Source organism: Aegilops tauschii, chromosome 2 (assembly GCF_002575655.3).
Source record: "Aegilops tauschii subsp. strangulata cultivar AL8/78 chromosome 2, Aet v6.0, whole genome shotgun sequence".
Lineage (NCBI taxonomy): Eukaryota > Viridiplantae > Streptophyta > Magnoliopsida > Poales > Poaceae > Aegilops > Aegilops tauschii.
Window position 1 is genome coordinate 258,927,986 of NC_053036.3, and position 144,179 is coordinate 259,072,164.

Sequence of the window (144,179 nt, forward strand, 5' to 3'; positions counted from 1 at the left end):
GTAGCCTCAATCTGATTTATTCAGATACAATAAGGAAAATGGGTATTGATCCGTCAAGGATCAAACACAACAACACCACCTTTAAAAGGAGTAATCCTAGGCGTCGAAGCCCGCTGCTCGGGCACAGTGACTTTGGAAGTAGTGTTTGGCTCGCGCGACAACTTTTGCAGCGAAGATTTGATCTTCGGCATTGTCCCTTTCTGCGGTGGCTATCACACACTTCTTGGTCGTACGGCGTTCGCTCGCTTCAACGCTGTCCCCCATTACGCATATCTGAAGCTAACGATGCCCAGAACCAAGGGTGTTACCACTGTTAATGGCAACACGGAGCGCTCACTCCGGACCGAGGAGCGTACAGTGGCTCTGACAGCCGAAGTCCAAATCGACAATGAGGGGCCCAAGTACCAGCCCGCCGTCAAGGCATGAGAGGCAAGCAAACGGGCCCGAGCCCTGTCTCAGCTCCCGGAGCCTCCACACGCTCAATGCAAATAGGGACACACACTCCACAGCATGCCCACCCCAGCCGCAATGCCTCAGATGCACAACTTTGCACTTAAAATACCATGGGCAACTGCGGGGACTAACCATCCAAGGGCCAAGTGTTCGGCTTAACCGAGCTATGGTCAAACACGTCTTCGAACAATCATAGGTACCATCTAGGACCTATCTAGCATCAAGCTAATACGTTGCTGCGACTTCTCAAGACCGTCTCTCAAGGGCCCGTCAGCCAATCTCTATCCCCCCAAGGAGTTCTCCCTCCCCTCAAGAGCAAAGGCGCAGACGTGCAACACGGCACAATAGGGACATCAAACCACGCATAAAGGCCCTGTGTAAACCTTTCCTCTGTAAAATTTATTTTTTAAATAAAGTATTTGTAACAGTTGCTCCGGCAGTTCGGATTGTATGGTTAGATGTCACGAGTTCATCGGAAATAAAGACCATTCTTTACGGTCCCATTGCAGTCATTCATGTTGCATAACTCTTTCCGCTCTTCGACGCCGAAACAAACTAGTTCGGTACATGTTTTCTTTAGATGCAATCGGCTCATAGATCGGGGGCTCGATTATAAAACCCGCCCCAAGCATCACCCCATCACGAGTTTCTATTTCAAAAAAAAGAGGGTAAAGGGAGAACCGCTGCGATTGTACTTCCACCTCGCCTGGTTAAGTACCTCAGTGGAGAAAGCCGAAAACTGACTGTCATAATAAGCAAGAATTGGTTGGCGTTCTGATGACAAGTGTCAAACTAAAAATCGATGGAGGTTTCACCGTGTTATACGAAGGGTTCGTCTTCACACAAACCACGTGATGTGGGTCTATACCTCGGTTTATCCGAACATCACAAAAAATAGGGGCTAGTCACTAGCCCCCGTAGTCAAGCTCCTATGACTAGGTGAAAGCACTAAAGCCGCATAGTCTGATTGCCTCGTTTCCCTTACACACTACCGCCTCCGGGCGCCGAGACGTCGGCTAAGGGTCACGGTGTGGAGGTCGAAACACCCCTTGTAGCATCTATAAGGGGGCTGAAGCCGACGACTGGTAACTTTCAGATTAAATTAGCTGCACAGGAGTCAAAATAAAAAAAGACAAAGTATGAACATCATACAAAGCAACCGCATTATAAAGCACAAAAGTTCAACTATCATCTGATACATGATAGCACGCTCATTCATAAATTACATCTTTGGAGTACTGAGCCTCTATCGCCCGAGCACCATCCATTACGATGGGAAAATACTGCTCGGGTCGCCGATGCTCCTTTCCAAGGGGCCGGGGTCCGCTAGCCATCTCGACCGGCTTGATCTTCGACTAGTGAACCATGGTCTTCGTGAAGGCCATCCGAGCTCCCTCAATGCATACTGACCGCTTCAAGACGTCAATACAGGACGCGGCATCGCATAGCTTCTGCACTAAGCCGAAGTAGCTGCTCAGCACTGACTCTGAAGGCCATAGCCAAACACAGAATCCTTCATGGTCGGCTCTGCCATTTGGTGCAACTCCATCAACTACTTCATTTAATTGCTCGAGAGGGGAGGGTGCTCGGGCGCCTGGAACTGCGCCCAAAACAGCCTATGCTCGGCATCACCCTCCCTGGACGCAAAATGCCTTGCCGCATCGGCCGCACTCCTCGGGGGATCCGCAAACGCGCTTGGGGAACACCACACTCGCATGAGCAAAGCGAACCTGTGACGGCCAAAGACACTTTGAAGTAAGTACAGCTTACCATCTGCAATAAGCTTCACTTGGCAAAGTTCTTCTCGGGCGCCTCGCGTCTCCGTCCTCGCCTCCTAGATCTCCAGCCTCACGGAGGATAGCTCGATGGCTTGACCCTTATTTTTCTGTTGGGAAACATTGCATGGAAGACAAAAAATTTCTATGCACACACAATGATCTATCCATGGAGATGCATAGCGACGAGAGGGGAGAGTGTGTCTACGTACCCTTGTAGACCGTAAGTGGAAGCGTTTAACAACATGGTTGATGTAGTCGAACTTCTTCGTGCTCCAACCGATCAAGTACCGAACGCATGGCACCTCCGCGTTCTGCACACGTTCAGCTCGGTGACGTCCTCGCCTTCTTGATCCAGCAAGATGGGTGAAGTAGTAGATGAGTTTCGGCAGCACGACGGCATGGTGACGGTGATGGTGAAGTGATCTCCGCAGGGCTTTGCCTAAGCACTATGAAAATATGACCGGAGATGTAATCGGTGGAGGGGGCGCTGCACACGACTAGGCAATTGTCTGGTGTGTGCTAGGAGCCCCCCTCCTCATATATATAGGTGTGAGGAAGAGGGGAGAGGCTTAGGGGCGCCCCAAGTAGGACCGAATCCTACTTGGGCTCCTGGCCTTGGCCGCGCCCCCTGCCATGTTTGTCGGAGGGGGAAGGAAAGAGGGAGGGAGAGAGAAGGAAGTGGGAATCCTAATCCACACTTACCTTTCCTCCTTCCCCTTTCTTTATACACCTTGGCCGGCCCATATGGGGGGGGGGGCGCACCAGCCCCTTGTGGCTGGTGTGTTTCCCCTCTTGTCCCATAAGGCCCATATCTCTTGCCGGGAGTTGCCTGGAACCCCTTCCGGTGACCCGATATGTACCCGGTACCCTCCGGAACACTTCTGGTGTCCTAATACCATCATCCTATATATCAATCTTTACCTCTCGACCATTTCGAGACTCCTCGTAATGCCCGTGATCTCATCCGGGACTCCGATCAACATTCGGTCACCAAATCACATAACTCATATAATACTATATCGTCATCGAACGTTAAGCGTGCGGACCCTACAGGTTCGAGAACTATGTAGACATGACCGAGACACCTCACCGGTCAATAACCAATAGCGGAACCTGGATGCCCATATTCTATGAAGATCTTTGTCGGTCAAACCTTTATGACAACATACGTAATTCCCTTTGTCCATCGGTATGTTACTTGCCCGAGATTCGATTGTCGGTATCTTCATACCTAGTTCAATCTCGTTACCGGCAAGTCTCTTTACTTGTTCCGTAATACATCACCTCGTGACTAACTCCTTAGTCATTTGCTTGCAAGCTTATGATGTGTATTACCAAGAGGGCCCAGAGATACCTCTCCGATACTCGGAGTGACAAATCCTAATCTCGATCTATGCCAACTCAACAAAAACCTTTGGGGATACCTGTAGAGCATCTTTATAATCATCCAGTTACGTTGTGACGTTTGATAGGACGCACACAAGGCATTCCTCCGGTATCCGGGAGTTGCATAATCTCATAGTCGAAGGAATATGTATTTGACATGAAGAAAGCAATAGCAATAAAACTGCACAATCATTATGCTAAGCTAACGGATGGGTCTTGTCCATCACATCATTCTCCTAATGACGTGATCCCGTTATCAAATGACAACTCATGTCCATGGTCAGGAAACCTTAACCATCTTTGATCAACGAGCTAGTCAATTAGAGGCTCACTAGGGACACAGTGTTTGTTTATATATTCACACATTTATTTAGGTTTCTGATCAATACAATTCTAGCATGAATAATAAACCTTTATCATGAATAAGGAAATATAAAATAACAACTTTATTATTGCCTCTAGGGCATATTTCCTTCAGTCTCCCACTTGCACTAGAGTCAATAATCTAGTTCACACCACCATGTGATTTAACACCGATATTTCACATCGCCATGTGACTAACACCCAAAGAGTTTACTAGTGTCAATAATCTAGTTCACATCGCCATGTGATTAAAACCCAAAGAGTACTAAGGTGTGATCATGTTTTGCTTGTGAGAGAAGTTTAGTCAACTGGTCTGTCATATTCAGATCCGTATGTATTTTGCAAATTTCTATGTCTACAATGCTCTGCATGGATGTAACACCCACGATGCGGCTATATCTCCCACGTGTCGAGGCACGACTTAGAGGCATAACCGCATTGTGGTTTTGTCGCAAGAAGGGTCATCTTCACACAATCCCATGTAATGAACAAGAATGGGATAAAGAGTTGGCTTACAATCGCCACTGCACACAATACATAAATGAATTCATACATCATTCAGAGTACACACATAGGTCCGACTACGGAACCAAAATAAAAGAAGACAACCCCAAATGCTAGATCCCCGATCGTCCCAACTGGGCTCCACTACTGATCAACAGGAAACGAAACATAGTAACGACCACGGTTCTCGTCGAACTCCCACTTGAGCTCGGTTGCATCACCTGCACTGGTATCGTCGGCACCTGCAACTGTTTTGGAAGTATCTGTGAGTCACGAGGACTCAGCAATCTCACACCCGCAAGATCAAGACTATTTAAGCTTATAGGAAGGATGGGGTAATGAGGTGGAGCTGCAGCAAGCACTAAGCATATATGGTGGCTAACATACGCAAATAAGAGCGAGAAGAGGAGCATCGGAATGGTCGTCAACTAGTAATGATCAAGAAGTGATCCTGAACTCCTACTTACGTCAAACATAACCCAAAAACCATGTTCTCTTCCCGGACTCCGCCGAAAAGAGACCATCACGGCTACACACGTGGTTGATGCATTTTAATTAAGTCGAGTGTCAAGTTTTCTACAACCGGACATTAACAAATTCCCATCTGCCACATAACCGCGGGCACGGCTCTTGAAAGTTTATACCCTGCAGGGGTGTCCCAACTTAGCCCATTATAAGCTCTCACGGTCAACGAAGGATATTCCTTCTCCCGAGAAGACCCGATCAGTCTCGGAATCCCGGTTTACAAGACATTTCGACAATGGTAAAACAAGACCAGCAAAGCCGCCCGATGTGTCGACAATCCCGATAGGAGTCGCACGTACCTCGTTCTCAGGACACACCGGATGAACACTACGTACAACTAAAACCAGCCCTCAAGTTTCCCCGAGGTGGCGCTGCAAGTGGCTCTAGTTTGGACCAACACTCCGAGGAGCACTGGCCCGGGGGGTAAAATAAGATGACCCTTGAGTCTGCGGAACCCAAGGGAAAAAGGCTTAGGTAGGCAAATGGTAAAACCAAGGTTGGGCCTTGCTGGAGGAGTTTTATTCAAAGAGAACCGTCAAGGGGGTCCCATAAATCACCCAACCATGCAAGGAACGCAAAATCAAGGAACATAACACCGGTATGACGGAAACTAGGGCGGCAAGAGTGGAACAAAACACCAGGCATAAGGCCGAGCCTTCCACCCTTTACCAAGTATATAGATGCATTAATTAAGATAAGAGATATTGTGATATCCCAACATATCCATGTTTCAACATGGAACAAACTTCATCTTCACCTGCAACTAACAACGCTATAAGAGGGGCTGAGAAAAAGCGGTAACATAGCCAAACAACGGTTTGCTAGGAAGGGTGACAAAGGTTAGAGGTTCATGGCAATTTGGGAGGCTTGATAAGCAAGTGGTAGGTAGCGCGGCATAGCAAAAGAGCGAACAACTAGCAAGCAAAGATAGAACTGATTTTGAGGGTATGGTCAGCTTGCCTGAAATCCCGCTAGGAAGAAGAACGAGTCCATGAAGAAGACAAACGGACGTAGTCGAACAAATCCTCACAACTCCGGAACGAAACCGAAGCTAACGAGAGAAGCAACCCGGAAAGAAACAAACAACATAGTAAACAACCACCACATACACATGGCATGATGCACAAACAAGTATGTTGCATGCCCGGCTTAAATGAAGCATGGCATGGCAAAATGCAACAAACAATACTACAAATTCAGTGGAGCTCAATATGTAACAAGTTGCGTATTGACGAGACACCACATCAATTATTTAGTTCTCCCCCGTTTATGTACCCAACAATATTAAATGTTGTTAAACATGGAAAGATGTGAAGCATAAGTAAACTAACTATTTAAGCAAGTTAAATGAGGCCGGAAACAAACAACAACAATTCCGGAAAATCCTCACATGCATATTTTGGAATTGGTACTGTTCTGCCCTAAAACACATTTTAATGTTGTTAAACAGCAAAATGAAGTGCACCATGTTAAACTAAGCATTTTTCTACCCCATTTACATATAAAGTTTATTTAAATCCGAGCTACGGTTATTTAGTTATGAAATAAATTATTTTAACATGGCATTTAAGCAAATTAATGCAAACAGCAATTTAAACATTTTTAACATGGTTGAAAGTAGCATATTATGAAACTAGATGAAATTCTAGACATTTTTCATATATAAATTATTTTAATCCGATGCACAGTTTGTGAATTATTATATGCATGAAGTTTAGGGTCCATTCTGTAAATATGCAGTTTTTGGGATAAATGGCAAAATTCGCAGAGACTGGAAAAAAACATCCACGGGCCGAATCTGAGTTGTACTGGGCTGAGGGGAGTTGCTCACATTGGGCTACAGGGAACTGGGCCTTGGGGATCGCGGTGACGGGCCAAGGGGAGGCACCGCTGGGCCTTGGCGGCAGAGGGAGCTGGGCTGTAGCGGGAGCAGAGGTGGCCTCGCGCAGGCGAGTGGCGCTCGTCCACGCTGGCGCTGGACCGGTCAACGTGGAGCGGCGCTGGAACAGGCGAGGCTCGGCGATACAGAGGAGGCAGCGGGCGGTAGGGCTCGAAGCAGAGGCAACGGCAGTGGCTGGCGGCGGACTTGGCGCGAGAGGAACCGAGCAGAGGCGAACGAGGTGAGGAGGAGCGGATGCGGCCTGCACTGGGCCTTGGCGACTCGCGGGTGAAGGAGGCAGGAGATCGAGCCGGCGAGGTCCTCGCTCGATGCCTCGAGCGCGTGGACGAGGACGGCTGCGGCGCTGCTGGCGGCTTGCTCGCCGAGGATGGCGCGGGCCGCGGCAGAGGAACAAGGGCGCGGCGCGATGCAGAGGACGTAGGGGAGGCAGCTTGGCGCGGAACTTGGCTAGGCGGCGGAATGATGCGGCAGAGGCAGATCCGGGCGGGGGACTCATGGATCCATCCATTCCTGGCACGAAACGACGGCGACGGAGCTTGATGCTGCGGCCATGGTGGTCTCCTGCGGACAACACACATCAAGAAAGAGAGAGAGGGATCAGAGAACGGAAGGAGAAGTGGGCCAGGGAGGAAGAGAAAGAAAATGGAGCGCGACGGGGCTGGCCTGGCGATGGTTCTGCAGCTGCTGCTCGCCGGTGGCTCGGTGCTGGAGACGGCAGAGGCAAGGGCAAGGGAGGAGCACGGCGCAGGGGCTCCTCGGGCTCAGACGCGAGGAAGGAGGACGCAGCTGCTGGTTGGATCGAGGGGAGATGGTGGTTGGCTCGGTGGGAAAGACGAGGAGGAGACCAGGTGGGCTGGCGGCTGGATCGGGAGGGATCCCGAGGAAGGGAGTGGCGGCGGCAGGTGAGGGAATGGATGGAACAAGGCTCCTAGAATCTAGGGCTAGGCAGTATATATAGCAAGGATTTCTGGTCAGGGGCTAATCGAACCCGCCGATTAAAATCAAACGGTCGAGATAAATAAGTTGGGGAGTCCAACAAAGAAAACGGAGATATTTTATAGATGTTTGGGGATGATCCGGACCCAACGGTGACGAAAGTCCGGTTCGGGTTCGGGACAGCTTCGGACGCGCACACAAGGGGGGTCGATGCACTGTGCAGAGAGGTTCAAATGGCCGAACAACAAAAGAACAGTTTGTAACGCCCACGATGCGGATGACAATGCAAAAATAAAAGAGCAAGCACAAAAGAAACACACGGCGATCACGAAAATAAGGAAGTCTTCTGAAGCATCGGTCTCGGGGCGTTACAACACTCCACCACTACAAGAGGATCTCGTCCCGAGATCTAGGATGGCACCGGAGAGAAACGGAAGATGAGGAGAAGAGGTAAAACTAAATTGCTTCTTTGACAAATGAGTGAAACCAAAGAACCTTGAGAGGTCGCAAAGCTTGGGGAAATGACACAACAGAGATGAACAAAATTTAAAACACTCCGTTCAGCAAGAGGAACAAGGAACATTGCGAGAACCTTTGTAGGTTGAAGAATATGAAACAAGAGCTTAACCGATCAAAAGGAATAAGAGAGCACACCGGTAGAAAAGAGAAACAAGGAACACCATGTGAACCTTGAGGTTAATAGACACGAAAGATATTTAAACCACTCCGGTTAAAACAAGATAGGGAAGGAATAAGAATGATATAATTTGGACAGCACTCCGACTGTAAATGGAAGGAATTGAACATGATCTTGACAAGATGAGAGGATACTCGATGAAATTAACAACACATTTTCTCCGGAACTAGTGAAAGAATGGCACAAGGGGTAAGAAAGATTTCAGACAGCACTCCGGTTGAGGAAGGAGACAAAACTTGATAAGATGAGAGAACTCGAATGAAAACACGACACTCCGGTTAAATGGATAAGCACGAAAAAAAACACGGTCCTCACAAACCGAGAAGATGAGTGAAGAGAGCAACATCACGATGCCTCTGGAAGAAATAAATAATAGAAGATAGATCCTTGAAATAAGAATGGAGAAGAAAATGCCAACTTCTGCCACAAATGAGCTTGGAAAGTACCCTTCCAAGAAGATTAGAACGGAGTTTGCTGGAAAAACCAACAACGAAAAGAATAAGTTTGTAGTGGGCTTATGGAAACGCTTTCTCAAAATTATGAGGTGAGCTTCTGCCACCAACGGAAACAAATGATTTGATTGATATCAACAAGGAGACGAGAAACTTATTTCACCGGGAGGACAAATGAAGAACTTGGGTCATTTATGAGCACCATAAATAGCAAAATCCTTAGGGAAAGCTTTAGGTGAAACATGACACCAGATAAATCCAATGACGAGATTGATGGATTTAAAATACCTCATTCTTAACAACAAGTGAATCATGGAACATGAGTGGAAATTGTCAAGAAGGACATAACACCATCTCAAAATGAGGTAGAAAGAATTGCACTTCGGAATGCAAGATGAATAATGCTTGAACTCCTCAAAACAACACATGTGTTGAGCACCCTGTTTATTTTAGAGTATAGCTTGACGGATCTTGACTCCGAGAGAAATCTTGAAGACCAATTGAAGAATGAAAGGAATCCTTGACGAATCACCATGTAGAGCCTCCATGAAGAACTCCGGTAATAAAAGAATGATCAAACGAAATGGAAACTTAAAAAGAACTCCGAGAGAAGCCTTGCAATGATTTAGATGGAGCTTTGAAATGATATAATTGAAATAACTTGGAGCTCCGGAAAGAAAAAGAACAAATGAGATCAATTTTTTTTGATGAATCTCCGGAATAAGGAATTAATCACTTGGATGGAAACAAGAATAAGAATTACATTACGCGTATCCTTCACCAATTTAAATTGATGACAAGCAACGGATTTTGGCATACTACTTATTTTTGTAGAAAGGATTAAGATAGATATTGCTCAAACTTGAGAAAAGTCTTCAATGAACCACCGGTAGGATTGAAACAACGAATAAATTTATATGATAACCAAGGAAGAGAAATCTTGAACGAACCACCGTAAGAATTGAAAATGAACGAAGAAAAGAGGACGAAACACCGTAAGAATTAAAGAACGCGCGAAAATACTCGAGGGGAATTTGGTACACGAGAACGAAGAGATCACGAGCTGATTAGAGAATACTTTGAACGATGCACCGGAAGAATATGGAGATGAACGAAATTGACATCAATTTAGAATAATTGGAGAACAAGGCTGAAAACTTAGAACGAAGAAATCTTCTGAAATGATGGCCTTTGGATGATCAAGAAATGAAAACAACTCATGAAATGCTCCGGATGGGTAAGAAAAGAATTCTCACAATCGAAAACAATTATGAGAGGATGGCATAAGCTAGAACTATGAATCTTCAAGAGAACGGACCAAGATTCAAGAGAAATTCTTCTTCGTTCTTCAAATGTTGAGAATGATGACGAGAAACACCACCAAGAATTATTAAGGCACTCCGGAAGGAAAAATTGGAAAGGTTGAACCAACGACGAAAAGAATTTGAAAGATCTTGGAGAAAGACATTTGTCTGATGATAAATCATTCTTACGTCAAACTTTGGAGAGAATTTGAGAATCGCTCCGGATAAATTAGAAGAGTCAGGTAAGATCCTGGGAAAAGACCTGTGGGTTAGGGCCCACTGAAAAGAACCACCGTTGAAATGATTACTTGAAAAGGAGATTGCACCGGTTTAATTAAATGGCTTGAATGAGATAGCATCCTCAAAAGAACTTGAACGGATTGGGGATGGAAATGTGAATCTTCTGAGGTATCTTGTACACTCCGGAACCAATGAATGGCGAGAAGTGGATGATTAAAAAGGTACACCAGCATGAGAAAGCATTTGAAAGGAGGAAAGGTCTATAATCAACACTGAAAGCTTCAATTGAATCCACCCGAAAAGAATACGAGAATGAAGAATGATAAACTTGAAGCTTCCTGAGCATCTTCCCGAGAATCACCAGATAAGAACATTGATTGAAAAGAATGAAGGGACTTCACGTGAATAAAATGGATACTTGGTTAAGGAATCTGAGTTCTTGAAGCAAGAGGGTGGGAGGGCGGGAAAAACAAAGGCACCTTGGGACGGATGAAACAAACACCGTTGAGAAAACTTAGAGTTGATCTTGCAGATGTTGAAAATGATCGGATCCACTTGAAGAGAAGCACACCGGTTGGAAATAGAATTAACATGACGATCTCGATGATCAAGAAGGATTAGTATTCACATAGCAACTTGAGAACACCGTTTAGGGAAGGTATGGATTCAACATTTGACTTCGAAGCAACTCGAATACCAGAAAACAAAACAAAACAAAGGATTGGCTTGCAAAATAAGCCGGAACAAACATATGATAGAGATTTCGTCCGAAGTTTTCGTGGTGGGGCCCACACGGGCTCGATCGTACAACACCATCATGTACAAGGCAGTGCACATGACATACGAAGCGTCCCCGAGTCGGCATAGCCAAGGACTCTTTAAGACACTACGAGACCACTGTAAAACCAACCGTGTACAGGCGGACCACTAGACGTCGAACCCCAATCTCATATCATGCGTCTGTCGGAAAGATATCCTAGGAGCTACTTGAATTCCCACTTATAAACTCCCGAAACTTTCTGGTTATGCAATCAGGTGTTGGGGATACAGGGGACACAAAATATATCACCCAAACTAACAATACCTAGATCCAGCTGTATCCATCCGTCAACACATAACCAAGAAACCTTCGAAAATCGTTTACCTCAACCTTCGAAAAGCATCCGTTATACGAGTTATGGAAATACTCCTGAACTCCCGCCCCAGTACTGGGTGGCATCGAGGTGATCTCACCAACAACTGCATAAAAGAGATTTCGATGTCGGCGAAACTCAGGTATTCCAGAACTGCAACGATAAAATTGTGACGACAACACCTCGGAGCTCAACTCCCCGGGACACTGCCACAACCCCTAAATGTCAGGAGGCACCAAGAACAATGTTCTCGTCACAAAACCATCGGAACGATTCTAAGATACCCGCGTGATCCTAATTTTTTTTTAGTGAAATTTGAGGAGAGAAAAGTCAAAACTTCTACGTCAGGAGACCTCACCAGAGCGACGAAGGGACTGAGGAGTAAAAAAAATCCTACTCTCCGATATATATAATCCTAAGACTCAAAACATTTTTGTTCTAGACTCAACAACGCCAGCGATTTGATCAAGCAGGGGGCTCCTAAGTCGGGGATGGCTCTGATTACCAACTTGTAACGCCCACGATGCGGATGACAATGCAAAAAATAAAAGAGCAAGCACAAAAGAAACACACGGCGATCACGAAAATAAGGAAGTCTTCTGAAGCGTTGGTTTCGGGGCGTTACACAGTTGGACTCGAAAGGGGCAACGAAGGCAACAGGGAGAAGCGGGAACTACGAACGGATGCAAACTTTATGAAAACATGCAGATGCAATGCGGATGATGCAATGATGAATGCAATAAATAAAATAAAACACACGGCGACAACGAAAAACATGGAAGCCGTCTGGAGCGTCGGTCTCGGGGCGTTACAATGGAGCTACTCTAGCTAATTGCTCCCACTTTCAATATGTATCCAGATCGAGACTCAGAGTCATCTAGATCGGTGTCAAAGCTTGCATCGTCGTAACTCTTTATGATGAACTCTTTATCACCTCCATAACCGAGAAACACTTTCTTAGTCCTCTTTAGGTACCTAAGGATAATTTTGACTGATTTTCAGTGATCTACTCCTGGATCACTATTGTACCCCCTTGCCAAACTCATGGCGAGGTATACAATAGGTCTGGTACACAGCATGGCATACTTTATAGAACCTATGACTGAGGCATAGGGAATGACTTTCATTCTCTCTATATATTCTTCCGTGGTCGGGTTTTGAGTCTTACTCAACTTCACACCTTGTAAGATAGGCAAGAACCCTTTCTTTGGCTGATCCATTTTCAACTTCTTCAAAACTTTATTAAGGTATGTGCTTTGTGAAAGTCCTATCAAGCGTCTTGATCTATCTCTATAGATCTTGATGTCCAACATATAAGCAGCTTCACCATGGTCTTTCATTGAAAATTCTTATTCAAGTATCCTTTTATGCTATCCAGAAATTCTATATCATTTCCGATCAACAATATGTCATCCACATATAATATCAGAAATGCCACAAAGCTCCCATTCACTTTCTTGTAAATACAGGCTTCTTTGAAAGTCTGTATAAAACCATATGTTTTGATCACCTCTTCAAAGCGTATATTCCAACTCCGAGATGCTTGCACCAATCCATAGATGGATCGCTGGAGCTTGCACACTTTGTTAACACCTTTAGGATCGACAAAACCTTCTGGTTGCATCATATACAACTCTTCTTTAAGAAATCCATTAAGGAATGAAGTTTTGACGTCCATTTGCCAGATTTCATAATCATAAAATGCGGCAATTGCTAATATGATTCAGACAGACTTAAGCATCGCTACGGGTGAGAAAGTCTCATCGTAGTCAACTCCTTGAACTTGTCAAAAACCTTTTGCGACAAGTCAAGCTTTGTAGACAATAAGATTACCATCAGCGTCAGTCTTCTTCTTGAAGATCCATTTATTCTCTATGGCTCGCTGATCATCGGGCAAGTCCACCAAAGTCCACACTTTGTTCTCATACATGGATCCTATCTCAGATTTCATGGCCTCAAGCCATTTATCAGAATCTGGGCTCATCATAGCTTCTTCATAGTTCGTAGGTTCGCCATGGTCTAGTAACATAACTTCCAGAAGAGGATTACCGTACCACTCTGGTGCGAAACGTGCTCTGCTCGACCTACGAGGTCCAGTAGTTACTTGATCTGAAGTTTCATGATCATCATCATTAGCTCCCTCTCTAATTGGTCTAGGCATCACGGGAACGGATTTCTCTGGTGTGGTACTTTCCAATTCGAGAGAAGGTACGATTACCTCATCTAGTTCTACTTTCCTCCCACTCACTTCTTTCGAGAGAAACTCCTTCTCTAGAAAGATTCCATTCTTGGCAACAAAGATCTTGCCTTCGGATCTGTGGTAGAAGGTGTACCCAATTGTTTCCTTAGGGTATCCTATGAAGACGCACTTCTCCGATTTGGGTTCGAGCTTATCAGGCTGAAGCCTTTTGACATAAGTGTCGCAACCCCAAACTTTAAGAAACGATAGCTTATTTCTTGCCAAACCACAGTTCATACGGTGCCATCTCAACGGATTTAGACGGTGCCCTATTTAACGTGAATGCAACTGTCTCTAATGCATAACCCCAAAACGATAGTGGTAAATCGGTAAGAGACATCATAGATCACACCATGTCCAATAAAGTACGGTTACGACATTTGGACACACCATTACGCTGTGGTGTTCTAGGTGGCGTGAGTTGTGAAACAATTCCACATTGTTTTAAATGAAGGCCAAACTCATAACTCAAATATTCACCTCTACGATCAGACCATAGAAATTTTATTATCTTATTATGATGATTCTCCACTTCACTCTGAAATTATTTGAACTTTTCAAATGTTTCAGACTTGTGTTTCATCAAGTAGATATATCCATACCTACTCAAATCATCTGTGAAGGTCAGGAAATAATGATACCCACCGCGTGCTTCAATACTCATCGGGCCGCATACATCGGTATGCATTATTTCCAATAAGTCATTAGCTCGCTCCATTATTCCGAAGAACGGAGTTTTAGTCATCTTGCCCATGAGGCATGGTTCGCGAGTATCAAATGATTCATAATCAAGTGATTCCAAAAGTCCATCCGCATGGAGTTTTTTCATGCGCTTTACACCAATATGACTAAACGGCAGTGCCACAAGTATGTTGCACTATCATTATCAACTTTGCATCTTTTGGCATCAATATTACGAATATGTGTATCACTAGATCGAGATTCAATAAACCATTCACATTGGGTGTATGACCATAGAAGGTTTTATTCATGTAAACAGAATAACAATTATTCTCTAACTTAAATGAATAACCGTATTGCAATAAATATGATCTAATCATATTCATGCTCAATGCAAACACCAAATAACATTTATTTAGGTTTAACACTAATCCCGAAGGTAGAGGGAGTGTGCGATGCTGATCGTATCAACCTTGGAATTACTTCCAACACACATCGTCCCCTCGCACTTAACTAGTCTCTATTAATTATGCAACTCCTATTTCGAGTTACTAATCTTAGCAACTGAACCGATATTGAATACACAGGTGCTACTACGAACACTAGTAAGGTACACATCAATAACATGTATATCAAATATACTTTTGTTCATTTTCCCATCCTTCTTATCCGCTAAGTATTTGGGGAAGTTCCGCTTCCAGTGACTATTCCCTTTGCAGTAGGAGCACTCAGTTTCAGGCTTGGGTCTAGCTCACGGGAGTGGCAACTTGCTTGCCATTCTTCTTGCAGTTCCCTTTCTTTCCCTTGCCCTTTTTTCTTCAAACTAGTGGTCTTGTTAACCATCAACACTTGATGCTCTTTCTTGATTTCTACCTTCACCGATTTCAGCATCGCGAAGAGCTCGGGAATCGTTTTCGTCATCCCTTGCATATTATAGTTCATCACGAAGTTCTAGTAGCTTGGTGATAGTGACTAGAGAACTCTGTCAATCACTATCTTACCTAGAAGATTAACTCCCACTTGATTCAAGCGATTGTAGTACCCAGACATTCTGAGCACATGCTCACTGGCTGAGCTATTCTCCTCCATCTTTGTAGGCAAAGTACTTGTTAGAGGTCTTATACCTCTCGACACGGGCATGAGTCTGAAATACCAATTTCAGCTCTTGGAACATCTCATATGCTCTGTGGCGTTCAAAACGTTTTTGAAGTCCCGGTTCTAAGCCATAAAGCATGGCGCACTAAACTATCAAATAGTCATCATATCGAGCTTGCCAAACGCTCATAACGTCTGCATCTGCTCCTACAACAGGTCTATCACCTAGTGGTGCATCAAGGACATAATTCTTTTGTGCAGCAATGAGGATAATCCTCAGATAACGGACCAGTCGGCATCATTGCTACTATCATCTTTCAACTTAGTTTTCTTTAGGAACATATCAAAACATAGGGGAGCTACAACGCGAGCTATTGATCTACAACATAATTTGCAAATACTATCAGGACTAAGTTCATGATAAATTAAAGTTCAATTAATCAAATTACTAAAGAACTCCCACTTAAATAGACATCCCTCAAGTCATCAAAGTGATACGTGATCCAAATCAACTAATCCATGTCCGATCATCACGTGAGATGGGGTAGTCATCAATAGTGAACATCTCTATGTTGATCATATCTACTATATGATTCACGTTCAACCTTTCGGTATCCAGTGTTCCGAGGCCATGTCTGTACATGCTAGGCTCGTCAAGTTTAACCCAAGTATTCTGCATGTGCAAAACTGTCTTGCACCCGTTGTATGTGAACGTAGAGTCTATCACACCCGATCATCACGTGGTGTCTCAACACGACGAACTGTAGCAACAGTGCATACTCAGGGAGAACACTTTTACCTTGAAATTTAGTGAAGGGATCATCTTATAATGCTACCGCCGTAATAAGCAAAATAAGATGCATAAAAGATAAACATCACATGCAATCAAAATATGTGACATGATATGGCCATCATCATCTCGTGTTTTTGATCTCCATCTCCAAAGCATCGTCATGATCTCCATCATCACGGATCTGACACCTTGATGTCCATCATTGCGTCGTGGTCGTCTCGCCAACTATATATTGCTTCTACAACTATCGCTAACGCATAGTGATAAAGTAAAGCAATTACATGGCGTATGCATTTCATACAATAAAGAGACAACCATAAGGCTCCTGCCGGTTGCCAGATGTCTTACAAAACATGATCATCTCAGACAATAACTTATATCACATCATGTCTTGACCATACCACACAACATACCCTGCAAAAACAAGTTAGACGTCCTCTACTTTGTTGTTGCAAGTTTTACGTGGCTGCTACGAGCTTCTAGCAAGAACCGTTCTTACCTACGGCAAAAACCACAATGGTCTTTCATCAAGTTTGTTGTTTTAACCTTCTTCAAGGACCGGCCGCAGTCAAATTCGATTCAACTAAAGTAGGAGAAACAGACTCCCACCAGCCACCTTCATGCAAAACTAGTTGCATGTCAGTCGGTGGAGCCGGTCTCATGTGCGTGGACATGTAAGGTTGGTCCGGGCCGCTTCATCCCACAATATCGCCGAATCAAAATAAGACGTTGGTGGTAAGCAGTAAGACTATCACCACCCACAACTCTTTGTGTTCTACTCATGCATATCATCTACGCATAGACCTGGCTCTGATGCCATTGTTGGGAAACGTTGCATGGAAAACAAAATATTTCTACGCACACGCAATGATCTATCTATGGAGATGCATAGGAACAAGAGGGGAGAGTGTGTCTACGTACCCTTGTAGACCGTAAGCGGAAGCGTTTAACAACACGGTTGATGTAGTCAAACTTCTTCGCGCTCCAACCGATCAAGTACCGAACGCACGACACCTCCGCGTTCTGCACACGTTCAGCTTGGTGACGTCCTCACCTTCTTGATCCAGCAAGATGGGCGAAGTAGTTGATGAGTTTCGGCAACACGATGGCGTGGTGACGGTGATGGTGAAGTGATATCCGCAGGGCTTCGCCTAAGCACTATGAAAGTATGACCGAAGATGTAAACGGTGGAGGGGGGCGCCGCACACGGCTAGGCAATTGTCTGGTGTGTGCTAGGCGCCCCCCTCCTCATATATATAGGTGGGAGGGAGAGGGGAGAGGCCTAGGGGCGCCCCAAGTAGGACCGAATCCTACTTGGGCTCCTGCCCTTGACCGCGCCCCCCTGCCATGTTTGTCGGAGGGGGAAGGAAAGAGGGAGGGAGAGAGAAGGAAGTGGGAATCCTAATCCACACTTACCTTTCCTCCTTCCCCTTTCCTTCTACACCTTGGCCGGCCAATATGGGGGGCGCACCAGCCCCTTGTGGCTGGTGCATTTCCCCTCTTGGCCCATAAGGCCCATATCTTTTGTCGGGGGTGCCCGGAACCCCTTTCGGTGACCCGATATGTACCCGGTACCCTCCGGAACACTTCCGGTGTCCGAATACCATCGTCCTATATATTAATATTTACCTCTCGACCATTTCCAGACTCCTCGTCATGTCCCTGATCTCATCCGGGACTCCGATCAACATTCGGTAACCAAATCACATGACTCATATAATACTATATCTTCATCGAACATTAAGCGTGCGGGGCTCGAAAACTATGTGGACATGACCGAGACACCTCTCCGGTCAATAACCAATAGCAGAACTTGGATGCCCATATTGGATCCTACATATTCTACGAAGATCTTTATCGGTCGAACCGTTATGACAACATACATAATTCCCTTTGTCCATCGGTATGTTACTTGCCCGAGATTCGATCGTCGGTATCTTCATAGCTAGTTTAATCTCTTTACCGGCAAGTCTCTTTACTCATTCCGTAATACATCACCTCGTGACTAACTCCTTAGTCGTTTTCTTGCAAGCTTATGATGTGTATTACTGAGAGGGCCCAGAGATACCTCTCCGATACCCGGAGTGACAAATCCTAATCTCGATCTATGCCAACTCAACAAACACCTTTGGAGATACCTGTAGAGCATATTTATAATGACCCAGTTACGTTGTAACGTTTGATAGTACACAAGGCATTCCTCCGGTATCCGGGAGTTGCATAATCTCATAGTCGCAGGAATATGTATTTGACATGAAGAAAGCAATAGCAATAAAACTAAACGATCATTATGCTAAGCTAACGGATGGGTCTTGTCCATCACATCATTCTCCTAATGATGTGATCCCATTATCAAATGACAACTGATACGTCTATTTTGCAGCATGTTTTCTTACTGTTATTTATAATGTTTTTATCCATAATAATTCTTTTGGAGTAATTCTAATGCCTTTTCTCTCATAATTTGCAAGGTACACACCAAGTGGGAGAATTCCGGCAGCTGGAAATCTGGAACTGAAAAAGCTACGTCAGGCCACCTATTCTGCACAACTCCAAATGAGCTGAAACTTCACGGAGATTTTTTATGGATTATTTAAGAACTATTGGAGCCAATAATCATCAGATGGGGCCACCAGGTGGGCACAACCCACCTGGGCGTGCCAGGCCCCCCAGGCGCGCCCTGGTGGGTTGTGGCCTCCTCGGCCCACCACTGGTGCCCATCTTCTGGTATATATGTCATTTTGACCTAGAAAAAATAAGGAGAAGGCTTTCGGGACGGAGCGCCGCCTTCTCGAGGCAGAACTTGGGCAGGAGCACTATTGCCCTCCGGTGGAGCGATTCTGCCGAGGGAACTTCCCTCCCGGAGGGGGAAATCATCGTCATCATCATCACCAAAAACTCTCCCATCTTGGGGAGGGCAATCTCCATCAACATCTTCAACAACACCATCTCATCTAAAACCCTAGTTCATCTCTTGTATTCAATCTTGTTACCGGAACTATAGATTGGTGCCTGTGGGTGACTAGTGTCTTATGGCCAAAGGTATCAACAAGGTAACTCCCAACATCAAAACCACCATCATTACTACTCCTTCATTGTTAGATTATGTTGATGATAGTGAGGTGGAGAAAGTTGATGAGAATGAGTTCACCAAGTTTGTGAGCAAGCTCAAGTGTGAATACAAGAAGCACTTTGTTGCTCTCTTGGAACAACTTGGTGAGGCCAATGATATCATAGAGTCGCATGAGGATACTATCTCCAAGTTGGAGGGGCATAGTCGTGACTATGCCGATGAGATTGCGGATCTTTCCATTGCTCTAGAGGAAGAGCGAGATCTTCGTTTGACTCTTGAGGAGTCACACAATGTTGATCATGCCAAATTGCAAAAAGATGTTGATCATGCTACTGTTTTTACTCGTGTGCTTAAATCCGAGAAAGTTGCACTTGGGGTTGGCCATGATAGACTCCAGGAAGAATTTAATACGCTTGACAAGGCTCACAAGGTCTTGAAGGGTGTTCATGCTTCTCTCAAAGAGTCTCATGATCAACTCCAAGTGAAACTAACGAAGGAGATTTCCACTTGCCATCCTTTCATTCTAATTGATAATGCCCATGCTACTAACCCTTGTTGCGAGCATGTGCACCTTGTGGAGGAAAATGCTAAGTTGAAAGAGCAACTTGAGAAGGGCCTTGTGCCTTGCATACGAGGCGAGAAGAGCCTCAATGACCTTTTGAGCAATCAATATGAAGTTGTAGGAAAGGAAGGAATTGGGTTTGTACCCAAGTCAAAGAAGAAAAAGAAGAAGAACAAGACCAAGCAACCTCTCCCGCTCAAGGACATATTTATCAAGGTAGGTGAGGGTGCTCATGAGAAGAAGAAGAACAAGGAAGTGGGTGGTAACACCAAGAAGGGCAAAACCGCCCCTAGCAACAAAGTCGGCGACTTTAACCCCTCTTATGTTTTGTGACGTGCTAGTGATGGTCATGTTTATGCCAAATTTGTTAGTTCTTCTTACGAGTACATTGAATGGTCTATTTGGGTTCCTAATACCCTTGTTACTAACATTAAAGGAGCCATTCAAAAATGGGTACCTAAATCCAAGCATTGATCTCTTGTAGGAGTTTGCTTCCGGTGGGGTGTCATGGTTGCTCGATAGTGGATCAACAAATCATATGACCGGGAGCAAGGACTTGGTGGTGGATGTGCATCCAATTCCATTCCCACCCATGTCCAATTTGGTGATGCCTCAACTTCTAAGGTATTGGGACTTGGCAAGATGGTCATCTCTCAAGATTTATCTATTGAGAAGGTCATGCTTGTTGAGTCTCTTGCATACAACTTACTTTCAGTTTGTCAACTTGCACTTATGGGCTTTGCAACATTCTTTGATCTTGATACCGTGGCCCTTTTATGGAGCAAGACTCTTAAAGTAGCCTTTGTTGGGCATGTCGAGAACGGGCTCTATGTGGTGAACTTTTCGGAGCGACCCACTAAGGCAACGACTTGCCTAATGGCTAAAGTTGATGTAGGTTGGCTTTGGCATCGCCGACTAGCCCATGTCAATATGAGATCTTTGCAAAGCCTCCTCAAAGGGGATCACGTCCATGGACTAACAAATGTGAGCTTTGCCAAAGACCGTGCTTGCAGTGCTTGTATCAAAGGAAAGCTTCATGAAACGGCTCACCGACCCTCAACTATCATATACTCGAAGAGGCCCTTGGAGCTCCTTCACACGGATCTCTTTGGTCCTCCATCCTTTGATAGTCTTGGTGGAAGACAGTATTGCTTGGATACTGTGGATGACTACTCAAGATACACATGGGTATACTTCTTCAGGAGGAAGAGTGAGACCCAACAAACCGTCATCAACTTTGCAAATGAAGCTCAACATCAACATGAAGCAAAGATATTGATGATTAGAAGTGACAACGACACCGAGTCCAAGAACTACACCTTGGATGAGTTTCTTAGTGATGAGGGGATCAAGCACCAATATGATGCACCCTATACCCCTCAACAAAATGGTGTGGCAGAGAGGAAGAACCGGACGTTGATGGACGCGGCAAGGACCATGATGGCGGAATTCAAATCTCCGTACAAATTTTGGGTCGAAGCCATCAAAACCGCATGTCATGCATCCAATAGGCTCTACCTCCGCAAAGGCTTGAACAAGACTCCATATGAGATACGTACTTACCGGCAACAAGCCCAACCTCAAGTACTTCCGGGTGTTCGGTTGTAAGTGTTTCATTCTCAAGAAAGGTGTTCGTTTGTCTAAATTCGAACCTAGAGCTCAAGAGGGCATATTTGTTGGTTATGCTACAAACTCTCATGCTTACCGTGTCCTCAACAAGTCCACCAGACTCATTGAGGAGATGAGTAACATGGAGTTTGATGAAAATAACGACTCCCAAGTGGAGCAAAGTGGTCTTTGTGATGTAGGTGATGAAATTCCTCCCCAAGCCATAAGAAGAATGGGGATTGGTCATATACTCCCCGTTGAGGAACCCCTTGTGGCCGAAGGAGAAGGACAATGCTCTACTCAAGTGGAGCCATCACCTACGCTAGACCCACACGCTTCCTAAGAAAAAATTGAAGGCCCTCATCTCAATGAACAAGATAAAGGGCAAGATCAACCCCATGGAGATGGTGAATACCGAATGATGCCCAAGATCAAGTTCATGCCTCCAAGCTCGCTCAAGATCAAGAACAAACTCAAGATCAAGAGCAAACTCAAGACGATGCTCAAGATAATCAAGATGATCCTCAAATTCCCATGAAGGAACTTTTGGAGCACCGTGCTGCCAAGGTGGCTTCCAAGCTAAAGCATCAATAACATGTCATGGAGAATGTACTTGGAAGCTTGAGAAAAGGGGTAACTACTCGTAAACAATTGTCAAACTTTCGTGAGCATCACGTGTTTGTTTCGTGTGTTGAACCCCAAAAGGTATATGAGGCGCTCGTTGATGATGATTGGCTTGAAGACGTGCATGATGAACTCAACAACTTTGAGTGCAATCAAGTTTGGGAATTAGTGCCAAGGCCAACGGAGGAACATTCAAGAACAAGGAAGATGTGAACGGTGTGGTTGTTCGGAACAAGGCGATATTGGTGGCACAAGGCTACTCCCAAGTCGAGGGTATCGACTACGGTGAAACCTTTGCCCCCGTTACACGTCTTGAATCTATTCGCATGTTGCTTGCATATGCATCTCATCATGAATTTAAATTACAACAAACGGATGTGAAAAGTGCATTTCTAAATGGTCCTTTGAATGAGTTGGTGTATGTCAAACAACCTCCGGCATTCGAGGATCCCAAGCTCCCCAATCATGTATACAAACTCAAGAAGGTGCTCTATGGCCTTAAACAAGCCCAACGTGCGTGGTATGAGCACCTTACTGAGTTGTTACAAGATTGTGGGTTTGAAATTGGGAAAATCGATCCCACTCTTCTTACTAAGTTGGTCAAAGGGGATTTGTTCATATGCCAACTATATGTTGATGGTATTATTTTTGGTTCTCCTAACAAATCTTTCAATGATGAGTTTGCCGCACTAATGACCGAGAAGTTTGAGATGTCTATGATGGGAGAGTTGAAGTTCTTTGTTGGGTTCGAAGCCAAGCAAAGAAGAGAAGGAACATTCATCAACCAAGCCAAGTATACCCAAGACAAGCTCAAGAGATTCAAGCTAGATGATGTCAAGCCGGTCAAGTTTCCCATGCCCACCAAATGCAAGCTTGACAGTGATCCCAATGGTAAAGCGGTGGATCAAAAGGTATATCGCTCCATGATTGGATCCTTGCTTTACCTTTGTGCATCTAGACCGGATATCATGTTGAGTGTGGGAATTTGTGCATGATTTCAAGCCGCACCTAAGGAAAGCCACTTTGTGGCGGTCAAGGAATCTTTTGATATTTGGCTCATACCCCAAACTTTGGCTTATGGTACCCTAAAGGAGCAAGCTTCGATCTCATGGGTTACTCGGACTCAGATTGGGTGGGAGATTGTGTGGATAGGAAGTCAACTTCCGGAGGGTGCCAATTCCTTGGTCGCTCTTTGGTGAGTTGGTCTTCGAAGAAGCAAAATTGTGTGTCTCTCTCGTCCACCGAGGCCGAGTATGTAGCCAATGAAAGTTGTTGTGCATAGTTGCTATGGATGAGGCAAACTTTAAAGGATTATAGTGTCACTTGTGACAAAGTGCCTCTTCTATGTGACAATGAAAGTTCTATCAAGATTTCTCACAATCCGGTGCAACATAGCAAGACGAAACATATTGAGATTCGTCATCATTTTATTCGGGATCACATCAAGCGGGGAGATATTGATATCATCTACATCAACACTCAAGAGCAACTAGCGGATATCTTCACCAAGCCTCTAGATGAAGCAAGATTTCGTGAGTTAAGGCATGAGCTAAATATCATTGATTTGAGCAATGTGGCTTGAATCTGGGCACACCCCGCCGCACTCATCATTATATCTTGTTCTAGATGTAGGCATGGACATAGGGGGAGTGTTGTTCTCTCAATCAACTCTCCCTCCCCCCATTATGCATAAATCGATCATGTCTTTCACATTAGCCTTTTTATGGTACTTGTGCTTCAAAGATGAGTTTTGGTCATGGGCCCAACGTTAAAATATTCACGGTGCCATACCAATTGACTCAAACATAGGTGGCCTCGGCCACTGCCGTCTCCATGAGAGGTGTGTTGTTTTCCTTTTTCTCTAGTTGGACTGGTTGTGTTTTTGTTGTGTTTTGCTTTTAGTCTCTCCATGGGTGCGTCTCTGGTCTTTGGTTGTCTTTTGCTCTTGGAGTTGCTCCCTCTCGGCTCGTCATTTTTTTCGTAGCTAGGCCTTTGTTTTGTCTTGTATCATCGAGTTTTCACTGGGCGGTACTACCGCTGAGTGGCATCAAGCGGTACTACGGGCCGCCCGAGCGGTACTACCGCTGTGGGGCAGGACTGTGGGTTACGAATCGGGAAGGGGGAGTTTTACTCCCCCATACCCATTCGTGTTTCTCCCCCTCGTCCGTTCCTCTCTCTCCAATGATGAACTCGCCGCGGGAGGCCGCGCCGGGCCGCCTTCTCTGGGCCGTCCTTCATGTTTCCAACCGATGGAATCGATCCCCACCCCTTCCTCTTGCCATGGATGCCTGTATTGCCTCCGCTCTTCTCCTCGTTGCTTATAGTTTTCGAATCTAGGCTTTTGGGGCAATAGTCTTAGCATTTACCATTTTTTTGCCAAATCGAGGCTTGAGTAGGACGTTGAAGGCTGCTAGACTAGTTGGATTGATGATTGGTAGGAGTATTTTTGATTTTGGCACCCCCGGTAGTACCAGATCTAGCAGCGGCAGTGGCCTGACCGCCGTCCTCCGCCTTTGGCGGTACTACTGCTCCTTTGGAGCGGTACTACCGCTGCGGGCGGTACTACTGCTTCCTAGGAATGGTACTACCGCTCGGGGTGCCGGCCTCCATTTTTCTCATACCAACCGTTGATTCTTGTTGCTTTTTCTGCTGGCTTATGCTCGTTTCTGTTGGCTTTCTTTGCCGGTGTGTGTGGTTCCAGGTGATGGCACTTCATAGCTAGCCCCCGTCCGTCGTATCAACCCCGGGCGTCCTGGAGGGTCAAAGCGCTATCGCACTTCTGAGGCAGCTGTTGCATCTTCAAGTGTTCCTCCAACTCAGCCCAAGCCTCCTTCCAAGCATGTTGCCAACAAGCCCAAGCCGAAGGCCAAGTCTATGACAGAGATGGACTCTAAGGAGTTCTATGTGGCTCGTCGCTGCAACCCGTATGCTCAAGATCAAGACCCAGCTCTTGTCAACCGCCCCTTCTGGAACCGGTTTCAGTGGTCTGTCTACTTTGATGTTCTCAAATCAAAGAAGAATCTCTATGTAGATGTCCGCTCCATCGACATTGCTTATTTGGAGAAGGATCGTGCCTATTTTGGCGAGGCACTGGAGATGTGTGCTCAGTTAAACATTCTCAAGTTCATGGAGTTCAACAAGGACTTTGATGCGGATATGGTGGCTCAGTTTTATGCCACGGTTCACCTTGGCACTGATGAGGAAAGGACTTTGACTTGGATGACCAATGGCATACTTCTCTCAGTCAAATGGAAGGCGTTCATGGAACTGTTAGGTGTTTAAGATCATGGGCTTGACAACCTCGTTGGCTTTCGTCCTCACAAGAATGTTACTTCTACTCACAAGTCGGCTCTCTGGCCCTACAACACAGTGAAGGTTCACCCCGAGACGGAGAAGAAGACTTATGAGCTGTTTCCTTTTCTGGATATCCTCCATTGCATCTTTAGGAACACTCTTTTCCCTCGCATTGGGAACTTGGATATGGTTCATTCATTCCTCGTGGATATGTTACTGTTTTGCCAGCGTGAGAAGGAGAACAACACAGGAGATTCCTTGGATATTTCTCATGTCATGTGGTCAGAGCTCCTCTTTGCCATCACTGAGCGCAAGTGCCCCATCTATGCCCTCTACCCGATGTTGCTCATTGAGAAGGCATGGGCGCACTCTTATCTTGGTGTCTTGCTGGAGAACGGTGACTTGGTCTCTCACGAGATTAAACGTCTGAGGCAGAAGGAGCACTGGGGCACCCCTATTCTGGAGACTGAGATTCCTTCTGGTGCTGATGAGGCTGAGGCTGATGATGATGAGGACTATGGGCCCTCTGGAGTGGAGCCTTCGTGGGCAAAGGAGCTCAAGTGTAAGATGAAGAAGCTATTCTGCATGGAGTCTCACGGGCAGTATATTGCACATGTGTTTGAGAAGAAGTCACACAGCCATCACAAGGTCCTTATGCGCCAACTGGGTGCAGAGGTTGCTAGCGGGTTAGAGGACAAGATCACTGGCGAGGAGTGGGTCTCTCAGCATTGCGCATGGACGGATTCAGACACCGATCAGCCTGGTGCTGCTGCCGATGACGGAGGCGCGGGCGACCACGTGGGGCTGTGATGATGAGGTTTCTTAACATTGCTATCACCTGTGACCGTAGTAGCACTCTTTGCCCTTTTGGTGTCTTGATGCCAAAGGGGGAGAGAGCATAGGGATTTGCCTAGTTGCGAGTGTGTCTTATTTACCTTGTCTTTCTCTCTCGCAAACTCTTGTGTCGGTCGTTTGCTTGGGTTTGGTTTGTGCTTGTGAGACCTGGTTACCCTGTCATATGGTGTGAGACATATGCTATCCTATCTTATTATTATCTAATGTGTGTCTAGTACTTTGGTAGTATGTGAGTTGCATGCCTAACTTATGATTCTATTTTGCTCACTAACTACTCCTTGCATCCTAGCTTAGGTTTCTCTTATTGTAGATGCAAGTACTGTCAGTCTATAAAATACAGGGGGGGTGTTGATCCTAATGTGTGCACTTTGCATTCCAAAGGCACTCCTAATTAAGTGCACACATCTAGGGGAGCACGTCTATATTTTGTAGTCTTTGGGGTTTGCTTATTCTCTTGCTATATCTCTATGCAAATCTAGTGTTGTCATCAGTCCACCAAAAAGGGGGAGATTGTTAGGGCATGTCTCCCTCTAAGTGGTTTTGGTGATTGATGACAATGCATTTGCAGACTAATCGTGTGCATTGAGCATTTCAGATATTCATTCATTGGCACGAGACGATTCTTTCCCCTCAGAGCTCAAGGTGAAGATGGTGTAGTTCTCCTTTGTTTCGGTTTTGGTGGAGCTGAGTCGTAGGAGACACCGTACTATCAAGAGGGGGTCCGTATCGGAAAGGCTAGGGCGGAATCAACACGTACACATCTTTTTCGCATCCTCCGGCTCCTTCCCTCATCCTTGGAGTATACCTTTATCGCGGAAGTGACATAAGGGAGGCGCCAGCAGTAGTACCGTTGGGCCGGAGCGGTAGTGCCGCTGATAGCCTCAAGCGGTATGATGTCTACTACACAACTTGTTCTTGTAGACTCGTGTTCGGCCTCCCAACGCAGAGTTTTGTAGGACAGTAGCAAATTTCCCTCAAGTGGATGACCTAAGGTTTATCAATCCATGGGAGGCGTAGGATGAAGATGGTCTCTCTCAAACGACACTGCAACCAAATAATAAAAAGTCTCTTGTGTCCCCAACACACCAAATACAATGGTAATTTGCATATGTGCACTAGTTCGGCAAAGAGATGGTGATAAAAGCGTAGTAATGATAGTAGATATTGATTTTTGTAATAGGAACAACAAAAAACAGCAAGGTAGAAATTGATAAAACGGAGCACAAACGGTATTGCAATGCTTGAAAATGAGGCCTAGGGTTCGTAATTTCACTAGTGCAATCTCTCAACAATGCTAATATAATTGGATCATATAACCATCCCTCAAAGTGCGATGAAGAATCACTCAAAGTTCCTATCTAGCGGAGAACATAAGAAGAAATTGTTTGTAGGGTACGAAACCACCTCGAAGCTATTCTTTCCGATCGATGTATCCAAGAGTTCATACTAAAATAACACCAAATAACTTCAGATTCATAATACTCAATCCAACACAAAGAACTTCAAAGAGTGCCCCAAGATTTCTACCGGAGAAACAAAGACAAGAACGTGCATCAACCCCTATGCATAGATTACCCCAATGTCACCTCGGGAATCCGCGAGTTGAGTGCCAAAACATATATCAAGTGAATCAATATGATACCCCATTGTCACCACGGGTATTCATAGCAAGACATACATAAAGTGTTCTGAAATCCATAAAAGTATTCAGTCCGATAAAACGAAATCTAAAAGGGAAAACTCAATTCATCACAACAAGATAGAGAGGGGAAAACACCATATGATTCAACTATATTAACAAAGCCCGCGATAAATCAAGATCGTGCCATCTCAAGAACACGAGAGAGAGAGATTAAACACATAGCTACTCGTACAAACCCTCAGCCCCGAGGGCGGACTAATCCCTCCTCATCATGGTGGCCGCCGGGATGATGAAGATGGCCACCGGTGATGGTTTCCCCCTCCAGAGAGTGCTGGAAAGGGGTCTAGATTGGTTTTTTGTGGCTTGATACGTCTCCAACGTATCTATAATTTATGAAGTATTCATGCTGTTATATTATCTATCTTGGATGTTTAATGGGCTTTATTATACACTTTTATATGATTTTTGGGACTAACCTATTAACCTAGAGTCCAGTGCCAGTTTCTGTTTTCTCCTTGTTTTAGAGTATCGCAGAAAAGGAAAACCAAACAGAGTCCAATTGACGTGCAACTTGACGGAGATCATTTTTGGACCAGAAGAAGCCCACGGAGTACCGGAAGTAGGCCAGAAGAGTCCCGGGCTGCCCACGAGGGTGGGGGGCGCGCCCCCTGCCTCGTGGACAGCCCAGAAACCCCCTGACGTGAAATCAACACCAATACCTCTCATATATACCCAAACTTCCAGAAAGAAACCTAGATCGGAAGTTCCACCGCCGCAAGCCTCTGTAGCCACGAGAAATCAATCTAGGCCCTCTCCGGCACCCTGCCGGAGTGGGCCATCATCACCGGAGGCCATGGAGGAGGATCCCGGAGGGGCCATCATCACCATGAAGGCCAAGGACCAGAGGGGGAAGGCCATGGAGGAGGAAGCACAAGGGGGAGAACCTCTCCTCCTCTCTCTTGGTGGCACCGGAGTGCCATCGGGAGGGGAATCATCGCCGTGGTGATCGTCTTCATCAACATCACCATCCTCTTCTCTTTTATGCGGTCCACTCTCCCGCACCCCGCTGTAATCCCTACTTGAACATGGTGCTTTATGCCACATATTATGATCCAATGATGTGTTGCCATCCTATGATGTTTTGAGTAGATATCTTTTGTCTTTGGGTTGATTGATGATCTAGATTGGTATGAGTTGTATGTTTTACTTTGATGCTGTCCTATGGTGACCTCCATGTCGCGCAAGCGTGAGGGGTTCCCGCTGTAGGGTGTTGCAATACGTTCATGATTCACTTATAGTGGGTTGGTGAGTGACTGAAACACAAACCCGAGTAAGGGGGTTGTTGCGTATGGGAATAAAGAGGACTTGATGCTTTTATGCTATGGTTGGGTTTTACCTTAATGATCTTTAGTAGTTGCGGATGCTTGCTAGAGTTCCAATCATAAGTGCATATGATCCAAGTAGAGAAAGTATGTTAGCTTATGCCGCTCCCTCATATGAAACTGCAATAGTGATTACCGGTCTTGTTAACGATTGCCTAGGACAATTCCGCACACCGATCCACCATTATTCCACACTCGCTATTTATAATATTTAGTAATATATTCTAACTTTATGATAACAACACCTACTTTCATATTTTAGCTCTCCGATATCATGCAAAGTTATCCTCTTCATACCCCCAACATAGTTTTATTTCTCGTTGCTAGTTGGAAGCAAACGTTCGGTGTACGTAGAGTCGTATCAGTGGCAGATAGGGCTTGAGAGAATATTGATCTTACCTTTAGCTCCTTGTGGGTTCGACACTCCATACTTACCACTTCCACCTTTGGAAATTGCTACGATGATTCCTTGTACTTGGGGATTATCAAGCTCTTTTCTGGCGCCGTTGCCGGGGAGCAATAGCGTGGGGTTGATATTCTCGTGTGTGCTTGTTTGCTTTCTTCACTAAGTAGATTTTGTTTTTTTCCCTTTTTTTTCTGTTTAGTTGTGGGTGAAACATACAAAAAAAATTTAAATAATGAAAATACAAAAAAAATTACTTGCCTCTCATGCCTAAAAAGTTTTTCAAAAAGAGAAGTGATTGGAAAGTTATGCATTGAAGAAGTGAGGGTCGACCTTGAGCACTTGTGTTCATGCTCACGGAAACAATGTAGCATTTTTCATGGAAGTTTCTCTGTAAATAATTATCCCCTTGTGTATATCCATTGTATTATAAAAATAATGTGCCAAGCTTTGGTTTTAGGATGATTAGATTGCTTGTTTACTATGTGCAGAACAAAAACAGAAACTTTCGCTATAGTGCATGAATTTACATTTTTTACTGGAAGGTCAAATGGGTCTGAAACTTTTTGCACATTACTTATGTACAAATTTTTCAAATTTGCAAATTTATTTCATAATTTTAGGAGTTACAGAAGTTTACCAAACTTCCAGATTACTACAGACTGTTCTGTTTTTAACAGATTCTGTTTTTCGCGTGTTGTTTGCTTATTTTGATGAATCTATGACTAGTATTGGGGGGTATGAACCATAGAGAAGTTGGAATAAAGTAGCTTTAACACCAATATAAATAAAGAATGAGTTCATTACAGTACCTAAAGGTAGTGATTTGCTTTATTACACTAACGGATCTCACAAGTTTTTGTTGAAGTCTTGTGTGGATGAAGTGTCCGAAGGTCGAGGAGCTATCAATATGAGAAGAATAAAGAGAGGCAAGAGTTCAAGCTTGGGGATGCCCAAGGCACCCCAAGTAAATATTTCAAAGGATACTCAAGCATCTAAGCTTGGGGATGCCCCGGTTGGCATCCCATCTTTCTTCTTCAACAAATATCGGTATACCTCGGTTTTTGTTTTGTCCGCATGATTTGTGTCCTTTGTTTTTTTTCTTTTTCTTCAAGAACCATGCTAGTGTGAGATGTCCCTTCATCAATCTATAGAATACTTCATGTGCTTCACTTATATCTTTTAAGTACGATCTTATAGAATTACTCTTTGTGCTTCACTTAAATCTTTTGAGTATGGTTTTATAGAATGCTTCGTGTGCTTCACTTAAACATTTTGTGCTTGGATATTGGTTAGTCTATATTAATTGTAGAATGCTCCATGAACTTCACTTATATCTTTTGGAGTATGAATAATACTATAATTTAAAGTGGTTTGGAAGAGTGTCAACTTTAGGAATTAGTGATCCCACTATTTTGGAGGGTGTTGAATCTTAGTGTGATATTTATGAAAGTGGATTTGGAAGAGTGTCAACTTTAGCTAGTAATGATTCCACTATTTCGGAAGAGGTTCCAATTGAGTATGAGAACAAAGTTGCTATCCATGATGCTACTGAAAATTATTATGAGGAAGGAATATATGCTTGTAGGAGTTGCAATAATATCAAGTTTCCTCTCTATGTGCTTAAAGTTTTGAAGTTATACTTGTTTTGCCTTCCTATGCTAGTTGATTGTTGTTCTTATAAATTGTGTGCTCACAAAATCCATAGGCATAGGAACTAGGTTATATTTAAATGTGCTAGTCATATTCTTCAAGATGCTCTCTTTGTGCTTCAATTCCTATCTTTTATGTGAGCATCATTGAAATCATCATGCCTAGCTAAAAGGCATTAAAGAAAAGCGCTTGTTGGGAGACAACCCAGTATTTACCCTTACTGTTTTTGTGTGTTTACATGATTAAGCTACTGTAGTAATCATGTTTTATATCTTTTTTTCAATAAAGTGCCAAGTAAGACCTTTGGGAAGACTTGGGTGAAAGTTAATGTGATCTTGCTGTAAAAAACAGAAACTTTGCGCTCACGAGATTAGCTGTCAATTTTTACATAAGAGAGATTTTGAGTTGATTCTTTTTGCAGAAGATTAATAGAAAAATTACTCACGTCCACCAATTTATTTCATAATTTTTGGAGTAGCATAAGTATGGTTTATGCTCAGATCATTACAGACTGTTCTGTTTCTGACAGATTCTGTTTTCATTGCATAGTTTGCTTGTTTTCTAATTTCTATGACTTATATTTCTCAATATAAATTGTAGAAATGATATGGTACAGTAGACATTGTGTGGGAAAAATTATGAACCTTGTCTTAGACAGTACCAAAGTGGATGGTTTACTCTTTATCATACTAACCTATCTCACGAAGTTTTGTTAAGTTTTGTGTGATTGAAGTTTTCAAGCTTTGGGTGAGATATCAATATGAGGAGAATAAGGAGTGGAAAGACCCTAAGATTGGGGATTCCCAAGGCACCCCAAGGTAATATTCAAGGAAGAATCAAGTACCTAAGCTTGGGGATGCCCCGGAAGGCATCTCCTCTTTCGTCTTCAAAACTATCGGTATACCTTACTCGGAGCTATATTTTTATTCGTCACATGATATGTGTTTTGCTTGGAGCGTATTTTAAATTTTACTTGCTGTTTGAATAAAATCATTGGATCTGAAATATTGAATGTAAAAGAATCCTCCCATGGCTAGTTAATTATTTGACTACTCAGTGTTCTTCACTCATATCTTTTGGAGTAGTTTGTCATTTACTCATGTGCTTCACGTATATCCTATGAGTAAATGGTTGAATAAATTGAATGTCATAAATCTGAATCTATATATGTTTCATATGCTTATAATATGGGGAGTAATGACTTCACACATAATAAGTATAGGTAGTAAACTTGTTGAAAGTTAGCAAACGTAGAATTGGTCACTTGAACAATTCATGAAAGAATATTGAAGGGAGAGGGATTTCACATATAAATATACTATCTTGGACATCTTTTGTAATTGTGAGCACTCATTAAAATATGACATGCTAAAAGGTTGATGTTGGACAAGGAAGACAACGTAATGGGTTATGTTTTCTTATATCTGAAATAAAGTATATTGTCATGGATCGCCCAATACGTTGAGCTTGCCTTTCCCCCTCATGCTAGCCAAATTCTTTGCACCAAGTAGAGATACTACTTGTGCTTCCAAATATCCTTAAACCAAGTTTTGCCATGAGAGTCCACCATACCTACCTATGGATTGAGTTAGATCCTTCAAGTAAGTTGTCATCGATGCAAGCAATAAAAATTGCCCTCTAAATATGTATGATTGACTAGTGTGGAAAAAATAAGCTTTATACGATCTTGTGATGTGGAAGAAATAAAAGCGACGGACTGCATAATAAAGGTCCATATCACAAGTGGCAATATAATGTGACGTTCTTTCGCATTAAGATTTTGTGCATCCAACCCCGAAAGCGCATGGCAACCTCTGCTTCCCTCTGCGAAGGGCCTATCTTTTACTTTTATCTCTTAACCTTATGCAAGAGTCATAGTGATTTTCACCTTTCCTTTTTACATTTTATCTTTTGGGAAGCACCTTGTGTTGGAAAGATTCATATATATATATATATATATATATATATATATATATATATATATATATATATATATATATATATATATATATATATATCCAATTGGATGTAAGGCATCATGAACTATTATTGTTGACATTACCCTTGAGGTAAAAGGTTGGGAGGCGAATCTATAAGCCCCTATCTTTCTCTGTGTCTGATTAAAACTTTGAACCCATAAATATCGCGTGAGTGTTAGCAATTGTGAAAGACTAAATGATAGTTGAGTATGTGGAGTTTGCTAAATCAAAGCTCTGACATAGACTCTTCCTGAAAATAAGATGAATTGTAATTGTTTGATGACTGATAACACGGTTTGTTAGTTTCCAAGAAAGTTTATGATCTATACTTTAACACGTGAATTGCTTGTTACTTGATCATGAAAAGTTTTATGAGATGAGCTATTGTTATGACATATAATGATGCTAGAAAAAGTGATTAGAATTATCATTGATCAAACTTAAGCACTTGCTAGCATTCACACTTCATAAATTATTTCTTTTATCATTTACCTACTCAAGGACGAGCAGGAATTAAGCTTGGGGATGCTGATACGTCTCCAACGTATCTATAATTTATGAAGTATTCATGCCGTTATATTATCTATCTTGGATGTTTAATGGGCTTTATTATACACTTTTATATGATTTTTGGGACTAACCTATTAACCTAGAGCCCAGTGCCAGTTTCTGTTTTCTCCTTGTTTTAGAGTATCGCAAAAAAGGAAAACCAAACGGAGTCCAATTGACGTGCAACTTGATGGAGAATATTTTTGGACCAGAAGAAGCCCACGGAGTACCGGAAGTAGGCCAGAAGAGTCCCGGGCTGCCCACGAGGGTGGGGGGCGCGCCCCCGCCTCGTGGACAGCCCGGAAACCCCCCCTGACGTGAAATCAACGCCATCACCTCTCATATATACCCAAACTTCCAGAAAGAAACCTAGATCGGAAATTCCACCGCCGCAAGCCTCTGTAGCCATGAGAAATCAATCTAGGCCCTCTCCGGCACCCTGCCGGAGGGGCCATCATTACCGGAGGCCATGGAGGAGGATCCCGGAGGGGCCATCATCACCATGAAGGCCAAGGACTAGAGGGGGAAGGCCATGGAGGAGGAAGCACAAGGGGGAGAACCTCTCCTCCTCTCTCTTGGTGGCACCGGAGTGCCATCGGGAGGGGAATCATCGCCGTGGTGATCGTCTTCATCAACATCACCACCATCATCACCATCCTCGTCTCTTTTACGCGGTCCACTCTCCCGCACCCCGATGTAATCCCTACTTGAACATGGTGCTTTATGCCACATATTATGATCCAATGATGTGTTGCCATCCTATGATGTTTTGAGTAGATATCTTTTGTCTTTGGGTTGATTGATGATCTAGATTGGTATGAGTTGTATGTTTTACTTTGATGCAGTCCTATGGTGCCCTCCGTGTCGCGCAAGCGTTAGGGGTTCCCGCTGTAGGGTGTTGCAATACATTCATGTTTCGCTTATAGTGGGTTGGTGAGTGACTGAAACACAAACCCAAGTAAGGGGGTTGTTGCGTATGAGAATAAAGAGGACTTCTTGCTTTTATGCTATGGTTGGGTTTTACCTTAATGATCTTTAGTAGTTGCGGATGCTTGCTAGAGTTCCAATCATAAGTGCATATGATCCAAGTAGAGAAAGTATGTTAGCTTATGCCTCTCCCTCATATGAAACTGCAATACTGATTACCGGTCTTGTAACGATTGCCTAGGACAATTCCGCACAACGATCCACCATTATTCCACACTCGCTATTTATAATATTTCGTAATATATTCTAACTTTATGATAACAACACCTACTTTCATATTTTAGCTCTCTGATATTATGCAAAGTTATCCTCTTCATACCCACAACATAGTTTTATTTCTTGTTGCTAGTTCGAAGCAAACGTTCGGTGTACGTAGAGTCATATCAGTGGCAGATAGGGCTTGAGAGAATATTGATCTTACCTTTAGCTGCTTGTGGGTTCGACACTCCATACTTACCACTTCCACCTTTGGAAATTGCCACGATGATTCCTTGTACTTGGGGATTATCATGGCTACAGAGGCTTGCGGCAGCGGAACTTCTGATCTAGGATTCTCTTCTGGGGTTTTGGAATATTTGGGAATTTATAGGGCGAAGAGGTGGTGCGGGAGGCCACCGAGGTGGGCACAACCCACCAGGGCGCGCCTGGGATTGTGCCCCCCTCGGGGCACCCCTCTGGTACTTCTTTGGCCCACTAGATGTCTTCTGGTCTAAAAAAAATCTCCAAAAAGTTTTGATGCGTTTGGACTCGGTTTGGTATTGATTTTCTGCGAAGTAAAAAAGAAGCAAAAAATAGCAATGGGCACTTCGTCAATAGGTTAGTCCCCAAAAATGATATAAAGTTGCTATAAAATGATTGTAAAACATCCAAGAACGATAATATAACAAAATGGAACAATAAAAAATTAAAGATACGTTGGAGATATATCATCATCCCCAAGCTTAATTCCTGCTCGTCCTCGAGTAGGTAAATGAGAAAAAACAGAATTTTTGATGTGGAATGCTTCCTATCATGTTCATCACATATTCTTTTCTTTTGTAGCATGGACATTTGGACTTTTATATGATTCAAAGCAATAGTCTAGTTTTTACATGAAGATTTCAGTACTCAATCATATCAACTGTTGGAAATATGCCCTAGAGGCAATAATAAAATGGTTATTATTGTATTTCCTTGTTCATGATACTTGTCTGTTGTTCATGCTATAATTGTATTAACTGGAAACCGTAATACATGTGTGAATACATAGACCACAACATGTCCCTAGTAAGCCTCTAGTTGACTAGCTCGTTGATCAATAGATGGTTATGGTTTCCTGACCATGGACATTGGATGTCATTGATAACGGGATCACATCATTAGGAGAATGATGTGATGGACAAGACCCAATCCTAAGCATAGCACAAGATCGTGTAGTTCGTTTGCTAGAGCTTTTCTAATGTCAAGTATCATTTCCCTAGACCATGAGATTGTGCAACTCCCGGATACCGTAGGAATGCTTTGGGTGTACCAAACGTCACAACGTAACTGGGTGGCTATAAAGTTGCACTACAGGTATCTCCGAAAGTGTCTGTTGGGTTGGCACGAATCGAGACTGGGATTTGTCACTCCGTATGACGAAGAGGTATCTCTGGGCCCACTCGGTAATGCATCATCATAATGAGCTCAATGTGACCAAGTGTTTGGTCACGGGATCATGCATTACGGTACGAGTAAAGTGACTTGCCGGTAACGAGATTGAACAAGGTATTGGGATACCGACGATCGAATCTCGGGCAAGTAACGTACCGATTGACAAAGGGAATTGTATACGGGATTGGTTGAATCCTCGACATCGTGGTTCATCCGATGAGATCATCGTGGAACATGTGGGAGCCAACATGGGTATCCAGATCCCGCTGTTGGTTATTGACCGGAGAGCCGTCTCGGTCATGTCTGCATGTCTCCCGAACCCGTAGGGTCTACACACTTAAGGTTCGGTGATGCTAGGGTTGTAGAGATATTAGTATGCGGAAATCTGAAAGTCGTTCGGAGTCCCGGATGAGATCCTGGACGTCACGAGGAGTTCCGGAATGGTCCGGAGGTAAAGATTTATATATGGGAAGTCCTATTTTGGCCACCGGAAAATGTTCGGGATTTTTCGGTATTGTACCAGGAAGGTTCTAGAAGGTTCCGAAGTGGGGCCCACCTGCATGGGGGGACCCACATGAACGTGGGTAGTGGGGGCAAGGCCCCACACCCCTGGTCCAGGCGCACCAAGAACCCACCTTAGAAGGAATAAGATCATATCCCGAAGGGATAAGATCAAGATCCCTAAAAAAGGGGGATAACAATCAGTGGGGAAGGGAAATGATGGTATTTCTTTCCCCCTCCTTTGCCAACGCCCCAATGGACTTGGAGGGCAAGAAACCAGCCCCCTCCACCCCTATATATAGTGGGGAGGCGCATGGGAGCAGCACCCCAAGCCCTGGCGCCTCCCTCCCTCCCGTGACACCTCTTCCTCCCCGCTTGCGCTTGGCGAAGCCCTGCCGGGATCCCGCTACTTCCACCACCACGCCGTCGTGCTGCTGGATCTCCATCAACTTCTCCTCCCCCCTTGCTGGATCAAGAAGGAGGAGACGTCCCCGCTCCGTACGTGTGTTGAACGTGGAGGTGCCGTCCGTTCGGCGCTAGGATCATCGGTGATTTGGATCACGACGAGTACGACTCCATCAACCCCGTTCTCTTGAACGCTTCCGCTCGCGATCTACAAGGGTATGTAGATGCACTCCTCCCCTCTCGTTGCTAGCATCTCCTAGATTGATCTTGGTGACACGTAGGAAAATTTTGAATTTCTGCTACGTTCCCCAACAGTGGCATCATGAGCCAGGTCTATGCGTAGATTCTATGCACGAGTAGAACACAAAGTAGTTGTGGGCGATGATTTGTTCAATTTGCTTGCCGTTACTAGTCTTATCTTGATTCGGCGGCATTGTGGGATGAAGCGGCCCAGACCGACCTTACACGTACTCTTACGTGAGATAGGTTCCACCGACTGACATGCACTTGATGCATAAGGTGGCTAGCGGGTGTCTGTCTCTCCCACTTTAGTTGGATCAGATTCGATGAAAAGGGTCCTTATGAAGGGTAAATAGCAATTGGCATATCACCGTTGTGGCTTTTGCGTAGGTAAGAAACGTTCTTGCTAGAAACCCATAGCATCCACGTAAAACATGCAACAACAATTAGAAGACGTCTAACTTGTTTTTGCAGGGTATGCTATGTGATGTGATATGGCCAAAAGGATGTGATGAATTATATATGTGATGTATGAGATTGATCATGTTCTTGTAATAGGAATCACGACTTGCATGTCGATGAGTATGACAACCGGCAGGAGCCATAGGAGTTGTCTTAATTTATAGTATGACCTGCGTGTCAATGAAAACACCATGTAATTACTTTATTTTATTGCTAACCGTTAGCCATAGTAGTAGAAGTAATAGTTGGCAAGACAACTCCATGAAGACACGATGATGGAGATCATGGTGTCATGCCGGTGACGAATGTGATCATGCCGCGCCTCGAAGATGGAGATCAAAGGCGCAAGATGATATTGGCCATATCATGTCACTTTATGATTTGCATGTGTTGTTTGTCATGTTTACATCTTATTTGCTTAGAATGACGGTAGCATAAATAAGATTATCCCTCACTAAAATTTCAAGAGATGTGTTCCCCCTAACTGTGCACCGTTGCGAAGGTTCGTTGTTTCGAAGCACCACGTGATGATCGGGTGTGATAGATTCTAACGTTCGCATACAACGGGTGTTGACGAGCCTAGCATGTACAGACATGGCCTCGGAACACAAGCAAAACACTTAGGTTGACTTGACGAGCCTAGCATGTACAGACATGGCCTCGGAACACAAGAGACCGAAAGGTCGAACATGAGTCGTATAGTAGATACGATCAACATGGAGATGTTCACCGATGATGACTAGTCCGTCTCACGTGATGATCGGACACGGCCTAGTCGATTCGGATCATGTATCACTTAGATGACTAGAGGGATGTCTATCTAAGTGGGAGTTCATTAAATAATCAGATGAACTTAATTATCATGAACATAGTCAAAAGGTCTTTGCAAATAATGTCATAGCTTACACTTTAGTTCTACTAAGATATGTTCCTAGAGAAAATTTAGTTGAAAGTTGATAGTAGCAATTATGCGGACTGGGTCCGTAAAATGAGGATTGTCCTCATTGCTGCACAGAAGGCTTATGTCCTTAATGCACCGCTCAGTGTGCTGAACCTCGAGCGTCGTTTGTGGATGTTGCGAACATCTGACATACACGTTTTGATGACTACGTGATAGTTCAGTGCGTAATGTTGAACGGTTTAAAATTGTGGCACCAAAGACGGTTTTGAAACGTCGCAGAACATATGAGATGTTCAAAAGACTGAAATTGGGATTTCAGACTAGTGCCCACGTCAAGAGGTATGAGACCTCTGACAAGTTTCTTAAGCCTGCAAACTAAGGGAGAAAAGCTCAATCGTTGAGCATGTGCTCAGATTGTCTGAGTACTACAATCACTTGAATCGAGTGGGAGTTAATCTTCCAGATGAGATAGTGATGGTTCTCCATAGTCACTGCCACCAAGCTATTAGAGCTTCGTGATGAACTATAACATATCAGGGATAGACATGATGATCCATGAGCAACTCGTGATGTTTGACACCGCGAAAGTAGAAATCAATTAGGAGCATCAATTGTTGATGGTTAGTTAAACCACTAGTTTCTAGAAGGGCAAGGGCAAGAAGGGATACTTCATGAAACGGCAAAACAGTTGCTGCTCTAGTGAAGAAACCCAAGGTTGAACCCAAATCCGAGACTAAGTGCTTCTGTAATGAGGGGAACGGTCACTGAAGCAGAACTACCCTAGATACTTCGTAGATGAGAAGGCTGGCAAGGTCGACAGAAGTATATTGGATATACATTATATTAATGTGTACTTTACTAGTACTCCTAGTAGCACCAGGGTATTAGATACCGGTTCGGTTGCTAAGTGTTAGTAACTCGAAATAAAAGCCGCGGAATAAACGGAGACTAGCTAAAGGTGAGATGACGATATGTGTTTCCAAGGTTGATGTGATCAAGCATCGCATGCTCCCTCTACCATCGAGATTGGGGTTAAACCTGAATAATTGTTATTTTGTGTTTGCGTTAAGCATAGAAATGATTGGATTATGTTTATCGCAATACGGTTATTCATTAAAGGAGAATAATGGTTACTCTGTCTATTTGAATAATACCTTCAATGGTCTTGCACCTAAAATGAATGGTTTATTGAATCTCGATCGTAGTGATACACATGTTCATGCCAAAAGATATAAGATAGTAATGATAGTACCACATACTTGTGGCACTGCCACTTGAGTCATATTGGTATAAAACGCATGAAGAAGCTCCATGTTGATGGATCTTTGGACTCACTCGTTTTTGAAAAGATTGAGACATGCGAACCATGTCTATTAGTATATATGCATGAAGAAAGTCCATACAGATGGATCATTTGGACTCACTTGATTTTGAATCACTTGAGACATGCAAATCATACCACATGGGCAAGATGACTGAAAGGCCTCGTTTTCAGTAAGATGGAACAAGAGAGCAACTTGTTGGAAGTAATACATTTGATGTGTGCAGTCCAATGAGTGCTGAGGCACGCAGTGGATATCGTTATGTTCTTACTTCACAGATGATTTGAGTAGATGCTGAGAATATTTACTTGATGAAACACAAGTCTGAATTATTGAAAGGTTCAAGTAATTTCAGAGTGAAGTTGAAGATCGTCGTGACAAGAGGATATGTCTGTGATATGATCATAGAGATGAATATCTGAGTTACGAGTTTGGCACACAATTAAGAAATTGTGGAAATTGTTTCACGACTAATACCGCCTGGAACACCATATTGTGATGGTGTGTCCGAACATCATAACTGCACCCTATTGGATATGGTGCATACCATGATGTCTCATCGAATTACAACTATCGTTTATGGGTTAGGCATTAGAGACAACCGCATTCACTCTAAATAGGGCACCACGCAATTCCGTTGAGACGACACCGTATGAACTATGGTTTAGAGAAACCTAAGCTGTCGTCTCTTAAAAGTTTGGGGCTGCGACGCTTATGTGAAAAAGTTTCAGGCTGATAAGCTCGAACCCAAAGCGGATAAATGCATCTTCATAGAATACCCAAAATAGTTGGGTATACCTCCTATTTCAGATCTGGAAGCAAAAGTGATTGTTTCTAGAAATGGGTCCGTTCTCGAGGAAAAGTTTCTCTCAAAAGAATTGAGTGGGAGGATGGTGGAGACTTGATGAGGTCATTGAACCGTCACTTCAACTAATGTGTAGCAGGGCACAGGAAGTTGTTCCTGTGGCACCTACACCAATTCAAGTGGAAGCTTATGATAGTGATCATGAAACTTCAGATCAAGTCACTACCAAACCTCATAGGATGACAAGGATGCGTACTACTTCAGAGTGGTACGTAATCCTGTCTTGGAAGTCATGTTGCTAGACAACAATGAACCTATGAGCTATGGAGAAGCGATGGTGGGCCCGGATTCCGACGAATGGCTTGAGGCCATAAAATCCGAGAGGATCCATGTATGAAAACAAAGTATAGACTTCGAAAGAACTACTTGATGGTCGTAAGGCTGTTGGGTACAGATGGATTTTAAAGGGAAGACAGACAATGATGGTAAGTGTCACCATTAAGAAAGCTCGACTTGTCATTAAAATGTTTTCCGGCAAGTTCAAGGAGTTGACTGCGATGAGACTTTCTCACTCGTAGCGATGCTAAGAGTATGTTAGAATTATATTAGTAGTTACTGCATTATTTATGAAATCTTGCAGATAGGATGTCAAAACATTGTTTCCTCGACGATTTTCTTGAGGAAAGGTTGTATGTGATACAACCAGAAGGTTTTGTCAATCCTGAAAGATGCTAACAAGTATGCAAAGCTCCAGCAATCCTTCTAAGGATTGGAGTAAGCATCTCGGAGTTGGAATGAACGCTTTGATGAGATGATCAAAGATTTTGGGTTTATACAAGGTTCATGAGAAACTTGTATTTCCAAAGAAGTGAGTGGGAGCACTATAGATTTTTTGATGAGTATATGTTGTTAACATATTATTGATCAGAAATGATGTAGAATTTCTGGAAAGCATCCAGGGTTATTTGAAAAGTATTTTTTAATGGAAAACCTGGATTAAGCTACTTGAACATTGAGCATCAAGATCTATAAGGATAGATCAAAAATGCTTAATAGTACTTTCAAATGAATACATACCGTGACAAGATTTTGAAGTAGTTCAAAATAGATCAGCAAAGAAGGAGTTCTTGGCTGTGTTACAAGGTGTGAGTATTGAGTAAGACTCAAGACCTGACCACGGCAGAAGAGAGAGAAAGGACGAAGGTCGTCCCCTACGCTTTAGACGTAGGCTCTACAGTATGCTATGCTGTGTACCGCACCTGAAGTGTGCCTCGCCATGAGTTAGTCAAGGGGTACAACAGTGATCCGGGAATGGATCACATGACAGCAGTCGAACTTATCCTTAGTATCTAGTGGACTAAGGAATTTTCTCGATTATGGAGGTGGTAAAACAGTTCGTCGTAAAGGGTTACGTCGATGCAAACTTTGACACTAATCCGGATGACTCTGAGTAGTAAACCGGATTCGTATAGTAGAGCAGTTATTTGGAATAGCTCCAAGTAGCGCGTGGTAGCTACATCTACAAGATGACATAGAGATTTGTAAAGCACACACGAATCTGAATGTTGCAGACCCGTTGACTAAAACCTCTCTCGTAAGCATAACATGATCAAACCCTAGAACTCATTGAGTGTTAATCACATGGTGATGTGGACTAGATTATTGACTCTAGTGAACTTTAGGTGTTAATCACATGGTGATGTGAACTAGATTATTGACTCTAGTGCAAGTGGGAGACTGTTGGAAATATGCCCTAGAGGCAATAATAAAATGGTTATTATTGTATTTCCTTGTTCATGATAATTGTCTGTTGTTCATGCTATAATTGTATTAACTGGAAACCGTAATACATGTGTGAATACATAGACCACAACATGTCCCTAGTAAGCCTCTAGTTGACTAGCTCGTTGATCAATAGATGGTTATGGTTTCCTGACCATGGACATTGGATGTCATTGATAACGGGATCACATCATTAGGAGAATGATGTGATGGACAAGACCCAATCCTAAGCATAGCACAAGATCGTGTAGTTCGTTTGCTAGAGCTTTTCTAATGTCAAGTATCATTTCCTTAGACCATGAGATTGTGCAACCTCCGGATACCGTAGGAATGCTTTGGGTGTACCAAACGTCACAACGTAACTGGGTGGCTATAAAGTTGCACTACAGGTATCTCCGAAAGTGTCTGTTGGGTTGGCACGAATCGAGACTGGGATTTGTCACTCCGTATGACGAAGAGGTATCTCTGGGCCCACTCGGTAATGCATCATCATAATGAGCTCAATGTGACCAAGTGTTTGGTCACGGGATCATGCATTACGGTACGAGTAAAGTGACTTGCCGGTAACGAGATTGAACAAGGTATTGGGATACCGACGATCGAATCTCGGGCAAGTAACGTACCGATTGACAAAGGGAATTGTATACGGGATTGGTTGAATCCTCGACATCGTGGTTCATCCGATGAGATCATCGTGGAACATGTGGGAGCCAACATGGGTATCCAGATCCCGCTGTTGGTTATTGACCGGAGAGTCGTCTCGGTCATGTCTGCATGTCTCCCGAACCCGTAGGGTCTACACACTTAAGGTTCGGTGATGCTAGGGTTGTAGAGATATTAGTATGCGGAAATCTGAAAGTCGTTCGGAGTCCCGGATGAGATCCTGGACGTCACGAGGAGTTCCGGAATGGTCCGGAGGTAAAGATTTATATATGGGAAGTCCTATTTTGGCCACCGGAAAATGTTCGGGATTTTTCGGTATTGTACCAGGAAGGTTCTAGAAGGTTCCGAAGTGGGGCCCACCTGCATGGGGGGACCCACATGAACGTGGGTAGTGGGGGCAAGGCCCCACACCCCTGGTCCAGGCGCACCAAGAACCCACCTTAGAAGGAATAAGATCATATCCCGAAGGGATAAGATCAAGATCCCTAAAAAAGGGGGATAACAATCAGTGGGGAAGGGAAATGATGGTATTTCTTTCCCCCTCCTTTGCCAACGCCCCAATGGACTTGGAGGGCAAGAAACCAGCCCCCTCCACCCCTATATATAGTGGGGAGGCGCATGGGAGCAGCACCCCAAGCCCTGGCGCCTCCCTCCCTCCCGTGACACCTCTTCCTCCCCGCTTGCGCTTGGCGAAGCCCTGCCGGGATCCCGCTACTTCCACCACCACGCCGTCGTGCTGCTGGATCTCCATCAACTTCTCCTCCCCCCTTGCTGGATCAAGAAGGAGGAGACGTCCCCGCTCCGTACGTGTGTTGAACGTGGAGGTGCCGTCCGTTCGGCGCTAGGATCATCGGTGATTTGGATCACGACGAGTACGACTCCATCAACCCCGTTCTCTTGAACGCTTCCGCTCGCGATCTACAAGGGTATGTAGATGCACTCCTCCCCTCTCGTTGCTAGCATCTCCTAGATTGATCTTGGTGACACGTAGGAAAATTTTGAATTTCTGCTACGTTCCCCAACATCAACAAGCAACCATGTCTTTCAAAATATCAACACTAAAGCAAGTTATCCCTAGCCCATTATTCTCAATCATTGATCCATTCATGAAACACACTCACATATTAGCTACACCCAATACTCAAGTAAGATCATAACACTACAGGAATCAGCTACTTTGCCGTCTGCCACGGCAGACGGCAAAGGCAAGGATGGCGGACGGCAAAGGCCTTTGCCGTCTGCCGCGGACGGCAAAAGGCTCCGGCAAAGTAGGCTACGGTAAAGAGCTTCTTTGCCGTCTGCTTTCTGAAGCAGACGGCAAAGGGGCCTTTGCCATTAGTGGCTGACGGCAAAGAAAGCTGACGGCAATAAATGTGCTGTTAGTCCGTTTGGCGGCTAACGGCAGCCTTTGCCGTCCGCCGCTGATGGCAAAGAGCATCCGGCCTTTGCCGTCTGCCACTATAGGCAAAGTGCTCAAACATGCTAGTCCCAGGAAGCACATGTAGCTGCCACGTGGCATGTTTTCCATCAGCTAGCTGACGGCAAAGAGCCTGTACAACCCTGTTTTTAATTTAATTCATTCAATTTGACAGCAATTCATAGATATACAGAGATATACACAGCAATTCACATATATACACAACAAGCATATCCAACACACAAGTTTCATCATATATACATACGTAACCAACACATATAGTTCCATCCTTACATATTACAAAAGTTTCACATTGTTCATCCTACACCGTTATCCATCCATCCATATAACAAGTTCCAACCATGCAAGTTCATTGATACAAAATAAAAGCACAAATGGAAAAGAAGCACTCCATCCATGCAAGCTTCCGTGAATTAAATCAAATCTGCAAAATGATAAACAAGATGTTGGAAAAAGAAGAAGAAAATGAAGAAGAAGAAGAAGAAGACTATAAGAAATAAGCATACTTAAGTAAAATGGAGCTAACCTGGAAGAAAATGAAGAAGAAGAAGAAGAAGACTAGAAGAATACTAGAAGAAGATTAGAATAACAATAATAATAATAATAATAATAATAATAAGACTATAATTAAGCTTATTATGTAAACTTGGTCATTCTGTGCTAACATAAGTAATTTTGGAGTTAACCTATAGGAAACTAAGCATATTAGAGATAACTTAGCATATTAGAGCCAACTTAGGTAAAATGGAGCCAACCTAGCTAATTATGCCTTCTTTGAGTGAACTAAGCATATTAGAGCTAACTTATAGCTAACTTATGTCATTTTGGAAGAAGAAGAAGAAGAAGACTATAAGCTTATTATGTAAACTTGGTCATTTTGTGCTAACATAAGTAATTTTGGAGCTAACCTATATGAAACTAAGCATAGTAGAGATAACTTAGCATATTAGAGCTAACATATGTAACTAAGCATATTAGAGCTAACATAGGTAACTAAGCATATTAGAGCTAACTATATATAGATCATTTTGGAGATCTGACATACCTGACATAGTTCAGTTCTCATTGTTCTTCTCCTTCTCCTTCCTCAGCCTGATGCGCCAAGAGCGGCGAGGCGGTGGAGGCAGTGGGATGTAGTCTTCTACCACAATTGGCGTGGTCATGTCGCCCAGCTGTGGGATCGCCGGCGCCACCACCGGCGCGAGGTCATTGTCAGGCACCACCACCATCGTGAGGCCATCTTCAGGCAGGACAGACATGACCATCGCTAGGTCATCCTCAGCCACCACCATCTCTTGCCCATGGTGCACCACCACCATCTCCTGCCCTTGGTCGGCCACCACCATCGCTAGGTCATCCTCAGCCTGATGCCCACTCTGCTCCTCTTCTTCCCCACTCGAGTCCGGATCATCCTCCTTGCTGTCTTTGCTGCAGCCTGAATCGCTGCTGCTTTTGCTACAGCCAGAATCACTGTTGCTTTTGCTACAGCCCCAGAATCGCTGCTGCTTTGGCTGTAGCTAGTGTCGCTGCTGCTGCTCCCATTGCCTATCCAAATGCAACAATTAATGACCGTTAACAATCGATGCGAGACAAAGCCAAATGTAGAGGAATAAGAAGAGGTAGAACGTACCGGCATCATCGTCGTCAGCGTAGCGCATGCGACACATAGTCGCGTTGAACACCTTCACGATGAGCATGGTGGCGTCGTCGTCGTACCTGAAGAGAAGGAAGTACCCCAGCCGCAGGTCGTAGGCATGGTAGAACTTCTCCCAGCCACGACACAGGTACATGGGGCTACTGTTTATATTGGGATTTTCTCCTTTTGCGTCGCTTACCTCAAAACCTGTTAGCAGGTTGCTGCAGGCTTCGGTTAGTCCGCTCTTAACGGACTGAACCCTTTCAATCACTGTGCTCATAAGAACACGTTGCTCATCCTCAATGGAAGCGCCTCGTAGCGCTTCCAGCAGACCATCTGGTGTCCCTGGTTGGACAGGGGTCACCGGTGGAATAGGCATACCCCCTTCTTTCGAAGGAGGTTGCGTGTCGATTCTAGAGCCGTATCGGTCTCCGGAATCAAGTCTGGTTGAGGGCCGAACTGAGTACGGCCCTCGTCCCCAGTCTCGCGGGGATTCGTTCCCCCTGGTGTTCGGCGACAGGGGCTTCGCCTTCAGGCGCCTCTTGATCCTCTCCCCGCCCGGGGAAGGTCCATTGGGAGAGCACCTCGTCGTCTCCTTTGGCCTTGGGAGAGTAGGCGGCTCGCGGTGTCTCGCTGGCCATCTCCTTTGAGTCCAACGAACCTCTTGATGAGGATCGCTGGGAGCTGTTGTGGGCCAGACTGCGATAGCATAATTAACCATGTCAATACATTGAAATAGAGAGGCTGGACATACGGGTATGTGGGAGTCATAGCACTTACGAAACAGCTTGAGGCTTGGTGCGGGGGTGTCGCTCCGGACTGCTGTCGACGTCCCACGCGGATTTGTCCGCAAAAGAGCCCTTCCCTTTTTTGGGCGTCCCCGCCTCCAGGTTCGTGGAGGATGCCCTCTTCTTCCTTCCCTCGTCAGGCGGAGGGTTGTCCTCCTCCTCCTCATCGTCGTCATCCTCGGCGCCGGAGGAGCGGGTCTCGTCTTCGGACGTCGCGTCCGAAGTGCACTTGCGACTGGGGCCACTTAGGACCCCCTTGGCCTTCTTCTCCGCCGTCTTATAGGCGCCGGCACCAGCATCTTCGTTAAATGCGGGATGACTGGTTCTTCAGGCAGCGGAGCCTGACACTAGATCCGCTTCGCCCTCTTCATCCATTTCTAAAAAAGTAATGACGGTAAAAGCTCAGATATCTTCCTTAGAGCAGACAAGTAGAGGACGTGTTGGAAACACACCTCGCTGGCGGGGTGGTTAATGTCGTGTCCACGGTCCGAATCCATGGCTGGCGGTATCTCGTTGCCCTTGAAGAGCAATTTCTAGGCATCTTCGTGAGTGGTCTCGAAGAGCCTCTTCAGGGTATGGTGCTTCTTCGGATTGAACTTCCATAGCGGGAGGCTTCGGCTCTGGCACGAGAGAATCCGGCGAACTAGCATCACCTGGATCACATCGACAAGTTTGACATTCTTGTCCACCATGCTTTGAACGCGCGTCTGCAGCGCTATCAGCTCGTCTGGCGAACACCAGTTCGGGCTCTTCTCGACCCAGGAGGTGAGTCGCATGGGAGCGCCGGAGTTAAATTCGGCGGCCGCGGCCCAGTTTGTGTCGCGGGTTCTGTGATGTAGAACCATTGTTTCTGCCATTCCTTGATAGTCTCCACGAAAGTGCCTTTTGGCCAGGAGACATTGGCCAGCTTGCTCACCATGGCTCCCCCGCACTCCGCGTGCTGGCCGTCCACTACCTTCGGCTTCACGTTGAAGACTTTGAGCCATAGCCCGAAATGGGGTTGGATGCGGAGGAAGGCCTCACACACGACGATGAACGCTGAGATGTTGAGGAAGGAGTTCGGGGATAGATGATGAAAGTCTATCCCGTAATAGTACATCAGCCCGCGGACGAAAGGGTGGAGTGGAAACCCTAGCCCGCGGAGGAAATGAGGGATGAATACCACCCTCTTGTTGGGCTTCGGCATGGGGACGACTTGCCCCTGAGCTGGAAGACGGTGGCGATTTCCTTCGCCAAGTACCCAGCCGCCCGAAGCTCAGTAATGTCCTTCTCCTTGACGGAGGAGACCATCCATTTGCCTTGGCCTCCGGATCCGGACATGGTCGGATGCTTGCCGGAGATGTTGAAATGTGGGGACTTGGCCGCTGGAGCTGAAGGATGGAAGGGGGAGGAAGGAGAAGGCGTGAGTAGACAAGGGCGAATTCTTATCCCCTTATAAAGGCAGTGAATATTGAACGCCTTCCCACTCGCCTCAAAACTCGCCTATTCCCAAGGGCTGTGTAAACGGCACGGTTGGGTTACCCATACCTGCTTCGACAAGACGTGCCAATGACAACCGCGTCTCGAAACATGGAGCGACAGACACAAAACGGTTCCAAATTATGATCGGGTGGACGTGATGTCGTGTTGTAAAAAGTTATCGGCGGATTGGACTCGTGGAGTATTATATTGTCTCTGCAGTTGTGTATGGTGTGTGTGTTACAGGTCCGGATACAATCATCACATCCGGAGACTATCTTGGAGTTCGGAAAGAAGGGAACCCGCCTTGCAATGCCGAAGATAAATCTGCGCGCCGGACTCCTCGTCATTGAAGCCAGGTTCAGGGGCTACTGAGGGAGTCCTGGACTAAGGGGTCCTCGAGCGTCCATCCTGTTAGCCATGGGTCGGATTGATGGGCTGTGAAGATACGAAGACTGAAGACTGCACCCGTGTCCGGATGGGACTCTCCTTGGCGTGGAAGGCAATGTTGGCGGCCAAATATGTAGATTCTTTTCCTTTGTAACCGACCTTGTGTAACCCTAGATCCTCTCGGTGCCTATATAAACCGGAGGACTTTGTCCAGAAAGGGGAGATACCCATTTCCTTAGTCATACAGGCTAGACTTTTAGAGTTTAGCCATTACGATCTCGTGGTAGATCAACTCTTGTAATACTCATATTCATCAAGATCAATCAAGCAGTAAGTAGGGTATTACCTCCATAGAGAGGGCCGGAACCTGGGTAAACATCGTGTCCCCTGTCTCCTTTTACCATCGACCTTAGACGCACCGTTCGGGACCCCCTACCCGAGATCCGCCGGTTTTGACACCGACAACGACCGATAAAGATCTTCGTAGAATATGTAGGAACCAATATGAGCATCCAGGTTCCTTTGTTGGTTATTGGCCGGAGAGGTGTCTCGGTCATGTCTACATAGTTCTCGAACCCGTAGGGTCCGCACGCTTAACGTTCGATGACGATTTTGTATTATATGAGTTATGTGATTTGGTGACCGAATGTTGTTCGGAGTCCCGGATGAGATCACGGACATGACGAGGAGTCTCGAAATGGTCGAGAGGTAAAGATTCATATATAGGATGATGATATTCGGACACCGGAAGTGTTCCGGGGTGTACCGGGTACATATCGGAGTACCACGGGGGGGGGGGGGTTACCGGAACCCCCGGGGGGAATAATGGGCCTTATGGGCCATAGGAGGGGAGCACACTAGCCGACAAGGGGTGGCACCCTCCCCCCTGAGGAAGGAGGCCGAATAGGAGAAGGAGGAGGCGGTTCGCCCCCCCGCCCTTTCCTTCCTCCCCCCTCTCTTCCCTTTCCCCCTTCCGGTAATAAGGAAAGGGGGGCGAATTGGACTAGGGCCAAGTAGGATTCCTCCTACTTGGGGCGCCCCATGGTTGTCCTCCTCCACCTCCCGCCTATATATACATGTGGAGGGGGCGCCTAGAACACACAACAACAATTGTTAGCCGTGTGCGGCACCCTCTCCATAGTTTATGCCTCCGGCCATATTCTCGTAGTGCTTAGGCGAAGCCCTGCGCGGAGCACTTAATCATCACCATCACCATGCTGTTGTGCTGACGAAACTCTCCCTCAATGATGTCATCGAGCTAAACGTGTGCAGAACTCGGAGGTGCCGTACGTTCGGTGCTTGATCGGTCAGAACAAGAAGAAGTTCGACTACATCAACCGAGTTGTCAAACGCTTCCGCTTTCGGTTTACGAGGGTACGTGGACACACTCTTCCCCTCTCGTTTCTATGCATCTCCTAGATAGATCTTGCGTGAGCGTAGGAATTTTTTTGAAATTGCATGCTACGTTTTCCAACACTGGCATCCGAGCCAGGTCTATGCGTAGATGATATGCACGAGTAGAACACAAAGAGTTGTGGGCGGTGATCGTTATACTGCTTACCACCAATGTCTTATTTTGATTCGGTGGTATTGTTAGCTGAAGCGGCCCGGACCAACCTTACATGACCACGTTCATGAGACCGGTTCCACCGACAGACATGCAACTAGTTTTGCATAAAGGTGGCTGGCGGGTGTTTGTTTCTCCAACTTTAGTTGAATCAAATTTGACTGCAGCCTGTCCTTGTTGAAGGTTAAAACAGCAAACTTGATAAATCACCGTTGTCGTTTTGATGTGTAGGTAAGAACGGTTCTTGCTAGAAGCCCGTAGCGGCCACGTAAAACTTGCAACAACAAAGTAGAGGATGTCTAACTTGTTTTTGCAGGGCATGTTGTGATGTGATATGGTCAAGACATGATGTGATATACATGTTGTATAAGATGATCATGTTTTGTAAAAGTTATCGGCAACTGGCAGGAGCCTTATGGTTGTCGCTTTATTGTATGAAATGCAAAACGCCATGTAATTGCTTTACTTTATCACTATGCGCTAGCGATAGTTGTAGAAGCAATAGTTGGCAAGACGACCACGACACTACGATGGAGATCAAGGTGTCAAACCGGTGACGATGGAGATCATGACGGTGCTTTGGAGATGGAGATCAAAGGGACAAGATGATGATGGCCATATCATGTCACATATTTTGATTGCATGTGATGTTTATCTTTTATGCATCTTATTTTGTTTACTATGGCGATAACATTATAAGATGATCCCTTACTAAAATTTCAAGGTATAAGTGTTCTCCCTGAGTATGCACCGTTGCCACAGTTCGTCGTGCTGAGACACTACGTGATGATCGGGTGTGATAGGCTCTACGTTCACATCGGGTGCAAGACAGTTTTGCACATGTAGAATACTCAGGTTAAACTTGACGAGCCTAGCATGTACAGTCTCGGAACACTGGAGACCGAAAGGTCGAACGTGAATCATATAGTAGATATGATCAACATAGAGATGTTCACCATTGATGACTACTCCATATCACGTGATGATCGGATATGGTTTAGTTGATTTGGATCACGTATCATATATCTATGTTGTAGATCAATGGCCCATGCTACCGTTTCCTTGAATTTTATTGCGTTCCTAGAGAAAGCTAAGTTGAAAGATGATGGTAGCAACTACATAGACTGGGTCCATAACTTGAGGATTATCCTCATTGTTGAACAGAAGAATTATGTCCTCGATGCACCGGTAGGTGAAAGGCCTGCTGCAGAAGCAGATGCTGATGTTATGAACGTCTGGCAAGCTTGATCTGATGACTACTCAATAGTTCAGTGTGCCATGCTTTACGACTTAGAATCGGGACTTCAAAGACGTTTTGAACATCATGGACCATATGAGATGTTCCAGGAATTGAAGTTAGTATTTCAAGAAAATGCCTGAGTTGAGAGATATGAAGTATCCAACAAGTTCTATAGCTGCAACATGGAGGAGAATAGCTTTGTCAGTGAACACATACTCAAAATGTCTGGGTATCATAATCACTTGACTCAGCTGGGAGTTAATCTTCCAGATGATAGTGTTATTGACAAAGTTCTCCAATCACTGCCACCAAGCTACAAAGGCTTCGTGATGAACTATAATATTCAAGAGATGGATAAGACAATTCCCGAGCTCTTCGCTATGCTCAAAGCTGCGGAGGTAGAAATCAAGAAGGAGCATCAAGTGCTGATGGTTAACAAGACCACTAGTTTCAAGAAAAAGGGCAAAGGAAAGAAGGGGAACTTCAAGCAGAATGGCAAGCAAGTTGCCACTCCCGGGAAGAAGCCCAAGTCTGGACCTAAGACTAAAACTGAGTGCTTCTACTGCAAAGGGACTGGTCACTGGAAGCGGAACTGTCCCAAGTATTTGGCGGATAAGAAGGATGGCAAAGTGAACAAAGGTATATTTGATATACATGTTATAGATGTGTACCTTACTAATGCTCGTAGTAGCGCCTAGGTATTTGATACTGGTTCGGTTGCTCATATTTGTAACTCGAAATAGGGGCTACGAATTAAACGAAGATTGGCTAAGGACGAGGTGACGATGCGCGTCGGGAATGGTTCCAAGGTCGATGTGATCGCCTTCAGCACGATACCTCTACATCTACCTTCGGGATTAGTTTTAGACCTGGATAATTGTTATTTGGTGCCAGCATTGAGCATGAACATTATATCTGGATCTTGTTTAATGCGAGACGGTTATTCATTTAAATCAGAGAATAATGGTTGTTCTATTTATATGAGTAATGTCTTTTATGGTCATGTACCCTTGAAGAGTGGTCTATTTTTATTGAATCTCGATCGTGGTGATACACATATTCATAATATTGATGCCAAAAGATGCAAAGTTGATAATGATAGTGCAACATATTTGTGGCACTACCGTTTAGGTCATATTGGTGTAAAGCGCATGAAGAAACTTCATGCGGATGGACTTTTGGAATCACTTGATTATGAATCATTTGATGCTTGCGAACCATGCCTCATGGGCAAGATGACTAAAACTTCGTTCTCCGGAACAATGGAGTGAGCCACTGACTTATTGGAAATAATACATACCGATGTTTGCGGTCCGATGAGTGTTGAGGCTTGCGGTGGGTATCATTATTTTCTAACCTTCACAGATGATTTGAGTTGATATGGGTATATCTACTTGATGAAACACAAGTCTGAAACATTTGAAAAGTTCAAAGAATTTCAGAGTGAAGTGGAGAGTCATCATAAGAAGAAAATAAAGTTTCTACGATCTGATCGCGGAGGCGAATATTTGAGTTACGAGTTTGGCCTTCATTTAAAACAATGTGGAATAGTTTCACAACTCACGCCACCTGGAACACCACAGCGTAATGGTGTGTCCGAACGTCGTAACCGTATTTTATTAGATATGGTGTGACCTATGATGTCTCTTACCGATTTACCACTATCGTTTTGGGGTTATGCAATAGAGACAGCTGCATTCACGTTAAATAGGGCACCGTCTAAATCCGTTGAGATGACACCGTATGAACTATGGTTTGGCAAGAAACCTAAGCTATCGTTTCTTAAAGTTTGGGGTTGCGATGCTTATGTCAAAAAGCTTCAGCCTGATAAGCTCGAACCCAAATCGGAGAAGTGCGTCTTCATAGGAAACCCTAAGGAAACAATTGGGTACACCTTCTACGGCAAATCTGAAGCAGGATATCGCCATGGTCCTGGAAGTCATGTGATTAGACCATGGCGAACCTACGAAGTATGAAGAAGCTATGATGAGCCCAGATTGTGACAGATGGCTTGAGGCCATGAAATCTGAGATAGGATCCATGTATGAGAACAAAGTGTGGACTTTGGTGGACTTGCCCAATGATCAGCAAGCCATTGAGAATAAATGGATCTTCAAGGGGAAGACGGACGCTGATGGTAGTGTTACTATCTACAAAGCTCGACTTGTCGCAAAAGGTTTTCAACAAGTTCAAGGAGTTGACTACGATGAGACTTTCACCCGTAGCGATGCTTAAGTCTGTCCGAATCATGTTAGCAATTGCCGCATCTAATGATTATGAAATCTGGCAAATGGACGTCAAAACTGCATTCCTAAATGGATTTCTTAAAGAAGAGTTGTATATGATGCAACCAGAAGGTTTTGTCAATCCTAAAGGTGCTAACAAAGTGTGCAAGCTCCAGCGATCCATTTAGGGACTGGTGCAAGCATCTTGGAGTTGGAATATACGCTTTGATGAGGTGATCAAAGCATATGGTTTTATACAGACTTCTGGAGAAGCCTGTATTTACAAGAAAGTGAGTGGGAGCTCTATAGCATTTCTAATATTATATGTGGATGACATATTGTTGATTGGAAATGATATAGAATTTCTGGATAGCATAAAGGATACTTGAATAAGAGTTTTTCAATGAAAGACCTCGGTGAAGCTGATTATATATTGGGCATCAAGATCTATAGAGATAGATCAAGACGCTTAATTGGACTTTCATAAAGCACATGCCTTGATAAAGTTTTGAAGAAGTTCAAAATGGATCAGTCAAAGAAAGGGTTCTTGCCTGTGTTACAATGTGTGAAGTTGAGTCAAACTCAATGCCCAACCACTACAGAAGATAGACAGAAAATAAAAGTCATTCCCTATGCCTCAGCCATAGGTTCTATCAAGTATGCTATGTTGTGTACCAGAGCTGATGTGTGCCTTGCTATAAGTTTGGTAGGGAGGTACCAAAGTAATCCAGGAGTGGATCACTGGACAGCGGTCAAGAACATCCTGAAGTACCTGAAAAGGACTAAGGATATGTTTCTCATTTATGGAGGTGACAAAGAGCTCGTCGTAAATGGTTACGTCGATGCTAGCTTTGACACTAATCCGGATGACTCTAAGTCACAAACCGGATACGTATTCATATTGAATGGTGGAGCTGTCAGTTGGTGCAGTTCCAAGCAGAGCGTCATGGCCGGATCTATGTGTGAAGCGGAGTACATAGCTGCTTCGGAAGCAGCGAATGAAGGTGTCTGGATGAAGGAGTTCATATCGGATCTAGGTGTAATACCTAGTGCATCGGGTCCAATGAAAATCTTTTGTGATAATACTGGAGCAATTGCCTTGGCGAAGGAATTTAGATTTCACAAAAGAACCAAACACATCAAGAGATGCTTCAACTCCATCCGTGATCAAGTCAAGGAGGGAGACATAGAGATTTGCAAAATACATACAGATCTGAATGTGGCAGACCCGTTGACTAAGCCTCTTCCCCGAGCAAAACATGATCAGCACCAGGACTCCATGGATGTTAGAATCATTACAAAGTAATCTAGATTATTGACTCTAGTGCAAGTGGGCGACTGAAGTAAATATGCCCTAGGGGCAATAATAAAGTTGTTATATTATAGTTCCTTATTTCATGATAAATTTTTATTATTCATGCTAGAATTGTATTAACCGGAAACTTGATACATGTGTGGATACATAGACAAAACACCGTCCTAGTAAGCCTCTACTAGACTAGCTCATTAATCAAAGATGGTTAAGTGTCCTAACCATAGACATGTGTTGTCGTTTGATGAACGGGATCACATCATTACGAGAGTGATGTGATGGACATGACCCATCCGTTAGCTTAGCATATTGATCGTTTAGTTTTATTGCGATAGCTTTCTTCATGTCATATACATATTCCTTTAACTATGTGATTATGCAACTCCCAGATACCGGAGGAATACCTTGTGTTCTATCAAATGTCACAACGTAACTGGGTGATCATAAAGATGCTCTACAGGTATCTCCGAAGGTGTTTGTTGGGTTGGCATAGAACGAGATTAGGATTTGTCACTCCGAGTATCGGAGAGGTATCTCTGGGCCCTCTCGGTAATACACATCATAAGAAGCCTTGCAAGCAATGTGACTAATGAGTTAGTTACGGGATGATGTATTAAGGAACAAGTAAAGAGACTTGCCGATAACGAGATTGAAATAGGTATGAACGTACCGACGATCGAATCTCGGGCAAGTAACATACCGATGACAAAGGGAATAACGTATGTTGTCATTACGGTATGACCGATAAAGATCTTCATAGAATATGTAGGAACCAATATGAGCATCCAGGTTCCGCTGTTGGTTATTGGCCAGAGAGGTGTCTCGGTCATGTCTACATAGTTCTCGAACCCGTAGGGTCCGCACGCTTAACGTTCGATGACGAGTTTGTATTATATGAGTTATGTGATTAGGTGACCGAATGTTGTTCGGAGTCCCGGATGAGATCACGGACATGATGAGGAGTCTCGAAATGGTTGAGAGGTAAATATTCATATATAGGACGATGATATTCGGACACTGGAAGTGCTTTAGGGTGTACCGGGTACATATCGGAGTACCGGGGGGTTACCGGAACCCCCCTGGGGAATAATGGGCCTTATGGGTCGTAGGAGGGGAGAACACCATCCCACAAGGGGTGGCGCCCCCCAAGGAAGGAGGCTGTCGCGAGAAACCACAGCCACCTATGGAACCAAGAGGCCCCTTGCTAGTTCGGCAGGGGGGCGACGCGTTGCACAAAGAGCAGACGAGCGTGTGGCAGCGCGGCAGGGATCACACAAGCAATTTACCCAGGTTCAGGCTGTCATGAGGCATAAAACCCTACTCCTGCTTTGGTCGATTGATGGTGGAAAAGGTGGTGGTGGAGCGTAGTACACCTGCCCGGCAGGGGTTGCCTTTAGGCAGTAGCGACTACGCGCGTATGGGGGTGTGAGTTATCCAACCTTCTAACCTGTTCTACGGTTGCCATGGGCCTCCTTTTATAGATCAAGGTGTCAACACAATGGCAAAGTAGTCATTATGCACTGATATGATAGCAAACAGTGCTATCGTACCTAACTCTACGGGCCGACGGGGCGCATTAAATGCACCGCTTAGTGTCACATCACTGGTTGCCCGGCAAGGCCAGCTCCGCACCTGCTTGCTTGACACATCGCAGGACGGGTGTCATATGTGGGTTTTTCCTGTAAGGAGGGGCAACCATGTGGCGAATGGCTGCCACTCAGTGACTTTGCGGCTTGACACGACACTGATCGACAACATGGGTCATGATGGAGTGGTTGGTGAGGTGGTTTTGCTTTCGTGAGCCCCGGCAGGCCCTGCCGTGGTGCTTCGGTCGTCTGCTTCTGGGGGTGGCCTTGGCCCTTGCTGGGCTCGCCTGCTTGGCAAGGGCGGCCTTTCTCTTGGCGATCCTGCTTCTCTGGTTCAATCTTGGTCTCTCTGATCTGTATGCTGGTCCTTCGAATCTCTTGGCTCCTTGAATTCTGACTTGGGCTGGTGCTTCTATCTTGTTCTCGTGCCTATGCACAGTCTGGGCAACAGACCCAGGTTTTGTTGCACCGACAGAAGCCCCCGGGCCTGCCCCGAACGCGGTGCCGAGTGTCGTCGGGGTAGGGCCAAATAGGTGCATAGGCAGGGTTGCTGAAGAGGCTGGTCTTCTTGAAGCCTTCTTTGCCTCTTCATTAGCCTTGATTCCGGGCCAGTTTCTGGTTTTCCCGCACGTTGCGTAAAGCCAATAGTGGTGGGGCTGCTCCAGTAATGGCCCGTGAATGACTTTAACGCACGGGGTAGAAACTGCCAATTCACTCTTCTCACCACGCCCTTACCCTTGGCCACATATGCTGCATGCATCGCGCGGGGTAGGTAACGGAGGCGTGTGGCGCGGGAGAGCATCAAGGTGAGGGCCCGGTCATCTTGAATTGGTGGAGGAGGACGACAGCCGCCCGTTGATGGAGCAGCTGCCACCCCTGCCCCCGCCCCACCTATAAAAGGAGGGGCCGAGGAGGGTGGAGCCATCCAACCTCACATCCATTCCCTCTGTTTCCTGCTTTTGTTTGCCATGTTGAAGAGAAGATCCTGGGGCCGGCCCCCGTGCTCTCGGTCAGGGCCAATGTTGCCACATGCTGGTGCTGATGCTCGAGGAGTGAGCCTGGTCCTTGCTGTGGCGAACTTCTTGGTTCCTTCGAAGCTCGGCCGGGAGGCGGGGCTAGAGATCGTTGGTAATCCCAGCACTGCCCCTCCCGGAGGTCTTGGGGCTGATGTCGATGAAAGGCGCGCCTTCCTGCCCGCCAAGGATGAGAGCGGTGCGCCTCGAGCCCCTTGGCCGTTCTGGCTGCTTGTTGTTTCTCTGCTGGAGGCGCCGCGCTGGAGTCTTGGCGCTTTCCGGGAGCAGCGGTGGTGAGGATAAAGTGAGGGAAGACGGAGAAGGCGGGTGGCAGGGGGTCAGGTCGGAGTACGATGGCGTGGATGCCTTCGCCTCCGACCGGCGACCTGTCGCCTCGTCTTTCCGCTCTTCCCCTCGCTCCACGGCACAATCATCACCAGCCTCTTTGGGTGATAGCCGGGGAGGGATGTTCTCTTGGCGCCTTCTCCCCGCCTCCAGCAGTCTTCCGGCTGAGCTTTGGTGGATGACTCCATCGATGATCAAGCCGGGGCTTCTTGCTAGCTCTGGGGTGGCGACCAGAAGGCGCCGCCCCGTCCCCTGCACTCCTCCTTCGCAGCCTCGCCACTCCCGGTCTTGTCAGGCCATGCCCAACGGGCCCTCCCGAAACCGAGGTGGGCTCCTGCTTGGGTGCTGCTTTTCTTGTCTTTTCCTCCTTCCGCCGTAGTGCTTGAAGGAGGGAAAGTGAAAAGAGGGGATCACGGGGCACATATCTTTTTTCAATCTTAAACTTGTAGGCAATCACCAAATTTTAATTAAAATAATGTAATCACTCGAGTCCGTGTTTGTGTTCTGTAATGCTTGTACTTGTATTAGCATATGAATGAAAAAGATGAAACTTGCCGGGAACTCACACATGTGTATGTCCATGCAGAGGTGAGATGCCTCTTTAATGTAAATAAACGAGTTTTCACCGGCAGGCTATCCTGTCGGCGCCCTCTTTATCTGCCGGAGAGTTGCGTCTGCCGGGGAACAGACAGAGGGGCCAGCCCCCCGCCAACTTCTTTTTCCCAAAGGCTACTACGACCACCCTGGCTGAAGTAACGTTCGAGCCATGGATGGGAGCACCTAAGTCTCAAGAAAGTGGCGAGGCTTTCTCATGCTCAAGTTGTAGCTTACAGAACACTAACGGACAGGAGGTAGAACTTATCTGGTTGGCTTGCCGGGAATCGCTGTGTCGGGCAATCTTCTCAACTCCTTGTCGAGGCCAAGTTCATGGCAGGAACCTGCAGCTTCATGCAGATGAGAATGAATGCAAGATGTGATCCTATCTATATGCATATACAAATGCTCATGAAATGCTTATGTAGTGATCTTGGTGTGCTCATGCATGCATGCAATTGTCGGTGCTACAAACCCTGGGTCTGTTGCCCAACTGTGCACAGGCACAAGATCAAGATTGAAGCACCAGCTCAATTCAGAGATTGAAGAACCAAGAGATTTGAAGAACAAACACGCGGCCCAGAGAGACCAAGATCGAGCCAGAGGAGCATGATATCAGCGAGAAGGGCCTCCCTTGCCGAGCAGGCGAGCCCAGCAAGGGGCGAGGCCACCACCAGAAGCAAGCAATCAAGGCTCCTCGGCAGAGCCTGCCGGGGCTCGCGGGGGCAGAACCACCCCACCAACCACTCAAACACAACTCACGTCATCAATCAGTGCGGTGTCAAGTCGCAAAATGATTAAGTGGCAGCCATTCGCCACCTGGTAGCCATTTCCTACAGAAGAAACCCGCAGATGACACCCGTCCTGCAACGTGTCAAGAGAATAGATGCGGAGCTGGCAAGATAGCCCAGCAGGCCTTACCAGGCGACCAGGGATGTGACACTAAGCAGCGCATTTAATGCACCGTATCAGCCCGCAGAGTTAGGTATGATAGCACTGTTCGCTATCATACCAGTGGATAATGACCACTTTGCCACTGTGGTGACCCCTTAATCCATAAAAGGAGGCCCATGGCACTCGTAGGAAGGGTTGGAAAGTTGATAAACCCAAGCCACCATACGCGCGTAGTCACTGCGGCCCCGAGGCAAACCCTGCCGGGCAAGTGTACTTCACGTCTCCACACTCATTCCACCATCAATCCACCAAAGCAGGAGTAGGGTCTTACGCATCGCGGCGGCCCGAACCTGGGTAAATTTCTTGTGTGCTCTCTGTCGTGCTGCCGCACGTTGATCTGCACTTTGTGCAACGCGATGTCCCCCCGCCGAACTAGGAAGGGGCCACCCGGTCCCATAGGTGGCCGCGGATATCCCGCGACATCTTTGGCGCGCCAGGTAGGGGGATCGCTTGCGCGAACCTGAAAGCGTGTGCAGCGCGTCATCTTCATCGCCATCTTCATCTTCGACGATGCCATCGACCATGGCGCCTAAGAAGAAGAAGTCCGGCCCTTCGGCCCATTCGTCCACCTCGAAGGCTCCACCGCCCGCGGCCTCTAGTGCCTCGGAGGATGCGGGGGCGAGCGAGGACATGGACGCTGCTAGGGGCGTGGCTGGAGCAAGTGGCGCCATCACCACTCCACTGCAGCCGACACGGGGGATGAAGATGTCGGAGGAGGACAGCATCAGCAACACCTTGGCAGTCATGCTCCACAAGATGCGGGCGAGGGGGTCACTCCGTCTGCACCATCTCCCCCCACCGACAAGCACAGCCACGGCAATGGCGCTCGGTCCGGGGTGAACCATCTCCCTCCAGCTGCCCCTACCGCGGGAGCGACCGCGGCCAACTTGCCTCCTCCCGGACGAGTCGGCCAGACCGCTGCGCTCGACGGAGCCGCTGACCCTCGAGCACCACCGCCGCGCGACCCCGCTTCCCAGGTGGTCGTCCCATAGCTACGTGGACGCGGCAACCCCGCTGTGGTCTACGTCATCAACATTCATGCCAAGCACAGCCACAGAGGCTATGGCTCGAGCTCAGTTGCTGCTGAGGTTTCCACGAGCAGCCGAGTAGATGGATATATGGCGTGCCACTATCCAGAGCCTGCTCGGTTTTGCCGAGGCTGGGGGCTCACAGAAGGCTGGCCCACCATGACCTCCCCAAGCGACAGCAACCGCCCGTACTGCTGGCCGATCGGAGGGGGCCGTCCCCACCACAGCAGCCGACATGGGCGCAGTTAAATCAAGACCCCGAGACATCTCGATGGCCTCTTCCGACCCTCGAGCATGTCCAGGCCAACGTTGAGCCCCGGAGGATAGGCGGCGGGGAGACGCTGAAAGGATCAAGATGGACCTAGAGGGGGGTGAATAGGTCCAGTTACAAATTTTAATTATTCCTTAGCAATTTTAGGCAATAATGTGGAATAGGAAAGTGAGCCTAACAATTGCAAGTAAGATGTTAAGTGCTAAGCAAGATAAACAAGTAACAAGAGTATGTGAGTAAGCAAGCACAATATGATATACGTAAGTGCTAAGAGACAAGTAACCACAAGTAGAGAGTTAGGGTTAGGAATAACAGCAACTCTGGGAGACGAGGATGTATGCCGATGTTCACTTCCTTGGAGGGAAGCTACATCACCATTAGAGAGGTGGATGTTACCACGAAGGCACACCAACGCCACGAAGGCTCACCCTATTCTCCCTTTGAGACAACACCACGGAGGTGTTTCTCAACCACTAGTGGTAGACCTTGGGGTGGTCTCCAAACCCTCACAAACTTTTACGGGGGTAATCACAATGGTCGATTCCTCTCCGAAAGACTCCTACCGCCTAGGAGTCTCCAACCTCCAAGAGTAACAAGAACGTTGGGAAATGCTCAAGAACTTGCTCAAATCACGAATTCCTTTGGTGAGAAGAAGGGGAAGGAGTGGATCTATCACTTCATTGGAGAACTTCTCTCAAATGGTCCCAAATCCCTTGGGGATCTAGGATTTGGTGTAGGGAATCAAGAGAGGGAGCGAGATGTGTTCTTAGAAAGCTCAAAGTGAATGGTCAACCTTATCCAGGGTGAGGGAGGAGGCTATATGTAGTGATAGTGTAAAACTGACCGTTGAGCCACACAGTGTACTGGAGCTGTCGGACGTTCGGTGAGTACCGGATGTCCGGTGACTCAGATTGGACCGGACGTCCGGCCGGACCGCTGGTCGTCCGGTCGCTGGAAATCCTACCAGGCCACAGAAGAGGCATGAGGCACACAGACAGCGGACGTCCGAAAGACGTCGATTGTCTGGTGGCCGGACGTCCGGTGAGGTCAGAAATCCGCTCATAAACATTCTATTGGGGCAGAACCAGATATCCGGAGTAGAACGGTCGTCCGGTGAGACCGGACTTCCGCTAATTTATATTCTGTGAAGATGCACCGGACACCGGGGGAGAGCCGGATGCCCGGTCGGCTGTGAGAGGTCGGACGTCCGTAGACATTCGGACGTCCGGTGATAGCTAAACCTACTAGCTAAGAATCATACTAGTTGTTGTGCACAAAGTAGAGGAAGAATTAGAGATGAAACAGAGATGATGTGAGAGGATATTTTGTGGGTTTTGAGCAAGTTCTTTCACGAACTCCGATGATCCCCTCTTAATAGTGCATGATCCCTATACTCAAGAACAAACCGAAAAAGAGCCGAAGCTTCTGTCTTTGTCTTGTATCTATGCTCTTGAGTGATATATATATATATATGTGTGTGTGTGTCCGTATTCATGATCCACACACGGCCCTTGAGACATAATCGTGAGATATACTTGATAAACATGATTAGTCCCAGTATGCATGTTGTCATCAACATCAAAATACGATTAAGGGCATGATTGCACTTTCAATCTCCCCCTTTTTGGTAGTTGGTGACAACATACATGCACTTCTCAGTATGTAAAAAGAAACTTTGAACGTCGAAAGGATTTGTTGTGGAGCTCCCCCTAAACATGTGCATAAATAAAATAAGCATGAAGAGAGCTCCCCCTAAACATGTGCATAAATAAAATAAGCATGAAGAGAGCTCCCCCTCAATATGATACCAACGCAACCAAACCTCATAAACAAGATAACATAAAACCATAATAGGCTCCATAAAGGTTCATCACTCATAGCATAAAACATAAGTCGATAAAAGACATAACATTTGTTCGATAAAGCTAATATCATAGCATTACATAGATAAATGCCTACTCCCCCTTGGCATAAAATAACCAAAAGGGGTCATAACATCATCAAACAGCATCAGCATCATCATCATTATGAGCACCACTGCCACCAGCCTTGTCAAGGAAGTCAGCCCACTCAGGACCCGAGGGAAAACCAAAGTCAGAAGGAGGTTCGTTAGGAAGACGTTCATCATCACTCACATTGTAAACTCCAGAGTCTCTCAGACGAGCCTTCAGAGCATTCTTGGAAGTGACCATGCGAGTGACAACATCATGATTTTGGGAGCAATGAAAGGTAAACACCTTCATCATGGCAGAGTGAGCCTTCCCAAGAAAGCAAGCAATGCGCCCAAAGGATGCAGATCCGGAAGGAGCAGAACGAGCAGGAGGAGGAGGAACACTAGCAACAGATCAACGTGCAGGAGCAGAAGAGTCCTTGGGGACCCAATCATCCGCCATGTGAGGTGGAATGACCCACCGCTCATGCAAGTGAGTGCGGACAATGGGAAATGGAGCTACACTCTCGATAAATGCCTGAAGAAAGGGGGCATGAGGAAAGGCCCACTTGTGCTGAAAACAAGCGAGACGAATCTCATGCCATAGAAAATGAGGGACATTGATCTTCCCCTTTGGACATGCATAGAGGCGATGCATGAGATCAATGCAGTAGCTATTGCAAGTCCCCTTGTCACCCATCTTGGGATAAATGGTGCGAATGACACACTGATAGATGATGTAGAAAGGTGAGCGCCAAATGGAGACTTGGTTCAGACCCTTTTGTTTCTCCTCATCAGTCATTTCACCCAAGGGTTGGAGAAGATCCGCACAGACCTCAATGCCCTTGGGCCTATGGTGGGGGTCATCCTTATGGATTTTGAAACCGGTGTCACGAAAACCAAGGACAGCAACAAATTGAGAATAAGATGTCGTGAGCACGGTGTCGGAGGTCATCCAAGTGATAGTGTTATTTGGACCAAAGAAACATATGGCATCGAATTGATGAATGGCAGCTTGGTTAAAATCATGCTGAAATGCAAATGGAGTAGCAAGATTAGATGACTCGAGGAGGTCAATAGCCCCCGGATATTTTGCCGGATGAGCTCGAATATGCTCTAAGTCAATGCATACATGGAGAAATAGACCCTTAGGAATGATGATAGTGGTAAAAATGTCTGCCTTGACATTAGTGCGAAAGCGAGCATCTTGGGATTCGCTAACAACAGAGAATTGGTCAATGTCACGACGAAGCTTAAGATAGGAAGCTATGGGAACCTCATTGAACCTTTTAATGTGGTAGCCGAAAGGAAGTGGAGGTTCAAGAGACATGCGACGGGCATCACCTTGAGGTTGCACCGGAGGAGGAGGAGGCTTGAAGGTGGGCCGACATGTTCCTGGCTTGGGTGCAGTGGTGCGAACAGCAACATACTCGGGCTGCTCCAAATCTTCCAGCTCATCCTCATAGTCGGATTCCTCTGAAGAGGAGTCGCTGGGCGAGCTGTGAGGGTGGGCGGCACGCTTCCGAGGACGGTCCGGCTCTTGTGAATCATCGGAGCCACCACGACGAGACGGACGAGATGGCCCACCAGTGACCTGCTTGCGTGCCGAGTGCTTGGTCCTCGGCATCTCGACCTCCGGGGGACGAACGGGATGGGGAGCAGATCCACGGGGCGGCGCCGGAGGCCCGACGGTGACCGAGAAGACCCCACCCGCGCTGAGACGGCGAGGAGCACGGCCGGTGCGCGACCACAGCGAGGAGAGTGAGCAGCGGCGGAGAAGAGATGAGGAACGAGCGATTTAGGTTTAGGAACTGCTCACAGCGCACTCTGCTTTATATATGCGGGTCGGGAATTGCCCGGGCGACCAATGCGGAATGAATGTCTGGGACCTGAGAAAACCTACGAGAGCGCCAGATAGCGGACAACCAGGAAAACCAGATGACCGACGCGAAGGGGCAGGGCTGAAATTAACAAAAGTCCGGTCTCACCGGACAACCGATATGAGGGCAACAAAAAGGATATTGCGGACGTCTGGTACATACCGGACGTCCGGAAGCACATACAATTTTTTTAGAAGAATAGGGTGCCATAATTGGTGCTAATGACAATGATGGGGAGATGATGATTTCAGTACGTATTAAGAAGCAAAGACACAATATGTTAAGCAATGAGTATCCTATGCCAACAACAATAAAACCCACTGCTCATATATTGTTCTAATGACAAGAGCGGTGGCCAAAGCCACCATGTGTGAGTATACGTGACATGGCTCCGCAAAGATTTGAACTTTGGGTGCATAATCACTACTCCATCATTGAAAGCACCATAGTTGGAATAACATGGTAGCTTTGAGAGTGTTTGTTCTTTTTATGAATTACGTAGGGTGAGAGTACTCATGAGTTGAGTGTCTCCCCCTAAATATATGCCTACATCAAGACAAGACATTATGAAAATGCATGCATGGGTACTAGTTTTCACATAATGTTGTCAAGCTCCAAGATACCAAGTTCACTCCTAAGTTGACAGAACCTTGCTTCATCAAATGGCTTGGTGAAAAAGTCTGCAAGTTGCATATCCATACCCACATGAGCAATATCAATGTCACCCTTCTCCACATGATCTCGCAAGAAATGATACCTAATATCAATGTGTTTGGTGCGAGTATGATCTTTGGGATTCTCAGCAATATTGATGGCACTTTCATTATCACATAGAAGAGGCACATGTCTATAGGTGATACCGCAATCCTTTAAAGTTTGCCTCATCCATAGTAATTGAGTTGCACAACTGGCTGTTGCAATGTATTCAACTTCGGCGGTGGAAAGAGCAACACAATTTTGTTTCTTCGAGGACCAACTTACCAAGGACCATCCAAGAAATTGACATGCACCAGAGGTGAACTTACGATCCACTTTGTCTCCGGCCCAATCCACATCCGTGTACCCAATAAGATCAAACTTAGCATCCTTGGGGTACCATAGTCCCAACTTTGGGGTGTGAACAAGGTATCTAAGAATATGCTTAACCTCCTTATGATGACTTTCCCTAGGGAAAGCTTGAAATCTAGCACACATGCATACACTAAACATGATGTCTGGTCTAGATGCACAAAGATAGAGCAATGAACCAATCATAGAGCGGTAAATAGATGGGTCGAAGGCGATACCATTTGTGTCTTCAGTGAGTACAATTTTGGTTGGCATGGGTGTATTACATGGACTAGCATCAGACATGCCAAACTTCTCTAGAATATCCTTGAGGTATTTTGCTTGAGACAAGAAAATTCCTTCTTGAAATTGTTGAATTTGGAATCCGAGAAAGAACTTCAATTCCGCATTGAGTGACATTTCAAAATTATTGGTCATGGAGGCCGCAAACTTCTTCCATAAATGAATGTTAGGAGAACCAAAAATGATATCATCTACATAGATTTGGCATAAGATCAAATCACCCTTGTCCCTCTTAGTAAAAATAGTGGGATCGATCACCCCTCTCACAAAACCATCATCGAGTAAAAACTTCTTAAGATGATTATAGCAAGCACGAGGTGCTTGTTTGAGGCCATACAAAGCCTTGTGAAGTTTATACACATAGTCTTTGTGATCGGGATCAACGAACCTAGGTGGTTGTGATACATATACTTCTTCTTCTAGAGGACCGTTAAGGAGAGCACTCTTCACATCCATTTGATGTAATGTAAAACCATTGAACGTAGCATAAGCAAGTAAGATGCGAATAGATTCAAGACGGGCAACGGGGGCAAAGGTCTCACCAAAGTCCAAACCTTAAACTTGTGAGTAACCTTGTGCCACTAACCTTGCCTTGTTACAGATGATTACACCATTCTCATCTTGCTTGTTCTTGAAAATCCATTTTGTTCCAATGACATTATTCTCTGTGGTTGGCCTCTCGACTAATGACCACACTTAGTTGCGTTCAAAACTGTTCAGCTCTTCTTGCATAGCAACGAGCCAATCGTTGTCCATTAATGCCTCTTGTACCTTGAGAGGATCAACACTAGACACAAATGAGACGTGAGCACAAAAGTGTGTCAATTGTTTACGAGTGACTCTACCTTCCGATATGCCGGTGAGAATTTTGTCAACATCAACACGACCGGCCACTCAAGGCATGATGGAGGTTAAGGTTTCGCGAGGTTCAACTTCATGTCCATCATCCACATCCTCAACATATGGATCATTGATGTGTGGTGGAAGATTTTCTTCTTCTTATTGCATTTGTTGAGGTTCATTACCAATGATTGCACTTTCTTGCTCTTGCCCTTGATGATGATCTTGTTCTTGAAGATTATCATGAAGATGAACTTGATCATCTTCTTTTGCTTGGACTAAGGACATTGGTTGAGCACTAGGGGCTTGTGGTGGTATGGGTGTTGAAGTGGTTTGATGATGGGTGAAGCTTCCATCTTCTTCATCATCATGGGGTCCTTGTTCCATTGGAAGAAGTGCACCAACACCCATGGTCAAATATCTTGAGAAGAATCTTCTTCACCTACATTACTTAGATCAACTTGCTCCCCATGGGAGCCATTAAATTCATCAAACACCACGTCATAAGTTTCTACAACACATCCATTGGATTTATTGTAGACTCTATAGACATGAGAATCTTCTTCACCTACATTACTTAGATCAACTTGCTCCCCATGTGTCGTGGAATTGTCACGGCAGATGTCCTCAAGCTAGGACTTAGTCGTGGAGCCATCGCCGCTAGGAAGCTTGAAGGGGTTAACGGGACAAGGAACATGAGGGTTTATACTGGTTCGGCCCCTTACGGTGAAGGTAAAAGCCTACGTCCAGTTGAGGTGGTATTGATTAGGGTTTCGATGACCAGGGAGCTTAACTGCTATGCTCGGCTCTCGATGAGATCTTTCTTGTCCCTAAACCGCTGCCGGGTCGTCCCTTTATATAGAGAGGCTGACGCCCAGCAGCTCTCAGAGTCCCGGCCGGCTCATAAGAGTGTCCGGCTCGGACTCTCAACTATTCTTGCCTTACACTACAAGTTCTACCATAACAATGATTGTAACTACGGGCCTTAAGCCATATCCGGGTCTTAAGCCCATCTTTGGCCCACCGTCTTCAAGCTTGGCGCCGGGCTTCTGGCGATGACCATTATGAGTAACCCGGCCCCTCCTGGCGGGTGACTCTAAGGTCTATATCCTCAACATTAGGCCCCAGATTGATTTGAGCCGGCTCATGTCAATCTTCAATTCTTTCGACAGAAAATCTCCGGCTTACAATTATGTGAAGGCCATAACCCGGCGTGACGTCATCCTCTGGACTCCGGGTAATCCGCCGTGACGTCATCTTCCATTAAGTCCATTTTTTACTCCACCAGATCCGCAACGGATCTTATCTTTACTGCCATCCCAAAAATCGAGGCGCCTCTCGGGCGAGATAACCGTGCCGTGGCCTCCTCGTTTCTCGCGCCCACTTATGAGACTGGCCTTATAAATAGCCCGACCCTCGGGTCTTCTCATTCTCCCCCTTCGGTCGTCTCCTTCCTCTCGCTGCTCCCGTGCTGCTCGAGCTCCGCCGCAACAGAGGTCCGCATCCTCGTCGTCCTTGGCTGCTGCATCACCCTGAACCGTCCAGAGAACCGCGGCGAACCCCTGCATCCGTAAGTTTCTTCCTCCTCGTAGGATAGATATACGTTAAGCTCCTGCTGTTCTTCCGTGTTCTTCGCCGTCGCCCATGAGTTCTTGGTAGTTTTCATTTTTACTGCCTCTTCTTGATCTTAAGATAGTATAGAACCAACGCGGTAGCTGTTTGGCACTCCTTTCAAATGCAAGTAGACCTCTTTTTACTGCATAAAGGCTCCGTTCGAGCCCAAGAACTTTCTTTGCGTCTGTTTTTAGGTCTAGAAACTTTCCTTTTAGCCGACCGTTTTGATCCAAATTATTTACTGCAATGTGTGAAACCTGTTTTCACCACACTTAGTAAAAAACTGCACTCGTTAAGTCATGGCGGTTTACTTTTCCGGTTTAAAGAAACCACGCACCGTAGAATCTTCCGGCTCACAGGAGGCCATGTGCCATAAAATTTTCCGGCTCAACTGTGACAGTCGTAGACAATCAAATTACTCTCAGTACCTCCAGCGGTTTAGATAACCCGATGCACTTGGATATATGTCATTAGGCCCCTCCATAAGCCGCCACTTGAAATATTGAACTGTAAATTTCCTCCGGCTTATAATTAAAACGGACGTTTCCTTTTATCATAGGCTGCCGACTTTCACCATGCCTCCCAAAGCTCCCAAAGCACCCATCACATGCAATTGGATGAGGTTCAACGTCACCAATGAGACCTTAGCAGATTTCATGAAATCGGGTTACCTGCCCAAGAAGGACGTCATGTCCTACCGTGCCCCTGGCCCGTCAGAGGAGAGACCACAGCCAAAGGACGGGGAGGTGGTCATTTTTGCGGATCACATGAGCCGGGGCTTCGCACCGCCCGGCTCAAAGTTCTTTAGAGACGTGCTAAATTTCTTTGACCTGCGGCCACAAGACATAGGACCCAATTCTGTGTCCAATATATGCAACTTCCAAGTGTTCTGCGAAGTCTACCTTGGAGAGGAGCCCAGCCTGCTGCTCTTCAGAGAGCTCTTCTAGCTGAACCGTCAGAACGAGTGCGCCAACGGGCCAAGCTTGGAACTTGGCGGCATCTCCATTCAGCGACGGAGAGACTGCCTTTTCCCTTACGCCGAGCCGCCGAGCCACCCAAAGGACTGGAACCAGATGTGGTTCTATTGCCAAGACACGTCGCCGGCTGACGAGAGTCCGCTGCCCGGCTTTCGCCCCTCGCGTCTGGAACCAACACATCCTCTGTCAGACAAACTGACTCAAGCGGAGCGCCAACCTCTGCTCCCCACCATTAACAAGATCAAGGCTCTCCTGGGCAATGGTCTCAATGGAATTGATCTGGTCCGGGTATGGATCTCGTGGCGGGTGATCCCCTTGAGCCGCCGCCCCGGCTTAATGTGTGAGTACACAGGCCGGAAAGATGACCCCCTGCGACACAGTCGCAACGATCTTCCTGAAGACGTTGCCGAGGACATGACCAAGGCTCTCTTGAACGAGAGCTTGGCAGACTGCGGGAGGACCGGCTTAAGCCCCTTCTGCAAGACCAACCCGGCCCCAGCGGTAAGCCGTTGATCTGAACATCTTATTTTCTTCTGTAAATAACTTTCATCCGAACCTTAAGAAATCGTCATTGTATTTTTCAGGTGGATGACAAATTCTGGAAAGTCAGATACGACCATGAGGTGGCCAAGAAGGCCAGGAAGGCGAAGAAAGCCTCCAAGAGAGCCGCTCCCCGCAAGAAGGGAAGTAGGCCTACTGCGTCAGAGCTGATGCAACTAAGCGACAGCTCCGAGTCAGAGGTAACCCCTGAACCTGTAAGCTCTTGTTGTATGTCTTGTTTATTTCTGTCCACTTTACCAATACTGTTCATCAACAGGATGACACCGGAGCAAGTAACCCGGTGGTTGAAGAGGTAATGTCACTTTCCTCCGACTCAGAGCCCTTACCAAGGCTGAAAGTCCGAAGGGTAACCCGGAAAGTAAGATTTTCACATCCTTTAGCTTATCAAGATCCTCAATTTCTTTTGAAGCGACAGACTCATGAAAGCCGGCGGCACACCCGGACCAACAAGGACGCTGACCTCTCCTCCGGCTTACCCGACGCATCGAGGAAACGCCGAACCGAGGTTATCTCCAACTTGTACCCTTTTCATCCTTTGGCGGGTGTTATACGTCAACCGCTCAATTCTTCGGATTCAAACTATCAGGAGACCTCACCCTCCTCTGGTGACTCAATGATATCAAGCCTGCCGGCCTTCAAGACTGTACCCGGGTAATGATGATCATCTCTTGTTGTGCTTATCTTTGCTCATACCTTTGTACTAACCTTTTTGTCCTTTCAGTGCCCAGGCAAAGCTCACCAAGAGGGTGAAGAAGAACAAGCCGGTCGAAGAGCCGGACTTGCCTGAACCGGAGGTAGCAGCTCAAGAACCGCCAGCTGCCTCCACTCCCGAAGCCACCGCTCCAACCGTCAAGGCAACTGCAGAAGCTTCTGCTAACCTGGAGACCTCCAGCTCGGCTCAGCCGGTCAATGACCCGGACGTGGTAATCACCCGGACGTAGTTTGTTGAGCCGGGGAGACCTACTGCGTTGGCCAAGTGCTCCGCCAAGGAGGAGTTGCTAGGGCGCCGCCGGGCTAATCTGGACCTCACCGACTACGCCAATCTGAACATCGGAGAGATTGTCTCCGGCTATGTCAGTCAGGTGCACAAGAGCCGGGACGTAGAGATCGACATGGTGAATCAGATTCAGCAGAAGTCTGAGGTACCACTCTTCCTGCTTTACTGCATAGTTATCTTTACCATGCTAGCCCCCAAGTCAACGACTTATGGTTGAATATGTTGTAGACTTAAGTTCCGGCTTACTTCCATGAACCGGTAATCTGTAGATAGGAACGTTCGATATGCATTAGCCCGAAGTGCCAAGTGTCTTTGCTTGGAAAACGCTTGGGACTTTAAATTTGCATAGTAACTGTTCATGCTATAACCCGGAAATTATGCAGGCTGCTTGCAAGAAGTTTGAGGCTGACATCTCCGACTTAAAGACCCGCCTAAAGACGCAAGAAACTGAGACCCGGAAGGCCAATGCCAAATTTGTGTCCAGTATTGCTGCGCAAGAAAAGCTGAAGACGGACTTTGATGCTGAACGGAAAGCTTGGGCCGAAGAGAAGGCTACTCTGGTGAACCGGGCCGAACAGGCGGAGAAGGCTCTGACAGAAAAGTCCGCCGTACTCTCCGGCTTAAAGCGCCAAGTGTCCCAGATGGTTGCCGCAATCTTTGGTAAGTCATTTCACCGGCTTTCATCAAGTTTATAATCTTTATATCTCATAACTCATCCTTGTCGGCGGCTTATCTTATTCTGTTAAACAGGTCCCAGAAGCGCCAACCTCAACCAAAGTGTGGTAACCAAGTTGAAGGCCGTGTACACCCTGGTGGAGCAACTCTACACCGGGTCACAACGTGCTTTGGCTGTGGTGGCCCTATCCAATGAGGTGCCGACTCACCTGGCGGAAGTTCTTCGCCGGCTCGCCGTTCTTCCTCAACGTGTCCAAGAGCTGCGACGGGCCTCTGCAAGAGCCGGAGCCATAGCTGCTCTAAGCCGGGCCAAGGCGTTCCTTCCAGAACTAGACCCGGCGGACATCGCTCTGGGCTACCCGAGTTTGAAGGAAAACGGCACCGCCTTCGACCAAAAGGACTTCGCAGCCTGCGTGAAGATCGTACGCCCGGTGGCCACTCTGATTGGCAATGATACAGATCTGAGTAAGTACCAGCCAGGTTACGATGCAGAGAATCAGAGGATCCCTACTCCGCGCTATGAAGCCCTCAGCTTAATCCCGCCGACTCGTAAGCACACCTTTGCCCTGGAGATTGACCCGGCCGGGTTAATTGACGAGGAAGCTCAATTTGAAGCTCTGAGCGGCATCGACTGGAAGTCGTCAACCTTCCAGGTCTTGGGAATAGCCGGAGGAGCGGAGAGGGATGAGCCGGAGACTTCAACCCAGCAAGCATCGTAACTCTGCAGGCGGCTTATTAAACAATGCTTCACCTTTTTGGACTCGATGAGTCTTGTAATAGAGTAGGACCAACACTTTAACTTTGCCGTGCCATCATGCACACGTTGAATGCTGAATTCCATTGAAGTTGTCTCCATTATACTTCTCCGGGTCATAATTGATCATTTACTTTCCTTAAACTCAAATAGGTGCCTTTAACTATCCTGCATAGAAAGACAAATCACAAGTCTCTAGGCGGCTTACCGCACTGAGAATCATAGTTTTAGACACATAACCCGGAATATGAATCAAAAAAGACTGGTCCTCAATTATGTCCTTAATATACCCGTAATAACACACGGACCCGCCTGTAAGCACACTTCCGGCTTATATAACCCGGGTAATAAGGTTGGTACCTCAATGCCGATTTACCAGTCTTAATAACGCCGATTGTATTCGACTAGTACTGTAAATCAAAATTAAGCCGGCAAAGTGAGACCCGCCGTGCACACTTGAAATAATCAGAAGAAACTCGCTATGAATCAGAAGAACTTAGGGGCTTCCGGTTCAAATATGACCAGAGACCCGTCCAAAAGGGGTTATGCTAAGATTCGAATGCGATCATATAGCCCCCAGTGGGTGTGGCGATGCCAATCAAGAGGGTACCGACAGCTATGTTCTCTTTGGTTCGAATACGACCTATGTTGGAACAGGAAGCCCCCAAATGATCTTAAGAATTGTTTAACGACGCTGATTCGAATTCGATCCACGTCGGTTCCCAAAGGGGTTAAACTATGATTCAAATATGATCAAAGAAAACTCCCCAATGAGCTCGGCACTTTGCCAATCAAATGGGTATCGATAGCTATGTTCTCTTTGGTTCGAATACGACCTATGTTTGAACAGGAAGCCCCCAAGTGACTATATTGTGTATGGCTAGATTCGAATACGATCATAAGCCGGATCCTCCTTCAAGTTATCACATGATCTTGTAATGAAAGCAACACATTTATCTTCGGAGGAGAAAAAAGGACAGAGGTCCTGCTTTATTGCTTATCATAATATATACACGGCTTAGAGAAATATGTACATTATGAGAGCCGGTGGCTCAAGTGTAATAAGGCCGAAGCTGAGCTATGTTCCACGGCCGACGGGTCTCCTCCTCTGACTTACGTGAATCTTTGTGCTCCCGAACGTCAATGAGGTAATATGACCCGTTGTGCAAATTCTTGCTGACCACAAAGGGCCCTTCCCAAGGCGGGGATAGCTTGTGCGCATCTGTTTGATCTTGGATGAGCCGGAGCACCAGATCGCCTTCCTGGAAGACCCGGGATTTAACCCGGCGACTATGATAATGGCGCAGGTCTTGTTGGTAAATTGCTGAGCGAGCTGCTGCCACATCACGCTGTTCATCCAACAAGTCAAGAGAATCTTGGCGCGCCTGTTCATTATCCGCCTCAACATAAGCCGCGACTCGAGGCGAGTCATGACGGATGTCACTGGGGAGGACTGCTTCTGCCCAATAAACCATGAAGAAAGGCGTGAAACCTGTAGACCTGTTAGGAGTAGTGTTGATGCTCCATAACATGGAGGGCAACTCCTCCACCCAACAACCCGGCGTCCATTGCAAAGGGACCAAAAGCCGGGGCTTGATGCCCTTCAGAATCTCCTAATTAGCCCTCTCAGCTTGACCATTGGATTGAGGATGAGCCACTGATGAAACATCAAGTCGGATATGCTCTCGTTGACAAAACTCCTCCATGGCGCCTTTGGATAGATTGGTACCATTGTCAGTGATAATGCTGTGCGGAAAGCCAAAGCGAAAAATCACCTTTTTCATAAATTGAACCGCCGTGGCTGCATCACACTTGCTAACTGGCTCCACTTCAACCCACTTGGTAAATTTGTCAACTGCCACCAAGAGGTGGGTCTTCTTATCCTTGGACCTTTTAAAAGGCCCAACCATATCAAGCCCCCAGACCGCAAAGGGCCAAGTAATTGGGATCATCCTCAGCTCCTGAGCCGGCACATGAGCCCGTCGCGAGAACCTTTGGCAACCATCACATTTACTGACCAAGTCCTCCGCATCAGCATGAGCCGTCAGCCAATAAAAACCATGACGAAAAGCCTTGGCCACAAGAGACTTTGAGCCGGCGTGATGGCCACAATCCCCTTCATGAATCTCACGCAAGATCTCTTGACCTTCCTCAGGGGAGACACAACGCTGGAACGCTCCCGTAACACTGCGGCGATGCAACTCACCATTGATAACAATCATTGACTTAGACCGCCGGGTTATTTGTCTGGCCAAAGTTTCATCCTCAGGCAAATCTCCCCGGGTCATGTAAGCCAGATAGGGCATTGTCCAGTCCGGTATGATGTGGAGAGCCGCCACCAGTCGTGCCTCCGGGTCAGGGACAGCCAAGTCTTCCTCTATGGGCAACTTAACCGAACGGTTATGCAGGATGTCCAGGAAAGTATTAGGCGGCACCGGTTTTCGCTGAGAGCCCAGCCGGCTTAAAGCATCAGCCGCCTCGTTCTTCCTGCGATCGATGTGCTCTACTTGGTAACCCTGGAAGTGCCCAGCAATGGCATCAACTTCGCGGCGATAAGCCGCCATGAGAGGGTCCTTGGAGTCCCACTTTCCTGATACTTGTTGAGCCACCAAGTCTGAGTCGCCGAAGCACCTTACCCGGCTCAAGCTCATCTCCTTAGCCATCCGAAGACCGTGGAGCAAGGCCTCGTACTCAGCTACATTGTTGGTACAAGGAAACATCAATTATAGCACATAATGGAACTTGTCACCCTTAGGGGAAGCCAATACGACTCCAGCCCCCGAGCCCTCCAACTGCCTGGACCCATCGAAGTGAATAGTCCAATATGTATTATCCGGCTTTTGTTCGGGCACTTGTAGCTCTGTCCAATCATTGATGAAATCCACCAAAGCCTGCGATTTAACAGCAGTGCGTGGCACATACTTCAGACCATGAGGTCCGAGCTCTATAGCCCACTTAGCCACTCTCCCTGTGGCCTCCCTGTTCTGAATGATATCTCCAAGGGGGGCAGAACTGACCACAGTGATGGGGTGACCCTGGAAATAATGCTTAAGCTTCCAGCTTGCCATGAACACACCATAAACAAGCTTCTGCCAATGCGGATACCGCTGCTTGGACTCAATGAGTACTTCACTGACATAATAAACCGGCCGCTGAACCGGATGCTCCTTACCCTCCTCCTTGCGCTCCACCACCACAGCCACACTGACGGCTCATGTGTTAGCCGCTACATATAACAATAAAGGCTCTTTGTCAATCGGAGCAGCAAGGACTGGGGGCTCTGCCAGCTGCCTCTTTAAATCCTCAAAAGCAGTATTAGCTGCATCGTTCTAGACAAAGTCATCAAGTTTCTTCATCAACTGATATAATGGCATAGCCTTCTCCCCCAAATGGCTTATAAAACGGCTTAAAGCAGCAATGCGACCCGCCAGGCGCTGGACGTCGTTTATACACGCCGGCTTAGCCAGGGAGGTGATGGCCTTGATCTTCTCCGGGTTAGTTTCAATGCCTCTGTCAGAAACCAAGAAACCCAAGAGTTTGCCTGCAGGAACACCAAAAACACACTTGGCCGGGTTAAGCATCATCTTGTAGACCCGGAGATTATCAAAGGTTTCCCTCAGATCATCTATCAGGGTTTCCTCCTTCCTGGATTTAACCACAATATCATCCACATAAGCATGAACATTGCGCCCAATCTGGTTATGAAGACAGTTCTGCACGCAACGCTGATAAGTCGCCTGTGCACTCTTGAGTCCAAAGGGCATGGACACATAGCAGAAGGCTCCAAAGGGAGTGATGAACGCCGTCTTCTCCTGGTCCTTAACTGCCATTTTAATCTGATGATATCCGGAATACGCATCCAAGAAACTTAAGCGCTCACAACCTGCCGTAGCATCAATAATTTGATCAATACGGGGAAGAGCAAAAGGATCAGCCGGACACGCCTTGTTTAAGTCCGTGTAGTCCACACACATCCGCCAAGTGCCGTTCTTCTTGAGTACGAGCACCGGGTTAGCCAACCACTCTGGGTGAAAAACTTCAACAATAAATCCGGCCGCCAAGAGCCGGGCCACCTCTTCACCAATAGCTTTCCGCCTCTCTTCATTAAACCGCCGAAGGAATTGCCTGACCGGCTTAAATTTCGGATCAATATTGAGAGTGTGCTCAGCGAGTTCTCTAGGTACACCTGGCATGTCAGAAGGTTTCCATGCAAAAATGTCCCTATTCTCACGGATGAAATCGATGAGCGTGCTTTCCTATTTTGGATCCAGATTGGCACTGATGCTAAACTGCTGAGATGAGTCACCTGGAACAAAATCAACAAGTTTAGTCTCATCAGCCGACTTAAATTTCATTGCCGGCTCATGCTCCGTAGTTGGCTTTTTCAGAGAGGTCATATCTGTTGGGTCAACATTGTCTTTGTAAAATTTTAACTCCTCTGTTGCACAAACAGATTCTGCATAAGCCGCATCGCCTTCCTCACACTCCAAGGCCACCTTCTGGCTGCCATGAACCGTAATGGTCCCATTGAGACCCAACATCTTGAGCTGTAAATACACGTAACACGGCCGTGCCATGAACTTGGCGTAAGCCGGCCGCCCAAATATAGCATGATACGGGCTTCTTATCTTGACCACCTCAAAGGTCAATTTTTCCACCCTATAGTTGTGCTCATCTCCAAAGGCCACTTCCAACTCGATCTTGCCGACTGGATAAGCCGACTTACCAGGTACTACACCATGGAAAATAGTGTTTGACTGGCTGAGGTTCTTATCAATCAACCCCATACGACGGAAAGTCTCATAATAGAGGATGTTGATGCTGCTGCCTCCATCCATGAGCACCTTAGTGAACTTATATTCTCCCACCTGAGGAGCCACCACCAAGGCCAAGTGACCTGGATTATCCACCCAGGGAGGGTGAAACTCCCTACTCCACACTATAGGCTGCTCAGACCACCGTAAGTAGCGCGGAACCGCCGGCTCAACAGCATTCACAGCCCTCTTATGAAGCTTCTGATCTCGCTTACACAGACTGGTGGTAAATACATGATACTGTCCACCGCTAAGCTGCTTTGGATTGGTCTGATAACCCCCCTGCTGCTGCTGATGACCCTGGCCCGACTGTTGATTAAAGCCCCCTTGACCGTTCTGAGGATTAGAATTTGAGCCGCCGCCCGGGCCATGAAAACCGCCGGCGCCTGAGCCGCCGCCCGGGCCATTGTTGCCGTTAAAGGCGATGGAATTCTTAAAGGCCTTCATGATTGCACGATCCTTCCACAGATGAGTAGCTGGCTTCTCTCTAGAGCCATGCCTCGGACAGGGCTCATTCAACAGCTGCTCCAGCGTCGGGCCTGACCCGCCGGCTCGGGGAGGGGGCTTCCCCTTGCGTCTCTGGCTATTGCCCTGTGAGCTGGCGTTGGCCACGAACTCTAGGCTGTCGTCGGCCTTACGCTTGCCACCTCCTTGGTTCCCCGGGTTATGCTGATGACCTTTGCCATTGCCGTTCTTCTTTCCCTTCCCTGTCCTTTCATCATCTGAAGCGGGGTCCTTGGTACCATCAGAATCGGCGTGCTTGACGAGAGCCGCCATCAGCGTACCCATATCATTGCAGTCGCGCTTAAGCCGCCCGAGTTTCATCTTCAGGGGCAGAAAACGACAATTTTGCTCCAACATCAAGACTGCAGAGCCGGCATCCATCTTATCCGATGAATGTATGATCTCCTTGACCCGGCGAACCCAATGTGTCGTAGACTCACCCTCCTGCTGCTTGCAGTTAGTCAAATCCACAATTGACATAGACTGCCTACAGGTATCCTTGAAATTTTGGATGAACCGGGCTTTCAGCTCAGCCCAAGACCCGATGGAATTCGGTGGTAGCCCTTTCAACCAAGTGCGGGCAGTCCCATCCAACATCATGGTGAAGTACTTGGCCATTGCCGCTTCACTGACTTCCAGCAGTTCCATGGCCATCTCGTAACTCTCGATCCAGGCTGCGGGTTGTAAGTCAGCCGTGTAATTAGGCACCTTCCTAGGGCCTTTGAAGTCCTTTGGTAGACGCTCATTGCGGAGAGCCGATACTAAACACGGGACACCTCCGGTCCTCGTAGGGATACCCACGTCGACGGAAGCCGTCGGATAAGCTAGGGGGTCTGGTAAGCCGTCAACTGAGGCACCGGCTCCGCCTCTTGCCGTGCTCTGTCTTGGTCTGCCGCGTAGAAGGCTCCGTTATGAGCCGGGCCATGGCCAGGGGGCGGGTCATGGCGTCGGACATTAATTGAGCCGGTCGCTGAGACCATGTGTCTGCTATAACTCGGGCTCCATCCTGGATGAGGGGTCGAGTGGATCCTGTCCCGGCTGTAGGAGTATGCCTCTTGCTGTGCCAGCGCTGTCTGAAGGAGTTCCCTGACCCGGCGGGTTTCAATAGCCGTTGGCGAGTCGCCGTCAATTGGGAGGGCCGCCAGCCGTGCTGCTGCGGCGACCATGTTCTCCAGCGGGTTAGCATAATGACCCGGCGGTGTCGGTACATACTGAGGCGGGGCAGGGCTCACCCGGGGAGGCCCCATTACTTGTGGCTGAACAGGGGACTATGATCCCTGGCGGGTTACTGGACCCTGCACCTGGCGTGTTGAAGAGGTTTCGAGGATCGTAAACCGGAGGGATCTGAGACTGGGCCTTCTGATGCCTCCTTCTCATGACCTCATTGGATGCGTTCTGATCCATCGTGAGCCGGAAGGACTGCGCCTGGATCAACTGAGTTTGGGCGTCGAGAGCCGCCCTCTCCGCAGCCATCCTGATCCCTTCCGCTGCCAGATCCTCCTTAGCTTTCACTAGATCTAACTTTAACTGCGCCACCTCCGCATCATGCTGAGCTTGATCCGCCGGGTCAACCGCGGCGGACAACAGGGCCGTCATCTTGTCTGTGAGATCCATCAGCACCTGAGCCGGCGAGGGCACCGGGTTTCCTGCCCCAGCAGCAGGGTTCTGAACAGGCTGCGCACCGGCCATGAAGATTCTGACCCGGCTCGGCGGCTCAAACGGGTCCGGAATACTGTCACCATCGGAACAACCCATGAGCCTACCATCTTGAAGTTGATACAACGAGTTTGACTCATCTGTGGACGACTCGCCGTCAGAGCCGGCGGCCATCTCATCACTAGATCCAGATCTATCAGAGAGCCCTCCATGGATACATCCCACAAAAGCATGCTTTAAGGCAGGCAGGGCCCGGGCGGGTCGTACGCGCTGAGCCGTCTCGATGAGATCGGCGCAGAGATCCGGCTCAGGGCCCGGCTCGCCAATCTTGCCAATGAAAACATGAATTCTGCCGAAGGGGACCCGGTACCCGTACTCAATTGAGCCGGCGTCGGGGCCCCAGTTTGCATCGTCGATGTAGAGCTTGCCGCGACGACTCTTGGTCATCCGACCCACAGCGTATCCCTTGAGCCCTTCGAAGCTGCCCTTCAAGAACTCAAATCCACCGTGCGTTGGCCCCACGGTGGGCGCCAACTGTCGTGGAATTGTCACGGCAGATGTCCTCAAGCTAGGACTTAGTCGTGGAGCCATCGCCGCTAGGAAGCTTGAAGGGGTTAAAGGGACAAGGAACACGAGGGTTTATACTGGTTCGGCTCCTTACGGTGAAGGTAAAAGCCTACGTCCAGTTGAGGTGGTATTGATTAGGGTTTCGATGACCAGGGAGCTTAACTGCTATGCCCGGCTCTCGACGAGATCTTTCTTGTCCCTAAACCGCTGTCGGGTCGTCCCTTTATATAGAGAGGCTGACGCCCAGCAGCTCTCAGAGTCCCGGCCAGCTCATAAGAGTGTCCGGCTCTTATGAGCCGGCTCAGACTCTCAACTATTCTTGCCTTACACTACAAGTTCTACCATAACAATGATTGTAACTACGGGCCTTAAGCCATATCCGGGTCTTAAGCCCATCTTTGGCCCACCGTCTTCAAGCTTGGCGCCGGGCTTCTGGCGATGACCATTATGAGTAACCCGGCCCCTCCTGGCGGGTGACTCTAAGGTCTATATCCTCAACACCATGGGAGCCATTAAATTCATCAAACACCACGTCACAAGTTCCTACAACACATCCATTGGGTTTGTTGTAGACTCTATAGACATGAGAGTTTGATCCATAGCCAACAAATATGCCCTCAATGGTTTTGGATTGAAGTTTTCCTAACTGTTCTCTTTTGTTGAGGATGAAACATTTGCACCCAAATACACGAATGTACTTGACATTTGGCTTGTTCCCAGCTAGGATCTCATATGGAGTCTTTTCCAATATGGTGAGGAGGAAGAGCCGGTTTGATGCATGGCATGCAGTGTTGACAACCTCGGCCCAAAAACTATGTGGCGACTTATATTCATCCAACATGGACCTTCCCATCTCCACAAGTGTGCGGTTCTTCCTTTCGGCTACACCATTTTGTTGAGGAGTGTATGGAGCTGAATATTGATGCTCAATCCCTTCATCACTAAGAAATTCTTCCAAGCTGTAGTACTTGAACTCAGAGCCATTATCACTTCTTATTGCCAAGATTTCTTTGTCAAACTTGCGTTGTGCTTGCTTGGCAAAATCAATGAAGGTGATCCTCGTCTCGTCCTTGGACTTGAGGAAAAACACCCATATATATCTTGAGTAATCATCAAAAATGACAAGTCCATACTTTTTCCCACCAAGACTATCCCATGAAGGTGGCCCAAAAAGATCCACATGATGGAGCTCCAAAGTCCTTGAAGTAGACATGTTATTCTTGGGAGGGTGCTTTGATTGATGTTGCTTCCCGGCTATGCATGCACTACACACACGATCTTTCTCAAAAGAGACATTGGTTAGTCCAGGATGTGATTACCCTTTAAGAGATCTTGAAGATTTCTCATGCCGACATGGGCTAGCCGACGATGCCATAGCCACCCCTTCTCGGCCTTGGCCATTAGACAAGTGGCATGGAATGTGCTCTATTTCGAGAAATCAACCATGTAAAGGTTTCCATCCAACTCTCCAACAAAGGCCACTTCGAGAGTATCTCTCTTAAAGACTTTCACATCCGTTATTCCAAAGAGTGTATCATAACCAACAGAAGCCAATTGGTGAACAGAAGGCAAATGATATTTAAGGGATTGAACAAGCATGACATTTGCTAGAGACATGTCGTTTGTGATAGCCACCTTGCCCAACCCGAGTACCTGTCCTTTTAATCCTCCACCAAACATAATGCTCATAAATGGTTGAATAGCTTCCATGAAATTGTAGAGCAATTTGCTATCTCCGGTCATATGATTGGTACATCCACTACCAATCACCCATTTTACTCCACCGGAGAATGCAACCTACACACAACTATGACTTGGTTAGAGGCACCCATTTTGCAATGGGACCTCTCAAGCTAGTCACAAGGGTCTTAGGGACCCAAATAGCATAGAATCGGAATGCATTTCGAGGACCAACTATTTTTTCATAAACTTCTCCATCCTTAGTCTTACGAAGTACATAGGATGGAGGCATGAACTCTTTTGGCTTGTTGAGAGTGGCCATGCCCCTTGTGGCCTTCCCACTAACAACCTTACCTTTCTCCTTGTGCCCTTCTCTTACAAATGTTTCTTTTAGAGGGGTGGTGCACTTTTGAGAAGACGACTTCTTCTGGCTTGTGCTTGGGTCAAACCCGAGCCCCTCTTTGGCAAACACCTCATTGTGTTGGCTCAACACCTCATTAAGGTTCTTTTGTCCTTGAGCACATTTCATGAGACCTTTCTCGATTTGAGCTTTGAGAAAGCGATTCTCCTCAAGAATAGTTGCTAGATCACTACTAGAGTTAGTAGTACAAGCATCAACATTGATAATAGGAGAAGAGTAGGCCTTGGCTAGAGTTTCAAGATAGGTAAGCTTGAGCATCTCAAAACTATTTGTAAGAAGGGTGAGCTCTTCTTCCTTAGTCTTGAGGGACATGGATAGGAGCTCACAATCCTTAGAGAGAGAAGCATGAGACTTCACACGCTTACTTTTATCATTCATCAACTCTTCACAAGAGTCCTTAGCCTTTTTCAAGGAGGAAAGATCTTTAGCATGAACATCAATATTTGCACCAATTTTCAAGCATAGTTCATCATTTCGTGCTTCCTCATACTGGACTTTGCTCAAATATTTCATATTTTTCCTTTTCCTCGGTGACGAGGGTTTTGAGTTCCTTAATGGTGATGGTGTGCTTACTCACCATCTCCATAAGCATACGAAACATAGTGAGCTTCTTTCCTTTGAGGGAGCACATGAACTTATTAAGTTTAGCAAGCATAGGATCATCTATATCATCATCCTCATAACTATCCTCCGCATCAAGATACTCATCACTTGGAGTAGTAGGAGTGAAAAGAGGAGGGTTTGATCATGGGGTTACCTTGACCTTGTCAGGAGAGTTTTGGTCCTGTCCATCTTCTACCACGGGCTTGGCCATTAGGCACTTGTGAGCGTTGCCCTTGTAGTCTTTCATGTAGTTGTAGGTGCAACATCACCACTCTTGTTTACTAGCCTCAAAGTGTTTTGAGAATCTTGAGCAACTCCGGCAACACCACTAACAGCATCCGGGTCGGATTCTTCATGAGCAACCATTGCTTTCCCATCTCTCTTCTTGAGCTTGGAGTTCAAAGGATTTGGCAAAATCTTCTTGGGAAAGGTCTTGGGAAACCTTGGTTTATCTTCTATCTTCTCATAAGGTCACTCGTTGGAGAAGTGGTTGGTTTGTTCACAGTTGTAACATTTTCTTACTTTCTTCTTCTGGAATCTTCCCTTGAATTTTCTCGCGCTAAACTCCTTGACAAAGAGAGCAATGTCTTCATATGACGGGCTCTCATCTGAGTCAATCTCATCACCATCCTCATCTTCTTCTTCTTCTTCTTCTTCACTTTGCTCTTCTTCACATACATGCTTGGCCTTCAATGCAAGATTGATCTTTGATGTTGAGGTACCATGCATGGCAAGATGTTTTGTGGCATTTGCCTTTGACTCTTCAAATAGTTGGAAAGTGGATATGATGTCATCTGGAGTCATTTCCTTGAATCCATGGTGTTTTCTTATGTCCCACACCATTTGGTGATGATATGGAGGAAGAGCATGAAGCAACTTATCCACAAGAAATTGCTTAGTCAAGTTGAATCCATCTTAAGTCTTGTCACATTCACATAACTCAACGTCGGCCGTGAGAGTCATGAGACGCTCAAGTAGTTGCTTGGGAGATTCACCTTTCTCCATACAAAATTTTTGCAATTGACCCTTGGCAATTTCATATTGAGCAAGCCGGAGAGTGGAGGTACCGGTCTTGGTCCTCACAATGCTATCCCATAATTCCTTGGCACTTGTGATATGTATGTATGGTCTCCTTTGCTTGTCAGTCATACCTCTTCTGATGCACATGGTTGTTGTGTCATTGAGATTCTTGTCATATACCTCTCTTGGAGTAAGATTCTTCGGGTCAACGGCTTGGTAGCCATACTCCAAGATCTCCAACATCTCATCATTTCCATATCTAAGATGATCCTGCATAGCAACTCTCCACAAAGCAAAATCCGTAGTGTCATCAAGTAAAGGAGGTTTTCCTTGAGGGTTATACTTAGGTTTCTCTATTTTAGGTCTTACATAAAGCCAAGGAACACTGGAGAGTTCATTACTAGGAGGTTGTTGGCCAAGTGAAGGAGTAGGCACAGCTGGCCTCGAGGCCGCACCACCAGATAGTGGTGCAAGCATCATGGTTATTGTGGCTATCCTAATTTGGACCAAGGCCTCAAGAGAAGCATCATGCTCCTCCTTTTGCTTAGCAAGAGCTCGTTCCAGATCCTCTGAAGTGAAGGACTTGGCTTCCGTGGAAGCCGCGCCCGTATTCTTCAGATCTGCAACAAGGGGAGTCCCATCGGGGTTCATCTCACTCTAGGGCGGTCAAGCCACAAGAATAGAGCACAAGGCTCTGATACCAATTGAAAGGATCGAGATGGACCAAGAGGGGGGTGAATAGGTCCAATTACAAATTTTAATTATTCCTTAGCAATTTTAGGCAATAATGCGGAATAGGAAAGTGAGCCTAACAATTGCAAGTAAGATGTTAAGTGCTAAGCAAGATAAACAAGTAATGTAAGTATGTGAGTAAGCAAGCACAATATGATATACATAAGTGCTAAGAGACAAGTAACCACAAGTAGAGAGTTAGGGTTAGGAATAACCGCAACTCCGGGATACGAGGATGTGTGCCGACGTTCACTTCCTTGGAGGGAAGCTATGTCACCGTTAGAGAGGTGGATGTTACCACGAAGGCACACCAATGCCACGAAGGCTCACCCTATTCTCCCTTTCAGACAACACCACAGAGGCGTTTCTCAACCACTAGTGGTAGACCTTGGGGTGGTCTCCAAACCCTCACAAACTTTTCCGGGGGTAATCACAATGGTCGATTCCTCTCCGAAAGACTCCTACCGCCTAGGAGTCTCCAACATCCAAAGAGTAACAAGAACATTCGGAAATGCTCAAGAACATGCTCAAATCACGAATTCCTTTGGTGAGAAGAAGGGGAAGGAGCGGATCTATCACTTCATTGGAGAACTTCTCTCAAATGTTCCCAAATCCCTTGGGGATCTAGGATTTGGTGTAGGGAATCAAGAGAGGGAGTGAGATGTGTTCTTAGAAAGCTCAAAGTGAATGGTCAACCTTATCCCGGGGGAGGGAGGAGGCTATATATAGTGATAGTGTAAAACTGACCGTTGAGCCACACAATGTACTGGAGCTGTCGGACATCCAATGACTCAGATTGGACTGGAGTCCGGCCAGGCCGCCGGTCATTCGGTCGCTGGAAAGCCTACCGGCCACAGAAGAGGCATGAGGCACACAGACATCAGACGTACGGAAGACGCCGGTCGTCCGGTGGCCGGACGTTCGGTGAGGTCAGAAATCCGCTAATAAACATTCTGTTGGGGCAGAACCGGATATCCAGAGTAGAACGGTCGTCCGGTGACCGGTTGTCCCGTGAGACCAGACTTCCGCTAATTTATATTCTATGAAGATGCACCGGACACCCGAGGAGAGCCGGATGCCCGGTCCGCTGTGAGAGGTCGGACGTCCGTAGACATTCGGACGTCCGGTGATAGCTGAACTACTAGCTAAGAATCATACCAGTTATTGTGCACAAAGTAGAGGAAGAATTAGAGATGAAATAGAGATGATGTGAGAGGATATTTTGTGGGTTTTGAGCAAGTTCTTTCACGAACTCCGATGATCCCCTCTTAATAGTGCGGGATCCCTATACTCAAGAACAAACCAAAAAAGAGCAGAAGCTTTTGTCTTTGTCTTGTATATGTGCTCTTGAGTGATATATATATATATATATATATATATATATATATATTTATATATTTATTTATGTCCGTATTCATGATCCACACACGGCCCTTGAGACATAATCCTGAGATATACTTATTAGTCCCAATATACATGTTGTCATCAACATCAAAATACGATTAAGGGCATGATTGCACTTCCAGACACGCGCGTCGTCACGGATCGGCGCCACGACAACTTCCGCTAGACCGATGGGTGCGGCGGCCTTAATGTCGACGAGCCTGCGCTCGGTGTTGGCGGGTGCCTACTGTCGGTGTCAAAACCGGCGGATCTCGGGTAGGGGGTCCCGAACTGTGCGTCTAAGGCGGATGGTAACAGGAGGCGGGGACACAATGTTTACCGAGGTTCGGGCTCTCTCGATGGAGGTAATACCCTACTTCTTGCTTGATTGATCTTGATGATATGAGTATTACAAGAGTTGATCTACCACGAGATCGTAGAGGCTAAACCCTAGAAGCTAGCCGATGATTATGATTGTTGTTGTCCTACGGACTAAAACCCTCTGGTTTATATAGACACCGGAGGGGGCTAGGGTTACATAGAGTCGGTTACAAGGGAGGAGATCTACATATCCGAATTGCCAAGCTTGCCTTCCACGCAAAGGAGAGTCCCATCCGGACACGGGACGAAGTCTCCAATCTTGTATCTTCATAGCAAAAAGACCCGTGCTTGCAACGGGAGAAAAAAATATCCTCTCATATCTCTAGCTGGGTCAGTTGGACAAACTGTGTGTGACAGGTTGGCAGGTTATGAGATCGAACCCGGGAGCTCCTATTCGGCGCCTTAAGCGCCCGAACAGGTAGCTAGCGCCCATGCAGCCGCGACTTGGGCCGGCCCAGCAACATGCAGAAAAAGGAAATCCGCGGTGTAAAAATGTCTATGTTTAATCACGAGTACTGTGATTCGAACTCCCAATGCCAGAGTGAATGCCAACACGGGCTAGCCAACAGGACACGCTCGGTAAGTTACTTTCTAGTGGAAATATAGCTCTTTTGACCATTCATTAAGTAATAGTACTATGTACCAACTGTAATTATTTTAATAAAGAAAACATAAATTGAAAACGCATTCATAAAAACCACGAATTGAGAGAAATCAAATAATTTAAAAAAGTATGTACCAATTGGAAAAAAACATAAAAATGGAAAATTTTCATTGAATTTAAAAAAGTTCATCGAATTTAAAAAAGTTCATCAAAATTGTACAAAAAAGTTCATCAAATTTGAAAAAAAGTTCATCCTAATTTGAAAAAAGTTCATCCAATGTCAAAAAGTTCATCGAATATGAAAAAAGTTCATAGAATTTGAAAAAAGTTCATCAAAATTTGAAAAAAGTTCATCGAATATGAAAAAAGTTCATAGAATTTGAAAAAAAGTTCATCAAAATTTGAAAAAAGTTCATCAAATGTCAAAAAGTTCATTGATTCTGAATAAAGTTCATTGATTTTGAAAAAAGTTCACGAATTTGAAGAGAAAGGTCACTCATTTAGAGAGAAAAAAAGGAAAATCGGATGAAAACCGTTCAAAGAAAAAGAAAAAGAGGAACGAAACCGTTCTCAAAAAAAGTTCATCGAATATGTAAAACATTCGTAGAAGTTTAAAAAAAGTTCAACCAATCTGAAAATAGTTCAACACGATTAGGAAAATTTCACCAAATTTTAAAAAAAGTTCGTGCAATTAAAAACAAAGACGAAAAATTTCGTGCAATTAAAAACAAAGACGAAAAAGGTGAAAAATTGAAAAAAGAGGAAAAGGCGTAAAAGGAAAAAAAGAGAGCAGAAGAAGCAGTACTTGTGCAGCTAATTCGGGACGGTGGAGTGGTAGTGCATAACAGAACCGACCCTGAGGTCGCAGGTTCGAATCACAATAAAAGCGGCCTTCTCTTTTTGTCTTAAAACAAAATAAAGGAGAAGATGGGCCGAGCCCATCCAACGCGCTGCAGGCGCCGCTTAGCAAAATTGCCTATAAACCGGCGCCTGTGGCACTAAATAGGAATCGCCATCGAACCCTCCCATTAGCAATTTTATTTTTTGCCAGTTGTCCGAACCTGGGCCACAGTGCATCATCGGGTGGGCTTCCTCCGTTGGGCCAAAACGGGTGGCAAGTAACGAAACCAATAGCTTACCTGAAATTAATTGAAGCGGGACCAAACAACGTGGACGAAACCAAGAATATCACCTCCCTTTAATAGTAGGTATAGATAGTCCAACAGTCCGGCCAAAGTATATAGTCCGGTTGTCCGAGGACCCCCTAATCCAGGACTCCCTCAGTAGCCCCTGAACCAGGCTTCAATGACGATAAGTCCGGCGCGCAGATTGTCTTCGGCATTGCAAGGCGGGTTCCTCCTCCGAATACTCCATAGAAGATTTTGAACACAAGGATCGTGTCCGGCTCTGCAAAACAAATTCCACATACCACCGTAGAAAGTATAATATTCCACAAATCTAATCTGCTGACAACTTTCATAGCGTGACATCACGCCATGGCCCGGTCATTATTCGAACCGTTTTTCTCAACCAGCTACTGCACATATTGCGAGGCGGTTTTCCTGGCACGTCTTGTCGAAGCAGAGATCGTGTCCCCTTATCACGGGAATCTCATCAATACGGGCGCTTGGGGAATAAGCGAGTTTACCAGGAAAGTGGGGAGGCGCACAGTTTCTACCGCCCTTATAAAGGGACAAGGACTCCTCTTTGTCACCCACGCCTTCTTCTTCCCTTCCCATCCATTCTCGCGCACTCGAGCTCCAGCGCCCAAGTTCGCATTTTCTCCGCAAAACCACTCCAAACATGTCCGGAGCGGGAGGCAAGTGGATGGTCTCCTCCGTTACGGACGAGAACATTACGAAGCTCCGGGAAGCCGGATACCTGGCCGCAGACATCGCGCACCGGCTCCCAGACGTGGGGCAAATCGTCCCTACCCCAGAACCCCACGAAAGGGTTGTATTCCTTACCCACTTCGTCTACGGGCTGTGGTTTCCATGATCTGGCCCCCAATTTCATCCTTAATATCTCGGCGTTTATCGTCGTGTGTGAGGCCTTCCTCCGCATCAAGCCCCACTTTGGCCTGTGGCTGAAGACCTTCAACGTGAAACCGAAGGTGGTGGTCAGCCAGCAAGTGAAGTGTGGAGGCGTCATGGTGGGCAAAATGCCCAACGTCACCTGGCTCGAAGGCTCCTACGTGGAGACCGTGACGGGGTGGCAATCGGGGTGGTTCTACATCACCGAGCCGCGCGACACCAACTGGGTGGCGACCCCCGAATTTCGATCCGGCATCCCCATGCGGATCACCTCCTGGAAAGAGAAGGGCCTGTCCTAGGGCTCATCGGTGGAGCTGACCGGACTCCAGAATTGTGTTAAAAACATGATAAGCAAGAAAATCAAGCTTGTCAACGTGGTCCAGGTCATGCTCTTTCGACGGATCCTCCCATGTCAAAGACAGGCATTCAATATGTGGGAGTTCGACCCGGCTAAGCACCAGACGCTGCGAGAGCTTTTCGACACGACGCACCAAGACATCTAGAAGGTGCTGTTAAAGTCCGCCGAGGTACCTCCTTCCCTTACCGAGGATCGCGGACTCAGCACCAAGCGCCCTGCCAATCCGGTAAGCTCCTTATATCTCATAAGGTGTTCCTTTCCCCAGTATAATCATGTGAGGGATCTGAGCCTCCACGCCATTTAACAGGACTGGTTCGCGACAGCGGAGCAGATCGATTGTCCGGCCCCACTGCCCGAAGATCTAGCAAGGGCTCTCCTAACGGAGATGCTGGTTCTGGCGCCCTATGAGGCGCCGGAGAAGAAGGCCAAGAAGAAGGCCGCGGGGACCAGGAAAGGTCTCCGGCGAAAGGTTGTATCGGACTCATCGTCCGATAACACCGAGGCGCCCTCCTCCCACAAAAACGAGGAGGAGGAAGAGGAAAGTTCTCCCCCCAGCCGGGGGAGACAAGAAAAGGAAGGCCGCCCCATCTGGGGAGGCCGAAGGGTCCAAGAAGGGAAGGACCCTCCTTCCGGACTGCTCCACAGCGGCCGCTTTCAGCGACGAGGAGTGGTTACCCAGGGACAAGCCCCTGGCGAAGTCGTAAGTATCCGGATACCATAATAGTTCAGGTATGTTTTGTTTCATTGCTTCTTATCATGCAAAACATGATCATGCAGTCCATCCAAGGCCCATATCGACGTATCCTCTTCGGATGAGTCTTTGGGCCAGTCGGAGATGAACAACGATTCACTCCCGACCGCCTCCTCCCCCCGCCCTATGGACGACGTCGAGGTGATGTCTCAAAGGGCACCGAACCAAGGGAGGGTAGTTCTGGAGGTGCCCCAAGGCCACATCCCAGACGTTGGGCGCATGGGGGCAAGACTCCCATGGGCTCTAATGACGGGGGCAGCAAGTTTAGCCCCCAGTCGAATACTGCGTCGGAACCTCCAGTGGTTCCGGATTCTGTCAGGCGACCCCTCGCAAAGTGGGGCGAGCCGTCTGTGCCGATGGCCTTTGTCCATCCAGAGGCATCGGACAATTTGTTGGAGGCGCTTCGCGGCGCTTCCATTGACGAAGAGCACCGCACTATCATGAGTGCGGTGGTCGAGAAGGTTCGGTGTGCCAAAAGCGGACTGACTGAAGCCTGCGCCAGCCTCCTAACAGGCTTTGAGGTAAGTAATCAAATTACAAGAAAATGTTACAGCATAGACAGTAGCCCCTGATGCTCTGTTTGGTGTTCACAAAGGAAAGCCGAACAAAGGATCAAATAATAATCGCAGGAGTCTAATCAGAATGTGTCTATGTGAATAAGCAGGCTTCCCTGCTGGCTACTGCCGCTCGTACGGCGGAGGTCTCCGCACTGAACGGGACCTTGAGTGGTCCGATGAAGAGCTCGGCCTTACCAAGAGGCAGCTCGAAGAGAACAAAGGTAAGTGATACCCTGTCTGTATATTGATAAAAAAGAAGGTGGTTGTTAGATCATAGGATCGTCATGAATTTTTCTAGGGGCCACGACCGAAGTGGCGGCCCTGAAGAAGGCGCTGTCCGAGGCCGAAGACAAAGCGGCCAAGGAGCGCACCGAGAACGAGAAGCAAGAGGCCCGAGTTGGCGAGGTTCAGCAAGAGCTCCAGGATTTCGTCAAGAAATACGAGTCCTTGGAGCGTGACTCCAAGACGCAAGGGTCCGAGCTTGCGAAGGACCTCGAGAATGCACAAAATGCCAAGGCCGAAGCCCAAAAGGCCATCTAGGAGATTTAGGCGGTCAAGAAGTGTAACACCCCGGATGTAACTTGTCATATTTGTAACTCCGACTCTTGCCATTTTTGGCTATGTGTTATGATATTCCCTCCGTGGTCGGGTTTTGTTTTTCGTTTTGCATTTTGTTCATGTCATGCATCTCATATCATGTCATCATGTGCATCTCATTTTGCATACGTGTTCGTCTCATGCATCCGAGCATTTTCCCCGTTGTCCATTTTGCAATCCGACACTCCCACCTCCTCCGGCGCCCCCCCTCTTGTTTCTTTCGTGAGCGGGTGTTGAACGTTTTCGGAATGGACCGAGGCTTGCCAAGTGGCCTTGGTATACCACCGGTAGACCACCTGTCAAGTTTCGTTCCATTTGGAGGTCGTTTGATGCTCCAACAGTTAACCAGGTAACCGCAAAGTCCTATTGTGTGTTGCAGCAAAAAACCCCTCCAAACAGCCCAAAACCCCTCTAAGTCACTTCCATGCTCTACGACGTTCGATCACGATCGTGTGGGCGAAAACCGCACTCCATTTGGAGTCTTCTAGCGTCCTCTACCTATAAATACACCTCTCCCTCCGAAATCTCGGGCAAAAACCACGCTAACCCTAGCAAAAATCGCCCCGCGCCGCCGGACACGTCCGCCGCCGGCCGGACGCATCCCCGCCGCCGCGCCCGGCCAACCAGGGGCTGCCACGTGGCGCCCGCATCGCCTGTGGCCCGCCGGGCCCGTACGCCGCCCCCGCGGCCTGAGCCACCCGCGCACCCGCCTCCTCGCCGGCGCCCCGCGCGCCTGAAGGAAATATGCCCTAGAGGCAATAATAAAGTATTATATATTTCCTTATATCATGATAAATGTTTATTATTCATGCTAGAATTGTATTAACCGGAAACATAATACATGTGTGAATACATAGACAAACAGAGTGTCACTAGTATGCCTCTACTTGACTAGCTCGTTAATCAAAGATGGTTATGTTTCCTAGCCATAGACATGAGTTGTCATTTGATTAACGGGATCACCTCATTAGGAGAATGACGTGATTGACTTGACCCATTCCGTTAGCTTAGCACCCGATCGTTTAGTATGTTGCTATTTCTTTCTTCATGACTTATACATGTTCCTATGACTATGAGATTATGCAACTCCCGTTTACCGGAGGAACACTTTGTGTGCTACCAAACGTCACAACGTAAATGGGTGATTATAAAGGTGCTCTACAGGTGTCTCCAAAGGTACTTGTTGGGTTGGCGTATTTCGAGATTAGGATTTGTCACTCCGATTGTCGGAGAGGTATCTCTGGGCCCACTCGGTAATGCACATCACTATAAGCCTTGCAAGCATTGTGACTAATGAGTTAGTTGCGGGATGATGTATTACGGAACGAGTAAAGAGACTTGCCGGTAACGAGATTGAACTAGGTATCGAGATACCGATGATCGAATCTCGGGCAAGTAACATACCAATGACAAAGGGAACAACGTATGTTGTTATGCGGTCTGACCGATAAAGATCTTCGTAGAATATGTGGGAGCCAATATGGGCATCCAGGTCCCGCTATTGGTTATTGACCGGAGAGGTGTCTGGGTCATGTCTACATAGTTCTCGACCCCAAAGGGTGGCCGCACCCCTCCCCATGGGCTAGTCCGAATTGGACTAGGGAGGGGGGTGCCCCCTTCCTTCTTTCTACTTCCCCCTTCCCTTCTCCTACTCCCACGAGGAAAGGAGGAGTCCTACTCCCGGTGGGAGTAGGACTCCCCCCTTTGGCGCACCTCTCCCCTTGGCCGGCTGCCTCCCCCTTGCTCCTTTATATACGGGGGCAGGGGGCACCCCAGAGACACAACAATTGATCTATTGATCTCTTAGCCGTGTGCGGTGCCCCCCTCCACCAAATTACACCTCGATAATACTGTTGCGGAGCTTAGGCAAAGCCCTGCGTCGGTGGAACATCATCATCGTCACCACACCGTCGTGCTGACGAAACTCTCCCTCAACACTCGGCTGGATCGGAGTTCGAGGGACGTCATCGAGCTGAACGTGTGTAGAACTCGGAGGTGCCGTGCGTTCGGTACTTGATCGGTCGGATCGTGAAGACGTACGACTACATCAACCGCGTTGGTGACGATGGTACGTGGACAACACTCTCCCCTCTCGTTGCTATGCATCACCATGATCTTGCGTGTGCGTAGGAATTTTTTTGAAATTACTACGTTCCCCAACAGTGGCATCCGAGCCAGGTTTTATGCGTTGATGCTATGCACGAGTAGAGCACAAGTGAGTTGTGGGCGATATAAGTCATACTGCTTACCAGCATGTCATACTTTGGTTCAGCGGTATTGTGAGATGAAGCGGCCCGGACCGACATTACGCGTACGCTTACGCGAGACTGGTTTCACCGTTCGGAGCACTCGTTGCTTAAAGGTGACTGGCGGGTGTCTGTCTCTCTCACTTTAGTTGAACCGAGTGTGGCTACGCCCGGTCCTTGCGAAGGTTAAAACAGCACCAACTTGACAAACTATCATTGTGGTTTTGATGCGTAGGTAAGAACGGTTCTTGCTAAGCCCGTAGCAGCCACGTAAAACTTGCAACAACAAAGTAGAGGACGTCTAACTTGTTTTTGCAGGGCATGTCGTGATGTGATATGGTCAAGCCATGATGTGATATAATTTGTTGTATGAGATGATCATGTTTTGTAACCGAGTTATCGGCAACTGGCAGGAGCCATATGGTTGTCACTTTATTGTATGAAATGCAATCGCCATGTAATAGTTTTACTTTATCACTAAGCGGTAGCGATAGTAGTAAAAGCAAAATTTGGCAAGACGACAACGATACTACGATGGAGATCAAGGTGTCGCGGCGGTGACGATGGTGATCATGACGGTGCTTCGGAGACGGAGATCACAAGCACAAGATGATGATGGCCATATCATATCACTTATATTGATTGCATGTGATGTTAATCCTTTATGCATCTGATCTTGCTTTGATTGACGGTAGCATTATAAGATGATCTCTCACTAAAATTTCAAGATAAAAGTGTTCTCCCTGAGTATGCACCGTTGTGAAAGTTCTTTGTGCTGAGACACCACGTGATGATCGGGTGTGATAGGCTCTACGTTCAAATACAACGGGTGCAAAACAGTTGCACGCGCGGAATACTCAGGTTAAACTTGACGAGCCTAGCATATGCAGATATGGCCTCGGAACACAGAGACCGAAAGGTCGAGCGTGAATCATATAGTAGATATGATCAACATAGTGATGTTCACCATTGAAACTACTCCATCTCACGTGATGATCGGACATGGTTTAGTTGATTTGGATCACGTAATCACTTAGATGATTAGAGGGATGTCTATCTAAGTGGGAGTTCTTAAGTAATATGATTAATTGAACTTAAATTTATCGTGAACTTAGTCCTGATAGTATTTTTGCAAATTATGTTGTAGATCAATAGCTCGCGTTGTTGCTTCCCTGTATTTATTTTTTATTTGTTCCTAGAGAAAATTATGTTGAAAGATGTTAGTAGCAAAGATGCGGATTGGATCCGTGATCTGAGGATTATCCTCATTGCTGCACAGAAGAATTATGTCCTTAATGCACCGCTAGGTGACAGACCTATTGCAGGAGCAGATGCAGACGTTATGAACGTTTGGCTAGCTCAATATGATGACTACTTGATAGTTTAGTGCACCATGCTTAACGGCTTAGAATCGGGACTTCAAAGACGTTTTGAACGTCATGGACCATATGAGATGTTCCAGGAGTTGAAGTTAATATTTCAAGCAAATACCGGAGTTGAGAGATATGAAGTCTCCAACAAGTTCTATAGCTAAAAGATGGAGGAGAATCGCTCAACTAGTGAGCATGTGCTCAGATTGTCTGGGTACTACAATCGCTTGAATCAAGTGGGAGTTAATCTTCCAGATAAAATAGTGATTGACAGAATTCTCTAGTCACCATCACCAAGTTAGTAGAACTTCGTGATGAACTATAGTATGCAAGGGATGACGAAAGTAATTCCCGAGCTCTTCGTGATGCTGAAATCGACGAAGGTAGAAATCAAGAAAAACATCAAGTGTTGATGGTTGACGAGACCACTTCAAGTGTTGATGGTTGACGAGACCACTAGTTTCAAGAAAAGGGAAAAGGGAAGAAGGGGAACTTCAAAAAGAACGGCAAGCAAGTTGCTACTCAAGTGAAGAAGCCCAAGTCTATACCTAAGCCTGAGACTAAGTGCTTCTACTGCAAAGGGACTGGTCACTGGAAGCGGAACTGCCCCAAGTATTTGGTGGATAAGAAGGATGGCAAAGTGAACAAAGGTATATTGGATATACATGTTATTGATGTGTACTTACTAGTGTTTATAGCAACCCCTCGGTATTTGATACTGGTTCAGTTGCTAAGAGTAGTAACTCGAAACGGGAGTTGCAGAATAAACAGAGACTAGTAAAAAGGCGAGGTGACGATGTGTGTTGGAAGTAGTTCCAAGATTGATATGATCATCATCGCACACTCCCTGTACTTTCGGGATTAGTGTTGAAACTAAATAAGTGTTATTTGGTGTTTGCGTTGAGCATGAATATGATTTGATCATGTTTATTGCAATACAGTTATTCATTTAAGTTAGAGAACAATTGTTGTTCTGTTTACATGAATAAAAAACCTTCTATGGTCATACACACCAACGAAATTGGTTTGTTGGATCTCGATCGTTGTGATGCACATATTCATAATATTGAAGCCAAAAGATGCAAAGTTAATAATGATAGTGCAACTTATTTGTGGCACTGCCGTTTAGGTCATATTGGTGTAAAGCGCATGAAGAAACTCCATACTGATGGGATTTTGGAATCAATTGATTATGAATCACTTGATGCTTGCGAACCATGCCTCATGGGCAAGATGACTAAAACGCCGTTCTCCGGAACTATGGAGAGAGCAACAAATTTATTGGAAGTCATACATACAGATGTATGTGGTCCAATGAATATTGAGGCTCGTGGCGGATATTGTTATTTTCTCACCTTCACAGATGATTTGAGCAGATATGGGTATATCAACTTGATGAAACATAAGTCTGAAACATTTGAAAAGTTCAAAGAATTTCAGAGTGAAGTGGAAAATCATCGTGACAAGAAAATAAAGTTTCTATGATCTGATCGCAGAGACAAATATTTGAGTTATGAGTTTGGTCTTCAATTAAAACAATGTGGAATAGTTTCACAAATTTATGCCACCTGGAACACCACATCATAATGGTGTGTCCGAACGTCATAACCGTACTTTATTAGATATAGTGCGATATTTGATGTATCTTACCGATCTACCATTATCGTTTTGGGGTTATGCATTAGAGACAGCTACATTCACGTTAAATAGGGCACCATCAAAATCCGTTGAGACGACACCTTATGAACTGTGGTTTGGCAAGAAACCAAGTTGTCGTTTCTTAAAATTTAGGGTTGCAATGCTTATGTGAGAAAGTTTCATCCTGATAAGCTCAAACCCAAATCGGAGAAATGTGTCTTCATAGGATACCCAAAGGAGACAGTTGGGTACACCTTCTATCACAGATCCGAAGGCAAGACCTTTGTTGCTTAGTATGGATCCTTTCTAGAGAAGGAGTTTCTCTCGAAAGAAGTGAGTGGGAGGAAAGTAGAACTTGATGAGGTAACTGTACCTGCTCCCTTATTGGAAAGTAGTTCATCACAGAAATCTGTTCCTGTGACTTATACACCAATTAGTGAGGAAGTTAATGATGATGATCATGGAATTTCAGATCAAGTTATTACTGAACCTCGTAGGTCAACCAGAGTAAGATCCGCACCAGAGTGGTACGGTAATCCTGTTCTGGAGGTTATGTTACTAGACCATGACGAACCTACGAACTATGAAGAAGCGATGGTGAGCCTAGATTCCGCAAAATGGCTTGAGGCCATGAAATCTGAGATGAGATCCATGTATGAGAACAAAGTATGGACTTTGATTGACTTGCCCAATGATCGGCGAGCCATTGAGATTAAATGGATCTTCAAGAGGAAGACGGACGCTGATAGTAGTGTCACTATCTACAAAGCTAGAATTGTCGCAAAAGGTTTTCGACAAGTTCAAGGTGTTGACTACGATGAGAGAGTTTCTCGCTCGTATCTATGTTTAAGTCTGTCTGAATCATATTAGCAATTGCCGCATTTTATGAAATATGGCAAATGGATAAACAAAACTGCATTCCTAAATGGATTTATTAAAGAAGAGTTGTATATGATGCAACCAGAAGGTTTTGTCAATCCTAAAGGTGCTAACAAAATATCCAAGCTCCAGCGATCCATCTATGGACTGGTGCAAGTATCTCGGAGTTGGAATATACGCTTTGATAAGTTGATCAAAGGATATAATTTTATACAGACTTGCGGTGAAGCCTGTATTTACAAGAAAGTGAGTGGGAGCACTACAACATTTCTGATAAGTATATGTGAATGACATATTGTTGATCGGAAATAATGTAGAATTATTTTGCAAAGCATAAAGGAGTGTTTGAAAGGAGTTTTTTAAAAGAAAGACCTCGGTGAAGCTGCTTACATATTGAGCATCAAGATCTATAGAGATAGATCAAAACGCTTGATAAGTTTTTTCAATGAGTACATACCTTAACAAGATTTTGAAGTAGTTCAAAATATAACAGTCAAAGAAAGAGTTCTTGCCTGTGTTACAAGGTGTGAAATTGAGTAAGACTCAAAGCCCGACCACGGCAGAAGATAGAAAGAGAATGGAAGTCATTCCCTATGCCTTGGACATAGGTTCTATAAAGTATGCCATGCTGTGTACCAGATCTATTGTATACCCTACACTAATTTTGGCAAGGGAGTACAATAGTGATCTAGGAGTAGATCACTGGACAGCGGTCAAAATTATCCTGAGTGGAATAAGGACATGTTTCTCGATTATGGAAGTGACAAAAGGTTCGTCATAAAGGGTTACGTCGATGCAAGTTTTGACACTAATCTAGATGACTCTAAGTCTCGGTCTAGATACATATTGAAAGTGGGAGCAATTAGCTAGAGTAGCTCCGTGCAGAGCATTGCAGACATAGAGATTTGCAAATATACTTACGGATCTGAATGTGACAGACCCGTTGACTAAAATTATCTCACAATCAAAACGTGATCACACCTTAGTACTCTTTGGGTGTTAATCACATAGCGATGTGAACTAGATTATTGACTCTAGTAAACCCTTTGAGTGTTGGTCACATAGAGATGTGAACTATGGGTGTTAATCACATGGTGATGTGAATTATTGATGTTAAATCACATGGCGATGTGAACTAGATTATTGACTCTAGTGCAAGTGAGAGACTGAAGGAAATATGCCCTAGAGGCAATAATAAAGTATTATATATTTCCTTATATCATGATAAATGTTTATTATTCATGCTAGAATTGTATTAACCGGAAACATAATACATGTGTGAATACATAGACAAACAGAGTGTCACTAGTATGCCTCTACTTGACTAGCTCGTTAATCAAAGATGGTTATGTTTCCTAGCCATAGACATGAGTTGTCATTTGATTAACGGGATCACCTCATTAGGAGAATGATGTGATTGACTTGACCCATTCCGTTAGCTTAGCACCCGATCATTTAGTATGTTGCTATTGCTTTCTTCATGACTTATACATGTTCCTATGACTATGAGATTATGCAACTCCCGTTTACCGGAGGAACACTTTGTGTGCTACCAAACGTCACAACGTAAATGGGTGATTATAAAGGTGCTCTACAGGTGTCTCCAAAGGTACTTCTTGGGTTGGCGTATTTCGAGATTAAGATTTGTCACTCCGATTGTCGGAGAGGTATCTCAGAGCCCACTCGGTAATGCACGTCACTATAAGCCTTGCAAGCATTGTGACTAATGAGTTAGTTGCGGGATGATGTATTATGGAACGAGTAAAGAGACTTGCTGGTAACGAGATTGAACTAGGTATCGAGATACCGACGATCGAATCTCGGGCAAGTAACATACCGATGACAAAGGGAACAACGTATGTTGTTATGCGGTCTGACCGATAAAGATCTTCGTAGAATATGTGGGAGCCAATATGGGCATCCAGGTCCCGCTATTGGTTATTGACCGGAGAGGTGTCTGGGTCATGTCTACATAGTTCTCGACCCCAAAGGGTGGCCGCACCCCTCCCCATGGGCTAGTACGAATTGGACTAGGGAGGGGGGGGGGGGCGCCCCCTTCCCTTCTCCTACTCCCACAAGGAAAGGAGGAGTCCTACTCCCGCTGGGGCTAGGACTCTCCCCTTTGGCACGCCTCTCCCCTTGGCCGGCTGCCTCCCCCTTGCTCCTTTATATACGGGGGTAGGGGGGCACCCCAGAGACACAATAATTGATCAATTGATGTCTTAGCCGTGTGCGGTGCCCCCCCCCACCAAATTACACCTCGATAATACCGTTGCGGAGCTTAGGCGAAGCCCTGCGTCGGTGGAACATCATCATCGTCACCACACCGTCGTGCTGACGAAACTCTCCCTCAACACTCGGCTGGATCGGAGTTCGAGGGACGTCATCGAGCTGAACGTGTGTAGAACTCGGAGGTGTCGTGCGTTCGGTACTTGATTGGTCGGATCGTGAAGACGTACGACTACATCAACCGCGTTGTGATAACGCTTCCGCTGTCGGTCTACGAGGGTACGTGGACAACACTCTCCCCTCTCGTTGCTATGCATCACCATGATCTTGCGTGTGCGTAGGAATTTTTTTGAAATTACTACGTTCCCCAACAGCGCCCGCCTCCTCTCGCCGGCGCCGCCGCGCTCCTCCGCACCCGAGCTCCGCTGGCGCCGCCGCCGTCTGCCGCCGCCGCCCGCCGCCGTCGCCTCGCCGTCCGCCGCCTTCCCCAGCTCCGGTCACCGCCCCGCCGTTCCCCTCCTCGTCCGCCGGCCGTTCCCCTCCTCTCCTCCGGCCGCCACTGCTCCGGCGAGCTCTGTCGCCCGAGCCTCGAGGCCCGATCCAGATCTCCAGCCGGTTGACTTTTCCTTCCCTCTAGTTCTTCTCTAAGTCATGAAATATTTACAATACATGCTCATGTTCATCGCGTCATAACTCTATGCATGTAGCTTCGTTTCGTGCGTGTAATATATCGAAATGTTCGTCCCAAGATGATATTCATTTTGTTCCATTATGCCATGTTCATTTGAGTCCATCTTGATGCCCAAATCTCTAGTGCAAGAGTGCTAATTGCTGTTAACTGCTGTTACTTATGAGATCTTGGTGATTTGTTATTTTTGTTGCATTTAATCTGTGCATCTTATGAGTATGAGCTCTACATGTGTTTTGATGTATGCCATGCCATCTTTACAGGGGTGTATGACATGTATTTTTGTGATCTCTGTGGTGACTAGCACAAGCATGCAAACTAGGCTTCGTGATGTTTCTGATTTCAGGGACTTAGTAATTTTACTGTCTGTGACTGCTGTTATTTTGTTACTATGTATCCATGTGTCTACAGAGAGATCCATGCTTATTTTGGTGATGGTCAGTAAGGATGTTTTGTAGATATTGGTGTAGTTGATCCATTCATGCCCTTGTTTGCAATTATGGAGTGCCATAGCTTGACTTAATCTTGCTCTACTTTTGATTAAAATATTTCTGGCAGATTGTTTACGTGTTATTCAATTTTGCCAAGGTTGTTGTAGTTGATCCTTTCATGCTATGTGCTTGATCTTGACATGGATAGCTTCGTAAACATGCCATCTTGCTGTAGGTGTGCTTGTTTGGTCATGCATTGCTTTGTGGTGATTGCATCAAGCTCACCTAGATGCCTTTATATTATTGTTTCTGCCATGCTCTGTTTTCTGCTAAGTCTGAAACCTGTTAACGAAACTTGCTATGTTTACATGGGTGCCATCATATCTTCTGGACCTTTTTGACTTATGGTCACTAATGGATTTTTCTCATATGCATTTAGTATATTCATTCCATGCCTTGTTTTGCTATGTTAAGTTCCTGTAGCATGTTGATTGCTTGCTCTGAACATTGCTACCTGATGCTGTTTCTGCCATGTCCAGTAATTTCTGTAAGTCTGTGAACCTGTTATCTTTTGCACTTTTGCCATGCTTGTTTGAGCTTGTTATGTTGTGATCTAGCCGTAGCTCAGTGTTCATCTTTTGTCAAGCATCTCCTGTAGATTACTGCCATATGTTTTGTTGCTATATTGGAGTGCTGTAGCATAGTTACTTGATGTATTCTAAGTGCTATCATGCTGTTAATCGCAGAATCGTGTCATTCTTGTTTTGCTTGCCATTTGCAAACCGTGCATCCGTTTCCGGTGATCTTAATATCGATTTCGACTGAAATCATCTCATCTTTCCAATGGCATGCTTGGTTTGCCAAGATACTTCCTTGTTCATCATTTTTCCTCCGGAGCACGCATATGCATTGCATATCATATCTCGCATATCATTCACGTATTGCATCATGTTGCTTGTGCATTTTCCGTGATTGATTGTGGTTCTGTGCTTGTGTTCTTGTTTTGGGTAGAGCCGGGAGACGAGTTCGTGAACGAGGAACCTGTTGAGTACGCTTACGAGGATCAAGCTTTCGACAACTCTGAGAACCTTGCAGGCAAGATGACCATACCCTCGAAATCACTTCTATCTTTGCTTTGCTAGATGTTCGCTCTATTTCCATGTTGCGATACCTACCACTTGCTATATCATGCCTCCCATATTGCCATGTCAAGCCTCTAACCATCCTTTCCTAGCAAACCGTTGTTTGGCTAAGTTACCGCTTTTGCTCAGCCCTTCTTATAGCGTTGCTAGTTGCAGGTGAAGTTGAAGTTGGTTCCATGTTGGAACATGGTTATTTTGGAATATCACAATATCTCTTATGGTATTAATTCATCTATATATTTGGTAAAGGGTGGAAGGCTCGGCCTTATGCCTGGTGTTTTGTTCCACTCTTGCCGCCCTAGTTTCCGTCATACCGGTATTATGTTCCTTGAGTTTGCGTTCCTTACGCGGTTGGGTGATTTATGGGACCCCCTTGACAGTTCGCCTTGAATAAAACTCCTCCAGCAAAGCCCAACCTTGGTTTTATCATTTGCCACCTAAGCCTTTTTCCCCCGGGTTTTCGCGAGCCCGAGGGTCATCTTATTTTAACCCCCCCGGGCCAGTGCTCCTTCGAGTGTTGGTCCGAACTGAGTAGACTGCGGGGCCCCCTCGTGGAAACTCGAGGTCTGGTTTTACTCGTAGGATGTCTCATCCGGTGTTGCCCTGAGAACGAGATATGTGCAGCTCCTATCGGGATTTGTCGGCACATCGGGCGGCTTTGCTGGTCTTGTTTTACCATTGTCGAAATGTCTTGTAAACCGGGATTCCGAGACTGATCGGGTCTTTTTGGGAGAAGGTTTATCCTTCGTTGACCGTGAGAGCTTATAATGGGCTAAGTTGGGACACCCCTGCAGGGTATTATCTTTCGAAAGCCGTGCCCACGGTTATGAGGCAGATGGGAATTTGTTAATGTCCGGTTGTAGAGAACTTGTCACTTGACCCAATTAAAATACATCAACCGTGTGTGTAGCCGTGATGGTCTCTTCTCGGCGGAGTCCGGGAAGTGAACACGGTTTGAGTTATGCATGAACGTAAGTAGTTTCAGGATCACTTCTTGATCATTTCTAGTTTCGCGACCGTTGCGTTGCCTCTCTTCTCGCTCTCATTTGTGTATGTTAGCCACCATATATGCTTGGTGCCTGCTGCAGCTCCACCTCATTACACCATCCTTTCCAATAAGATTAAATAGTCTTGATCTCGCGGGTATGAGATTGCTGAGTCCGCGTGACTCACAGATTCTACCAAAACAGTTGCAGGTGCCGACGATGCTAGTGCAGATGACGCAACCGAGCTCAAGTGGGAGTTCGATGAGGAACGTGGTCGTTACTATGTGTCTTTTCCTGATGATCAGTAGTGGAGCCCAGTTGGGACGATCGGGGATCTAGCATTTGGGGTTATCTTATTTTCATTTGGATCTTGACCGTAGTCGGTCTATGTGTGGATTTTGGATGATGTATGAATTATATTTATGTATTGTGTGAAGTGGCGATTGTAAGCCAACTCTCGTTATCCCATTCTTGTTCATTACATGGGATTGTGTGAAAATAACCCTTCTTCTGACAATACCACAATGCGGTTATGCCTTTAAGTCGTGCCTCGACACGTGGGAGATATAGCCGCATCGTGGGCGTTACAAGTTGGTAATCAGAGCCATCCCCGACTAAGGAGCCCCCTGCTTGATCGAATCGCTAGCGTTGTTGAGTCTAGAACAAAAATGTTTTGAGTCTTAGGATTATATATATCGGAGAGTAGGATTCTTTTTACTCCCCAGTCCCTTCATCGCTCTGGTGAGGCCTCCTGACGTAGAAGTTTTGACTCTTCTCTCCTCAAATTTCACTAAAAAAATTTAGGATCACGCGGGTATCTTAGAATCGTTTCGATGGTTTTGTGACGAGAACATTGTTCTTGGTGCCTCCTGACATTTAGGGGTTGTGGCAGTGTCCCGGGGAGTTGAGCTCCGAGGTGTTGTCGTCACAATTTTATCGTTGCAGTTCTGGAATACCTGAGTTTCGCCGACATCGAAATCTCTTTTATGCAGTTGTTGGTGAGATCACCTCGACGCCACCCAGTACTGGGGCGGGAGTTCGGGAGTATTGCCATAACTAGTATAACGGATGCTTTTCGAAGGTTGAGGTACACGATTTCCGAAGGTTTCTTGGTTATGTGTTGACGGATGGATACAACTGGATCTAGGGATTGCTAGTTTGGGTGATATATTTTGTGTCCCCTGTATCCCCAACTCCAGATTGCATAACCAGAAAGTTTCGGGAGTTTATAAGTGGGAATTGAAGTAGCTCCTAGGATATCTTTCCGACAGACGCATGATATGAGTTTTACAGTGGTCTCGTAGTGTCTTAAAGAGTCCTTGGCTATACCGACTCGGGAACGCTTCGTATGTCATGTGCACTGCCTTGTACATGATGGTGTTGTACGATCAAGCCCGTGTGGGCCCCACCATGAAAACTTCGGACGAAATCTCTATCATATGTTTGTTCCGGCTTATTCTGCAAGCCAATACTTTGTTTTGTTTTGAATTGTGGTATTCGAGTTGCTTCGAAGTCAAATGTTGATTCCATACCTTTTTCTAAGTGGCTTCTCAACTTATGGAATTGTGATGATTTACTATGGAATTCATTCGTTCATCCTCGTTCGAATGTTTATTGTGAAGACTATATGTTGCAATTTCTATCCGTTGATTCAACTTGTCTATCTGTCTATCAGGACGCTAACGGATGTCACCCTCTTCAGGATGGCTCCGCCAACGCGTCAGAATCCAGAACGCAATGAAGGGAGTCAGGCGAACCCTCCGCCACCACCTCCGCCTCCGGAGGCATGGCAAGCTATCATGGCAGCCACCAACGCCAATGCTCAGATGATTTTGCAACTCTTGCAAGAACGCACCCAAGGGCAAGGCAATCAAGGAAATCAAGGCCAAGGCAACAATCAGCCTCACTTCGCTACCCTCAACCAGTTTCTCGCAAATCAGCCCAAGTCTTTCAGCTACTATGCCGAGGCCACAGATGCCGATGATTGGCTCGTGGACATCAACAAGCATTTTGAATGTAGCAATGTCAGGCCTGAGGACTTTGTCAAGTTCGCTTATTTTCATCTCAAGGATCAAGCTGCCGAGTGGTATCAACAATACAAAGATTCTAGAGGAGGTCGTGTGATTACCTGGGATGATTTCCGTCGAGACTTCAAAGCTCACCACATTCCACAAAGTGTTGTTGAGAGCAATTGTGAGGAGTTCCGCAATCTCAAGCAAGGCAGCATGTCCGTGTATCAATACAATACTCAGTTTCAGAAACTTGCTCGCTTCGCTAAGCAAGACGTTCCTGATGAAAAGAGCATGATCTATCAATTCAGAAGTGGCCTCAGAGAAGATCTGCAATTACCTCTCGTGCTTTTTGAGCCGACCAAGTACGATGATTTCTACAATATGGCACTGAAGCAAGAGGCTGCTCAGCTCAAGTGTGAAGCTTCTAAGAAGAGAGTCAGGGACGCAGTTCAGTCTTCTTCTTCCTCACTAGTGGCTGCTAAGCAACAGAAGTTCTGGTTGCCTCCTCCTCCTCCGTTTCGTCAGCCTTACCAGCAGAAGAACAAAGGTGGCCATGGATCTTCCCACCTACCCAACCCTGGCTATCAGAACAAGTCTCAAAATCAAGCTCCAAAGTCGAATGCTCCTTATCATCGTCCACTCTCAGAGGTGACTTGCAACAAGTGTCAGCAGAAAGGTCACTATGCTAACAAATGCTTCAACCAAAGGCGCCTTCCGCCTCCTCCTCCTGTCAGATCTTCCAGCAATGCAGTGGTCAAGCATAATCCCGCGGCTGCTAAGGTGAACATGATGAATGCAGCTCAAGCGGAGGAATCTACTGATGTGATAATGGGTAATCTCTCAGTTAATGATATTCCTGCAAAAGTTTTATTTGATACTGGTGCATCACATTATTTCATGTCATACCCATTTGCATCGAAGCACAATCTTGACACAGAGATTTTATCCAAAGTTATGCAAGTTGTTTCTCCGAGAAAGCTTTTGACTTCTAGTTTGGTTCCTCCCGATGTTTCCATCAAGATGGGAAACTATAAATTTCTGGCCAAGCCAATTGTTCTTGGTGACTCGGATATTGATCTAATTCTCGGCATGGACAGGCTTTCTAAGCACAAGGCTCAACTTGATTGTGCTGCCAGGGAAATTCAATTGACACACTCTTCTGAGGATGTTATCATCTATGCCGCTCGTGATGAAACCATTCGGTTTTTTTCTCTCAATGAGAAGGGAGAATTGAATGCCATCTCTCAAATTCCAGTCATTTGTGAGTATCAAGATGTCTTTCCAGAAGAGCTTCCAGGAATGCCTCCTCACCGGCCAGTTGAGTTCATTATCGATCTTGAGCCCGGCACTGAACCCGTTTGCAAGCGTCCTTACAAGCTTGGACCCAAGGAGCTGAAGGAATTGAAGAAACAGCTCGATGAATGTAACGCCCACAATGCGGCTATATCTCCCACGTGTCGAGGCACGACTTAGAGGCATAACCGCATTGTGGTTTTGTCGCAAGAAGGGTCATCTTCACACAATCCCATGTAATGAACAAGAATGGGATAACGAGAGTTGGCTTACAATCGCCACTTCACACAATACATAAATATAATCCATACATCATCCAAAATACACACATAGACCGATTATGGTCAAAATCCATATGAAAATAAGATAACCCCAAATGCTAGATCCCCGATCGCCCCAACTGGGCTCCACTACTGATCATCAGGAAAAGACACATAGTAACGACCACGTTCCTCATCGAACTCCCACTTGAGGTCGACCCCATCATCTGCACTGGCATCGTCGGCACCTGCAACTGTTTTGGTAGAATCTGTGAGTCACGAGGACTCAGCAATCTCACACCCGCGAGATCAAGACTATTTAAGCTTATAGGAAAGGATGGTGTAATGAGGTGGAGCTGCAGCAGGCACTAAGCATATATGGTGGCTAACATACGCAAAAGAGAGCGAGAAGAGAAGCAACGGAACGGTCGTCATCTAGTAATGACCAAGAAGTGATCCTGAACTCCTACTTACGTCATTCATAACTCAACCGTGTTCACTTCCCGGACTCCGCCGAGAAGAGACCATCACGGCTACACACGCGGTTGATGTATTTTAATTAAATCAAGTGACAAGTTCTCTACAACCGGACATTAACAAATTCTCATCTGCCTCATAACCGCGGGCACGTCTTTCGAAAGATAATACCCTGCAGGGGTGTCCCAACTTAGCCCATCATAAGCTCTCACGGTCAACGAAGGTTAAACCTTCTCCCAGGAAGACCCGATCAGTCTCGGAATCCCGGTTTACAAGACATTTCAACAATGGTAAAACAAGACCAGCAAAGCAGCCCGATGTGCCGACAAATCCCGATAGGAGCTGCACATATCTTGTTCTCAGGGCAACACCGGATGAGACTAGCTACGAGTAAAACCAGTCCTCAAGTTTCCCCAAGGTGGCCCCGCAGGCAGCTCGGTTCGAACCAACACTCGAAGGAGCACTGGCCCGTGGGGGTCTAAAATAAAGATGACCCTCGGGCTCGCGAAAACCCAAGGGAAGTGTAGGTGGTAGGTGATCAAATGGTAAAACCAAGGTTGGGCCTTGCTGGAGGAGTTTTATTCAAAGCGAACTGTAAGGGGGGTCCCATAAATCAACCAACCGTGTAAGGAACGCAAACTCAAGGAACATAATACCGGTATGACAGAAACTAGGGCGGCAAGAGTGGAACAAAACACCAGGCATAAGGCCGAGCCTTCCACCCTTTACCCATATATATAGATGCATTAATTAAATAAGAGATATTGTGATATCCCAACATATCCATGTTCCAACATGGAACAAACTTCAACTTCACCTGCAACTATCAACGCTATAAGAAGGGCTGAGCAAAAGCGGTAACTTAGCCAAACAACGGTTTGCTAGGAAAGGATGGTTAGAGGCTGTCATGGCAATATGGGAGGCATGACATAGCAAGTGATAGGTAGCGCAGCATGGCAAATAGAGCGAACAACTAGCAAAGCAAAGATAGAAGTGATTTCGAGGGTATGGTCATCTTGCCTTCAAGGTTCTCAGAGTTGTCGAAAGCTTGATCCTCGTAAGCGTACTCAACAGGTTCCTCGTTCACGAACTCGTCTCCCGGCTCTACCCACAACAAGAACACAAGCAACGGAACCACAATCAATCACGGGAAATGCACAAGCAACATGATGCAATACATGAATGATATGCAAGATATGATATGCGATGCATATGCGTGCTCCGGAAGGAAAATGATGAACAAGGCAGTAACTTGGCAAACCAAGCATGCCACTGGAAATATGAGATTATTTCGGTCGAAATCGATATAAAGATCACCGGAAACGGATGCACGGTTTGCAAATGGCAAGCAAAACAAAAATGACACGAACCTGCGATTAACAGCATGATAGCACTTAGAATGCAACAAGTAACAATGCTACAGCACTCCAACGTAGCAACAAAGCATATGAAAGTAATCTACAGGAGATGCTTGTCAAAAGATGAACACTGAGCTATGGCTAGATCACAACATAACAAGCTCAAAAAAGCATGGAAAAAGTGCAAAAGATATCAGGTGCACAGACTTGGAGAAATTACTGGACATAGCTGAAACAGCATCAGGTAGCAATGTTCAGAGCACGAAATCAACATGCTACAGGAACTTAACATGGAAAAACAAGGCATGTCAGTATTCTACTAAATGCATGTGACAAAAGTTTCTTACTGAACATAAGCCAAAAAGGACCAGAAGATATGATGGCAACCATGTAAACATAGCAAGTTTCGTTAACAGGTTTCAGACTTAGCAGAAAATAGAGCATGGCAGAAACAATAATATGAATGCATCTTGGTGAGCTTGATACACTCACCACAAAGCAATGCAGGACAAAACAAGCATACCTACAGCAAGATGGCATGTTTATAAAGCAATCCATGGCAAGAGCAAGTACATAGCATGTATGAAAAAACTACAACAAGCTTGGCAAAATTGAATAACACGTAAACAATCTGCCAGAAATATTTTATAGCAAAAGTAGAGCAAGATTGAGTCATGCTATGGCACTCCATAATTGCAAACATGGGCAGGAATGGATCAATTACAACAATAGCTACAAAACATCCTTACTGAATATCACCAAAATAAGCATGGATCTCTCTGTAGCATCTAGTTTACATGGCAACAAAATAACAGCACTCACAGACAGTAAAATTACGAAGTCCCTGAAATCAGAAACATCACGAAGCCTAGTTTGCATGCTTGTGCTAGTCACCACAGAGATCACAAAAATACATGGCATACACCCCTGTAAAGATGGCATGGCATACAACAAAAGACATGTGGAGCTCATGCCCATAAGATGCACAGAATAAATGCAACAAAAATAACAAATCCTCAAGTTCTGATAAGTAACAGCAGATAACAGCAACTAGCACTCTTGCACCAGAGATTTGGGCATCAAGATGGACTCAAATGAACATGGTGCAATGGAATAAACTGAAGGGAATCTCGAGACGAACATTTCGATATATTACACGTGCAAAACGGAGCTATATACAGAGAGTTATGATGCAATGAACAGGTGCATGTACTGTGAAAGATAAAGGACTTGGAGAAAAAAACAGAGGGGGGAGAGGTCAACGCACTGTCCCAGATTGGATCGGGATCGGGATCCCGTGCGGCGGCGGCGCGAGCTCGCCGGAGCAGCAGCGTGGCCGGCGGGGGAGATGGAGAGAGGCGCAGGGAAGGAGCCGGAGACGGGGCGCGGGTCGGCGGCGAAGGACGGCGAGGCGGCGGGGCGCCGGCGCTGGCGGCGGCGGCCGGTGATGGGGCGCGGCGTCGCCGGCGGCGGCGGCGCGGGAGGACGGCAGCCGCGGAGGAGCGCGGGAGGAGGGCGGCGGCGACTCGGGCCGGGAGGCGGAGGAGGCGCGGGCCGGGAGGGCCCCGCACGGGCCCCGACGGGCCGGCGGCGATGTGGGCGCTGGACGCTGACGTGTCGCGCCGTGAGTGGCTGCGGGCGGCGACGGGATTTGTCCGGCCCCGGGCGAACATGTCCGGCGGCGCGGAGGAGCGGGTTACGGTTTGGACTGCGAATGTATTTCGGGAGGGATGCAAATATATAGGTAGAGGGAGCTAGGAGGCTCCAAATGAGGTGCGGTTTTCGCCCACACGATTGTGATCGAACGACCTAGAGCATGGAAGTGAGTTTGCTGGGTTTTGGGCTGTTTAGAAAGGGGTTTTTGCTGCAACACATAGAAGGCATCGGCGGTTACCCGGTTAACCGTTGGAGTACCAAACGACCTCCAAATGGAACGAAACTTGACCGCTGGTATACCAAGGCCACTTGACAAGCCTCGGTCCATTCCGAGAACATTTAGCACCCGCTCACGAAAAGAAACGAAAAGGGGTGCGCCGAGGAGGTGGGAGTGCCGGATTGCAAAACGGAAAACGGGGAAAATGCTCGGATGCATGAGACGAACACGTATACAAATGCAATGCACATGATGACATGATATGAGATGCATGACATGAACAAAATGCAAAACGAAAAACAAAACCCGACCACGAAGGGAATATCATAACACATAGCTGAAAATGGCAAGAGTTGGAGTTACAAATATGGCAAGTTACATCCGGGGTGTTACAACACTCCCCCACTACGAGAGGATCTCGTCTCGAGATCTAGGACTGAAAGAACTCCGGATATCCGGAACGGAGATGGTCCTCGCGTTCCCAGGACGTTTCTTGTTCGGAATGGTGCGACCACTTCACTTTCAGGAATTTGATTGACTTGTTGCGAGTCTTGCGCTTAGTTTCTTCAAGAATAGCAATGGGGTGCTCATGATAAGACAAATCTTCTTGGAGGTCAATCTCTTCGAAGTTGATGGTGCGCTCCGGCGTCTTGAAGCACTTGCGGAGCTGTGACACGTGGAACACATCGTGCACGTTCGCGAAGTTGGAAGGAAGCTCAAGTTGATAGGCGAGGTCGCCTCTTTTGACAATGATCTTGAAAGGACCCACGTATCTAGGGGCAAGCTTCCCTTTGATACCGAAGTGACGAGTGCCTTTCATTGGAGAGACGCGGAGGTAGACATGGTCTCCGATCTCGAAAGCCACATCACGGTGCTTACTATCATAGTAACTGTGATTAAGTCATTGCCAAGAAGTTGGCGTTCACCAGTCTCTGACCAATTGAGAGGAGTACGGCAGTTTCTGCCATAGAGAATCTCGAATGGGGCCTTGCCCGAACTTGCTTGGAAGCTGTTGTTGTAGGAGAATTCGGCATATGGAAGACAATCTTCCCATTTCATGCCAAAGCAAATGACACAAGCCCTGAGCATATCTTCAAGAATTTGATTGACTCGCTCGACTTGGCCACTAGTTTGAGGATGGAAAGCTGTGCTGAAGCGAATGTTTGTGCCCATGGCCTTCTGGAAGGAGTCCCAGAACTTAGAGGTGAAGATGCTTCCACGATCTGAAGAAATCAATTGTGGAATGCCGTGCAAAGAGACAATTCTGGAGGTGTATAGCTCTGCCAACTAAGCTGCTATAATAGATTCTTTGATTGGAAGAAAATGAGCCACTTTAGAAAGCTTGTCGATGACAACCAAGATAGCATCATTTCCGCGCTTGGACTTTGGAAATCCAGTCACGAAGTCCATTTCGATATGATCAAACTTCCATTCTGGGATAGCAAGAGGTTGAAGGAGACCAGCTGGTCGTTGGTGTTCTACTTTCACTCTTCGACAGACATCACATTCATTCACGAATTGAGCGATTTCTCGCTTCATTCGAGTCCACCAATACGACTGCTTGAGGTCATGGTACATCTTCGTAGTTCCAGGATGAATGGAAAGAAGAGAATTGTGTGCCTCGTTCATAATGACTTTCCTTAGATCACCTTTAGGAACCACAATCTGGTCCTCGAAGAATAAAGTGTCTCTGTCATCAATGCGATAGCACTTGTATTTGGAAAGACCCTTGTTGATACCATGTTTCACCTTCTTCACCATGGTATCCAGGAGTTGTGCCTTACGAATTTGATCTTCCAAAGTAGGATAGACTATGAGGTTGGAAAGAAAGCCTTGAGGAACAACTTGGAGATTCAGCTTGCGGAAAGCTTCACAAAGATCCGGTTGGAATGGCTTGAGAATCAGGCTGTTGCAATAAGCCTTCCTGCTTAAAGCATCTGCAATGACATTGGCTTTGCCTGGAGTATATTCAATACTCGGATTGTACTCTTGAATCATTTCGACCCATCGAGTCTGCCTGAGGTTGAGGTTGGGCTGAGTGAAGATGTACTTGAGACTCTTGTGATCGGTGAAAATGTCCACTTTTCTTCCCAACAAGAGATGTCTCCATGTGATTAATGCATGGACAACTGACGCCAACTCAAGATTGTGAGTGGGGTAGTTCTTTTCATTGGGCTTCAACTGACGAGAGGTATAGGCCACAACTTTCGTCTCTTGCATTAACACAGCACCGAGACCTTGAAGAGAAGCATCACAGAAAAATTCGAAAGGCTTGGATTCGTCAGGAGGAGTTAAGACAGGAGCTGTGACTAGTTTCTCTTTGAGAGTGTTGAAAGCAACGTCACACTCAGGAGACCAAACATACTTCACATGCTTCTGGAGGAGGTTGGAAAGAGGCTTTGCAATCTTAGAGAAATTCTCAACGAATCTTCGGCAATAGCTTGCAAGACCAAGAAAACTGCGGAGCTGCTTGACATTCTGCGGAGGTTCCCAATTCACAATTGCGGACACCTTCTCGGGATTAACAGCGATGCCCTTGGCAGAGATGATGTGACCAAGGTAAAGAACTTCATCAAGCCAAAACTCACATTTTGAAAACTTTGCATAGAATTGATACTCTCTGAGCTTGTCGAGCACCAATCGCAAATGTTTGGCATGGTCCTTCTTATTCTTGGAGAAGACCAAGATATCATCGAGATACACCAGGACGAATTCATTGGTATAGGGGTTGAAGATGAAATTCATCATCCGAGAGAATGTTGGAGGAGCATTGACAAGGCCGAAAGACATGACAGTATATTCATAAGAACCAAAACTTGTTCTGAATGCTGTCTTGGGAATATCTTCTTCACGAATGCGAATCTGATGATAACCCATACGAAGGTCAAGCTTGGAGAATACTTTAGCACCTTTGAGTTGCTCGAATAGCTCATTGATGTTTGGAAGTGGATACTTGTTCTTGATTGTCTCCTTGTTCAATGGACGGTAGTCGACACAAAGTCGTTCCGTGCCATCCTTCTTCTGGACAAAAAGAACACCACAACCCCATGGAGATGAACTCGCTCTGATCAAACCCAGACGCTCTTGTTCATCGAGCTGTTTCTTCAATTCCTTCAGCTCCTTGGGTCCAAGCTTGTATGGACGCTTGCAAACGGGTTCAGTGCCAGGCTCAAGATCGATAACGAACTCCACTGGCCGGTGAGGAGGCATACCCGGAAGCTCTTCTGGAAAGACATCTTGGTACTCACAAACGACTGGAATCTGAGAGATGGCATTCAATTCGCCCTTCGCATTGAGAGAAAACAACCAAATGGTTTCATCACAAGCGGCATAAATAATAACATCCTCAGAAGAGTGTGTCAATTGAATTTCCCTGGCAGCACAATCAAGTTGAGCCTCATGCTTAGAAAGCCAGTCCATCCCAAGAATAAGATCAATATCCGAGTCACCAAGAATAATAGGAGAAGATAGAATTTTTTAGTTTCCCATCTTGATGGAAACATCCGGAACCATCATACTGGAGCTCAAACGCTTAGCCGGAGAAATAACTTGCATTGCTCTAGATAATTCCTCTGTGTCAAAATTGTGCTTCGATGCAAAAGGGTATGACATGAAAGAATGCGATGCACCAGTATCAAATAAAACTTTTGCAGGAAAGTCATTAACAGGAAGATTACCCATTATCACATCAGTAGATTCCTCCGCTTGGGCTGCATTCATCATGTTCACCTTTGCAGCCTTGGGATTATGCTTGACCATTGCATTGCTGGAAGATCTGACAGGAGGAGGAGGCGGAAGGCGCCTTTGCTTGAAGCACTTGTTAGCATAGTGACCTTTCTGCTGACACTTGTTGCAAGTCACCTCTGAGAGTGGACGATCATAAGGAGCATTGGACTTTGGAGCTTGATTCTGAGACTTGTTCTAATAGCCAGAGTTGGAAGAGTGGGAAGATCCATGGCCACCTTTGTTCTTCTGCTGGTAAGGCTGACGAAACGGAGGAGGAGGAGGCAACCATAAATTCTGTTGCTTAGCAGCCACTAGTGAGGAACAAGAAGACTGAACTGCGTCCCTGACTCTCTTCTTAGAAGCCTCACACTTGAGCTGAGCAGCCTCTTGTTTCAGTGCCATGTTATAGAATTGATCAAACTGAGTAGGCTCAACAAGAACGAGAGCTAACTGCAGATCCTCTCTAAGGCCACCTCTGAAGTGATAGATCATGCTCTTTTCATCAGGAACGTCTTGTTTAGCGAAGCGAGCAAGTTTCTGAAACTGGATGTTGAATTGATACACAGACATGTTGCCTTGCTTGAGATTGCGGAACTCCTCACGCTTGCTCTCAACAACACTTTGTGGAATGTGGTGCGCTTTGAAGTCCCGACAGAAGTCAGTCCAAGTGATCACACGACCTCCTCTGGAATCTTTGTATTGTTGATACCAATCAGCAGCTTGGTCCTTGAGCTGAAAAGAAGCGAACTTGACATAGTCCTCAGGCCTGACATTGCTACATTCAAAATTCTTGTTGATGTCCATGAGCCAATCATCGGCATCCGTGGCCTCGGCACAGTAGCTGAAAGACTTGGGCTGATTTGCGAGAAACTGGTTGAAAGTAGCAAAGTGAGGCTGATTGTTGCCTTGGCCTTGATTTCCTTGATTGCCTTGCCCTTGGGTGCGTTCTTACAAAAGTTGCAGAATCATCTGAGCATTGGCGTTGGTGGCTGCCATGATAGCTTGCCATGCCTCCGGAGGCGGAGGTGGTGGCGGAGGGTTCGCCTGACTCCCTTCATTGCGATCCGGATTCTGACGCGTTGGCGGAGCCATCCTGAAGAGGGTGACATCCGTTAGCTTCTTGATAGACAAAAAGACAAGTAGAATTAACGGATAGAAATTGCAACATATAGTCTTCACAATAAACATTCGAACGAGGATGAACGAATGAATTCCATAGTAAATCATCACACTTCCATTAAGTTGAGAAGCCACTTAGAAAAAGGTATGGAATCAACATTAGACTTCGAAGCAACTCGAATACCACAATTCAAAACAAAACAAAGTATTGGCTTGTAGAATAAGCCGGAACAAACATATGATAGAGATTTCGTCCGAAGTTTTCATGGTGGGGCCCACACGGGCTCAATCGTACAACACCATCATGTACAAGGCAGTGCACATGACATACGAAGCGTCCCCGAGTCGGCATAGCCAAGGACTCTTTAAGACACTACGAGATCACTGTAAAACCAACCGTGGAAAGGCGGACCACTAGACGTCGAACCCCAATCTCATATCATTCGTCTGTCGGAAAGATATCCTAGGAGCTACTTGAATTCCCACTTATAAACTCCCGAAACTTTCTGGTTATGCAATCTGGTGTTGGGGATACAGGGGACACAAAATATATCACCCAAACTAGCAATACCTAGATCCAGCTGTATCCATCCGTCAACACATAACCAAGAAACCTTCGGAAATCGTGTACCTCAACCTTCGAAAAGCATCCATTATACGAGTTATGGCAATACTCCCGAACTCCCGCTGTTGAGGATATAACCCTTAGAGTCACCCGCCAGGAGGGGCCGGGCTACTCACAATGGTCATCACGTGAAGCCCAGTACCAAGCTTGAAGACGGCGGGTCAATGATGGGCCTAAGACCCGGAGGTGGCTTAAGGCCCGTAGTGATAAACCGCCGTATGGCAAGACTTGTAGTGTAAGGCAAGAATAGTTGAGAGTCCGAGCCGGACACTCTTATGAGCCGGCTGGGACTCTGAGAGCCGCGGGGCGTCAACCTCTCTATATAAAGGGACGACCCGGCGGCGATTTAGGGACAAGTAAGATCTCGTCGAGAGCCAGGCATAGCAATTAAGCTCCCTGGTGATCGAAACCATAAGCAATACCACCTCAACTGGACGTAGGCTTTTACCTTCACCGTAAGGGGCCGAACCAGTATAACCCCCGTGTTCCTTGTCCCGTTTAACCCCTTTAAGCTTCCTAGTCGCGATGGCTCCACGACTAAGTGCTAGCACGAGGACATCTGCCGTGACAATTCCACGACAGTTGGCGCCCACCGTGGGGCCAGCGCACGGTGGATTTGAGTTCTTGAAGGGCATCTTCGAAGGGCTCAAGGGATACGCTGTGGGCCGGATGAACAAGAGTCGTCGCGGCAAGCTCTACATCGACGATGCAACCTGGGGCCCCGACGCCGGCTCAATCGAGTATGGGTGCCGGGTCCCCTTTGGCGGAATCCACGTCTTCATTGGCAAAATTGGTGAGCCGGGCCTTGAGACGGAGCTCTGCACCGACCTCATCGAGACGGCTCAGTGTGCACGGCCTGCCCGGGCTCTACCTGCCTTGAAGCATGCTTTCGTGGGGTGTGTCCATGGAGGACTCTCTGAAGGATCTGGATCTGGTGATGAGGCGACCGCCGGCTCTGACGGCGAGTCGGCTACGGATGAGTCAAACTCGTTATATCAACTCCAGGATGGCAGGCTCGGGGGCTGTTCCGACGGCGACAGTATTCCGGACCCTTTTGAGCCGCCGAGCCGGGTTGGAATTTTCATGGCCGGTGCACAGCCTGTTCAAAACCCTGCCGCCGGGTCAGGAAACCCGGTGCCCTCGCCGGCTCAGGTGCTGATGGATCTCACGGACAAGATGACGACCCTGTTGACCGCTACGGTTGACCCGGCGGATCAAGCTCAACATGACGCGGAGGTGGCACAGTTAAAGTTAGATCTAGTAAAAGCCAAGGAGGATCTGGCGGCGGAAGGGATCAGGATGGCTGTAGAGAGGGCGGCTCTCGACGCCCAGACTCAGCTGATTCAGGCACAATCTTTCCGTATCACGATGGATCAAAACGCGTCCAATGAGGTCATGAGAAGGAGGCACCACAAGACCCAATCTCGACTCCCTCCGGTTTACGATCCTCGGAACCTCTTCAACACGCCTGGTGCAGGGCCTAGCAACCCGCCAGAGATCATAGCACCCGGGACTGGAACACCAATTCAACCCCAAGTGATGGGGCCTCCCCGGGTGAACCCTGCCCCGCCTCAGTACGTGCCAATACCGCCAGGTCATTATTCCAACCCGCTGGAAAACATGGTCGCCGCGGCGGCACGGCTGGCGGCTCTCCCAATTGATGGCGATTCTCCAACTGCGGTCGAAACCCGCCGGGTTAGGGAGCTCCTTCAGACAGCTCTGGCGCAGCAAGAGGCATATTCTTACAGCCGGGACAGGATCCCTTCAACCCCTCGTCCAGGCCGGAGCCCGAGTTATAGCAGACACATGGTTTCAGCGACCGGCTCAAGTAATGTCCGATGCCATGACTGGCCACCTGGCCATGGCCCGGCCCATAACGGAGCCTTTCACGCAACAGACCAAGACAGAGCACGGCAAGAGGTGGAGTAGGTGCCTCAGTTGACGGCTTACCAGACACCCCCGGCTTATCCGACGGCTTCCGTCGACGTGGGTATCCCTACGAGGACCGGAGGTGTCCCTTGTTTAGTGCCGGCTCTCCGCAATGAACGTCTACCCAAGGACTTCAAAGGGCCTAGGAAGGTGCCTAATTACACGGCTAATTTACAACCCGGAGCCTGGATCGAGAGTTATGAGATGGCCATGGAATTGCTGGAGGTCAGCGAAGCGGCGATGGCCAAGTACTTCACCATGATGTTAGATGGGACTGCCCGCACATGGTTGAAAGGGCTGCCACCAAATTCCATCGGGTCTTGGGCTGAGCTGAAAGCCCGGTTCATCCAAAACTTCAAAGATACCTGTAGGCAGTCTATGTCAATTGTGGATTTGACTAACTGTAAACAGCAGGAGGGTGAGTCTACGACACATTGGGTTCGCCGGGTCAAAGAGATAATACATTCATCTGATAAGATGGATGCCGGCTCTGCGGTCTTAATGTTGGAACAGAATTGTCGTTCCTTGCCCCTGAAGATGAAACTCGGGCGGCTCAAGCGTGACTGTAATGATATGGGTACGCTGATGGCGGCTCTCGTCAAGTATGCCGACTCTGATAGTACCAAGGACCCCGCGTCGGATGATGAAAGGACAGGGAAGGGAAAGAAGAACGGCAATGGCAAGGGTCCTCAGCTTAACCCGGCGAACCAAGGAGGTGGCAAGCGTAAGGCCGATGGCAGCCTAGAGTTTGTGGCCAACACCAGCTCACAGGGTAATAACCAGCGACGCAAGGGGAGGCCACCTCCCCGAGCCGGCGGGTCAGGCCCGACGCTGGAGCAGCTGTTGAATGAGCCTTGTCCAAGGCATGGCTCTAGGGAGAAGCCAGCTACTCATCTATGGAAGGATTGCGCAATCATGAAGGCCTTTAAGAATTCCAATGCCTTTAATGGCAACAATGGCCCGGGCGGCGGCTCAGGCGCTGGCGGTTTTCATGGCCCGGGCGGCGGCTCAAATCCTAATCCTCCGAACGGTCAAGGGGGCTTTAATCAGCAGTCTGGCCAGGGTCATCAACAGCAGCAGGGGAGTTATCAGACCAATCCAAAGCAGCTTAACGGTGGACAGTATCACGTATTTACCACCAGTCTGTGTAAGCAAGATCAGAAGCTTCATAAGAGGGCTGTGAATGCTGTTGAGCCGGCGGTTCCACGCTATTTAAGATGGTCTGAGTAGCCTATTGTGTGGAGTAGGGAGGATCACCCTCCCCGGGTTGATAATCCGGGTCACTTGGCCCTGGTGGTGGCTCCTCAGGTGGGAGGATATAAGTTCACTAAGGTGCTCATGGATGGAGGCAGCAGCATCAACATCCTCTATTATGAGACTTTCCGTCGTATGGGGCTGATTGATAAGAACCTCAGCCAGTCCAATACTGTTTTCCATGGCGTGGTGCCTGGTAAGTCGGCTTATCCAGTTGGTAAGATTGAATTGGAAGTGGCCTTTGGAGACGAGTATAATTACAGGGTGGAAAAATTGACCTTTGAGGTGGTCAAAATAAGAAGTCCGTATCATGCCATATTTGGGCGGCCGGCTTACGCCAAGTTCATGGCACGGCCGTGTTACGTGTATTTGTAGCTCAAGATGCTGGGTCACAATGGGACCATTACGGTTCATGGCAGCTGGAAGGTGGCCTTGGAGTGTGAGGAAGGCGATGCGGCTTATGCAGAATCTGTTTGTGCAACAGAGGAGTTGAAGTTTTGCAAGGACAATGTTGACCCAACAGATATGACCTCTCTGAAAAAGCCGACTACGGAGCATGAGCCGGCAATGAAATTTAAGTCGGCTGATGAGACTAAAGTTGCTGATTTCGTTCCAGGTGATTCATCTCAGCAGTTTAGCATCAGTGCCAATCTGGATCCAAAATAGGAAAGCGCGCTCATCGAGTTCATTCGTGAGAATAGGGACATTTTTGCATGGAAACCTTCTGACATGCCAGGTGTACCTAGAGAACTCGTTGAGCACACACTCAATGTTGATCCGAAATTCAAGCCGGTCAGGCAATTCCTTCGGCGGTTTAATGAGGAAAGGCGGAAAGCCATTGGAGAAGAGGTGGCCCGGCTCTTGGCGGCCGGTTTTATTGTTGAAGTTTTTCACCGAGAGTGGTTAGCAAACCCGGTGCTCGTGCTCAAGAAGAATGGCACCTGGCGGATGTGTGTGGAATACACAGACTTAAACAAGGCATGTCCGGCTGATCCTTTTGCCCTCCCCCGTATTGATCAAATCATTGATGCTACGGCGGGTTGTGAGCGCTTAAGTTTCTTGGATGCTTATCCTGGATACCATCAGATTAAAATGGCAGTTAAAGACCAGGAGAAAACAGCGTTCATCACTCCCTTTGGAGCATTCTGTTATGTGTCTATGCCTTTTGGGCTCAAGAGCGCACAGGCGACTTATCAGCGTTGCGTACAGAACTGTCTTCATAACCAGATTGGGCGCAATGTTCATGCCTATGTGGATGATATTGTGGTTAAGTCCAGAGAGAAGGAAACTTTGATAGATGATCTGAGAGAAACCTTTGATAATCTCCGGGTCTACCAGATGATGCTTAACCCAGCCAAGTGTGTTTTTGGTGTTCCTGCAGGCAAGCTCTTGGGTTTCCTGGTTTCTCATAGAGGCATTGAAGCTAACCCGGAGAAGATCAAGGCGATCACCTCTCTGGCTAAGCCGGCGTGTATAAATGACGTCCAGCGCCTGGCGGGTCGTATCGCTGCTTTAAGTCGGTTTATAAGCCGTTTGGGTGAAAAGGCCATGCCACTGTACCAGTTGATGAAGAAAACTGATGACTTTATTTGGAATGATGCTGCTAATGCTGCTTTTGAGGATTTGAAGAGACAGCTGGCTGAGCCCCCAGTCCTTGCCGCTCTGGTTGATAAGGAGCCCTTATTACTGTATGTAGCTGCTAACACATGAGCCGTCAGCGTGGCTGTGGTGGTGGAGCGCAAGGAAGAGGGTAAAGAGTATCCGGTTCAGCGGTCGGTTTACTACGTCAGCGAAGTGCTCATAGAGTCTAAACAGCGGTACCCCCATTGGCAGAAGCTTGTTTATGGTGTATTCATGGCAAGCCGGAAGCTTAAGCACTATTTTCAGGGTCACCCTATCACTGTGGTTAGTTCTGCCCCCCTTGGAGATATCATCCAAAACAGAGAGGCCACAGGGAGAGTGGCTAAGTGGGCTATAGAGCTTGGGCCTCACGGTCTGAAATATGTACCACGCACTGCTGTTAAATCTCAAGCTCTGGTGGATTTCATCAACGATTGGACAAAATTACAGGTGCCTGAAGAAAAGCCGGATAATACATATTGGACTATTCACTTTGATGGGTCTAGGCAATTGGAGGGCTCGGGGGCTGGAGTTGTATTGGCTTCCCCTAAAGGTGACAAGTTTCATTATGTGCTACGGTTGATGTTTCCTTGTACTAACAATGCGGCTGAGTACGAGGCCTTGCTCCATGGTCTTCGGATGGCTAAGGAGATGAGCTTGAGCTGGGTAAGATGCTTCGGTGACTCAGACTTAGTGGCTCAACAAGTATCAGGCAAGTGGGATTCCAAGGACCCTCTCATGGCGGCTTATCGCCGTGAGGTTGATGCCATTGCTAGACACTTTCAAGGTTACCAAGTAGAGCACATTGATCGCAGGAAGAACGAGGCGACTGATACATTAAGCCGGCTGAGCTCTCAGCGAAAACCGGTGCCGCCTAATACTTTCTTGGGCATCCTGCATAACCCTTCTGTTAAGGTACCTACAGAGGAAGACTTGGCTGTCCCTGACCCAGAGGAACAGTTGGTGGCGGCTCTCCACATCACCCCGGACTGGACAGTGCCCTACTTGGCTTACATGACCCGGGGAGATTTGCCTGAGGACGAAACTTTGGCCAGACAAATAACCCGGCGGTCTAAGTCAATGGTTATTATTAATGGGGAGCTGCATCGTCGCAGTGTTACTGGAACGTTCCAGCGTTGTGTTTCCCCTGAGGAGGGTCAAGAAATCTTACGTGAGATTCACGAAGGGGATTGTGGCCATCATGCCGGCTCAAAATCCCTTGTGGCCAAGCCTTTTCGCCATGGTTTCTACTGGTTGACAGCTCATGCTGATGCAGAGGACTTGGTCAGTAAATGCGACGGTTGTCAAAGGTTCTCACGACGGGCTCATGTGCCGGCTCAAGAGCTCAGGACGATTCCAATTACTTGGCCATTTGTGGTCTGGGGGCTTGATATGGTGGGGCCTTTTAAAATATCCAAAGATAAGAAGACCCACCTCTTGGTGGCAGTTGACAAATTAACAAAGTGGGTTGAGGCAGAGCCCGTTAGCAAGTGTGATGCAGCCACGGCGGTTCAGTTTATGAAAAGGGTGATATTTCGCTTTGGTTTTCTACACAGCATTATCACTGACAATGGGACCAATCTGTCTCAAGGCGCCATGGAGGAGTTTTGTCAACGAGAGCATATTCGACTTGATGTTTCATCAGTGGCTCACCCTCAATCCAATGGTCAAGCAGAGAGAGCTAATCAGGAGATTTTGAAGGGTATCAAGCCCCGGCCTTTGGTCCCTTTGCAACGGACGCCGGGTTGTTGGCTGGAGGAGTTACCCTCCGTGTTATGGAGCATCAATACTACTCCTAACAGATCTACGGGTTACACGCCTTTCTTCATGGTTTACGGAGCGGAAGCAGTCCTCCCTAGCGACATCCGTCATGATTCACCTCGAGTGGCGGCTTATGTTGAGGCGGATAATGAACAGGCGCGCCAAGATGCTCTTGACTTGTTGGACGAACAACGTGATGTGGCAGCAGCTCGCTCAGCGATTTACCAACAAGACATGTGTCGTTATCACAGTCGCCGGGTTAAGTCCCGGGTCTTCCAGGAAGGTGATCTGGTGCTCCGGCTCATCCAAGATCAAACAGATGCACACAATCTATCCCCGCCTTGGGAAGGGCCCTTTGTGGTCAGCAAGAACTTGCACAACGGGTCATACTACCTTATTGACGTTCGGGAGTGTAAAGATTCACGTAAGTCGGAGGAAGAGACCCGTCGGCCGTGGAACATAGCTCAGCTTCGGCCTTATTACACTTGAGCCACCGGCTCTCATAATGTACATATTTCTATAGCCATGTATATATTATGTTAAATAATAAACCAGGACCTCTGTCCTTTTCTCCTCCAAAGGTAAAAGTGTTATTTCCATTACACCATCACATGGTCACTTGGAGGTGGATCCGGCTTATAATCGTATTCGAATCTAGCCGTACGCAATATAATCATTTGGGGGCTTCCTGTTCAAGCATAGGTCATATTCGAACCAAAGAGAACATAGCTGTCGATACCCATTTGATTGGCAAAGTGCCAAGCTCATTGGGGAGTTTTCTTTGATCATATTTGAATCATAGCTCAACCCCCTTTGGGAACCGACGTGGATCGTATTCGAATCAGCGTCGTTAAACAATTCTTAAGGTCATTTGGGGGCTTCCTATTCAAACATGGGTCGTATTCGAACCAAAGAGAACATAGCTGTCAGTACCCTCTTGATCGGAATCGCCAAAGCCACTGGGGGCTATATGATCGCATTCGAATCTTAGCTTAACCCCTTTGGATGGTTCTCTGGTCGTATTCGAACCGGAAGCCCCTAAGTTTTGATCTTCTGACTTACAACAAGTTCTTTCGATCACATCAGCAGTGTGCAAGGCCGGTTTAACTTTGGTAACACGCAATAAGCCTATCGATACTCGTGAACCGGCGTTGAGATTCGGGTTACATGAACCGGAAGTATGCTTGAAGGTTTGTAAGTATGCTGTTATGGTTACATCAAAGATATAATTGAGGACCAGTCTTTGGTGACTTTGTTCACATTCCAGGTTATATATATATGGTTTATGATTCTCAGTGCGTAAGCCGCCCAGAGACTTGTGACTTGTTTTCTATGCAGGATGGTTCAATACAGCTATTCGAGCTTAAGGAAAATAACTGATCAATTATAACCCGGAGGAATAAGAGGAAGCAGTTTCAATGGAGCTAAGCATTCAACACGTACTCGATGGCACGACAAAATTAAGTATTTGTCCTACTCTGTTACAAGACTCCCCGAGTCCAAAAGATGAGGCATTGTTTTAAGATGTAGTCATGAGCCGCCTACAAGTCAAGATGCTTGTTGAGTTGAAGCTTCCGGCTCATCCCTCTCCGCTCCTCCGGCTGTTCCCATGACCTGGAAGGTTGACGATTTCCAGTCAATGCCGCTCAAAGCTTCAAATTGAGCCTCCTCGTCAATTAACCCGGCCGGGTCAATTTCTGGGGCAAAGGTGTGCTTACGAGTCGGCGGGACCAAGCTGATGGCTTCATAACGCGGAGTGGGGATCCTCTGATTCTCTGCGTCGTAGCCCGGCTGGTACTTGGTAAGGTCGGTGTCATTCCCAATCAGGGTGGCCACCGGGCGCACGATCTTCACATAGGCAGCAAAGTCTGTTTGGTCGAAGGGGGTGCCGTCTTCCTTCAGGCTGGGGTATCCAAGTGCAATGTCAGCCGGGTCTAGCTCTGGAAGAAAAGCCTTGGCCCGGCTCAGAGCAGCTATGGCTCCGGCTCTTGCTGAAGCCCGTCGCAGCTCTTGGAAACGCTGAGGAAGAACGGCAAGCCGGCGAAGTACGTCTGCTAGGTGAGTCGGAACCTCATTGGATAGGGCCACAACGGCCAAGGCGCGCTGTGACCCGGTGTAGAGTTGCTCCACCAAGGTGTACACGGCCTTCAGCTTGGTCAGCATGTTCTGATTGAGGTTGGCGCTTCTAGGACCTGTTTAACAAAGTAAGATAAGCCGCTAGCAATGATGGGAGTTATGAGACATAAAGACTGTAAACTTGTTCAAAGCCTGCAGAATGACTTACCGAAGATTGCGGCGACCATCTGTGACACATGGCGCTTTAAGCCGGAGAGTTCGGCGGTTCTCTCCATCAGAGCCTTCTCCGCCTGTTCGGCCCGGCTTACCAGAGCAGCCTTCTCTTCGGCCCAAGTCTTCCTTTCAGCTTCAAATTTCTTCTTCAGTTTTTCTTGAGCAGCAACACTGGATTCAAATTTAGCGTTGGCCTTCCGGGTCTCAGTTTCCCGAGTCTTCAGGCGGTTCTTCAGCTCAGAGATATCAGCCTCAAGTTTCTTGCAAGCAGCCTGTACAATTTCCGGGTTATAGTATGAATAATTATTATGCAATTTTAAAGTCCCAAGCACTTTCCAAGCAAAGACACTTGGCACTTGGGGGTTAATGCATGTCGAAAGTTTCTATCTACAAAATTACCGGTTCATGAAAGTAAGCCGGAAGTTAAGTCTACAACATATTCTATCATAAGTAGTAGACTTGGGGGCTAGAGTATGGTAAAGATGACTATGCAGTAAGCAATAGAGTGGTACCTCAGACTTCTGCTGTATCTGCTTCACCATGTCAATCTCCAGGTCCCGGCTGCTGTGCACCTGATTGACATAGCCGGAGATGATATGTCCAATGCTCAGGTTAGCTTAGTTGGTGATGTCCAGCTTGGCCCTGCGGCGCTCTAGCAACTCTTCTTTGGCAGAGCACTTAGCTAGCGCAGTGGGTCTCCCCGGCTCGACAAACTCCGTCCGGGTGATTACCACGTCCGGGTCATCGGCCGGCTGAGCCGGGCTGGAGATGTCCGGGTTGGTAGAAGTCTCTATGGCTGGCTCGTCGGTTGGAGCGGTGGCTTGAAGAGCAGAGGCAGCTGGCGGCTCTTGAGCTGAAACCTCCGGCTCATTCAAGACCGGCTCTTCGACCGGTTTATTCTTCTTCGCCCTCTTGCTGAGTTTTGCCTGGGCACTGAAAAGACAAAAGGTTAGTACGAAAGTATGAGTAAAGATAAGCACAACAAGAGATGATCATCATTACCCGGGTACGGTCTTGAAAGCCGGCAGGTTCGATTGCATAGAGTCACCAGAGGAAGGTGAAGTTTCCTGATAATTTGAATCAGAAGAATTGAGCGGTTGACGTATAACGCCTGCCAAAGGATGAAAAGGATATAAGTTGGAGATAACCTCTGGCGGCGCTTCCTTGACGCTTCAGGTAAGCCGGAGGAGAGGTCAGCATCCTTGTTGGTCCGAGTGTGCCGCAGGCTCTCATGAATCTGTTGCTTCAATAGAAATTGAGGATCTTGATAAGCTAAAGGATGTGAAAATCTTACTTTCCAGGTTACTCTTCGGACTTTCAGCCTTGGCAAGGGCTCCGAGTCGGAGGAAAGTGTCATTACCTCTTCAGTCACCGGGTTACTTGCTCCGATGTCATCCTGCTGATGATCAGTATCAATAAGGTGGATAGGAATAAACAAGAAACAAAACAAGAGCTTACAGATTCAGGGGTTACCTCTGACTCGGAGCTGTCACTTAGTTGAAGCAGCTCTGAGGCAGTAGGCCTGCTTCCCTTCTTGCTGGGAGCGGCTCTCCTGGCGGCTTTCTTAGCCTTCCTGGCCTTTTTGGCCACTTCATGGTCATATTTGACCTTCCAGAACTTGTCATTAGCCTGAAACATACAACGAAGATTTCTTAAAGTTCAGATGGAAACTATTCAAAGGAAAACCAAGGTGTTCAGGTCAGTGGCTTACCGCCGGAGCCGGGTTAGCTTGGCAGAAGGGGTTCAAGCCGGTCCTCCCACAGTCGGCTAAGCTCTCATTCAGGAGAGACTTGGTCATGTCGTCCACAACGTCCTCAGGAAGATCATTGGGGCTGTGCCGCAGAGAGTCATCCTTCCGGCCCGTGTAAGCACACATTAAGCCGGGGCGGCGGCTCAAAGGGATCACCCGCCAGGAGATCCAAACCCGGACCAGATCAATGCCGTTGAGACCGTTTCCCAGGAGAGCCTTGATCTTATTGATGGTGGGGATCAGAGGTTGACACTCCGCCTGAGATAGTTTGTCTGGCAGAGTGTGATTTGGCTCCAGACGCAGGGCACGAAAGCCGGGCAGAGGGCTCTCGTCAGCCGGAGAAGTGTCCTGGCAGTAGAACCACGTCTGGTTCCAGTCCTTTGGATGGCTTGGCGGTTCAGCGTAAGGAAAAAGGCAATCTCTCCATCGTTGAATGGAGATTCCACCAAGTTCCAAGCTCGGCCCATTGGCGCACTCGTTCTGGCGGTTCAGATAGAACAGCTCCCTAAAAAGCAGTAGGCTGGGCTCTTCTCCAAGATAGACTTCGCAGAATACTTGGAAGTTGCATATATTTGACACAGAATTGGGTCCTATGTCTTGTGGCCGCAGATCAAAGAAATTCAGAACCTCTCTAAAGAATTTTGAGCCGGGCGGTGCGAAGCCCTGGCTCATGTGATCAGCAAATATCACCACCTCACCATCCCTTGGTTGCGGTCTCTCCTCCGACGGGTCAGGGGCACGATAAGACATGATTTCCTTCTTGGGCAAGTAACCCGTCTTTACGAAATCAGCTAGGGTGTCGTCGGTGACATTGGATCTCATCCAGTTGCACGTGATGGGTGCCTTGGGAGCTTTGGGAGGCATTGTGAAAGATGAAGCCTATGGCAAAAGGAAAATGTCCGGTTCAATTATAAGCCGGCAGATGTCTACAGTTTAATACTCAATGGCGGCTTATGAGAGGGGCCTAATGACATATGGTTAAGTGCATCGGGTTATCTAAGCCGCTGCAGGTATTGTGAGTAATTCAAATTGTCTACAGCTTTATCATAAATGAGCCGGAAGTTTTACAGCGCGTGGCTTCTTTTAAGCCGGAAATGTGAGCTGCCATAGCTCAGCAGATGCAATTTTTGACTAAGTGTGGTGAAAACAAGTTTCACAGATCGTAGTAATTATTTTGGATCAAACGGTTGGCTAAAGGGAAAAATTTCTAGACCTAGAACTGACGCAGAAGAAGTCCATGGATTCAGAATGGGACCTTATTTCAAACAAAGGGGATCTACTAGTGTCAAAATGGATGTGCAACAACTACCGCAGGAGCTCTGTGCTACTCTTGGATCGAAACATAACCATAGTGGCAGAACTACAGGGAACTCGCGAAGAACAGTGAAGAACAGTGGAACCCTAATGCGGATCTACGGTGGAGAGGTGCAGGGACTTACAGGTGCGGAGTTACGGCGGGGGATCGTCGCATTTCTCTGGTCACGTCAGGTTGATGCAGCGGCCTGAGTTGGTGAAGAGAAGGAAACCCGCGGCGGCAACAGCGGCGGAGCTCGGGCGGCAACACAGTGGCGAGAGGAGGAAGAAGATGGAGGCGACGAGTGACTGGAGGCTCATGGGCCGGGCTATTTATAAGGTGAAGCTCATAAGTGGGCGCGAGAAACGAGGAGGTCACGGCGTGATTATCTCGCCCCACAGGCGCCTCGATCTTCGGGATGACTATTAAAGATAAGATCCGTTGGGATTTAATGGAATAAAGAAATGAACTTAATGGAAGATGACGTCATGGCGGGTTATCAGGAATCCAGAAGATGACGTCACGGCGGGTTAAAACCTTCGCACAGATGTAAGCCGGAAAATTTTCTTTCAAGGGAATTGAAGATTGACATGAACCGGTTCAAATCAATCTGGGGCCTAATGTTGAGGATATAACCCTTAGAGTCACCCGCCAGGAGGGGCCGGGTTACTCACAATGGTCATCACGCGAAGCCCAGTACCAAGCTTGAAGACGGCGGGTCAATGATGGGCCTAAGACCCAGAGGTGGCTTAAGGCCCGTAGTGATAAACCACCGTATGGCAAGACTTGTAGTGTAAGGCAAGAATAGTTGAGTGTCCGAGCCGGACACTCTTATGAGCCGGCCGGGACTCTGAGAGCCGCGGGGCGTCAACCTCTCTATATAAAGGGATGACCCGGCGGCGATTTAGGGACAAGTAAAATCTCGTCGAGAGCCAGGCATAGCAATTAAGCTCCCTGGTGATCGAAACCATAAGAAATACCACCTCAACTGGACGTAGGCTTTTACCTTCACCTTAAGGGGCCGAACCAGTATAACCCCCGTGTTCCTTGTCCCGTTTAACCCCTTTAAGCTTCCTAGTCGCGATGGCTCCACGACTAAGTCCTAGCACGAGGACATCTGCCGTGACAATTCCACGACACCCGCCCCAGTATTGGGTGGCGTCGAGGTGATCTCACCAACAACTACATAAAAGAGATTTCGATATCGGCGAAACTCAGGTATTCCAGAACTGCAACGATAAATTTGTGACGACAACACCTCGGAGCTCAACTCCCCGGGACACTGCCACAACCCCTAAATGTCAGGAGGCACCAAGAACCATGTTCTCGTCACAAAACCATCGGAACGATTCTAAGATACCCGCGTGATCCAAATTTTTTTTTAGTGAAATTTGAGGAGAGAATAGTCAAGCTTCTACGTCAGGAGGCCTCACCAGAGCGACGAAGGGACTGAGGAGTAAAAAGAATACTACTCTCCGATATATATAATCCTAAGACTCAAAACATTTTTGCTCTAGACTCAACAACGCCAGCGATTCGATCAAGCAGGGGGCTCCTAAGTCGGGGATGGCTCTGATTACCAACTTGTAACGCCCACAATGAGGCTATATCTCCCACGTGTCGAGGCACGACTTAGAGGCATAACCGCATTGTGGTTTTGTCGCAAGAAGGGTCATCTTCACACAATCCCATGTAATGAACAAGAATGGGATAACGAGAGTTGGCTTACAATCACCACTTCACACAATACATAAATATAATCCATACATCATCCAAAATACACACATAGACCGACTACGGTAAAAATCCATATGAATAAGATAACCCCAAATGCTAGATCCCCGATCGCCCCAACTGGGCTCCACTACTGATCATCGGGAAAAGACACATAGTAACGACCACGTTCCTCATCGAACTCCCACTTGAGGTCGACCCCATCATCTGCACTGGCATCGTCGGCACCTGCAACTGTTTTGGTAGAATCTGTGAGTCACGAGGACTCAGCAATCTCACACCCGCGAGATCAAGACTATTTAAGCTTATAGGAAAGGATGGTGTAATGAGGTGGAGCTGCAGCAGGCACTAAGCATATATGGTGGCGAACATACGCAAAAGAGAGCGAGAAGAGAAGCAACGAAACGGTCGTCATCTAGTAATGACCAAGAAGTGATCCTGAACTCCTACTTACGTCATTCATAACTCAACCATGTTCACTTCCCGGACTCCGCTGAGAAGAGACCATCACGGCTACACACGCGATTGATGTATTTTAATTAAATCAAGTGACAAGTTCTCTACAACCGGACACTAACAAATTCCGATCTGCCTCATAACCGTGGGCACGGCTTTCAAAAGATAATACCCTGCAGGGGTGTCCCAACTTAGCCCATCATAAGCTCTCACAGTCAACGAAGGATAAACCTTCTCCTAGGAAGACCCGATCAGTCTCGGAATCCCGGCTTACAAGACATCTCGACAATGGTAAAACAAGACCAGCAAAGCCGCCCGATGTGCCGACAAATCCCGATAGGAGCTGCACATATCTCGTTCTCAGGGCAACACCGGATGAGACTAGCTACGAGTAAAACCAGTCCTCAAGTTTCCCCAAGGTAGCCCCGCAGGTAGCTCGGTTCGAACCAACACTCGAAGGACCACTGGCCCGTGGGGGTCTAAAATAAAGATGACCCTCGGGCTCGCGAAAACCCAAGGGAAGTGTAGGTGGTAGGTGGTCAAATGGTAAAACCAAGGTTGGGCCTTGCTGGAGGAGTTTTATTCAAAGCGAACTGTCAGGAGGGTCCCATAAATCACCCAACCGTGTAAGGAACGCAAAGTCAAGGAACATAATATCGGTATGACAGAAACTAGGGCGACAAGAGTGGAACAAAACACCAGGCATAAGGCCGAGCCTTCCACCCTTTACCCATATATAGATGCATTAATTAAATAAGAGATATTGTGATATCCCAACATATCAATGTTCCAACATGGAACAAACTTCAACTTCACCTGCAACTAGCAACGCTATAAGAAGGGATGAGCAAAAGCGGTAACTTAGCCAAACAACGGTTTGCTAGGAAAGGATGGTTAGAGGCTGTCATGGCAATATGGGAGGCATGACATAGCAGGTGATAGGTAGCGCAGCATGGCAAATAGAGCGAACAACTAGCAAAGCAAAGATAGAAGTGATTTCGAGGGTATGGTCATCTTGCCTGCAAGGTTCTCAGAGTTGTCGAAAGCTTGATCCTCGTAAGCGTACTCAACAGGTTCCTTGTTCACGAACTCGTCTCCCGGCTCTACCCACAACAAGAACACAAGCAACGGAACCACAATCAATCACGGGAAATGCACAAGCAACATGATGCAATACATGAATGATATGCAAGATATGATATGCGATGTATATGCGTGCTCCGGAAGGAAAATGATGAACAAGGCAATAACTTGGCAAACCAAGCATGCCACTGGAAATATGAGATTATTTCGGTCGAAATCGATATAAAGATCACCGGAAACGGATGCACGGTTTGCAAATGGCAAGAAAAACAAAAATGACACGAATCTGCGATTAACAGCATGATAGCACTTAGAATGCAACAAGTAACAATGCTGCAGCACTCCAACGTAGCAACAAAGCATATGAAAGTAATCTACAGGAGATGCTTGTCAAAAGATGAACACTGAGCTATGGCTAGATCACAACATAACAAGCTCAAACAAGCATGGAAAAAGTGCAAAAGATATCGGGTGCACAGACTTGGAGAAATTACTGGACATAGCTGAAACAGCATCAGGTAGCAATGTTCAGAGCACGAAATCAACATGCTACAGGAACTTAACATGGAAAAACAAGGCATGTCAGTATTCTACTAAATGCATGTGACAAAAGTTTCTTACTGAACATAAGCCAAAAAGGACCAGAAGATATGATGGCAACCATGTAAACATAGCAAGTTTCGTTAACAGGTTTCAGACAGCAGAAAATAGAGCATGGCAGAAACAATAATATGAATGCATCTTGGTGAGCTTGATACACTCACCACAAAGCAATGCATGACAAACAAAGCATACCTACAGCACGATGGCATGTTTATAAAGCTATCCATGGCAAGAGAAAGTACATAGCATGTATGAAAAAACTACAACAAGCTTGGCAAAATTGAATAACAGGTAAACAATCTGCCAGAAATATTTTATAGAAAAAGTAGAGCAAGATTGAGTCATGCTATGGCACTCCATAATTGCAAACAAGGGCAGGAATGGATCAATTACAACAATATCTACAAAACATCCTTAATGAACATCACCAAAATAAGCATGGATCTCTCTGTAGCATCTAGTTTACATGGCAACAAAATAACAGCACTCACAGACTGAAAATACTAAGTCCCTGAAATCAGAAACATTACGGAGGCTAGTTTGCATGCTTGTGCTAGTCACCACAGAGATCACAAAAATACATGGCATACACCTCTATGAATATGGCATGGCATACAACAAAACACATGTAGAGCTCATGCCCATAAGATGCACAGAATAAATGCAACAAAAATAACAAATCCTCAAGTTCTGATAAGTAACAGCAGATAACAGCAACTAGCACTCTTGCACCAGAGATTTGGGCATCAAGATGGACTCGAATGAACATGGTGCAATATAACAAAATGAAGAGCATCTCGAGGCGAACATTTTGATATATTACACGCACAAAACGGAGCTATATGCAAAGAGTTATGATGCAATGAACAGGTGCATGTACTGTGAAAGATAAAGGACTTAGAGAAAAAACATAGGGGGGAGAGGTCAACGCACTGTCCCAGATTGGATCGGGATCGGGATCCCGCGCGGCGGCGGCACGAGCTCGCCGGAGCAGCAGCGTGGCCGGCAGGGGAGATGGAGAGAGGCGCGGGGAAGGAGCCGGAGACGGAGCGCGGGTCGGCGGCGAAGGACGGCGAGGCGGCGGGGCGGCGCTGGCGGCGGCGGCCGGTGACGGGGCGCGGCAGCGGCGGCGCGGGAGGACGGCAGCCGCGGAGGCGCGCGGGAGGAGGGCGGCGGCGGCTCGGGCCGGGAGGGCCCCGCACGGGCCCCGACGGGCCGGCGACGATGTGGGCGCTGGACGCTGACGTGTCGCGCCGTGAGTGGCTGCGGGCGGCGGCGGGATTTGTCCGGCCCCGGGCGGACACGTCCGGCGGCGCGGAGGAGCGGGTTAGGGTTTGGACTGCGAATGTATTTCGGGAGGGATGCAAATATATAGGTAGAGGGAGCTAGGAGGCTCCAAATGAGGTGCGGTTTTCGCCCACACGATCGTGATCGAACGACCTAGAGCATGGAAGTGAGTTTGCTGGGTTTTGGGCTGTTTAGAGAGCGGTTTTTGCTGCAACACACATAAGGCATCTGCGGTTACCCGGTTAACCGTTGGAGTACCAAACGACCTCCAAATGGAACGAAACTTGACCGGTGGTATACCAAGGCCACTTGACAAGCCTCGGTCCATTCGGAGAACGTTTAGCACCCGCTCACGAAAAGAAACGAAAAGGGGTGCGCCGGAGGAGGTGGGAGTGCCGGATTGCTAAACGGACAGCGGGGAAAATGCTCGGATGCATGAGACGAACACGTATGCAAATGCAATGCACATGATGACATGATATGAGATGCATGACATGAACAAAATGCAAAACGAAAAACAAAACCCGACCACGAAGGGAATATCATAACACATAGCCAAAAATGGCAAGAGTTGGAGTTACAAATATGGCAAGTTACATCCGGGGTGTTACAATGAACAAGAGCGTCTGGGTTTGATTAGACCGAGTTCATCTCCATGGGGTTGTGGTGTTCTTTTTGTCCAGAAGAAGGATGGCACGGAATGACTTTGTGTCGACTATCGTCCATTGAACAAGAAGACAATCAAGAACAAGTATCCACTTCCCAACATCAATGAGCTATTCGAGCAACTCAAAGGTGCTAAAGTATTCTCCAAGCTTGACCTTCGTATGGGTTATCATCAGATTCGCATTCGTGAAAAAGATATTCCCAAGACAGGATTCAGAACAAGCTTTGGTTCTTATGAATATACTGTCATGTCTTTCGGCCTTGTCAATGCTCCTCCAACATTCTCTCGGATGATGAATTTCATCTTCAACCCCTATACCAATGAATTCGTCCTGGTGTATCTCGATGATATCTTGGTCTTCTCCAAGAATAAGAAGGATCATGCCAAACATTTGCGATTGGTGCTCGACAAGCTCAAAGAGAATCAATTCTATGCGAAGTTTTCCAAATGTGAGTTTTGGCTCGATGAAGTTCTTTACCTTGGTCACATCATCTCTGCCAAGGGCATCGCTGTTAATCCCGAGAAGGTGTCTGCAATTGTGAATTGGGAACCTCCTCAGAATGTCAAGCAGCTCCGCAGTTTTCTTGGTCTTGCAAGCTATTGCCGAAGATTCGTTGAGAATTTCTTTAAGATTGCAAAGCCTCTTTCCAACCTCCTCCCGAAGCATGTGAAGTATGTCTGGTCTCCTGAGTGTGACGTTGCTTTCAACACTCTCAAAGAGAAACTCGTCACAGCTCCTGTCTTAACTCCTCCTGACGAATCCAAGCCATTTGAAGTTTTCTGTGATGCTTCTCTCCAAGGTCTCGGTGCTGTGTTAATGCAAGAGAAGAAAGTTGTGGCCTATACCTCTCGTCAGTTGAAGCCCAACGAAAAGAACTACCCCACTCACGATCTTGAGTTGGCAGCAGTTGTCCATGCATTAATAACGTGGAGACATCTCTTGTTGGGAAGAAAAGTGGACATTTTCACCGATCAGAAGAGTCTCAAGTACATCTTCACTCAGCCCAACCTCAACCTCAGGCAGACTCGATGGGTCGAAATGATTCAAGAGTACAATCTGAGTATTGAATATACTCCAGGCAAAGCCAATGTCATTGCAGATGCTTTGAGCAGGAAGGCTTATTGCAACAGCTTAATCCTCAAGCCATTCCAACCGGATCTTTGTGAACCTTTCTGTAGCTGAATCTCCAAGTTGTTCCTCAAGGCTTTCTTGCCAACCTCATAGTCTCTCGTACTTTGGAAGATCAAATTCGTGAGGCACAACTCCTGGATACCATGGTGAAGAAGGTGAAACGTGGTATTGACAAGGGTCTTTCCAAATACAAGTGTTATCGCATTGATGACAGAGACACTTTATTCTTCGAGGACCGGATTGTGGTTCCTAAAGGTGATCTAAGGAAAGTCATTATTAATGAGGCGCACAATTCTCTTCTTTCCATTCATCCTGGAAGTACGAAGATGTACCATGACCTCAAGCAGTCGTATTGGTGGACTCGAATGAAGCGAGAAATCGCTCAATTCATGAACGAATGTGATGTCTGTCGAAGGGTGAAAGCAGAACACTAACGACCAGCTGGTCTCCTCCAACCTCTTGCTATCCCAGAATGGAAGTTTGATCATATCCAAATGGACTTCGTGACTGGATTTCCAAAGTCCAAGCATGGAAATGATGCTATCTTCGTTGTCATCGACAAGCTAACTAAAGTGTCTCATTTCCTTCCAATCAAAGAATCTATCACAGCAGCTCAGTTGGCAGAGCTATACACCTCCAGAATTGTCTCTTTGAACGGCATTCCACAATTGATATCTTCAGATCGTGGAAGCATCTTCACTTCTAAGTTCTGGGACTCCTTCTAGAAGGCCATGGGCACCAATATTCGCTTCAGCACAACTTTCCATCCTCAAACTAGTGGCCAAGTTGAGCGAGTCAATCAAATCCTTGAAGATATGCTCAGGGCTTGTGTCATTTCTTTTGGCATGAAATGGGAAGATTGTCTTCCATATGCCGAGTTCTCCTACAACAACAGCTTCCAAGCGAGTTCGGGCAAGGCCCCATTCGAGATTCTCTATGGCAGAAAGTGTCGTACTCCTATCAATTGGTCAGAGACTGGTGAACGCCAACTTCTTGGCAATGACTTAATCACAGAGGCTGAAGAAATGTGTAAAGTCATCCGTGAAAATCTCAAAGCCGCGCAATCGCGCCAGAAGAGTTACTATGATAGTAAGCACCGTGATGTGGCTTTTGAGATCAGAGACCATGTCTACCTCCGCGTCTCTCCAATGAAAGGCACTCGTCGCTTCGGTATCAAAGGGAAGCTTGCCCCTAGATACGTGGGTCCTTTCAAGATCATTGGCAAAAGAGGCGACCTCGCCTATCAACTTGAGCTTCCTTCCAACTTCGCGAACGTGCACGATGTATTCCACGTGTCACAGCTTCGCAAGTGCTTCAAGACTCCTGAGCGCACCATCAACTTCGAAGAGATTGACCTTCAAGAATATTTGTCTTATCATGAGCACCCCGTTGCTATTCTTGAAGAAACTGAGCGCAAGACTCGCAACAAGTCAATCAAATTCCTGAAAGTGAAGTGGTCGCACCGTTCCGACCGAGAAGCCACATGGGAACGCGAGGACCATCTCCGTTCCGAATATCCGGAGTTCTTTCAGTCCTAGATCTCAGGACGAGATCCTCTCGTAGTGGTGGAGTGTTGTAACACCCCGGATGTAACTTGAAATATTTGTAACTCCGACTCTTGCCATTTTTGGCTATGTGTTATGATATTCCCTCCGTGGTCGGGTTTTGTTTTTCGTTTTGCATTTTGTTCATGTCATCATGTGCATCTCATTTTGCATACGTGTTCGTCTCATGCATCCGACCATTTTCCCCGTTGTCCATTTTGCAATCCGACACTCCCACCTCCTCCATCGCCCCCCTCTTGTTTCTTTCGTGAGCGGGTGTTGAACGTTCTCGGAATGGACCGAGGCGTGCCAAGTGGCCTTGGTATACCACCGGTAGATCACCTGTCAATTTTCGTTCCATTTGGAGGTCGTTTGATGCTCCAATGGTTAACCGGGTAACCGCAAAGTCCTGTTCTGTGTTGCAGCAAAACGCCCCTCCAAACAGCCCAAAACCCCTCTAGGTCACTTCCATGCTCTAGGTCGTTCGATCACGATCGTGTGGGTGAAAACCGCACTCCATTTGGAGTCTCCTAGCTCCCTCTACCTATAAATACACCTCTCCCTCCGAAATCTCGGGCAAAAACCACCCTAACCCTAGCAAAAATCGCCCCGCGCCGCCGGACAAGTCCATCGCCGGCCGGACGCATCCCTGCCGCCGCACCCGGCCAACCAGGGGCTGCCACGTGGCAGCCGCGCCGCCCGCGGCCCGCCGGGCCCGTACGCCGCCCCCGCGGCCCGAGCCGCCCGCGCACCCGCCTCCTCGCCGGCGCCGCCGCGCTCCTCCGCGCCCGAGCTCCGCCGGCGCCGGCGCCGCCCGCCGCCCGCCGCCTTCCCCTGCTCCGGTCGCCGCCCCGCCGTTCCCCTCCTCGTCTGCCGGCCGTTCCCCTCCTCTCCTCCGGCCGCCACTGCTCCGGCGAGCTCCGTCGCCCGAGCCTCGAGGCCCGATCCAGATCTCCAGCCGGTTGACTTTTCCTTCCCTCTCGTTTTTCTCTAAGTCATGAAATATTTACAATACATGCTCATGTTCATCGCATCATAATTCTGTGCATGTAGCTCCGTTTCGAGCGTGTAATGTATCGAAATGTTCGTCTCAAGATGCTCTTCATTTTGTTCCTTTATGCCATGTTCATTTGAGTCCATCTTGATGCCCAAATCTCTGGTGCAAGAGTGCTAATTGCTGTTAGCTGCTGTTACTTATCAGATCTTGGTGATTTTTTATTTTTGTTGCATTTAATCTGTGCATCTTATGAGTATGAGCTCTACATGTGTTTTGATGTATGCCATGCCATCTTTACAGGGGTGTATGCCATGTATTTTTGTGATCTCTGTGGTGACTAGCACAAGCATGCAAACTAGGCTTCGTGATGTTTCTGATTTCAGGGACTTAGTAATTTTACCAAGTCTGTGACAGCTGTTATTTTGTTGCTATGTATCCATGTGTCTACAGAGAGATCCATGCTTATTTTGGTGATGGTCAGTAAGGATGTTTTGTAGATATTGTTGTAGTTGATCCATTCATGTCCTTGTTTGCAATTTTGGAGTGCCATAGCTTGACTCAATCTTACTCTACTTTTGCTATAAAATATTTCGGGCAGATTGTTTACATGTTATTCAATTTTGCCAAGGTTGTTGTGGAATTGTCACGGCAGATGTCCTCGTGCAAGGACTTAGTCGTGGAGCCATCGCAGCTAGGAAGCTTAAAGGGGTTAAACGGGACAAGGAACACAAGGATTATACTGGTTCGGCCCCTTACGGTGAAGGTAAAAGCCTACGTCCAGTTGAGGTGGTATTACTTAGGGTTTTGATGACCAGGGAGCTTAATCACTATGCCTGGCTATCGATCTGTTGTTTTTCCGTCCTGAACCGCCGCCGGGTCATCCCTTTATATAGAGAGGTTGACTCCCCGGCGGCTCTCAGAGTTTCGGCCGGCTTATAACAGTGTCCGGCTCGGACTCTTAGCTATTCTTGCCTTACACTACAAGTCTGGCGTAACGGCGGTTCATCACTACGGGCCTTAAGCCGCCTCCGGGTCTTAAGCCCATTACTGACCAGCCTTCCGCAAGCTTGGTACTGGGCTTCCCGTGATGATCATTATAACGTAACCCGGCCCCTCCTGGGCGGGTGACTCTAATGGTTATATCCTCAACATTAGGCCCCAGATTGATTTGAACCGGTTCACGTCAATCTTCAAAATCTTCCGGCTTCTTCTTGTGCAAAATTTATAACCCGCCATGACGTCATCTTCTAGATTCTTGGTAACCCGCCATGATGTCATCTTCCATTAAATTCATTTTTTTATTCTGTCATATCCCAACGGATCTTATCTTTAATGACCATCCCAAAAATCGAGGCGTTTCTGCGGCAAGATAATCACGTCTTCAGCCTCCTCGTTTCTCGCGCCCATTTACCAGCCGTCCCTTATAAATAAGCCCGGCCCATAAGCCTTCGTCACCCTTCTCCTCCATCGTCTTCCTCCTCTGATGCTCCAGATCCCGAGCTCCGCCGCCGCCACCGCACCTCTCGTCTTCACCGACCAAGGCCGCTGCATCAACCTGTCTTGACCAGAAACCTGTGGCGCACCTCTGCAGCTCATCAGCACCAGTAAGTCCTCGTAGTTCCGTACCTTAGATCTGCATTAGGGCTCGCGAGTTCTCTGTGTTCTTCGTAGTTCATCGCGATTTCTTCTCAGTTCCGCCACCGAGGTCCCTTTTGATCCAAAAACGGTACAGACTCCCTGCGGTAGTAGTTTCTCACTCATTTTTATACTAGTAGATCCCTTTTGTCCGCAAAAAGACCTTGTTTAGAGCTTATGAACTTCTCTGTATCAGCTTCTTAGGTCTAGAAAATTCTTCCCTTCTGGACGACCGTTTGATCCAAAATAATCCCTGCAATCTGTGAAACTTGTTTATGCAACACTTAGACAAAAACTGCATCTGTTAGCCATGGCGGCTCATATCGCCGGCTTAAAGAAGCCATGCCTTGTGAAATTTCCGGCTTACTCATAATAGAGTTAAATAACTTAAATTGCTTATAATACCCACGGCGGCTTAAATAACCTGACACAATTAGTCATATATCATTAGGCCCCTTCATAAGCCGCCATCTTGAATACTGAACTGAAATCTTCCTCCGGCTTAAATTTGAACCGGAAATTTTCTTTTGTCATAGGCTTCCGTCTTTCACAATGCCGCCCAAGGCTCCCAAGGCGCCCATTACGTGCAACTGGGTGAGATCCAATGTTACTGATAATACTTTAGATGACTTCGTGAAGACGGGTTACCTGCCTAAGAAGGAGGTCATGTCCTATCGTGCCCCTGACCCGTCCGAAGAAAGACCTCAACCAAGAGACGGAGAGGTTGTTATATTCGCTGATCACATGAGCCGGGGTTTTGCACCTCCCGGCTCAAAATTCTTCAGAGATGTTCTGCACTTTTTCGATCCGTGTCATGGAATTGTCACGGCAGATGTCCTCGTGCAAGGACTTAGTCGTGGAGCCATCGCCGCTAGGAAGCTTAAAGGGGTTAAACGGGACAAGGAACACGAGGGTTATACTGGTTCGGCCCCTTACGGTGAAGGTAAAAGCCTACATCCAGTTGAGGTGGTATTACTTAGGGTTTCGATGACCAGGGAGCTTAATCGCTATCCCCGGCTCTCGATCTGTTGTCCCTCGTCCTGAACCACCGCCGGGTCGTCCCTTTATATAGAGAGGTTGACGCCCCGCGGCTCTCAGAGTCCCGGCCGGCTTATAACAGTATCCGGCTCGGACTCTTAAGTACTCTTGCCTTACATTACAAGTCTTGCCATAACAGCAGTTTATCACTACGGGCCTTAAGCCGCCTCCGGGTCTTAAGCCCACTACTGATCTGCCATCCTCTAGCCTGGTACTAGGCTTCACGTGATGATCATTATAACGTAACCCGGCCCCTCCTGGGTGGGTGATTCTAATGGTTATATCCTCAACATTAGGCCCCAGATTGATTTGAACCGGTTCATGTCAATCTTCAATCCCTTTGAAAGAAAATCTTCCGGCTTCTGCTTGTGCGTAAGTTATAACCCGCCATGACGTCATCTTCTGGGTTCTTGGTAACCCGCCGTGACGTCATCTTCCACTAAATTCATTTTTTATTCTGTCATATCCCAACGGATCTTATCTTTAATGACCATACCGAAAATCGAGGCGTTTCTGTGGCGAGATAATCACGTCTTGGCCTCCTCATTTCTCGCGCCCATTTATCAGTCACCCTTATAAATAGGCCTGGCCCATAAGCCTTCATTCACTCCTCTCCTCCATCGTCTTCCTCCTCTGACGCCCGAGAGCTCGAGCTCCGCCGCCGCCGCCGCGCCCCTTGTCTTCCTCAACCTTGGCCGCTGCATCACCCTGAACTGGTCCAGAGAAACGGCGACGACCTCCACATCTCATCAGTGCCAGTAAGTCCTTGCACCTCCCTACAGTAGATCCGCATTAGGGTTCTGTCGTTCTTCCCCTGTTCTTCGCTGTTCATCTCAAGTTCTTCACAGTTCCGCCACCGAGGTTCCCTTTGATCTAAAAACGGTATAGACTCCCTGCGGTAGTAGTTTCTCACTCATTTTTATGCTAGTAGATCCCCTTTGTCCGCAAAAAGACCTCGTTCTGAGCTTATGAACTTCTCTGTATCAGCTTTCTAGGTCTAGAAATTTTTCCTTTCTAGACGATCGTTTGATCCAAAATAATTACTGCGATATGTGAAACTTGTTTGTGCCTCACTTAGTCAAAAATTGCATCTGTTAGATATGGCGGCTCATATCTCCGGCTTAAAAGAGGCCATGCGCTGTGAAATTTCCGGCTCATTTATGATAGAGTTTTAAACAACTTGAATTACTCATGATGCCCACAGCGGGTTAGATAACCCGACACAATTAGCCATATATCATTAGGCCTCTTCATAAGCCGCCATCTTGAATACTGAACTGTAATCATCCTCCGGCTTATATTTGAACCGGACATTTCCTTTTGTCATAGGCTTTCGTCTTTCACAATGCCGCCCAAGGCTCCCAAGGCACCCATTACGTGCAACTGGATGAGATCCAATGTTACTGATGATACTTTAGATGATTTCGTGAAGACGGGTTACCTGCCTAAGAAGGAGGTCATGTCCTATCGGGCCCCTGACCCGTCGGAAGAAAGACCTCAACCAAGAGATGGAGAGGTTGTGATATTTGCTGATCACATGAGCCGGGGTTTTGCACCTCCCGGCTCAAAATTCTTTAGAGACGTTCTAAACTTCTTCGATCTGCGACCTCAAGACATTGGACCCAATTCCGTGTCGAACATTTGTAACTTTCAAGTGTTCTATGAAGTATATCTTGGAGAAGAGCCCAGCCTACTGCTCTTTAGGGAGCTGTTTTACCTGAACCGCCAGAACGAGTGCGCCAACGGGCCTAGCTTGGAACTTGGTGGAATTTCAATCCAACGACGGAGAGATTGCCTCTTTCCTTATGCTGAACCGCCAAGCCACCCAAAGGACTGGAACCAGACATGGTTCTACTGCCAGGATAATTCTCCGGCTGATGAGAACCCTCTGCTCGGCTTTCGCGCCCTACGTCTGGAGTCAAATCACCCCCTGACAGACAAGCTATCTCAAGTTGAGCGACAACCGCTTATCCCCACCATCAACAAGATCAAGGATCTTCTGGGAAACGGCCTTAATGGTGTTGATCCGGTCCGGGTCTGGATTGCTTGGCGGGTGATTCCCTTGAGCCGCCGCCCTGGCTTAATGTGTGATTACACGGGGTGGAAGGATGATCCTCTACGGCACAGCCCCAACGACCTACCTGAGGACGTCGTTGACGACATGACCAAGTCCCTTTTGAACGAGAGCTTAGCAGACTGCGGGAGGACAGGCTTAAGTCCCTTCTGCAAGGCTAACCCGGCTCCGGCGGTAAGCTACTGATCTGAGCACCTTACTTTCCAATTTATCAATTTTCATCTTAACCTCAAGAAACCTTTGTTGTATTTTTTAGGCCGATGATAAGTTCTGGAAGGTCAGGTATGACCATGAGGCTGCTAAGAAAGCCAGGAAAGTTAAGAAAGCCGCCAAGAGAGCCGCTCCCCACAAGAAGAGGAGTAAGCCTAGCGCCTCAGAGCTGCTTCCGCTGGATGACTCCTTCGAGTCAGAGGTAACCCTTCATTCTTACGCTCTTCTCTTGTTTTTTGTTTGTTCTTAACCACCTTATTGACATTGATTATCAGCAGGAGGACACCAGAGCGAGTAACCCGGTGATTGAAGAGGTAACTATACTTTCCTCCGACTCGGACCCCTTGCCAAGGCTGAAAGTCCGAAGAGTAACCCGGAAAGTAAGATTTTCGCATCCTTTAGCTTATCAAGATTCTCAATTTCTTTTGAAGCAACAGATTCATGAGAGCCGGAGGCAAACCAGGGCCAGCAAGGATGCAGACCTCTCCTCCGGCTTACCCGAAGCATTAAGAAAGCGCCGGACCGAGGTTATCTCCAACTTATATCCTTTTCATCCTTTGGCGGGCATCACCCGCCAACCACTCAATTCTTCTGATTCAAACTATCAGGAAACTTCACCTTCCTCCGGTGACTCCATGCAATCTAACTTGCCGGCTTTCAAGACCGCACCCGGGTAATGATGATCATCTCATTTTGTGCTTATCTTATTTATGTTTTTTGTACTAACCTTTTGACTTTCAGTGCCCAAGCCAAGCTCAGCAAGAGGGCGAAGAAAAATAAGCCGGTCGAAGAGCCGGACTCAACTGAACCCAACGCCTCTATCTTTGAGCCGCCATCTGCACCAGCTCCGGAAACCGCCGCTTCAACTGAAGAACAAACCATGGCGGGTTCTGACAACCCGGAGATTCCCAGCTCAGCTCAACCGGCCGATGACCCGGATGTGGTGATTACCCGGACCGAATATGTTGAGCCGGGAAGACCCACTATACTGGCCAGATGCTCTGCCAAAGAAGAACTGCTGGAGCGCCGCAGGGCCAGACTGGAGATCACTGCTATGCTAACTTGAGCATTGGAGACATTGTTTCTGGTTACATTGGTCAAGTGCACAACAGCCGGGACCTGGAGATTGACATGGTAAAGCAGATAGAGCAAAAATCTGAGGTACAACTCTCTTGCTTACTCCATAGTCATCCTTACCATGCTAGCCCCCAAGTCTATTACTTATGATAGAATACGTTGTAGACTTAACTTCCGGCTTACCTTCATGAACCGGCAATTATAAATAGAATCTTTCAGCATACAATAGCCCCCATGTGCCAAGTGTCTTTGCTTGCAAAGTGCTTGGGACTTTAATGTTGCATGATAATTACTCAAACTGTAACCCGGAATTTGTACAGGCTGTCTGCAAGAAATTTGAATCTGAAATCTCTGAGCTAAAGAACCGCCTGAAGACTCAGGAAACTGAGACCCGGAAGGCCAATGCCAAATTTGAGTTCAGTGTTGCTGCACAAGAAAAACTGAAGAAGAAATTTGAAATAGAAAGAAAGACTTGGGCCGAGGAGAAAACTGCCTTGCTTAGCCGG